General features: G+C 46.2%; 2 protein-coding genes across 4 annotated transcripts; both read right to left on the minus strand.

Annotated features, from left to right (window-relative positions):
* Window positions 1-26,504: 26,504 nt before the first annotated feature.
* On the minus strand, window positions 26,505-99,953 carry LOC144157627 (uncharacterized). 3 transcript variants are annotated; one of them, XM_077688451.1, is made up of 5 exons: window positions 99,858-99,953; window positions 58,650-58,896; window positions 40,430-40,796; window positions 28,493-28,649; window positions 26,505-26,927 (listed from the first exon to the last, which is right to left on the minus strand). In XM_077688451.1, exons 2-5 carry the CDS (start codon window positions 58,883-58,885, stop codon window positions 26,758-26,760), a joined length of 930 nt encoding a protein of 309 aa, XP_077544577.1. In that variant the 5' UTR covers window positions 58,886-58,896; window positions 99,858-99,953; the 3' UTR covers window positions 26,505-26,757. The 3 variants fall into 3 exon arrangements, with proteins under 3 accessions (XP_077544577.1, XP_077544576.1, XP_077544578.1); XM_077688450.1 differs by lacking the exon at window positions 99,858-99,953 and adding an exon at window positions 70,659-70,774; XM_077688452.1 differs by lacking the exon at window positions 99,858-99,953 and adding an exon at window positions 64,174-64,273.
* Window positions 99,954-124,630: 24,677 nt separating this feature from the next.
* Window positions 124,631-134,989, minus strand: LOC144159739 (uncharacterized). The gene is made up of 5 exons (XM_077691439.1): window positions 134,966-134,989; window positions 134,636-134,812; window positions 134,357-134,563; window positions 127,751-127,899; window positions 124,631-124,634 (listed from the first exon to the last, which is right to left on the minus strand). The coding sequence occupies exons 1-5, from the start codon at window positions 134,987-134,989 to the stop codon at window positions 124,631-124,633; spliced, it is 561 nt and encodes a 186-aa protein (XP_077547565.1).
* Between the last annotated feature and the right edge of the window lie 9,190 nt (window positions 134,990-144,179).

Here is a 144,179-nt window from a genome sequence, read left to right on the forward strand (position 1 = left end):
GATTTGCCAGTAACTTAAAGTGACAGTTATCGGGAGGGGCTCAGACGGAAAACGATGCATAAATATTTATAAAAATTTGGTCTGTACACGCTCTACACGTTGACAATTAGATATGCAGGTTCCATTCCAAATGACAGAGGCATATTCAAGTCGAGGAATACAAAGTGCCATGAAAAGTTTTAGGAACGAATGAGGCGACTGGAAGTTTCGTGAAAACCTGCATACAGCACCAAGCGAGCGGAGCGCACGTTGAGTCAGTTGAGTGACATGAGGCTAGAAAGTTAAGGCACTGTTGAAGAGCAGTCCGAGGTCTTTGATCTCGTCGACTCTAGAGAGAAAACCTTCATCAATACTGTAGCGAAAGAAAATAGATTTAGTTTTTCGGTTATAAGACATAAGCTTTGTTTTCGCCGGATTAAGAGTTAGTCTGTTATCTGAGCACCAGTAGCAAAGGCGATTATATCTTGCTCCAGGGCATCACAGTCATCGATGGACTTTATACGTCTGAATATTTTGATGTCATCAGCATAGAGAAGAAACGAAGACTTTTTAATTGCGACTGACACATCATTCACAAAAATGGAGAACAAGAGAGGGCCCACCACAGAGCCTTGGGGCACACCGCTTGTTGATCTATAAACAGAGGACGTCTGCCCAATAACGCTAACGAAGCTGAACCGATCGCTTAGATAGGTACCCAGCAATGCCACGAGTAGTGCATCAATGACCGACTGCAAAAGCTTATCAAGTAACAACGCGTGGCAGACAACATCAAATGCTTAGCTCAGGTCAAAGTAAACAACGTCCAACTGGCCTCGCTCGGAAATTGCAGCAGAGGCCTGCTCCATGAAGCAGGCGAGATTAGTTGTTGTCGACCTTCCTGGTGTAAAACCATGCTTCTTACTTGTAAGAAACTGCTGTACAGAACTTGACAATAATAATAATAATAATAACAAGAACAATAATAATAATAATAAAAATAATAATAATAATTATGTAATAATAATATAATGACTTTATTTCCACATAGAAAGTACAGGACACCAGCAGAAAAAGTTCGACTAGCTGTAGTAGAGAAAAAGAATAAAAAGCTTGGCTAGCTCCTGGGCCCTTGATGGTTTGACCGCAGCATCGGCAAAGGCAAAGGAATTATCTACATCACTACTTACAGACGAAGGCGACCCTTAGTTGCGCATCATAGCAATTCAAAATGAAATACAGTAATAAGCAAAGCTTAGCATCGCATCTACAAGACATCATTAAGCTGGGTGAGATATTACTCATGAACACACTGAAATGGCAACAGTTCAAATTAGCAGAACAAAAAACACTTGGTCATCAGAAGATACAAAAGCAAACAAAGAACAAGCCATTACAGTGCTACAAAATAAGGTGGCATAGTAACAAACAAAGAGTGTGAATATAGTTGGGCTGCTATGTTTATCATTAGGTGTCAAATAGTAGTTGCATTCTATTAAATCAAATAGTAGTTGCATTCTACTAAATTTTGAGATATTTAGGCCTTTATCAGATATTTCAGGACGCTGGAAAGGCTATGTTGCAACATTTGTAGTCCGTGGTTTGCAAGAATGAAAAAAAATTCGTACGTAGCGCAGAGGGTACTTAATGTTGTACGTTGCGCAGAGGATAGGTACCTATTTCATAGGCGGGCTGTTTCCGACAGTGTTGGAATGTTGTACCTGACTTCTTTTTTGTAACATGCCGCTAGCCGTATATGGTGAAGGGAGGATGCCTTCGGTACCTTTGCCGCATGGAAAAGTTCAAAAATAGAATAGTCCCTCGGGCGGCTGTAAACCACTCTGATACATTCTTTTGGAATAGATAAAGCTTCTAAATGCTTGTTTGTGTGGCTGCATCCCACACAAGATGACAGTATTGAAGCTGGAACGTAAATATAGATTGAAAAAGAAGTAATTTGATGTTTGTAGGCAGAATGTGGTTCCAACGAGTTAAAATACCTACAGTATGTGCCAGTTTCAGACACAGGAGCAAATAGTTAGGTCCATCAAAAGTGAATTAGTCCACAGAAGAGCGGAACCGTGGATGGTTGTCGCGCTACTTGCCACCATGTTAGAAACGCAAGCAGCCTCACGTACGCTCGCTATTTTGCTGAAATAGCGTCCGCTATTCTTCCGTCAGCTAAACGCAGAAGCGTCTTAAAGTACGGCGCATGCGCAGTGCTAGCGACGCAAAAAATAGCGTTCGCTAACTGTTTGCGTACGTCTGGGTACGTTATTCTAAAACCCTCTATTGTCAACACAAACGGACCCGTTGAGCCATTGCCACCGAGGATGATCCGGCACGGAAAGCCAAACGCAAGCGTGACGCATATCACCGGGCTACCAAACCATCGGAACGCTTCCACGGTGCGACCTCGAGTTTCTGGAGAGAATTCATCGAGAATCCTTTCGGTGCCGCATGTGCTGTTTTTGACCGTTTGTGGTTCGCCGGAGACCTGTCTATGATCGCGGGCGTGCGTGATGCGGAACAGCGTGAAGTGGCCTTGGGTGTGTTGCGGCAATGCATCTTCTCCGAAGACGTCGAGCAAGAGCCGGTGTGGGAAAATTGTCGCGATTCTCTCTTTAAAGGTACGGTGCCCCGGTTTGCCACCATCAACGGGTAGGTATACACGCCGATACCGGGACACCTACCTAAACTGGAGGAGCGACTTGTGGCGCCTACGCTCCCATTTATGTCGATTCGCCGATTGATGTTCTTCAATAAGGAGAACAGAGGACAGTACGCCATGAAGTGGCCAGTGATAAATGTGCCAATCGACGTCCAGGATACGCTACAGAGCATACCACGTAGCATAAGTGACGATATGGACATAGAAGTGCATCTTAAGCGTCGGCTCCTCTTCGATCCTACGTACCAACGTGACGTAGTGAAGAAGGCCAACGTGAAGGCTTGGCTTCACTTTCTGGTCAACACTGAGCTATACAAACATCACGGCGTGCGCGTCCACGAAGCCCTACTCCATTCAATACCAGAAGATCCCACCCAAGAAGAACAAGAGCACGAGCAAGATAACAGTGAGATCGTCACGAAATAAATTACGACAACGGGACCTTTGAAAAGGTGTCTCTTTATTAGTACAATATGCAACTTTTAATAGCCAAACTCAACATGGCCAATCCCTACTATAGCGAAATCCTGACAAAGCAAACCCCAACAGAGCGCCAGCTTCGCTGGGATTCCCTCTTCAGGGGGTGGAAGGGCTATGCTTTTTTTTATAAAAGCACAGCAGTCAATCTTTTTTCTACACTTATATTCTTGCTATACAAGCGATATTTTCCAGATGCGTTTACAAATATTAATTAAGTTCTGATTAGCTCTAAATCATCATACAAATACTTCGGATTGCATATGTCATCATCACTATCATGGGCAACTTACATACAAACTATCTCTTCCGAAGGCTCACGCACACTGGGATACATGCGCCGTAACTTGAAATCAGCCTCACCAGATATTAAAATATTGGCTTACCAAACTTTTGTGACACTGAAACTCGACTATGCCTGTTCAATTTGGCATCCTGGCAATCATGTCCTAATAACGATCTAGAAAGAATCCAATACGGCACCACCCATTTTATTCCCTCCTAGTACTCTAACGATATCAGCGTCACCGCAATAAAAGAATCATTGAACCGGTCGTCAATTCAATCTCGTCGAATAGTTTGTCGGCTCTGCCTCATCCACCCTTTTTTCTATCGCCCACAATCACGGCACGCCCTCTTTCAACCATGACACAGAATTTCATCCCGCATTACCCACAGCCACCCTACAGCACCAATCAACGGCCTCACCTCATCCATTTACAACTCTTTTTTTCACAATGGAGTACCACTATAAAACAACCTGCCCGATAACATTGTTACGTGCGGAAACCTCCAAAACTTCCAAAATAAACTGAACAGTAACATGTCGCAATATGAAGGAATGCAGCAAATATACGCCTTTGTAGACTACTTTTTTGGAGCCTGTTTTCTGCCTTTACGTTGTTTGCAACACTTTTTGTACCAGTCTGTTTTTCTTTTTTTTCTTTTTCTGCTGTTTGTGTTCATGGTTGAGCTAGAAATCATAGCTTGTACGCCCCCCACCCCATTATGTAATGCCTTCGGGCCTTTATGTTGTGAATAAATGAAATGAAGGTATACTGGGAAAGTTTCTTCTTCGGCAGCCAAGTATTCAGTTTGCGTGAGTAGTTATGTAGCCAGCGTGCTGTTCCCACGAAAGCTTGCTCGATATAAAAACACCCAAATATATCAATTCACTGATCGTAATACGGTATTATGAATAGAGTAATTAAAACGATAAGAGCTGTTTTGGGATACGTGAATAACTTTGCATTTACTAATGTTGAGGGTGATAAGCCAATCGTCGCACCATCTGGTGATGTTGTAAAGGTCATTTGCAAGTAAATTACGGTCATTAGTATTCGAGATTTTGCTGTATATAACACAGTCATCGGCGTAACGATTAACTGAAGAGTAAAACTTGGCGGGTACGTCGATCATATAAATTAGAAATACGGGTGTTCCGATCAGGTGTTTGTTGCGGAACACCTTATAGTACTTTAAACATAGGTGAATGAGATAGGTCGACTGTAAAAAACTGCGATCGAACGGGTAAAAATTGTGCAGCCAAGTAAGGACGTTAGCATCTGGGTTAACTTTACTTAATGGAAATAACGAAAGGTTATGCGACACTCTGTCGAATGCCTTCAATTAGTCTAGGAAATTACAGTGAGCGTTTGAACCCCGGTCCAGAATCTTATGAACAGTGCAAGTGCGAATGAAGCGATTTGGGTTTCCCAACAGTAATTTTTGCAGAACCCATGCTTAGATGCATGAAAAAATGAATTAGACTGTTGCTATAAAAGTGAGGTTCCTTCATTTTTTGGAAGTAATAATAATAGGACATCACCTCGGAGGGACCTAAAATATGACTTGTATTTCTTGTTCCGAAAAAGTGTCGCACGATTACGCCGAACACTGAGGTTTCTTTTTTTGACCAATCCTGGCCATGGCCAATCTCTCACTAAGCGGGTATGCTGACAAACGCGTTACGGGGACACTAGGCGGTCGTCACTACGCACGCGCTTATGAGCGCTCGGCCTTTTCTTGGCTTTCTAAACTTCCGGGCGGTCGCCGCGAGGCACGCGCTCACGTGAGCGCCCTCGCCAATTTCTTGATACTGTTAACTGCAGGCAAAAAAAATACGATTTGCTCAACAGCTTCGCTGATAAAATAAATTTGTTACAAAGAAAGAACCATCAAGTTCCTAAGAGCCACTAACTGGTGTGCTGAAATTAACCGACAGTAAAGCATGTTGTTGAGCTAGTTGGTTAATCGTACTTATCTGGAAAACTGTGCATACAGACGGGATAGAGAAAAGACGAGGCAGGACGAGCATTGACCTGTCTCTTCTTTTCCTTGTCCCATCCGTACGTCGCAGTTTTAAGTATAAGTATATTATCAAACAGCTGCATTGAAGGGGCCGTGCACAAACCAGAACCTATTGCCCAAACGTAGCCTGACGGAATCTGGACAATAAAGGTTGAAGCTGACAAATTGGGGGCTTGCATTACGAAGGAATAAACGCTTATGGCGAACGCTAACTGGAGAATCGGTATTACCTGTTAATTCAAAAGATGACTGCCCGGAGCAACGAAAAGGGGATTTGTGTAAATAAAAAATGGCAGCATCTCGACTGAGTGGATGATGGCGAGGGTGCGGAGTACGAGCACCCGAAATGACCCGCAAGTTACGCCCCGAGTGACATCCGATTTGCGCCCCGACTGTCACTCGATTGGAGGTGTAAGTTGCACCTTGATTATTCGCTAAGTGAAACTTCAAGTCACGGGTCAAATCGAATTTTGCTTGATGTTCGCTTAATAGTGGTGTGCGCATGGATGGACGCGCACGGACATTGCGAGGTTCTAAGGTGCTCCGCACCGTTACAGGAGAGAGAGTAAGCCGTTTGACTCTCGGGTGCTCGCTCACGGTCGTACGCGAATGGGTAAGATGACTGAGACTAATTCTGTCTGGTCTACCAGACGCAGGCTCGAATCCTGCCGGTGGGTGTGTGATTTTTTGCGATTGTAAATGCTATGCGGACGGACGCGGATGGACATTGTGCGGTCCTAAGGTACTCTACACTTAACAATTAGCTTGGATACATTCAGCCAAGTCTTGGGTATCAGAACTTGTATTCCACGTTCCCTCTTCGCCGATCAAGAGAAATTCTGTCTGAAACTGTGTGAAGAATATAACAATAAAGCTAAAACGCTGTTCACGCAGATGAAGAAACAAATGAAAGCTATCCTCATCCAAAACGGTACAAGCAGGATGGGTTATTACCTCTGGGCGGCCGCTACATGTCCTTGTTACAAAAAATGCGGTTCATTGTAAACAAATCAATATTTGTGCACCTCAACCGGCACGTCCTTCGGAATCTTTTCATGTGCCAGCAATTGAGGAGCGCTAACCACAGATTAATCCTTACAATTTGTAACAAAGGCAAAAACGAAAAGTAAAGCTGACAGAGCGTGTCTATTTGAATGCATGCACACCAAATTTAGAAGTGGAACTATTGAGTGTCATTACTTTGCCTCGGAAATTGGCGCATTCTCAATAATAGCGCGAACAGCAACAGGTGGCCAACCGCAAAACAATTCCCGCAGATGCTTAAAACGACTTTGAAGCCAGCTGTTATGAGAACTCATGAGTGAATCAGCAGGTTCGGGGAAAACGTGCTGCCAAACATTGGCGTGCGCCTTGTCCCAGCATATTTGTGCTCGTACGATCAACGAAAGAATATACCCAAAAACTCGCGCCGGATGTAAACAAAGTTCGCCCCTTGAACAGCATAAAATGAAAATAAAGTGAGCCACTAAAAGGAGTCAAGCGTCACCAGCAGAACAATTTACAGCGCAGACACACGAAAGACGCCGGAAAAAGTTACACCAAGGGCGCTTCCTTTCAACAACATTTTTTGGCGGAAAGAACATCGAGCTTACAATCAAAAAAGCTTGAAAAAAAAATGCACGTGCCTATTACTGAATCAGCCAGAGGAATTTGAGAAGATAATCATGAACACGTGGGAGAATCCCGTAAAACATCAGTTTTTTTTCTGATAAGGCCAAGATAGAATCACTCATTTCCAATACAGTTTGTTGAAAGTCAGTGCTGGTAGCGGCATTCTTCTTTCGTCCTTTGTGTGTACGCGATGTAAATTTTTAACGTGAACCGACAAACCTAACAAGTTCTTTGTCACCATAAACCTCAGCATTAAAATCCGAATCAACCCATACTGAGTCATCAACTAAGATATGAGGTCGATCGCTAGATACGTTAATAAAAATGGGCTGTAACCTTTTAGCAATACAATTGTTTAGGAAAGCACACATGGATCTTAACGCAAGAGTCCCGTGATTATGATAACCTCTACGCCGGTTCGCAATGCACCTCGCTAGTTCATGATTATGAAACCTGACAAATCACCGGCGGCTATAAGCTGCAGTTTCTTCTTGGCTGTACGTAGAGATGTTTTCTGCGAATTACGTCATGTCGCACTATTTTATCTAGATGATACTGTGTAATACGTTTTGGGGATATGATGGACAAATTTCTTATTACAGCGACCGAGAGATGACGGCGTTGATTATGCTTAGGCGCCACAAAATATTTTGAAACATGTAAAATAACGCATATTCTCGGGACCAGAAGCCAGAAAACAGAATGAATTTACGCTATTTACAGTTAGAAACATAGTTGTCAGGACGACGTCGTGTACGTTTGCAAAAGCTTTTGTCCTCTTCCATAAAGATGTACCCCCTGAGACCACAGCCCACATTTTGCTCGTCGTGTTCAATTTCATTAATAGTCCCGTTCTTGAATAGAACCTTGTACCCAAAAAAAACGCTATGAAAGCACTGCCTTTGTTAAAAAGAACACATCCGATCAAGAGCACAGACGAAACCGACCTGAATAAACTGTAATATGTTTCGCAAGCTAAGACCGGAAATAAAATTAAGAACGCGACTGCCGTGCGCCGCGGTGCTTCAAGTGCCGTTAGTTCGTTCACACGGCCGACGAGTGTGTGCGCACGTAAGCCAGGGTGTTTGGGGAAACGAGGAGGACCCTAAAGTGAACGTGAACTAGATGAAACCCGGGTAAGCGGAGGCAGCTTCCAAAGCCGAACCCCAAACTACAGAGCAAATCCCGGAACAACAAGTAGCCGCAGAGGCGGCAACGCCCCCCGAGCCATGCCAGGGGGAAGAGGAACAGGACACAGACAAGACCAAAACTACGGAGCAACAACAACGGAAAGAAGGGAACGGTGCAGTCGATGATAGTGTGGAAGCCATGGACGCCAAGGAAGCACCACCAGAGACGACGGAATGAGGGGGAGGACTTCACCAAGGAAAGCAACGAGCAGAAATTGAAACTATGGAACACGAATGCAGAAAGGCAGCAGTGGGAAAGGGTAGGTACGGTAAAGAATCTCGGTCCGTGTCTTCGACACGTCCGCAGCGCCCGAAGTAGGAGCTGACCACGTTTTTTTTTTCTTTGTTACAGTAGCTATTTCGTTTGTCTATTAGACACCATGCTGTCCAGTTGCTACTACGCCTTTGACTGTTAAACTCAGAACGCCGTTCAGAGTAGTTAAACTCAGACTGCTAAACTGTTATTCTTAGAACCTTGAATGCCCAGGGACTCGGGCCAAAAAGGCACCGGTTGAATGTTAGCAGTCTGGTTCGCTAAAAGCATATCGATGTCATTGGTATTCAAGAAACTAAAATTCAAAGCGAAGAGCACACTGACAGTATGAAGCCCCCTTTGTTGAGGAATTTGATGTCACTGTCAGCCACTCAGTCGGTCTATCAGCGGGCTGCTGCTTGTTGGTAAGAAAGTTCTTAGGTATCGTTGTTCGAAACATAGTGAGCAGTGAAACTGGACACATTGGTTTATGTTACTTTGTTTATGAAGATGTCAAGTTCAGAGTGTTGTGCGTGTACGCCCCCATAAAACCGAAGTCCCGCTTTGTTGTTTTGAAAACATGGAAAGTTAGTTTGAAACGAAAAAAGTTTTGCTTGTTCTCGGTGATTGTAATTGTGTTTGCTCTCCCAAAGATAGGTGAGAGGTAGATGGGGTAGCTGATCGCAGCGCGAAACTACTTGGAAAGATTGCAGCCGACAGTTTGTTGGAAGATGTGGCCATGTTTGCAGGAAATGTTTGCAGGCCATGTTTACACACACTTCCAGTGTGCAAGTCACGCAAGGTTGGATCGCATTTATGTTTCTGGGGATTTTACGCCGTTATGTAACAACTACGAAGTGCAAGAAATGTCATTTAGCGATCACTGTTTGGTCGCTTTTTCGTTGGGGTATAAAACAATACCAAAGTCCTTCTAGTGGTCAATCTGGAAGATGAATGCGAAATTGCTTGATGATAAGGTTTTTCTCGACAGGGTAAAAAATTTCTTCGATAATAAGTATGGACTGAAGTGTAACAGCAAAAGTGAAGCCTGCGAAAACTTTAAACAAAACATTAAAATGATGGTTCTAGAGTGATCAAGTCAGATAAAAAGGGAAGAAAGAGAAAAAAATAGGCCTCTGAAGTATCCTTAAGCAGTTGATACAGGAAGAAACAAAAGAGCCCGGCCTTTTTATAGATGACATAAGAAACACAAAACGCGCCGTGGAAGTTCTGATGTCAAGAAATACCGCGGGGCAACCGTGGGGGCTCGTACGGAAAAAATGTTGGCAGGTGAACAACCGACAAAAACCGCTCTAGCTCACAAAAAAAGGCACTCGCGTAAGCAAGACATAAAACAAATTGAGTGGGCAGATGTAGTTACTCAAAACAAAGGCGCGATAGCTCGTGCGTTCACACAGTACTATCGCTATTTCTTTTCTCTGCGAAAACCTAAAGAAGATGGGTTTAAAACAGAATTTTTGAACTCTTTGCCGCAGCTAGAAAGAGAAGAGACGGCACTCTTGGAAAGAGAGATAACCTTAAGCGAAATGAAAGACGCCATAAATGATTTGAACTCTGGCAAATCGCTGGGGCCTGGCGGGATTGGTGCTTTTTTAGGAGAATTTAAAGCAGAAGTGACGGGACTACTTCATGGGGGATTTTCTGAGTCTTATCAGGGCGGTAGTCTACCGCCGTCATGCGGAAATGCCCACACGGTGCTGATACCGAAGGGGGAGGACAACGATAAATTGAACAAAGTAACTGGCTACAGGCCTATTACACTTACTGATACTGTTTTTAGGATAATAATGAAACTTATTGCGAAACTTATACAATGCGTTATCAAATCGTTAATATGGCCTCATCAAACCTGTGGTATTAAGGGAAGAAATATATTTGCAAATATTCATATAGCCCGCAGCGTACTGGAGTATTGTGTTGCCGACTTTTGAACCGTAGCCATGGTACAAATAGACCAGGCGAACGCTTTCGACCGTGTATGTCATGAAATACTGTTTGAAATACTGCAGCATGTTTACTTATGGTCGGTAATTAGAGACGGTGTTAAAATGGTCTACAGTAATAGTAATAATAGCATAACTGTTGTAAGATTTAACATATAAAATACACTTTTCAGTCATCAGTGAGGCAAGCGGGTCCACTGAGCCCGCAACTCTTTTATTGTTTTTTTATTTACAAATACCTTCCAGGCCTTTGTTGCAGGCCATTGTGTAAGGGGGGTAACAAAGGGTGACTGTCGCGACAGAACTTTGGCCTTTATATAGAACCTTTGTGTGCAAATATAATTGCATGTAGTAGCATACGTGGTTTTCGCCTGCAGGCATGTGAAGTAAAGGTGTTGGCATACGCTGACGATGTGGCTTTTTTCTGTTCAGACAAGGAAAGTGTGAGTAAGACGCTGCGCATGATGCAAGGCTTTTGTGATGTAACGAGTAGTCAATTAAACGTCAACAAAACGGTCGGGCTGTGGCATAGTGAATGGGCAGAGGTACCTGCTGTTTACGGAAACGTCCAGTGGTTCACAACGCCGTCAAAGTATTTTTGGGTACCATTGGTTCGGAATCGCGAAAATACGGCGCACTAGGGCGAAAGGGCGCATGAAATGCGTGCGCAGACAGAAAAATGGGGCCGTAAAAATTTGTTTTTTGTTGCGGGTGTAACTGTATGCAACCTGTTTTTTTGGCCAAGGTTTGGTATATAATGCAGGTTTTATCGTGTTCCCGGATGAATGTGCAAAAGTTTCATCGCCTCTTTACAGTTTTCGTTTGGCAGTCGCTTTCGAGCGAACAAGCCGCAGCAATTTCTTCCGCAGACTGGGTGGTGGTCTGGCGTTAACGCACCTTTTTGTGAAACAACCTGTGTCAAGGTTTTCCTTTTTAAGGGACCAGACAGGCCCTTTCGTTCGGACCTGCTCCGCAACTGAAGCATATCTTGCAGCTATCAAAACGACGAAAGAAAATTTTCTGTCTAACGTCCTTCCATCGATGCTTGCTTCAAATGTAAAACAATTTGGCGGACCATTAACCCTCCTTCTTATGATACTATTGCCTTGCATGATTCATCTGACAAACCCATCCCCAACAATCTCTGTGCAGCACTTCTCAACGAAACATTTATCAGCAATTTTTCCTCTGATTCTTCGAAGGAAACTCCCCCAACACAAGCATTTATTATGAATCTACACCTCCAGTACGAATAGATGTATCTGGTGTCGCTAAGCTCATCGACGGGTTGAACAACTCGTCATCTCCCGGCTTTGATGGTATTAACACCAAATTTCTGAAAAACACTAGCGCATATTGTTCAGTTCTATTAACAAAAATATTCCAACAGTCTTTGGACACGGGTACGCTTCCTAAACAATGGAAAATAGGGAAGGTGATTCCACTCTTTAAATCAGGCAGCAAAACCTCTCCTTTAAATTATCGCCCTATTTCTCTCACCAGTAACTGTTGCAAAATATTAGAACACATCGTCTACAGTAACTTGGTTAACTTTCTTGAGTCTAACTCATTTTTTTCCGCAGCTCAACATGGATTCCGTAAGTCATACTCGTGTGAAACCCAACTAATATGTTTACTCACAAATTGCACCAAATCTTAGATCGATCATCTTGTGCCGATTGCATCTTCTTAGATTTTTCAAAAGCGTTTGACAGGGCTTCACATAGATTGCTGCTTTATAAACTAAAAGGCTTAAATTTGGACGATACCTTGTTAAAATGGATAGAATTTTTTCTTACTAATCGTTCTCAGTTTGTTGTTGCTAATCAATATTGTTCTGGTTTTAGTCACGTTGCATCTGGCGTTCCACAGGGATCGGTGCTTGGGCCGCTATTGTTCCTTGTTTATATCAACGAATGGGCTAGTCTTTTAAACTCTAATGTTCTTCTATTTGCAGATGATTGTGTTATTTTTCGTGAAACAATTAGTTACAATGACACCACCATATTACAGTCTGACCTTAATGCTGTTGCTAACTGGTCCAAAGCCTGGTCAATGGAACTTAACATTAAGAAATGTAAAGTAATGCGTATTTCCCGCACCAAGACTGTCCCACCACCCTTTTATCTTAACAGTGTCCAATTAGAATTCGTTACATCTCATAAATACCTTGGCATCCACATTACTACTAACTTAACGCGGAACCTTCACACCGAATATGTAGTTAGTAACGCAAACCGCATGCTCGGTTACTTACGTCGTAGTTTCTATAAGGAGCCATCACAACTTAAACTAATGCTCTACAAAACACTTATACGTTCCAAACTGGAATACGCATGCTCAGTATGGGACCCAAGTCAGGATAAACTTAAAAATTCCCTAGAACTTGTTCAAAATAACTCAGTTAGGTTTATTCTGTCCAACTATAATAGAACAGCCAGTATTACTGCCATGAAATCTAACCTTGCCCTCCCGTCTCTGTCATCACGCCGTCAAATTTCCCGACTAACTTTTGTTCACAAACTGTATCACCACCATGTTCTGCATGACCAGTTTATCGCTGCACCCCATTATCGATCTGATCGTATCGACCACAGCCACAAAGTTGGAATTGACATTTGCAACACCCAGCATTTCTTTCACTCTTTCTTGCGCAAGACTAGCAGGGAATGGAATCACCTTCCTTCTAGTGCTGTATCTATTACTGATAACCAACAGTTCCGAAATTTTATTGTTCGAATTGTATAAAAAGTATAAAGTCTATAGATCTGTATAATCTGTAAAAATTGTATGAATTTGTAACTTCTCTTCTCTTGTTATGACTGTGAGTTGCTGTTTTTTTTTTCTCGTTGATCTAGCTAATATTGTATAATTAGCTTATATTGTACTTCATTTTTTCCTTGTTTGTTTACCTGTTTTCTACCCCCACTCCCCTCTGTAATGCCTTTTGCCTTGAGGGTATCATAAATAAATAAATTGACGCTAGTGACGGCCCTGCCAAATTTTGTTGTTTCATCCCTTGACTATGTAAGGCACACTGATAGCGGTTTTCTGCGGGAAGTAGTCGCACATTTCCGTTTTCTCACGGCCCGGTTTTCGATGGAATACCTGTCCAATGTTTCTCGTAAGCGTCTTTGTATAGACCTAAGTTAATCCCTATTAGGGTAGCCAACCGGACAGTATTCTGGTTAACCTCCCTGCCTTTCCTGTACTATTCCTTCCTTCCTAAGTTAATCCGTGTTTTCCTATCAATCTTCCAATCCAGATACCGGGACAACCCCGGCCGCGACGTTTTAAAGATGTTTAAAAAATGGCAGTGCGAGGGGCTGCAAAGACGTTTTTCTTTATTCTCCACACGGACACCCTTCCCGTACTGACATTGGAAGAGCGAAGGGGGCTGCTTTGGCCGTGAAGTCCAGACTGCTTTTTGTGCAAAAAACTGGAAAGTGCGGAGCATGTTGTCCTGGTCTGCTGGGACGCAGTCTTTTCCTGGGACGTCTTTCAAAGAACTATAAAAAAAAATTTGCCTTACGAGCCGAAGAATTAGATACCTTTCAGTGAACACGGACAGTATTTCATACTACCTGCTCTTTCTTTAATTTTGCACGCAATATGGTGTAGCAGAATAGATGTTCGTCACAGTTCAGTTGACGCGCCGTCTGTAAATAGTCATTTTGTTTGAGACGTCTGTATTCTTCGAGAAGTGGTGAATAAAGATGATTTTGTTCACGAAGTTTTGTGTTTGTTAAATGAGCTTAGTGTAATGAAAGTGCACCAACATGCCAGCGCCAGCTGAAAGTATAGCGTAGGTGTATTGTCCTCAACCTCAAAGGTTGATTTTGTAATTTGTGTTGTCGACAAAATAGGCAATAAAGAAAACAACTATCATAGCCCAATGAGTAAGACGACTGACACTCACTCTGCCTGGTCTACCGGACACAGGCTCAAATCCTGCCGGTGAGTGCGTGATTTTGGCCGATTGTAAAGACAATGCGCATGGACGTGTATTGGCGTTATGCGGTTTAAGGTACTCCGCGCTTAAAATGTGCTCCTCTGTGTTTCTCGCGTAGGCAAGCACGTCACGGGACCACGCAAGGGAGACATCGAGAGTAGGTGTATAGAATCTGGGATCCGCGTGCTGAGAACACCGTCTTTATCTAATATTTGCTCAATCTTAAGAAATAATTTAGCTTTCCACCACACCAGCAATTCGGTGCAACAAATGAGCTCTTTTACTCTACGAGGCATTGCAAATATCTTGGAGCCTCTTTGACAGCCCTAGGGATGTTTTCTGTGTATGGGAAGTATCAATGTGCGGTGGTGTCGCAATTGTTAATTTTAGATGCAAAGTATCTCTTGCTCTCGGCTCCGTCGTCCGTCTTCTGTTGTCAACGCATCCGCCCGCCCAGGAAGACACCGGCAACACTGCCACTCCAGGAGCCCTTTAAGGGGAAGCGTGCTCGTCCCATGCTAGGCCGGGAAGACACCGCAAACACTGTCGCTCCAGCATCTCATGGTCGGGGCTATATCCCTCTCTAATAGCTGGCGCAAGCAGTGGGACGGGCTAAAATTGAATTTACTTAAGCAAACCACCGCTGTGTTTAACCTGGAGGAGAGCCAAACGGGATGGGAAGGGCGAGAAGGAGAAGTGAGGACTTTACGTGGCAAGGGCGGCAGGAGGCTGTAGGGTCCCCACCATATTTGCAGTAAACTGAGCGGATATGTGGCCATTTTGTTTTCTCTAGCTGGCAAGAATGGCACCTAGGAGCAATAGTACGCGCGAACGAAGCTAAAGTGGCTACGGAGACCCAATACAACCTTGGTTCGCTCAAACGAACGGGTTGTCCAGATCACAATGACGCTAATTGTAGCGCAAATTCTAAATAAATGTTCTGGAGAATAAGAAAATAAACGAAACAGTTACGACCCGCCACCTGCCTGCTAATCCAGCCGTTATGATGCCACAAGCACGTGCTCGGGCCATTTGCGTCTGATAACGAAAGCCACTCCCAGGAGACGTGACGGCGATTGCAGTTGTGTCTACATTTACTTTTTAGTCTTCTCGTTGTATGCGGACGCGTAGATAACCCACTGACAACTGTGTTTTTTTATAATTTCTCACAATATATCATTGCTAACATAGTAATTCCCCAAACTTAAAGAGATTTTACAAATTTATTTCTAGGAAAAAGCAAAGTCTGTCTGATCCGAAAAGGTGTAGGATAAGAAACCGAAACCTATTATTATCAAAAAAACGAGGTTTGTAAAAAAAACCGTGACTTTGTGTTCATGGTCTCTATTAGATTTACTCTTCCATTTCACTACTATATCGTCAATTTTAAAGAATGTCACAAATGCTTCTTACCGTCGTTGGAGCGGATTCAATGAGGCAGCAAAGATATTCTGGAATACAATCGGTGCGTTCTTCAATAAAATGTCCTATGCGTCGTAACGATCGATGCTGTATGTGGCATCGTAGCGAGTTCCAGATTGCCTTCGAAGCCACCAAAGCCGTCAGCAGCTGGCATCCATGCGCGGCTGGTTGATTTACATAGTGCGTGGGTGCAGCCGTGGCATCCGCTGGCGTCTTGTTTGAATAGAAACCCGGATATCACGTGGCCTTTTCTGATATAAAAACCTACAGCTGAAAAGTTGAACCTCTCGTTGAAGACCTTGTTTGGTAATTTCATGTCTGTTTTCAGCCGTTTACTTGTTAAAACTCAAGACAATGAAGAATCCTAATGACGCATTGAGTAGTAAATACTTATTCTTACACACCTTCATATAAGTAGTGCACTTTTGTGCATAAGAGGTTTTCATATCGGAATGAATCGGCCCAAAGTTCACATTTGGTAGCATAAATCAGCTCTTTAATTTACATAAGGTCTGCATCGTGTACATGAAGTGAATTTATGTGCCCTTGTGGATTCAGTACGTGACAAGACGTAAATCAGCCCGCAGAAAAACTTTGAAGTAAAAAAGCAAGAGGCTTTTCCTCCCCATATGTGGCATATCCTGCAAAAACCGGCTTTCTTGCACCGAATTCATATCACGGACAGCGGCATAACCTTGGTCTACTGTGAGTTCCAAATACCCATTTTTGCATCAAGGTCGGCAGAAATTGTAGCTGGATGCGCATCGCAAATGGCTATGTAGCCCAAATGCTATTGTCGATAAGCCACTGGTTTCGTAACAGAGAGGACCACGCTTCGACACGAACTGCGGCGAGGTTTTATCCCTTCCAGAAGCCTAAAAGAGCCTTCAGTCCAAAGATTGGCGAAATTCAGGTTGGTAGGCTAACAGTGTTTTTGTAGTAAATATCACTAAACTGCCCTTCGAAGCAATGGGAAAAAAACTAAAGTAAACTTAGGACCCGTTATGTACATTACACTAAAAATAATAGAGAAATCAACATACATGCTACTCCACAAATTGGTCAAATCGCATCAAAAAAGTTTCTTCGGCCAAAGAGTTCCTTTGTACCTCATTTCCTTAGCAAGAACAACAGTTCTGCCTTGCGCTATAGAATATCTCAGCTGGTGTTCCATTAGAACTATAAAAACTGGCACCGACCAAAAATGTTTGAAAGATCCAAAAAAGACGTTTCGGCTCTCGTACGGGTGCCTTGTTCACAATGAAAAATAGGGGGGGGGGCGAAAGGAATCCGGTTATGTTGGCTTCAAGAAGTGACGTAGGCAACGTGCGTACAAGTGTGGGAAGTAGCCGTCATTGCGATTAACTGTAGGCCCCGTATTATGTATTGTCAGGGATTCGAGATAACGCCGTGAGGTACAATTCTTATCTAAATTACTTCACTTTAAATTAAGTTCACACAGCGGACGCAGCTCTTAATTGGAAGTCAGTCCATGAAAAAAAAAAGTTACAGGTATGCAGCTCCCTCACCCCGCAAAAGAATTTCTGAGATGCTCGCACTCAGGCGCAATACTAGAACGTGAAAGCTGTTGTAGATTAGCATTTTTGGACATATAGTTAGGTTACAGTATCATTGTTTATTGTCGTAGTTCGGCGCTAGTAATCGTCGTCATATGCATGCAAGATGTCGCCTTCTTCGTTGCAAGTGGTGGTTGCAAAGTCATCTTCAGCATTGCACACTTACACCAGCTCTTTGTCATCGACTCGAGGCAGCAGGCACGGGGTCTCCAAGTCGTCTCGGGAAGTATTGCCACACTTGTAGCCATGTCCCCAATTATCCAAAATTGCTTCTAGAGAATGCCGTGGACGCGCACGGCGCCAAGCAGGCTGTATTTTGAAATTTATCATTAGCGCTGGAGTTTTTTTATCTGAACGGTAGCACTTGACGACAGCGCTGGAGGTTGTTTGCAAAAGCCACTGCGCGTGCCCAGGAAGATCGGCGGGCGCCGCGAGGAACGCCCAAACGAGCGCTGTGCATCTCCTTGGTATTTTTTCTTGCAACGACAAACTTACGGCTTTTGCAACAGCTCTGCTGTTAAACAATTCAAGACGGAATTGGTATCCCTCTATTGTTTTTATATTTCCATCATATTCGGCTTAGGGAAATGAGGGTGAGCGGTACGCATTAGGTGCCTGTTCACGGCTTCTACGCTGCGGTTATGATGTATTTAAAGTGCATTTTATGGTTGTGGTAGTAGTGGTAGCAGCCCCTTTATCCCACTTCGTGCTGCAAATGATAACGCCATGATGCTGACCACGATGAAACTGACGCGGACGTACTCAAGGAGAGGCCAGTTTTTTTAGCGCCAAGTTGACAAAGAATTCAATGATAAGATGCTGTGCAGCCATCAAACAGAACTCTACAATTTTTTCTTGGGCCTTTGCTAAAACACATGCCACTGGGATACTGGAGTTGTACAGCTGGTCAGTGGAATTCTAACCCCGCCGATTTAGGGAGAACAGAACAACGTAGGTATATCGCTTTGCAAAATAGCCGCATGCATGGAAGACGTCTCCAATCTCTATTTTACCTTCAGTTGTTTCTGGAAGACGAAATTGTAGTGGCCCTCGAACTCTAGTGCGCAACACAGTTACCCTTTATTCTCCAGTTTTTCTTATTTATTTATTTAATATAAGCGAGTTATGAAACAGCGCGGGAAACAGGACTACAGAAAGGGCACACAGAGTCCTGTGTTGTCCTGTTCCCCGCGCTTTTTTATAACTCAGTTATGTACCAACTAGCCCACCTTCAATCCTTGTTGTTTTATGTGGCTACATCGCCCACTGGTTTACAGTACAAAACGGTTTCAGTATAAAAAAAGAAAACACAGCAAATTATAACTACACAACAATTAGACATAACAGCATACAACAGAAATCTAAACACTTAAAGCACAGCATTTCAAGAAACGTAGAAAACCCATAATTTCAACAAGCAGTTATACATAACCTAAAATATACACCAGCAACCAAAGAAAGTAAATACAGGGTGAATATAACATAATACATTTGTGAGTTATTTCACCTCAACATGCTGTTTCAATGGCTGTTGAGAAATTGCAATCTTAGAATATCGGAATTTTTCCGCGTTCCAGTCGTTATTAGTGCTGGGAAAGAGAAAAGTATTCAAGTACATTCAATCGGCAAGTAAATTCCCTAATTTTTAACATATGATCTCGTCGTTCGGTCCTATAGGTAGCGTTTTAAAAAAGATTTTTTTTATTTATTTCATTCCTACCATAGCATACATTGGAGGGAATTTCAAGTCGTTGACTTGCCGGCGTGCACAAAGTGGTTTCCATCCAAATGCCTGTGCAATTTCCGAACTCTTTATTCGAAAATCACAATTGCCTGTAACATTACCGGCGAATCCTCCGTAAGGGGGTTAAGTTAGGCTAATAAGGGTCTTCCAAAGGCTGCGAGTTATGTTGGATGGCAGTGGTAGGGGTGGTAATCACAAGAAACATATATCCTTAAGAGCTCCGGCAAATTTAGCTTGGAGTCCCACGCCCTGCTGTGAGAGACAGTGGTGTTGAACTACGGCTCTAGCGGAGATGTACCACAGGAGGAGCGGGGTCTGCGTCACTGCGAGTAGGAAAAGTATCCGTCCTCGGCACGATAACCGTATCGGTTGCTAACGTGCGGATCGCCTGCGGCTCAGGGTTGGGGATAGAGCACTAGTGGATGTGGCGCACCGAGACCAGGTCAGGGTGTGTGATCACCCATTTCTCGCCCCTTGTGGATCTGATGCGTGAGCAGAGACGGACCAGCAGGTCCCACTTACATTGCTTTACCTGCAGCTCCCCCTTCGGGCATGTGCTCCTGTGCTACCAGGGAAAGAGGCTCTTGCCGGTCACACCAGTCTCAATGACGACAGGGGCTCTACGACTGCCGAAGGTGGATGGTGTACGTGAGGTCTCTTTGTTGTGGTTCTCCCAATTCTTGCAGCCAATTACAGCACGACTAGCTTGCCAGTAGAACTAGAAACCTAGGTCAGAAGCCTTTTTTGCACCCTATCCAACGTTCACTCGGCACATTCATGAAAGGGTCCCAAGCAACATAACCATACACAAAAACTGCTCGCATTTTGTAAAATACGAAGTTTCTTTTAGTATCTCAGGCGCGTCCCTGAAATGTCTTTGAAAAAAGTTCCCCGCATTTCCCCGAGGGAAGAATGTGAAAGTGCGAATGCACGAGTTGAATTTGCGCGGTTCGGTAATGTTCGCGAAAGAGAGCTCACACACACACACACACACACAACTACAAAGAAAGAAAGATGCATTTATTCACAGACACCTATTTGTGTTGTTGTTGTACTTATTTGCTAGAGCGGTTCTCAGCTTTGAAATTTCGTGTCAGTACTCCTTTAAGCGGGTGCATTAGCCCTTCTCACGCCCGATTCCTGGCCAATCCCCCACGTGGGTATGTGCCATGTCAGCGGCCAGGCAGCGCGCGCCCATCTCCCCCCGTTGCCAAGGAAGACGAGGAGATTCCTGGCCAATCCCCGACGTGGGTATGTGCCATGTCGCCCATCTCCCCCCGTTGCCAAGGAAGACGAGGAGCGCGCGCACCCGCAGCTGTTGCTATGTGGACGGGCGGCGGTCAACGGAATTCAGGGTCGCTTATAAAGTGCATTCGCACTTAAAAAAATTGAATTAGGCGCGAAGCCTTGGCTCTAATCATATCTACGGGACTGACCCAATATAATGTTGCCCTGATATATTTAAAGTGGTCTACCTCTTCTACTGCGTGAAATTGACGAAACACTGAGGAATGCTCTTCATTGTATCTATCACATGTTCTCTGCCTTTTATTCATAGACCCTTTTATCTGGTATATTCCCTGAAAATTGCACAATGCCCATTTTTAAATTCGGCAATTCCTGAACACCACGTAACTACAGACATTCATCAATACCAGGCACTGGAACTTTTCAAACATATCATTCACTCACAGGTGATTAGCTATTTAGAAGAACATATCATCTGTAAATGCAAACACAGCTTTAGGAAATGGTACTCCTTGGACAGTCAGCTTGCTAGTTGTATTAAAGACATTGAATCATCCATTGATGCCGGGCTTCAGATCGACCGGATATTTCTAGTATTTTCTAAATTTTTCGTCCGGGTATACTTCATCACAGATTGCTAATCAAACATACACAACTCAATATCATCCCTCTTGTAATTGCATGGGTTCAATATTTTCTATCATGAAGGGTTCAATTTACATTTGCTAATAACGTTTATTTATCTTTTGGTCATGTACACTCTGGTGTTATTCTGGTGTTATGTTATGTTATGTCTGGTGTTATGTTTGGTCATGTACACTCTGGTGGTGATGGGTCCTTTACTTTTTCATATTTTTATCAATGAGTTACCAAATTGCAGCTCTTCGGGGATCCAGCTGTTTGCCAATGACTGTTATGTATTGTAAAATAACCTGCTTTACTGACGGACCATCCCTCCAAACTCACCCTGTCCCAATATCTACTCGGTTTTCCACTTGGTTAATGTCACTAAATATTTCCAGAATTAAACGTAGCTCCTTTACAAATAATGCATCTCGCTTTCAAACTTCCTACTCCCTAAAAAACACACCTTTTGAGCTACCAAGCACTTAGAAGAACCTAGGACTTCCCCTGCACTGTGGCCTGAGATGGAATCATCATAATAACTTCATTCTTTTATCGGGCAGCGTTCATCGGGCTTTTTTAAGCACAGACTAAAACATGCTCCATCAAATCTCCGCAAACCTGCATACACTTTGGTCAACATACCTTGAATTGAATACGCATTTACATTTCGGGATCCTGACAAAGCATACATAGTTGACCAAATTGAATCCCTTCAAATTCGTGCCGTTTGTTTCATCTTTTCATGTTATTTATTTAAAACGAGCGTCATGGCTCTCAAACTTCGCGCTTCTTCTCCTATCCTTTCACACCGGCAAAAACTATGCCGTTTATTATTGTTTCGTAAACTCTCCCATTACTCTTCACTTCATGCTGATTTCTTTTCTTTTACCACCCACCAACTTTCCCCGACGTGACCATGCCTTAAAGGTGATACGTGTAAAATGCCACACTTTTTGATATTCACAATAATTCACATTTCGCACAATTGTTGATTGGAATGCCCTACAATCTCACATTTCAACTGTAACTCATCTGACTAAAGTACAAGAACTTTTACGCACCTATTTAGAATGTTAACTTAACACATAATCACTTAACCTTGCCCCGACTGTATTCACTTCATTTGCCCATTAAAATTCTGTAAGTCTTGTTTGCGTTGTTCATTTTCAATGTACCCCGCCCCCTATTTGATACCCTCATAGTGAGGGCCTTTGGAAGTATTTTCGAAAAAAATAAATGAATAATTACCAGAGAAAGTTTACTACAATTGGAAAAAGGAAATTTGTGGTCCTTACATTATCGGGTAACTGGTGAACTGCCTGTGCAAAAGGTTCCTGCTATGACGGGACGATTGACTGTATTTGTAATTATCACTTTTAGAATCCAACAAGTGTACAAGCGCACGAGCTGAATTAAGACTACCAAATTTTCGTTATGGTTCAATTAGGGCGTCTTGAATGAATCAGGTTAAATTTGGTTCAAGTACGGCGCATTGGATGAATAAGGTAATATTTGGTTTAATTAGGGCGCTTTTGTTTGATCAGTGAGTGATGAACATGAGTGCTATGGATGAGTTAGGTTGAATTTGTTTGAATATAATTGTCATGTGTCAGGGCACACCCTGAGAGGGGCAGACATCAAAACTACCAAAAAAAGGAAAGAAAACAATAAAGGAACGGCCATTTGAAGTGCGTGCCAGGAGCGCGCCAATCAGAGAACGCCAGCGCCGAAAACCCGAGGAATCATGGGCAAAGGTGGCAGCGCACTCGTCGGCAAATTATAGAACGCCCCGCCGGCGTGGCGACCATATAAGGACATAGAAGAGGCTAAGAGCCAATAAGAGTGCGCCACGGGAGAGCCCAGAGGGTGTAAAAGCGGGGCGCGCAAAGTGTAGAGGCAAGAAACCTGGAGGCAGACAACCAGGAGGCGGCAGGAGCACGTGCGCTGCAAGGAACGAGCCAGGGGGACGCAGCCAGGCCATCGACCGTACCAAAGGAGCCTGGGCGGGAGCGGGCCGACGTCGCATCCGCACCGTCATCCTGGGTGCACCACGAACCTGTGTCTTCCTGGCCCCAGCGGCATCAGTCGGGCACCAGCGGGCAATGTCCACGCTCCGTCGACGTTGATCTCGACGGCCCCGAAAGGCGACATTCGTGCCAAGCCCACCTGGGACCTCTAGCGGCAGCCAGAATGGCAGCGGCTACCCGGGAGTAGCCGCTGAGGATACTACTCGGGACACGCAAAGAACACGCCGTCCAAGGAGTGACCGCGCGCATCGAACGCCGGAACCGAAACGAGACGAGGACGGCTACCACCGAGTCGCGGCCACGCAACGGGTGGGACACGCCAGCGCCGACGACAGCGGGGTAGGCCAGTCCATTATAGGGACATAGTAGGACACAACTGAGGAATTGTGGTCCGAGAGGAATTAACTAGATCTTGATTAGGGAGTGTATTTAGAGTGTACTTAGTGTAGGACTTTATTGTAGAGACTTTTGGGTTTTGATTTGAATTGTATATTGAGCTGTTAAGTTATCGGTTAATATTGCCGTTGTGTTTTGGGATTGTTAGAGGTTTGAGCGTGTATCATGTTTGTGCAGTTTAATAATTGTGTACGTTGCGTTAAGTTTTTTTGAGTGTGCATTAAACTGGTGTTTGGTCAAACTCGTCAACGATTTTCCTGCATCCTTTTATTTGAGCTAGTTAAGACAACCTGACCATCGGTTCACGTGACACTAATTAGGGAGCATTGAATGAATTAGGGCTCGTGGGATGAATTAGGTCTATTTGGTTGAATAAAAGCGTTTGGTTGAATTAGGACACAGTGGACGGGACCTTGACAAGCATTGGTTTCGTTGGGCTGAATTTGGTTTATATAAGCGCAGTGTTTCAATTAGGGTGATTTGTATGAAGTAAGGCGCTTGGATAAATTGCGTTGACGTTGGTTGAGTTAGAGCGCAATAGATGAATTTGGGCGATTTGTTGAATTAGGTTGAATTTCGTTGAATTAGGGAGAATTCAAGGAATTAGGGCGCTGGTCGTTTGCCTCGAGAGGCGGAGAATGAAGGCTGCAAAAATCATTCACATGGTCTGTGCTGCGTCTTTCGGTACACGAGAGTAGGTGCTATGCGTTTGGTGGCAAGGAATCATCGGTAGAGAGTTTCCACATACAGTAATACCTCTTTTGGCGAAGTAGTAAAAACTGGAAAATATTTCGAGATAATAGGACTTTCGTGTTAAGCAAGGTTGCGCGCATTGCCAAAATATCCGGTTCTTTGCAAAAAAAGGCGCTACTACATACCAGCTCTTACAGCAGCTTCCAATCTTTCATAAGGGTTTAAAAGAAGAAAAAAACAACGGTTTAAAACATTCTTCAATGAACTGTTGAGTTTGGCTTAAAAACTTATAGGTGGCGCTGGCGGACACAGGAGTTCTGTGGGGAACGCGTCCACTCCACATAATTTTGTTCATTGCAAAAGGGACCCTCGATCTCCATTGGGTTTTTCCCGCATGTCACACCTCTATCTGCTAGTACACTACCTGTACCTCTACGCATGTATTTACCGTCAGATGACCTGACGCAGGGTTGCTTGATGAAGCTGATACGCCTCTGGGCTTAGACCTCCGGGGGAAAATCTGCTTTGTTGTAGACGCGGCTGAACGAGAAAAAAATCGAGGGACTTGGGCACGGTAGTATCGCGGAAATCTCGGGAAACGGTCCGCGGCGGCGAAATTTTTGTTCCCCTCTCAGTCAGCATTTCGGGATATCCGCAGTTTTGGCGCAAAAATACTTCGCAATAAAGGGTAGCAAATACATAGGACGTATAGGCTATGGTTCGGTGTACTTCCAAAGTGCATATACTAAATGGTTCGGTGCCGCTGAAAATTTCGACCAAGCCGATTTTTTCAGATATGCGAGTTCGAGTTAACGAGGTATAACCGTATCTAATCGAAACGCCCCAACAGAAAAATACACTTTTATATGGACGAAAATAAATATTTCAACCCTAGAATTTTTTTTGCAAATTGGTTGTGTATTCTGAAGGTTCTGATGTGCGTCTATATGACTATCCGGTTATACGAGTAGACGAGACAACTATGCTACTAGTGATCAAAAAATAATTGTCTGCTTAAGTTTGTTGTGTTTTGATTTTGGTTTAATTGTCCACTGTATTATAGAGATGTACATTATTGCTAGAGCAATGTACGACATTTACCTACCCGCATTTTAACAGTGGAGATTATGCATGTTAAGACTTTTCGTAAGTCTGCTGAAAGTCACGCATCACGCAGGGGTGGGAGTAAGTTCCCACACCCGCCGGTGGCCTCGCAGAAACCGGTGCTGGACCCACCGATAGAGGGCGTAGTTGTCTTGCATGGGTGGGTGCCGCTCCCTTCTGCTAGGAGAGGGAGAGGCCTCTCCCTTCCGCCTCCTGCCGGTAACATTTAGCCGCCGATTCATTTACGCAAGCGGCAGAATTTGCGCGGTGACGGCCGTGCCATTATCATGCGAGCGCCCGTTAACGTTCGAGCCGAGTAAGAAAACCACAGCTCCACTGTTTAGGCACATTTCACACTTGACTAAACGGGAATAAATTTTTTTCAGTTTGCCGTCACGATTTTTGGTGTGTCTACCAATCCTGGCTACTTTGCCCACTTTACGGTCCGTCCGTATTTGTCTCCCTTTTACGTCGAACCGTGCCAAGTATATCAGCGAAAGTGGAGAAGCGATAGGGCGGGAGAAGAAAAGTGATTTTCGGAGGGAGTTGTGAAAGTGCAGAGGGCTGTAGGGATGGTGTGTACACGTGTAGGACAAGCTAGTCTGAAGTGAATTTATTCCAACATGAAGCTGTTCCACAATCAGTACCGCATTTTTTTTGCGCATGCCGAGCGCCCCCTCTCTCCCGTTCCGCCTCCCCCCTAACCGCGGTTGATCACCCAAACATCGCCATATGTCGAGAGGCTACCATAGGTGAATCGAAAATAATGAATACCTATTTTATTGGTTGCTGGTTGATTTTAAACGTGTTTGAAGCCCAGGGACCGTGCGGGGGCGGCCTCCAGTGGTAAACGAGGGCTAAGGCCGCCCGCTACGTACGCGACACAGCAACTTTAACGTCCACCGCGTTTACGCACAAACATGCGCTGAAGTGTTTGGCGTTAATTTTTGTATACTACTGCTATTCTCAAATGTCCTCATAGAACCCGCAGGGTGTCTCATTGAAAACAACGGAATATAATAAAGTGTCACTAACTACTAGAGGAGCGTCATAAAACAAATAAAATTGTTTAAGAACCTTGAACACAGAATTATTGCGGCGGTATGATCGCAATACCCCAGGACTGTAACTTTATCAGTGTAATTATATCCTTTGCTAATCCATCTTTATAAGTGCTATGGCGTGCTTTGCTAGTGAGAAAATAAGACCGACATAAACAGAATAGAAAGTAAGATTTATTGGTAGCAGCAGGCAGCGGACGCGCAAGCTAGATTTCTACCGGCTTCGAACTGCGGTAAAATGGCAGGAAACGTTTAGGGAATCATTTCCATTTAAAAAGTGGACATTTCAGCCACTACAAACAGGTTACTGGCCGTAAATTCCTAAACAAAGACCTCACTTGGTGCCTCGAAACTAAGCATATTCGCAGCATTGTGCATCGTAACTAATGAAGGTATGGTTGATACCCGGCACTTTCTCAAGTCTCCCTGGTCAGTTGCCCGGTTTGTAGGCGTGGATAACCACCATTTGCTGTTCCCTGAAGCGGCGCCCAGAAGTTCTCTTTAGCGAGTCGTCAATGAAGTTGTATACGAACTGTCGGAGTTCAGCTTTTTCGTTCTTTCCAAGTAGTCGAAGGATGGCGTTTGAAGCGGTGAAGTAATCTGCGCAGAAAGCAGAAGTACATAACAACACTTATTACTCTGCGCATTTACTTATAGGGAAAGATCTCGTATTTCTCGCACGTGCGTAAAAGGCTCGAAAGTTCCGCCGATTGTGCAAGAAAAACGAGCCTTATAGAAATGGTGCCAAAATAACGCCTTAAAAATCGCGAGCAAACTTCGTTTCCACGAATAATCACATCTGGTCGGGGCGGCAGTTCTTCTGAAGGCGCGAAGTGAAAAGGCTCTTGTGTCGAGATCAGGACACATGTCACAGATCTGCAGATGGTCTGAATTCCATGCTTGATGGCCGAGCCCCATAGCTCAATTGGGGCTTCTGCGGGTGATACCACTCATATGTGAATATTTAGTGGTTATGATGGCGTTATATAGTGCTCAATAGACGCTGTAATGAGGTATAAAAATTCTAATCACATAAGAAGAATAAAGTCTACATTTTCGAACCTATATTCTTAGTATGCCCATCCAATTTTCCTGCATGCTTATGAGAATAGTGCGGTGGGAAGTGCCACTTCGCTAGCAGCTTTCGTCCCACAGACTTGCTGACGTGGGCTATAGCGGGACACTGCCAAGTTTACAGGCCAGTATTTATGGAGTTGCTTGTCACCGCATACTGCACAACTTGTGCGCCAACAAGCTCCACATAAAAACCAAAAGTTGGTGGCAATTGAAGTATTGAAATCAGAGATAGAACAAATACACATTACACGCCGGTGCGATGGCTGCACCGATATCCTTTTCTACAACCGATTGTTCGCGAACTACGGCTCTTCTGCAAAGCAGTAATATGGCCATCGGTGTTCTGTCATTCAACCACTTCCCCAGGGTCATTCGTGGTCCCGGGCGTGGAGTACTGCGAAGCGCGCTGTCGCTGCGCCCTCCATCACAGGTAAGGAGGTCGTCTGGTATATTGAAGTTATCACTTTGTTGCCGTAGAGTACGTGGGTACTGGATAGCATTTTCTTAAATGGCGAGCAGCTTGACGTAGGTAAACTTTCTTGTGCATGCAATTAGGTGTCATAACTTCCGTAATTTATGATGCAGCTAGTTTCAAGGTGACAAAGAAGTAAAGAAATAATAACTTCAGGCGAGCACGCCATCAACGTGCATGCGCACTGAATATAAACCTGTTTGAACCCGTTGCGTTGGCTTAGTGGCTACGGCGTTGTGCTGCTGAGGACCTGGGTTCCATTCCGAGCCTTAGCGCCGCTTTTCTGCTGGCGGCAAAATGCGAAAGCAACCATGTTTTCATCATTTCCACACACGTAAAAGATCCCCAGATGGTCAAAATTAATCCGAAGCCCTCCACTAGGACGCGCCTCATTGCCTTGTTAGATCAGCTGCGTTAAAAATCAAAATAAATCAATAAAGAAACGCTTATTGTGTTACGGCTGCTCAGTACATCTTAAAGCAAATTCGGTTTTTCGCCCTGTGATTGTTAGATTTTCCCCGTCTTACATGTTTCATCGTATGTGCTAATGAACGTATCATAAAGTCGCTCTTTTTTCGAATGCTGGAGGCGAACAGCGCCCGTCTCGCTCACGTACCAGCCGCTTCTTCGACGGTCTTTTTCATGACTGCTGACGTGTGGAACACTTCGCAGGACAGAGGGCACAGGCTCGCTTCACGAACGAGACTGGCGGCGTGTACACGCAAAGAATGCAGATCCATTGCTCGTGTTGGCGGTAGAAAGCCTTTCAGCAACTGTAAAGGCCGGAGTGAACGCACCTTAGATGGGAAGGTTCTCAGACAAGAAGGTCAAGGCTTGTTTAAGGGCACATTCTGATCCCTAAATGAAATTCAATATCTACCTTTACAGGGTCTACAATGTAACAAAGTGATGTGATGGGATAAATGAAAGAAGTAAAACTTAAACGCCATGTTTTTGTAAACCAAACCCTCGTTTTTGAAAAGTCTACAACGGCTTGTTCCCACAAGTAATTTGACCACTCATGTTCCCACAAAATTACAATCCTAGCTTACCACCGTGTGGTATTGCTGCTCCCAACTGGTTTCTGTTATGTTTTCTCATATGCTAGCTGTGAGACAACGCAGACCGACACACGCTGTTTCATTTACTGACCACCACAGCAGCCTCCTTCCCTGTTGGCATTAGTTTCCGAAGGGGGAACGAAATCTAAAAAAAGGTACAGAAAGAACCTGGCTAACTGGCAAAACGTCAATCACATTTACGAAGTCTAGTGTGTCGGTCCACCGACGCTAGCACGTTTTTAGTAATAGAACTCCGGATCATAAGAAGCCAGTAGAGAAGCATCTTGAAATCGTGGTGTTGTACTAGGCCAACACGCACCTGGCATGACTGAACCCCGTACGTCTCGGCCCTGAGCCCCCAAAAGCTGACATTTAGGGGACGACAGCGGACGTCAGGCAAGCGACACCGCACCGAGGGTGTTCAGAACTTGTTCATTCGGTCGGGCAGCCCATAACGTGAACTTGGCAACGATGAGTGTCGAGCACTCTCTTGCAAGGAAAGCTTAGGTGTGCCACCATAGGAGTTCTCGGACACAGAGTGGGATACAATAGGACTCTGCGAGGTTTGAAGGAAGAAGCTTCACGGTGTTGAGTAGCGGCCATACTGTGTGCTACTGTGTACCTCAAGTAAAAGAGAGCACGGGAAGGGATTGTTGACCCACCGAGAGACAGTGCGACGCGGAGAAACCCTTCAATGTTGTTAGAAAGAGGCGACTCGTTCCCACCAAGTTGAACGAATGATGCCGGCTCAAAATAGCACGAACTTACGTACGAACAGCCAGCTACGTTTGTGAGGTCGCCGATACTGTATATGAGAAATTGGAATAAGCAATGAATAACGCAACAACACGGATTATAATTGTGGTGGGGACTAACATTAACGTAGGTGAGGAGGAGAAGGCAGGGAGGTCAATGAGAAACATTGGAGTAAGGGGCCAGAATAGCCGAGCAGGCAGACTCCTCGGCTTTGAGAGAAATATCGTGAGGGTAATGAAAACATGTGAAGGAATGCTAACAAAAACAAAAATGAAATAGAAATAGACTGAACAAACAGGAATGAATAGAATAACAACGAAGAAATAGAAAAGTGACGTAAAATTTTTTATGGTGTAATTTAAAAAATTGACTGCACTGTACGTTACAATCCAGGTTTGTGAAGGACGTGAAAGTGCATGCCGGTATAGCAGTAATCACAAAATGGTAACGTGTGAACTAAATGTGGATTGCAAAAGCAAAAACTTGGAAGTAGCCCAAAACTACGAAACCAACATAGGGTCCGAGATAGGACGCCGGAGTTTTAAAAAAACATTTCCGAACGAATTCTCCCTTTTAACCGCAGACAATGATATCAGCGCTGAGGTGCATGTTATATTGAGTATTTATGTTACTTAGTCTCATTCGCTGAACTATTGAAGAAAAGATAGCTGTTATAAAATACACCAGCAGGAAAATGCGGCAAACTGCCGGTAATCTCTTGTACATAGCAAAACTAGCTGATTTATAACATCGTCAACAACAGCCTTTACAAGAAGAAATATATGCACATCAAAAAATCATAAAAGAAAAAAAAACGCCACGTGGCATATATTGCATGTTATAGGATGGGATTAAATGACGCGAAGCGCTATACACTGAACAAATTCCATAAAATAAAGAAATAAACGCACGTACAAAAGCAATCGACCAGTGTAACTGAAAAGAATGAATTTCAATGGCTCATCTGGAACCAAAAAAGCTTATAATAAAAGTTGAATGAGTAAAAGATCACCTTACGAAGATAATCGTCGGGCCAGCCGTAGCTGTAAGAGAAGAAGAATTTAGAAACTACCTGGTAAAGTACGCCTGAAAACAACAAAACCTATGCTGAAAGGTAGGATCACCAAATCTTCGAGGACCGTGGATGAAAATAAATAGGCGAGTTGTCGAAAATTGTTAACCCAGGCACAGAAAATAGGTTAGTACCAACAACCTCACAACAACAGGTTAAACGCGGAAGGCTGCGCTGAGACTAAAAGCGCTAAGAACAAGCCAGAAATTAAGCAGTGGAGGACTTAGAGGGTTACGTTGCTTATTCATTAGTGCTGATTTTATAGTTGGTGTGTCCTCTCTAATGCCGTGCTTCATCTTATGGCAGCCTACTTATGATCTTGCTCATTCCCCTTTACATACTTTTTTCTTAAACGATTTCTTCGAGTGCATTCACTACATATTTTTAATACCAGGCCAAGCTTTTTTTCTCTCAGTTAGCGCCCATTTCCTGGCCAATCCCCCAGAGTGGTTATGAGCCATTCTCTTGGCACCAACCAACCAACAAGGGAAAAAGCGAGTTAAACAGGAGGACAAGGATCGAGCAAGTGCGATGGCGAACGCGACCCATAACTGGTCGGTTGGTCCTGCGGCGCACTGCTACCCAGAGCAGCAGCGACTTCATTCCGCTGGCCTGAGGTTGAGTAAGGGGACCTCTGAATGAGCAACCAGCACGCGCCATCAAAGGTGGTGCCAGCTAGGAGGAGGAAACAACTTTATTGGGAAAACACCTGCTGCGGGGACGCGGCCTAGGACGTCGTGATAGCTGGGCCCCTGTCAAGGCTTACTTGCGCGTCCTCTGTTGGAGGAGCACTTTCACGCCGTTGACGGTTCAGGGCAGCCACCACCAGCTGGACGGCCTGGAGTTGTGAGTTGTAATTGACATCTCTCGCTGCTGCTGTAAGCTGCGGCGGGAGCGTGGTGCCTTTCGCTTCTTCTAGATGAGTTAGGCAGTCCCATAAGACATGGGCCTCCGTGGCTCTGTCTCTATTACACAGTTTGCACAGATCACTGGTGTACACTTGTGGACATATATGCTTAGCTATCACTGGGGTCAGTAGACAGTTCGTCTGCAATTGTCTATATACCACTGGCTCTTTCCTTGTTAATTTGGGATGAGGTGGGGGAAAGGTCCTGCGGCTATGTCGGTACCACTCCAGGATCTCCATGTATGTGGTGAGTGGTGCCGTTTCTTCAGGCACCTGCAACCCTGGTGGGAGGCTCGGACTCTCGGACGCTTCGCGGCTGGTAAGCGCGTGTGCAGTCCGGTCCGCCTCCTCGTTGCGGTTGCTGTGCCCTTCTAGTGAGTTCAATGGGCCCACGTGTGCCGGGAACCATCTTATAGTCACTGGTGCCGACCGGGGGGGTAGGGTACCGCACACCCTCACAACACTGGGGGTCACACTGTTTGTAGCATAACTGGTGATCGCTGAGCGAGAGTCACTTAACACCATGGAGCATTTCGGATTAGTGAACGCCAAGGCGATGGCCATTTCTTCAGCGTTTTTTGTCTTTGGCTTTGATGCTGCCCGCCGTGTATAGGTCGCCAGTGGTGGCGGCTATCACCACTGCGGTGTAGGTGTCTGGTCGACCTGGGTGTTGAGCGACGTCGACGTAGAAGGCTCCTGTGTCCGTGGCGTGAGTGGCGGTTAGGGCCTTGGCTCTCGCGAGTCGTCGTTCTCGGTTGTGGTCTGGATGCATATGTCTGGGGATGGGACATATACGTAGGTTGTGTAGGAGATTTCGTGGCAGTGGTAGTGATTGTTCGCTGTTACGTTGTGATTCTTGCTTGCGAAAGCCCAGGTGGTCCAGGATGTGTCGCCCAGTGCGGGTCTGCAGTAGCCTCGTACGTTGCGCTGTGCGCTGAGCCTCGGCATTTTCTTCGAGAGTGTTGTGTACGCCTAATTAGAGAAGCTTCTCCGTACTGGTGTGGATGTATAGGCCTGTCGCCATCTTATACGCCTTGCGGATGAGTGCGTTGAGCTTTTGGCGTTCCGCTCTCTTCCAATTGTGATAGGCGGCCACGTATGCGATGTGGCTAATGGCAAAAGATTGTACCAAGCGGAGGAGGCTGGCCTCTTTCATGCCCGCATAGCGCGTGGATATTTTCCGGATTAATCTGATTGCTGTGGTGACTTTGGTTTCGAGCTTATTTACGGTGAAGCCTTTGCATCCACGCACGTCGAGTTGTAAGCCCAAGACTCGCAAGGTCTTTACGTGAGGGATGACGGTCCCGTCTCTTGTTCTTAGAATTATGCCGTCGGCCGCCGTGATATTTGTGCGTCGCCCGTAAGGTGATAGAACCAAGAGTTCCGATTTGGTTGGGGAGCATATCAGTCCAGTGTCACGAAGTCGATCTTTGATGACGTCGATTGCTTGTTGTAGGGTAGCCTCTATGTGGCCGTCGCTGCCTCCCGTAAGCCACAGGGTGATATCGTCGGTATAGATGGTGTGTTTAACATCGGGAAGGCTCGCGAGGTGATTGGCCACATCGATCATGACCAAGGTGAATAACATGGGGGAGATCACTGATCCCTGCGGCGTGCCGACGCTTCCCAGCTGCTTTTTGGGGAGCTGGATGTCCCCGGCGAGGATAGTCGTAGTCCGGTTGGACAGGAAATCTTTAACATACGCGAAAGTGCGTTGTCCCATGTTTAGGCGGGAGATTTGTTGCAGAATGGCTGAGTGCCGGATCTTGTCAAACGCGCTCTTGAGGTCCAAGCCGAGCACTGCCCTGTTGTCGAGGGAGCGTGCTGGCTCGTGAATGACCTCGTGTTTAAGTAGCAACATCGCATCCTGGGTCCCTAGCTTCGATCGGAAGCCGAGAATCGAGTTCGGATATAGATTGCCATCTTCAAGATACGCCTGCCATCGGTTGAGCAGTATATGCTCGAGGACTTTGCCGATGCAGGACGTGAGTGAGATGTGGCGCAGATTATCTATGTGCGGGGGCTTCCCGGGTTTAGGTATAAGGATCGTTTCCGCCTCTTTCCAGTGTTTAGGTAGTCGGCCACTACGCCAGCACTCGTAGTAACGTGTAAGTGCGGTGATGGCTGCGTCGTTCATGTTGCGGAGGGCTTTGTTCGTCGTCTTGTCCGGTCCTGCCGCCGACCTACAGTTGATGGTTTGTATCACTGCCCTGACCTCCCATTCCTCAATGTCTCTATCTAGGAGAGCATTGCTTCCCCCCGTGTAGTCTGGGAGAGGTTCGTTGGGAGTGACAGACAGGTACTTGTCATTCAGTCGTCTGCATAGTTCGGACTCGCCAAGCTCTTGTTTGGCCCGATGAAGGGTACGGGCGAGCCAATGGCGCTGCGAGCCTTTGGTCTTGTTCTCGGCTAGCAAGTGGCGTAGGAGGTTCCAGGTGCGGCTCTTGTGCATTTGTCCATCAGCTTCTTGGCATACCGCATGCCATTGTTGGCGGCAGAGGACCGCACAGTGTCTCTCGATTTCTCGGTTGAGTATCGCAATCCTCTTGCGGAGCTTTCGGTTGTGCCGTTGGCCTCTCCATCTGTTTTGCAGAGATTTCTTTGCCTCAAGTAGGTGTGCCAGTCGGCTGTCAATTTGAGAGATTGAGTCGTCGTATTCGATGTCAGTGGTGGCTGCCTGGGCCGCTCCGTGAAGGGCCGGCGTCCACTTCTCTGTGTCGTCCACTTGTGTTGGGATGTTATCCAATTCTCTGCGAAATTTGACCCAGTCAGTTATGCGTTGCACCTTGGGGGAAGGTGTTTGCATTGCAGATCGTAGTGGTATTGTGACTTCTATGATGCAGTGGTCACTGCCTAGCGTTTCCCGGTATTCCTCCAACGGATTCCAGCTCTATTGGAGAATGTGAGGTCGGGGTTAGTGTCGCGTTGCGTGGATGTTCCGAGGCGGGTGTGTGCTGTTGGGTCGTTGAGTAAGTGGTAGTCGGCGTCTGTAGCATCTTCCAGCAGGCTGCGTCCCTTGGCGCTTGTCTTGGGGTAGCCCCAGTTCGTGTGAGAGGCATTGAAGTCGCCGCAGAGTAATGCTGTGTTGCCATGAGCCAGTTGACTTGTCTTGTGAATCAGGGTTCGGAACCTTTGCTGGAAGTGCTTGGGGTTGCTGTATGTGTTGACTACAAAGGTACTCTCCTTCTTTTTCTTGCCAGTGATGAGTTCCACCGCGCAGTATTCGATGGCGCTGTTCTTTAGGAGCGTGTGTTCGACATAGGTGATCCCTTTCTTCACCAGAGTGCAGACTCCTTGACCGGCCCCTTTGCCTACGACGCGGGCGCTAGGTGGGCTGGCGTGGGAGCGATACCCCAGAAAAGTCGGAGGGATCTCACTATGCGTTTCTTGGAGTAGGATAACATCTGGTGATCGTGGGAGCTGTTTGATGTATTGTTGTAGGGCTGCTCGTCTGCACTGAAAACCGTTTGCGTTCCATTGCCAGACAACTAGTTCTCGGTTAGGGGCTAATGCTGCTCTGGCCATGTGGGGCGTTGGTTGGGTTGCGGGTAGTGCGTTCCGGAGCCGAGTTTAGCGATGGCTGCTTGCATCTGTACGAGTGTTTCTTGTATCGCCTGAGTGCTGTGTTGCATGGCTGACACGTCTGTTCGAGCGTCGTGAGGCGTGTGATGATAGTTGCAGTGGTAGCTTCGAGTGCTGCTAGACGCTTGTTGGTTGATTCCGCATGTTGGTTGAATCGTTCTTCATGCCCGTTGAAACGTTCTTCGATGCGGCGAAAGGCTGCTTTCAGATTCCCCTCCTTGGGTGTGTCAGTGGCTCTTCTCTTGAGTTGGGGTTCGGGTTCATCTGTTTCCGAATCCTCGTCGACAATTTCTTCAGCAGGCGCATCTTGGGTGGGTGTCGGTGGTAGTTGCTGGAGGGCGATCAGTTGGTCCAGCTTCCTGTTCATTTCCGCAATGCGGGCGTCTTGTTCCGCGACCTGCTCGAAGGGCGATCATTTCTAGATTCTGTGAGGGTTTCGCCAGTGGAGGTGTTGGCTTGGGTGCTTGCGGTTTGGGAGCTGGCGGCTTGACTACGTCGGTCCACGCCACTCGCTCTTTTGAGCGCGCCGCTAGATCGCAGCCCGTTTCGTTCAGCCGGAAAAGAATATTTGGAGGTGAAGCCCTTTAGAACTTTTTACGACAGAGGAGAGGCTGTGGAGCTTAAATAAATGGGATGCCCACGTTTATAACGTTACGTCAACCGCGTTGAAAAGACTATTTTTTCTGAGACGATGCCTTCGGCTAGTACCTTCTGAAATTAAACTGTTGGCCTACAACACGTACGTGAGATGTGTTCTTGAATATGCCCGTACACAAAAAAAACATTGCGAAGCTAGAAGACATTCAAAGAATAGCCGTGCTATTCATTTTTAACAAGTTTAGGCACATAGACTACCAACAGAAATGCTTAAAAACAGGCATACCAACGCTGCAATATTGAGAGAAACTAGCACGCGTACGATTCATATACCAGCTACGCTATAAGCAAGCCAACATTGACGCCTCCATTACAGTCAAACGCAAATTACAGTCAAACAATAAAGACCCGCGCGTAAACGCCCCACCCCCGAAATACTGCAACAATACTCATCATGCACGGAACGTTTAAAACACTCATTCTTCCAGCCTCATGTAACAGCCTCATGTAACACTCATGTAACAGCCTAACAGCCCTGATTACTAGCAGCAATTCTTTCAATATATTTTCCATCTTGTTGAAGAACGTTTGCGTTCGGAACCCTAACATGGCAATATTGCAATCATCTTTGCAAAATTGACTGTTTTAAACTGTTATTCTTTTGGCTCTTTGACAGTTAATTATTTGGATGCAGTACAATTATTGTGCTAGAACTTGGGTGTTAGAACTTCGTTAGAACTTCTTAGAATTTGGTTGTTAGAAATTCTCCTGTGCCCGTATTTTCTGTGTCGCGTCTGTTAAATACCTAGGTGTACATTTTGATGGGGATCTTTCGTGGAACACACACATGGCTCACATATGTAAAAAGCTTAGAACTATTGCCTGTATGCTGTATAACTTAAAAGTGTTTCTGCCGTTCTCTGTTCGAAGAATACTAGCTCAAACTTTGAGTTACAGTGTTCTTCGTTATGGCATGTGCTGTTTTTTTAACTGCTCCGCTACCTGGAAAAAGAGGGTTAACAGTATTTAAAAAAAACATTGCCAAGAGTGTTCTTTATAAGTCGCACGTGCCGGATTCGGACAGTGTATTTAAGGCAAGTGGTCTACCGTCATTCAATACATTGTTTAAGCACATCGTCGTGCTAAAATATTTCTGGTGTACGGATTACCGAACTCCCAATGTTAAACCTATACCTCTGCGGCACATACCTCGATATATGACGCCAAGGGTCCGTACGCATTACGGAATGGCAACGCGGCCATATTATGTTCCTGCTATCTTCAACGAATTGCCTGACGAATTGTTCTCTTCAACAACACGGAAACGCTTGCGTGCTGCTACGCTGGCATTGGAAATATGCTGAAGTATGCATGTGTACGTGATGATTGTTAGCTATTTCTTTGTTCTCTAATTGTTTTCTTGTGATGAGGAAAATGCCATCGATGTAGCTGAAACCCATGTTGATTTATTGTATCTCTGTTTGTATGTTTGTCTTTGTCTCTTCGGTTTGTCGGTTGTTGTTTGCTTTCCTTTTTTCTTTCCTTGCTTTAATTTTCTGTCTTCTCTCTTTTTTTTTCTTTTCTCTTTTTCTTTTTTTATCTTTTCTCTTTTGTTTGATTGCCTTTTTTTTACCTTCCTATTCAGTTACCACTGTCAAAGAGTCTTTTTTGCAGAAGTGAAGGCCGTTGCGGCCGGGCGACGCCGCACAAGCCCACCTGTAGGCTTTGGCGACCCCATTTTCTTCTGTACATACTCCTTGATAATAAACGATGATTATGTGGATCTTAGAACTTCGCAAGCATCAATGCAACGCGTATCCTAAACGATGAATAAGTTACGGATGTTTTTCATTGTGTGTTTTTCCGATCTCCTTACTGCCAAAATCTCGACAAGCGATTGACAGTATTTTAAATTAATAAACAAACAAATACATTTAAATAAATAAATAAATAAATAAATAAATAAACTACTCCAACACAGAACGAACCCGTCCTCTAACACTCTTTCTTGACAGGCACACGCGTAAAGGTCTTTTCCAGCGTATCCCACTCTTTTTTTAGAAAAGAGGTTGTCAGGCAGAACAACAAGATAACCCTTTTCCTCCGAGGTTTGAACACACAAATTGTTGGGTGCCAGATAATCAGCCACAGGTTCTACGCTACCCTCATTGCGTCGACTCCCGACGGAACGTGCACGGACTCCGGTCTACCATAGGGTCGAGAGTTGCCTCTACTCTTTGTGAAATCTTCCTTAGCAGAGTGGACCGCCCATCAGAGAAGTATCTCCTTGGGCTCCATAAACGTGTGTTCCGTTACGTTGACGACTATGTAGTTCTATCGGAGAGGCACGATTACCACAGAGTGTGCATTGACATCCCGAAAGTGCTGATGGAGTGCGGGTTTGCATTGAATTTCCCCTTCGAGTTATCTAAGGACAACGTTCTCCTGCATCTTGACCTACGGTTACATGTTTCTGATCGCCATGTTTTCTGGTGGTTCTGGCCTGGGTTGACTAAGCCGCTTCTGAAGTACGGATCGGCGCATTCACAAATCGTTAAGAATTGCATCGGGCTATCGTGCATCAAGTCGGCCCTCTAAAAATCTTTTCCCCATTCTGTAAGCACAAGCTTCGGACCTCAGGTGGCTAGGTTGAAAGCTTCTGGGTTCCCCGATAACCTGTTGTCGACCATACGTCAGAAACTAGTGAAATGGGTAAAGTATGGGTGTTGTTCCGAGCCCAACCGAGACAGGGCAGAAGCTGGAATAGGAGAGATCGCGGCGGTGCCCTACATGCCTACGATGTTACACATCGAAAAAAGGAGCGAAATGTTTTAATCTTGACGAATTGTTTAGTGCCCCTGAAAAGTTTTCTTGTGTTTGCGCAGCTGTTGAAAGAAAGGCCATGGCATGCCCAGGGTCCGGCCTTTTTTCTATTAAACACAGTCCTGTGGATGTGGCCCGCCGCCTGGCGGTGCTCAATGTGATACCGTTGAAGTGCACACGTGTGGGTATCGGGCAAACAGGACGCTGCTTGAATATTCATCTGCGCGAACATGAAAGGGCCGTGCAAACTGATAAAGCATTCAAACTTGTCTGCGCGTTGCTCGTCGTGAGGATGCTGTCCCCTGTTCAGTGCAACATCAACTTTAGTTCGTCACCGTGACCAAAAGACTCGCGAAATCGTGGAGACAGCTCATATCGCGAAAATGGGTGACAGGTGTGTAAGCGTGCCCTTCATATACGTGTCTATTCTTGAAGTTAACTATCTTGGTGTTACTTAAGAGAAGGTTCACTTGTGTCTGGCCGAAGTTATGCACTACGTTTTCTTGTGTGTTATCCCTTTTCTTCATGTATATATTTTCGTGTTTTTTTTTTTCAATAAATGTTTAGTTGATAGTGACGCTCGGTCCCGTTGTTTTTGTTTCTCCTGGTTCTTGTTTCTTCACGATTCCTGCAGTAACCCTGTGGACATCATCTGCGCCAAGGACTCCAGGTCATTAGGTATATTGCGTTTACATTTGCGTCATGCTCCTTCTGAAATTCGTAAACTAACTTCGACAACATACGTTCGATCACGACTCGAGTTTACGTCACCGATCTGGTCCTTCTACCATCAATATTTGAGTCAGAAGATTGAAAAATAGATCTGCAAAGTTTATTTCACGTTATTACAAGTACCCCTCAAGTGTAACATATATTAACAGAAATCTTTCCCTTCACCCGCCAGATGGACGCAATAGTTCTCTTTTATGCCTTTTTACAATTATGTTTACAAGGCAGCGAAATTAAGGCAACAACTTAAAGTTCTGACTGACATTTCACGTAGGGTAAATAATCAACATTGTTTTTCCCGCCAGTACGGCAAAACATGCATTTAACTTATCTGCACTTCCCAGGCCATCAGGCTTTGCAACAGTACTTCTGATAAAATGTAAGCACGATGCATTCTGTGGACATATTCATGCTCACTTTTTTTTGCAATTTTGTACCAATCTGTTATGACTCTTTTTGTGAATTTTGTGTTTACGCATTTTTGCGTTTAAAGTGTCTGTATACTCTTGCATGCTTTTTATGTTGAATATACGGTATGGTATTTCTTGTTTGCGCAAGTTGTACCACAGGTTATCTTTGTATTTTGCATTTCTATAGATATGCATTGACGGCCAATTTCTCATCTATTTTTTTGGACTGCGTTCGTTTTTTGTGCCTTTTTGAAATATTGTTAATTTCGCAGTTTTCTTATGTCCCCGTCTTACAATGCCCTGGCAGGGCCTGTAAGGTACTTTAAATAATTACGCAAATAAATTGAAATTTTATATTTATTTATTGATTGATAGTTATAAACAAAAAGATATGTATATTTATTGAATAAATATAATTACAAATCAATCACTAAATAAATTTCTCCTTCTAGAATGTTAGAATATTTACACATACCACCTCGAAACATCTCAAAGCCCAGCCCGGCCCAGCCCAGCTCGAAGCCCAGCTCGAAACATATCGAAGCACAAATTAGACTGCTGTAATAAGAAATCGCAGGGATCACGAAGAGAAAAACGCCCGTAATCAGGCACTCACCTTGGAGTACTTTTGCCACCTCGGTGATTCTACCAGAGCTGCATAGATGTCGAACTGAACGATGGTGGCCGAGAACACGAGGAAGCATTCTCCACCCGGTGCCATGAGTGCCTCGATATTCCTGACGGCGTGGTGCTGGTCGGTGATCCAGTGGAGAGTGAGGAACGAATACACCCGCTGGAAGTGGCCATGCTCCCGAACAAATGCAGCAACCTCATCATCGGACATCAGGTCCAGGTTCTGGTACTCGATCTTTGGGTGGGCGTGGTTCTCGCGTGCAAAGGCAAGCATCGCCGGTGCATTATCCACAGCCACTAGACGCTGGCACCAGGTCGGCAGCGAGGGCAGCAAGTACTTCAGAGTGAAGCTGCGGGGTGGCGAAAAGTTATTGCTCCGCAAGAAAAACCAATTGCACTATTTGATGGGTAACAGCAATTGACAGCAACTTAAAGTATTTGTGTTTTAGATCTATTGCTCGCAGCACGTTCTGCAAAGCGTGACGCTCTGATTTCGATATAATGTATCCAATGTCGGAATTATATTTCCCCCAACTGAATCCCAAAAGTTACCCCCACGATACGAGGCAGCACAATTTAGTCAAAAGGCAAGATTCCACTTCTCAAGGAAATGTGTTGAGAAATACCGTTCTTTTTGAAAAGCAACTGCAGCGCACCTCGCCCGAGTAGATTTATGGGGTCATTTTTTCCCGAAAATTAAATGCAGAACACAAAGACCCTTTGTGCCTTTCGCTGCATTTAAACAACCGCGTATATCGCTAAGTAAGGCCAACAAACACCTACGTTCCTGCATGCTGGGCCGACAGTTCATGTTGGTAGCAAAAAAAAAACCCGCCCGCATCTTCCCACGGGGGGAACTCGAGTAAATGCGTCGCAGAGTGGTGGGGGTATCGCGTGAATCTTGCGTAATTGGGTATGGTTTGAGAAAGCTTAATTGTTATTTCGTCTTTAATATTCTTATTTATTGAATGAAGGAGAAGCGAAGGCAAAGAGTGTAAAGTTAAAGTCTGTCTTTATTGCTTGGGGCCGTCAATCAAAGGGTCAAGTCAAGCGAAAGCCAAGCAAAGACGCCCTTGACTGAATTCCGAATGCGCGCTCCGCCGGTTATATAGACATGCCCCGCGTTCGAGGGAGAGGAGAACGGGGGAGAGACGCGCATGCGCACACTTCCGTACCCAAGCGCGCAAACTTTCCACGCACCCACCACGCCGTTATCACGTGTACACGCCCTGCCGCCGTTACTGCTGAGCGCGACGCAGCGCACGGGTAGCTACGACGCATGCGCGCACAGACGCGCTCCCCCCGCACCTCCGCAGCTGTTGTTGAGAGCGACGGAGCGCATGGGGTACACGCGCTCCTCCCACACCGCCGCACCTGTTGTTGAGAGCGAGGAGGGTACGGGGGAGAGACACGTACCTGCGCCTCGACGCGACGCGCATGCGCAGTGAGCGTGTGTACGGCGCCGACAACATCGCCGAGTGACATCGCCAGCCTAAAATGCTCCGCATTTAAGAGCGTGAAAAAAATTTGGCCGCGTATCTGCTCCTTTCGTTGCAGATGTCGACAAAAGACGATAGTCTTTATCGACTTTTGCCAAGTAAATGCCTCCCTTCGCTTTCCCGCTCACCTCTCATGTTGTCCCTCTTGCGTCGCGCTCCTCCCAAGGTAAAGACGGCACTGGTTGGCCTAAATGATTTTAAATTTTCCGCGTTCCACTGCTCCAAACCGGGTGTCTCGATGCCAACGCTGCCGTACGGCGAAGACGCGCGTGAATCGAGGCACCCTACTTGAACGTTTATAGAACCGCGTTTCCCTACTCCACGTGCGTTACAAGCAGAACGTGGAACCTACCTAGTGGGACCTATCGTAACTGTTGCCAGTTGATGTCTTAAACAGGCGCCAGAAGCTATAGTGGCGCGGGTGACAGCAGGCGATGGCGGAGGAAATATTTTTTCTGCAGTTGATGAAGTATTTAATTTCGCAAAAGTCAAACATGTAAGATTTTTTGTAAAGGAACACTGCAAATATCACTTCTGTATTAATCTGTTTGATATTTGCGAAATGTCTTGTTCTTCTTCAACAATGTTGACAAGTATGAACATTACACCGCCGGGCTTAGACGGGTAGATTTAGCTGTGACTATATAAGACTAATGCGCAGGCATTGTTTTACTTTCGCCGGGTGGCTGAATCGAGTCACAGACAGACAGATGGACAGACAGACAGACAGACAGACAGACAGACATACAGACAGACAGACATGCAGACAGACCAAAATTTCTGGGTTTAAGTAGCCCAAGAAAGACTATCGTCTTTAAAAATCCACTTGGTCACTAAATAATAGTGCCCTTGAAATAACCCGTCCATGTAGCGCTTTTTGAGGCAATCTTTTTGTCGTTACCGCAGTGATGCATTTCACTTTGTGTGCAGCAGCATTAAGAGTTCGCACAATGCTTCAACTTCATAGAAGTTAATGCACAGCGAGACCGTGTTGTATCTTTACCCGGGTTGAACGAAAGCATACAACAGTACTTTCAAAACATTAATTTATATCGTAGCGATGGACATTAAATTAGCCCAATGTTAAGTGTAGTTCACCCTGGTGGGTGTACAACCACTTAGGGTGCATTCGTGGCCACAATAAAATCTACGCACATTCTATTCCTTTTGTTGGCTGACTGTGGTCGTTATAACACCTGAAGAGAAGTGTTCACTTTGAAATCGGAGGAACCACTGCCTTTTGCTTTTACGTATTTCCGCAGTAAAATCACCAACTATATCGAAGGTACGCGACGTTCCTGGTACGCCAAAACGAATTGTTCGTACCAGAGAATGGTTGGTACATCAAGAACCTGTCACTTGCACTTCGCGAGTGACCGGAAGATACGTGGATGGTAAAGGTCAAGACTCCGACAGTTGTCCTCACGGCGCATACATGCCCGTAGCCGAAGGAACGTTTTTGGCGTAATAGTCGTCAGGGTCTTCATTAGGGATGTCTCTAAACAAGACAAACTCATTCATCCAGTCGATTGCCAGTTACTTGCGGCAGGGGAGTACAACGCCATCAACTCAGCGGATGCTTTATTGTACCACTGAGTATATACAGCCCAGCATACTGAAAGGTGGCCTCGATAACTTGGGCTGCACGAACTGTTCATAGCTGAAATATTATCGACACACTCCTTTCATGGTCGTGAGTTGCTTTAATGTAAATGTCTCCAAACTATACAAGAGCTAGGGCAGTTGATACTGGGATAGTTTGGATTAGAAGAGGTGTACATCGTTAGCCTAATGCGTAGAATTTCAAAATACGTTTGATCAATCCTTCATCTGTGCTGGTTGGATATGAGGTCAGAACCAATGGTTGTTTGTCAAGCCGTAAAGACCCAACTAAAACGAAAGAGGCAGCAGCACCCACCTACAAATACATGGAAATAACACCAGATTCGCAAGAAGTGTGTAGAAAGTACACGATGGGTAGTATGGGAGAGGCAGTCACCAGGTTTCCCAATGGCATCAATGAACACGGACGAGCATATGTAATATTGGGGCCAGCACATCAGTCCGTACAGAAGAACGAACACTTCCGAACACTTCTACCGAACACTTCTACCATGGGCACTTCTGCGAGCACGCCTACTCGAAAACGCTGACCACTTATTGAGACATTCCACAGTACTACATGCTCGGTAGAAGCGAGTAATGCCAGCGGGTAAAGGAGTAGACAAGGAGTAAGAAGCAACACTCAGAAGAGAAGGGGCAAACACATACTCAAGTTCACAAAGACTATAAGTAAACCTCTCGGAAGACTGTAAGCCCTAATTCATATACTGCGGCGTAGAGGCGGATCTATATCATATAGTATGGCCTGCAAAACCACACGAAAATAGATAACATCAAAGAAACGACGAACAAGTGACGGGGGGAAATGCTTTACCGCGTAGACCCGGATGTTGAGGAGAGCCGATGCAGAGGTAAGAATAGCGGCAAGATCCCACGGACGCCTGAAATACGGGGAACCGACATCCAATTTTAAAGCAAATAAAGGATGTTTTCGTTTTTATGGTCTCAACGGGGCATGAGCCAGTTATGCAACGCATGTCAGCAGCATCCTTTTTGCATGACAACCCAATTACATCAAGAATTTCAGAGCACACAAGAAGTGGTTGCGTCCGTTCTTGTTTGAAGACTGGATTTTTAAGATACCGGTGTCCCGGGCATGGTGCCTGGAGCCTTCCATTATTATTGGTCACTATCCGGAAAAGTTCGGTTTAATAACTTCGTTTCAGCGATGGTATTCTTGGTAAATCCCGCACAAGTGAATTGCGCAGAATTAATTACGACCAATTAGCTGAGGTTTATTACGGACGAAGGCCCGTAACATATTGAATATCTCTAGAAGGATCTTTAAGAATGCGTCAAAATTTCCTCCCCACGCTGGCAATTAGCCTCGAGACGCGCAAACACCTGGCCGAATATCACCCCAGCCACACGAACCTCACGTTACCCCGAACAGCGTACCTAGTTAACATTGCGTGTTGCGTCAGCGGCTCCCACATGAGAACTGTTTGGACGCGTAGTTCAGCCAGGGGAGTGAAACTTCCTATACCTTGCATGGGACGCGATATTCGCTCGAAGCGCCGGGCAAACCCCTGGTGTTTGGGGGCGGTACTAAAAACATGGCGGCGCGTTTTAGACATGCACTGGGAAACGCCATCTTGATGAGGACTGAAAAGCCGAGCGGGATGGGGGAAAAGCGGGGGCAAATTAGCGCCAAATTCAATTGGGACGCACATGGAAGGTAAATTGAGCGAGTGGAAGATATTAGGATGGCCAGCGCACAACCTTTTTCCTGTTGCGCAACACGTCACATTATCGAAAATGCAATTGTTTTGTTCTGATTGATGAAGTTTTACGCGTCCACTTCTTTTTGCACCACTTATTCTAAGTAAAACGTGGTTTCGGTTTATTAGTATACACAATCTAAACAAGGATAAAGAGTACAGGAATTTTCATTTTTATTGCTAAATGTACCATTAATACAGTACAAACACAACTTGGATATTTTACACTTTTAGTCGCAAACAAAAGTGTATGGCACATGGCCGCATGCAAATTAGGTATCCAGCCAGTGCATATCTGTCCAGTGCCTTGTCTGTCCAAGGTCGGCGTAGTCTCTGGTGGTGAAATCGGCAGGACACAGCCGGTAGCTGCTGTAGATCTGTCGAGGTGGTAAATGAGCCTGGTTCTGCCTTCTCGCACACTGGCGCCAAACGCGACATCTGAAACATCAACAAGCACGTGTGTATATTTCGGTTAGAATGAATACTAGCTTTACTGCTGCTTTCAGGCGCACATAGTTTTGAGTGCAAACTAGCATCTGTATTCGAAATAAACGTTATCTGATATATTAGGAATCTTTCTTTCTTAAATTGATTTTGGCTACAAAGACGACTTGTGACCAATCGTAAAGGCACATTTTAAATTAAAATCAGCCCTTATTATTAAGAGACGCAGATACGTTTTACATTTGTGCGATGATGATGTTCGGTGGCAACGACCCACGTTTCCTCCTAACCCAAAATACGTTTCTGCAGACAAAAGCAGCCATGCCACAGCAGAATCGCTAAGCAATTATTCATGCATATTTACTTTGGCGCCCTTTGTATTCATTAGGCATTTCTCGGGCGCTACAATAAACCGGTTATAAAAACCTTATTTAAAAACTTCTTATAAATTCCTAGCAAAGGTTAAGCCTGCACTGTCAAATTATTTATCGGCTTATAGCTGTAACTGCGTTCTTGTGAATATATCGATCGTTCTTGTGCTCAAGCTGAAACTGCAAGCACGGAACTGAAGGTGAAGTTATAAATTATAAGTGGCGAAATTATAGTTATGATTGTATTATAAACATATAAAGTAATTGCTTACTTTGTATAGTTATTGCTACAAATTTATTCTGCTATGTGCCGTTGATTCACGTGACGACATAATGCAGAACACACAGAACGCACAATGGAAACACAATAAAATAATTCATGTAGTCACTACATAGTTAACATAGTGCTAACAACACGATATGAACCTGCGGACCCATGCTTTGCGCCATAAGTGTATCGGAGATGCCTTCCTCCAGCTGTGGACATAAACAGGCTGATAATAATAACGATAACAATATTACTGGTAATAATATAATAAACACAATAGTATTAGTAATAATAACAGCAACGGATGCTACGAAAACAAACTAAACGCAGGCAATCAAAAGATAATAAAAATAGTGCAGATAAACTCACATTGTTCCATTAGTTATTGTATATGTTGCCTCATATACATTTTGCTGCATACCGTGCATTCACTTGCGCTAAAATGCAAAGCACACTATCGAAACGCATTAAATCAATAACTCACGTATGAACCAACGTGTGTAGCTAATGTAGTGATTGGATTAATTACCAGATGCTCTGCCGCGCACTTCATGCTTCATTCAAGAGTCAAAGAAGACAATCAGAATGTAATAAATAGATAGTGCACGTGCATGCTCAAGCTACTGCTGCAACCGCATCCTGCTATCTCGTGCAAGCGTAGAAAAGCAAAACGAGCAGCATGCAGACCGTACCTTTCGTCCGCCGGGATCCAAAAGAAGTTTATGCCGGCCTGGCGTGAAGAATTTTGACACCACTCAGTACAGCACGATCTGGGATGACGGCGCGAATCCATTCATGCGTCTGTTTCGATGAAACAGACTTTACGGTGGTAAAAACGGCCCTTGGAACACCGTGGATCGTATCATACCTATGGGCGCGACAAGAAACGCCCCTTTTCAGCGGTGCGAAGCAGAAAGGCGCGGTTCCTGTTTTCCACTGCTGGTGGCGCTCGCATTTTCGCAATCTGGAACTGCAACTTTTAAGTTTACTTGCATATTAAAAACTCCGTAATTAATAAGTAACCTAGTATTAAATATAAGATGCAACAACAACGTTCATTTATGCTCGCATGTAGTACAGCCCCGAAACGTCAGGATCGCTGCAGTCACGGGACAGAAAAGCGGCGGAGTTTCATCCCCCTCGTTCAGCCGCTCGTGTCCCGTGCGCCGGGATACGTTTCACTTGGTCGGTGTGCAAATCGTTCCTTTGCGCGAACGGGAGCTGCACGGCGGGTGCTGCCCAAGCCGAGAAACGCGGGATGGCTAGGAAGTGGAAAAAGGGGCAGAGAACAGCAGCATGATAAGCCCTTGGATTGACATTTCCTTGGCACCGTCGCACTCCCTGATCTCTAAAACACTTGTCTCCACGTGTTTGCTGCTCTATACCTTCGTTCTCTGCTTTTCTTATTTTATAGCACGACGGCGATCAACGCGACAATTTGAGTATATGTCCTACATATTTCGCACGCACGGCTCAATGTTTGCTTTTAACTCTCTAGTTATATATAATAAATACGTATTATAGCCCCCACCCCTTCAATTCATCCACCTCCGATTCCTAACATCACTATTGATAAGGTAATGGAGTCTGATACTACCCTTTATGCCCACTAAATTTCCAAATGCCTTAAAATAACTTGTAGTTGATCGCCTTGTAAGCACGCAAACGATATTGCATTTTATTTAAAGAACAATAAAGGCCCCACTATGCGAGAACGCTGTGTGCGGCGTCGCCGTGACCAAACGACGAACCTAACAATGGCACTGCGAATCGTGTAATTATAAAACAAAATTCGACGAACATGGGTTGAAGATTAGAATTTGGGACCTTCAGGATGTGGATCCAACGCACCTTCCCTGCACCATCACCCACCCGTGGTCGTGGCCAAAAAACGTAGTGCCTTCTGAAGGACTCGTGACCTCAAACATAAAAAGGCGTGCTATGCATGTATAAAGGACTCTGCAACAGTTCGAATAAACGGTTTAACTCGTTCTTCGCGTCTCGGAACACTCCGTACGCTATAGTTACTGCAAGCACTGCATGACTTGTTCGTAGTAGCAGACGCGCCTTCTGTTTGTACGTTGTTTTTGTTTTTCTGTGGCCTGGGTTGGCGTGTTACGCAAACAGTAGGATGCTTGCGACGGGTTAAAGAATCGGACAGCCACCATGTTTGTCCGCAAGAATAGAGCTCGTGGCCTTGCAGAGCTTAACGCTCTATGGGACGGACGCATGTCGTTCGACTGGAGGAGAAGAGCGGTAATTGAAGAAGCGTCCGCCCAAACAGAAGGGCGAATGGGCGCGAAAACAATGGAAAGCCGCTGCCACCGCGCTTAACAATATTATTAGGTGTGGCGTTTATCCGTCTCAAAATAAGAAAGGAAGAGTAGTTTCCGTTCATAAGAGGCGCGATTGTGGTGTGTTAAATAGCTATCGCCCTAGAATCATGTTGCCCTTTTTAGGCAAGTTAATAGAAAAACGTTTTTTAACAAGGCTCTAGAAATATCTCTGCAAATTTCAACTTCTCACACCCACGTGTCAGTTTGGCTTTCGGCCTAATTTTTTCACTGAGGTTGATATCAACAAGGCAACTTATTTCATAATCCAATCAATTGATTCCGGCCTATTTGCAGCAGCTATATTTGCCGAGCCCCTAAAGGCGTTTGACTACATTACTCACGAAATTTGTTTTTCAAAATTAGAATCATGCCGTGTCTGTGGGCCAACATTAGTGCTACTGAGGCCATATCTGGCAGATACGCTTAGGCTGCGGAATGCAGTGGCGTAGTTTCCGAGTACAAGTAAATATAGGCGTCCCTCAGGGTTCGATATTGGGACAGCTATTGTTCTTGTTGTTTATTCTTTACGCAGATGACACCACAGACATTAATAACCTCAATAAAAATTAAACTCAAACCTTAATAAGAATAACGACAATTTAGTAAGGCTATCCGATTGGTGCCGAAACCTTAGGTTAAATGTAAACGCTAGTAAAACCAGTTTCCTGATTTTTCACTCCCATCATAAGCAAATTACCTCAACCCCCATATCCGCATTGACATCTACCCTTCAGATTACACCACAACCCTAGGAGTGGTGCTCGATAAACATTTAAAATCTCACTTGCACATCAAATAACCTATTGGCAAAATTGCGTTGGTATTCATATACTAATTAGAACTCGCGCATATTTTGCTCTGCCCGCTCTCCGATCTCTTTACAACTGTTCTGCACACAGTCATTTAACATATGGTCTTGGTTCGTGGGGACAAACCTTTGATATTCATCTATCACCGCTTGTTTCTTTGCAAACTCCAGCCTTCCGTATCTTTATTTCAACCATCCGAAAGAGACTGCTCAACATTTATATGTTGACCTTCAAATCCTACCACTTCTTTTTGAATATAACATAAAATTGTGCATTTTGCTCTTCCGGGTGAGAAAGAAATTAATCCACAACTGCATCGACCAGTCGTTACTTTTTAACTCCAACAGCACCCGCTTTTCAGAGCACAAAAACCTAATTCTACTGAAAATGGCTCGGCGGACTAACTGCCGTATTCGCAGCCATTTCTTAATGGAGTGAACTACTCGCCCACCATAAATCTGTTATTTTTATTTTATTTACTTACAAACACTGCACGCAGCACTGCTGCCCAAGCAGGAGAGGAGTTATTGTAGCTGTGTTAGAAGCAATTTTTCAAAACAGTTAACATTAGTACACTGGACAATACATTCAGCTAGCGCGTTCGATTGTTCAGTTGTGCGGGGGAAATACATTTGAAAGCGCTTACTTCGGCTAAAGTAGGGGCGTTCAACTTTAGAGTTTAGAGTGATTTAATCTGGTTGATCTTAGTGGTGCGGTATGTACATACATATCTCTGCATCAACCAGTTTTACTGTTATACAGCAGAAAAACAATTTACGCCTTGCAACCTGTCGACGCAGGTGAAGTGGTTCCAACTCCAGCTGCTGCAACATGTTTGTAACAGATGACGAGGATCGGTAGTCATGCGTTATAAATCTTGCCGCCAATCGCTGTATCCTCTTAACCCTGGAAATATCTTTGGAATAGAAAGGGTCCCATACAATGGAGGCGTACTCGAGGACTGGTCTGATGAGAGTGCGATAGGCTTCAAGTTTTGCCTTTTTTGATGATGTTCTCAATTTCCGTTTCAAAAACAGTAGTTTCCTGAACGCTTTAGCGCAGATATTGTCGATGTGGGCACCCCATTTAAGATTGTGGCTAATCGTTAAACCTAAGTACTTCGTAGATGAGACATTCTGAATAATTTGTTCACAAATTTTGTACACATACGGTAGGGTATTCCGCTCTCTTGTTATTGTCATGCTTACTGCTTTAGTAAAGTCGATCCGCATTTTTCTCCTATCGCACCAGTCCGCAAGTTTAAAAATGTTCTCTTTTAACACCATCTTGTCTGAGATATCATTAATAACCAAATAAACAACACAGTCATCACCGAACCATTTCACAGTAGTGGTATCAGCAATACCAGCAGCAATGTCATTTATAAAATCAAAAATAATAATGGTCCGAGCACAGATCCATGAGGAACTCCAGACATGACACTGATATGGTTAGATCGATCAGAATTACATTAAACAAACTGAGTACGATTGAGTAAATATGCTTCAATCCTGTAGACCAGCCTATCTGGAAGCCCAATTTCTTTTAATTTGTCAAGAAGCAACTTATGTGGCACACGATCAAATGCTTTTGATAGGTCCAAGAACACTGCATCAATTTGAAGGTGGTTATCTACAGCTGATTGGAAGTCATGAATTACAGACACCAGTTGAGTTATAGTAGAAACATTCTTACGAAAACCGTGCTGATAAAACAAAAAAATGTTTTGAATCGAGGTGCTGGATTATGTGGCTGGCTACTATGTTTTCTAATATTTTGCAACATGTACTTATTATTGAGATTGGTCTGTAATTATTAGGACCTAAGTTATCCACGGATCTAATACTGGTACAACCTTGGCTGTTAGCCAGGCGCTGGGTAGCATACACTGATGAAGAAAAGCGTTAAAGAGTACACCGAGGTACTCGGAGACTAGTTCAGAGTACCGTTGCAGAAATGCTGTGGTATATTATCAGCCCCACTTGATTTTCTAACATTAATTTCTAATAGCAAGAAAAATATGCCTTCCTGGCTTATAGTAACATCATCCATCAGAGATATACCCAGAAAAGAAGAGGCTATCGGTCTTGTTAGCTGTGTAAATCGGGCTCCGTAAAGGAAGTTTGAAAACATTTGTTTAATGCATTCGCAACACTCTGAAGAATATTGGTAACAGTACCATTAATTCTTAGTTGATCAACGGTATGTTTAGAATTAGAAAGAAAACGCCAAAACTTCTCAGGGGACTTTTTCAAGAAAAAAAGAAGTGTGTGTTCGTAAAATGTTGAGCGTGCGTTTTGTAACTTCAATGTCAGTTCACCCTTTAAACAGCTTAGTTCATGGCAATTTTGATTCTGAGTTGGTGGTTTTCGTCCCCGGCGAATGCGCCGTTTTAAAGGAATAATTTCTCGCGTAATCCATGGGTTCTGGCGTTGTGTTTTCATTCGGCGGATCGGTACATATTCATTTATGCAGTGCGTGACAATCTTTTTAAATTGATCCCAGAGTAATTGGAAGTCCCCACCGCGTGCAAAATCTAGCAAAAAATGCACATAATCAAGAATAGACTCGTAGTTAGCCCTAAGAAAATCACGATACGTTTTAACCTCAGAGGCCACTTCTTTATGTACGTTTAATGTAACCTGGACCAATTTGTGGTCGGCAACGCCGGTTGTAGTCTCTACGAAGCAATTGTCCTGGAAATTTTTGATGAACACCAAGTCGAGTATCGATTGTTTGTTGTCAGCAACACGTGTAGGTGCCATGACTAGCTGTTTTAAGTTGTGAAAGAAAGGAGTTTCCAGAAGAATTTGCGCGCTCGCACTATCCTGTGACGCAGATACAGATAGTGTATTCCAGTCTATTGTGGGAAGGTTGAAATCCCCTGTTAGAATAAATTTTGCACGCCCCTCAGCATGCGCTCGAGATAGGCAGAGAGCAATTTCATATACTCGACTGAGCGTTTTGGTGGCCTGTACACACCGAACAGAAAAGAAACACTGCGGTAGCTAAGCTGACAACAGACGCTTTCATGGTTGGTATATCTCCGAGTAAGAAGCAATTACTGTAGTTTTTCAGTATCAGAGCCACACCTCCTCCTGGTCCTTCTCTGTCCCGCTTAATTATATTTTGAGAGGGGGGAACAACTTCAGAATCATTGATGTGGGAATTCAGCCACGTTTCTGCAACAGCCAAAATGTGTGGATCGGGGCAATGTAACGGGGCACAGTGGTGGGCAATACCACTCAGCGTCATTACACAGGACCAGCGACGACGACGACGAAGAAGGGGCTGGCAGCAAGAATCGGTTTTATTATCATTAAGGGATTTTAATCATCTTAAATTCTCATGGAAACCTGAATGGTGCCCTTCACGCAACTTAGAGGTGGTTATTACAGCCTTTGCGTTGTCGAGTACCCAAGTTAAATAGGTATTTGCACAGGTCTCGTCTGGCGCCAACAGCTCTGTGCAACTATTGCAACGAAGACGAGTCTGTCGAACACTACCTGTTGACATGCCGACGTTTTTCCCGACTGAGACGACAGTCCTTGGAGGTGCCGCTTTGCAGTTTGGGGATATCCCTAACAGTGCCGGGTATTCTATCGTTCGGGGCATCCGAAACGGGGTTCTGCCGCCGGGATGTATGCTCTGCCCTCCTGCGCTACATTGAAAATTCAAAACGATTCTCTTTATGATTGCGATTGGTCACCCTCGCTTTGATTTTTCTGGGTTTTTTTTTCCTTTTTTCTCAAGAATTTTTCCAACCGGTCTAAATTATCTTTCCTAAACGTCTCGTGATTAGATCAGAATTCCATTCATTTTAACCATCCTCTATTGATTGGCCGATCCCCTGATTGGGTATGTGCCATACCTAAAGGCGCAACAACAACAACAACAACCCTGCGCTGGCCATCTGATCGTCATCTTGTAAATAGTGTAAATATATTCTTCTCCTCCTTCATGGTTTGTCTCATATGTTTTGGCGCCACGTTATTATATATACTGCTAATGGGTTGATTGGAAGGAAGACACGAGTCCGCTGGAGAGTGATCAAGAAACAAAACCGTCCAAGATGAACCAGCCAGAGGATTCGACTCGTGCCGCACGATCACGCACCGGTGATGACAGCCGTTGATCCGTGCTACATGCTCATTCGGGGATTGACCGGTCGGTGAAGAGGGATTGGACGGCGAGAGCACTTCAAGCAATCTCCATTACAATTGCCCCCGGTGAAGCAGGAGCCATCCTACTGACTTACGGTGACGAAACGACTGCTGGGTCGTAGTAGGGCTTCAAGCGACTGGTGTGGACGGTTTCGCTGCCACGGCAGCGAAGGTCTGTAGAGGGCGTCAGTGGTTCAACTGCGTAGTTCACGGGAGAAGTACACTTGAGGACGCCGTAGGGGCCATGATATTTCTTAAGCAGTTTGGAGGATAGACCCCGTGTAGTAGCGGGGACCCACAACAACACAAGGTCGCCAGCACGAAAGGAAGATGAGGCGTGACCATTGTCGTGAAGATGCTTCTGGCGACCCTGGTTATGTGTTGTCAGTGAGCGGGCGAGCTGCCTGGCACCCTTCGGCTTGTTGGGTTATGTCAGAAATGGGGTGGCACTCAGAAGAATCGGGGCTGTAGGGTAGTATTGTGTCCATTGTGCAAGACGGCTCGCGTCCATAGAGGAGGAAAAAAGGTGAAAAGCTAGTAGTAGTCTGTGCGGCGGTGTTGTAAGCAAACGTTACAAAAGGTAGCACTACAGCCCAATTTGAATGATCACGAGCGACGTACATGGTGAGCATGTCTCCGAGTGAGCGGTTGAATCTCAGGTCAGGCCGTTCGTCTATGGGTGGTATGAGGACGTAGTGCGATGAACGATTCGGCATTGAGCGAGGAGGGGTTCCGCAACCTCAGAGAGGAAGAGAGGAATACGCGCCCTCTGTCGCTGAGTAATTCGCGGGGGGCACCATGCCGCAAGACAAAGGAGCGCTAGACGACCACAGCAACATCACGCGCCGTATTGGCTGGCAGCGCTGCGGTTTCGGCGTAGCCGGTTAGGTAGTCGACCGCAACAATAATGCATCGGTGGCCGGAAGGCGTGCATGGCAAGGGACCGTACAGATCGATGCCGACACGATCGTAAGGATGAAGAGGACATGACAAAGGTTGCAGAGGGCCGGCTGGTTGTGGTGCAGGCGTCTTGCGGCGCTGACAGTCAGTGCAAGCACGAATGTGTTTTCTCACGAAGCAATACATTCCGCGCCAATTTGTATCGCTGGCGGAGGTGAGTGTACGTTTTCAGAAGTCCAGCGTGAGCGGTTTGGGGATCAGCATGGTAAGCAGCGCACACATCCGCACGTAAACTGCGCGGAATCACAAGAAGCCACTTCCGACCATCATTACGGCGATAGAGAAGGTGGTCATTCCGTATGGCGAAGTGGGCGGCTTGGCGTCGAAGAGCCCTCGGCCGCGCAGGAATAGGTGTAGTGGAGAGAAACTCGATGATCTTCGCAATCCATGGATCACTGCGCTACCGGGAAGCTATGTCGGTGAAGGTCAATGACACTAAGAGCGTATCGGTTCCCGCAAGACGTTCCGGCTTACCAGGCGGCGGAGAGCGAGACAGGGCATCCGAATCAGAGTGCTTGCGGCCGGATCTATAAACAACTCGAATATTATACTCTCTCATTTCCACCATACCATGAGTGAAGTTTTCAGGCACCGACCTGGCATTTGCATCGGCATGGCGTAAATCTACCCTTCTCATGCATAGACCGAACGCATGAACATGTGAAAAGGAATTACTCCGTCGCTTACAACGGACATTTACCTACTCCCATGCGGCGTTATTAGGAGTACTCTTTTCAGAGTTCTTTGCAGCACTTGCGACCAATATACTGGATCTAAACACGCTGAAAAAGTTATTCTATTGTTTGAATTTTTGGCAACAGAACAGTTCAGTGTCCAGAACCCAAAAAAACCCTTTTCCTTGCAATCTTAAAAATACCTGTAAAATACTAGTATACAGTTGAAAAAAAAAACCTTAAAAAATAATTTTATTACCATTTGCTCAACCCTCTTTGGAACGCCTTGTCGTGGTCTCTTAAAGTGTAGTTCTACAAAGGGTTACCGGCAACATTGCGTCCATTAGGTCTCTGTATAGTGTTTTCGTTGGTATTGCGGTGAGATATTCACACACACATCGGCGTTGTAAAATTTAGAATTCCATTGTGTTTTCTTTCAAATAGCCATTTATGCCTTGTCTGGAGCAGCCAAACAATTCAACTATAAATTGCGGGATGAAATTCATCAACCGGACTTGAAAAACTGTTTGCAAAACTTCGTTACTTCGGCAAGAACAAAAGCGATAAAACTTGGACAAGAAATAAATGGCAGAAACGCGGCTAATCATTCTGGTGCGGCTGCTTCTCTCCCAACTCGAGTTCTAAATAACGACAGAAAAGACGAATAAACTTTCGCAAGCACAATCTCGACATACATATAAAACTTAACACTTGCCAGATCTTGGCAATGAGAAATACATTAGCGATCGCGCGAAAATCAAGAGATGTCGCCTCTGAACCCGCCGTGGTGGCTCAGTGTCTCAGGCGTTGTGCTATTAACCCTAGAGAGAAAGTTCAATTTCTGGCCGTAGCGGCCGCTTTTCTGGTGAAGGTGACAAGCGAAAAGGTGCGTGTGTTTGAGATATTGGCACACGTTAAAGATCCCCTGGTGGTCAAAATAATTCGGAACCCTCGACTACGGCGAGTTTTATCGAATATATAGCATCGGCGCCTTAATTTCATATTCAATCAGATCTCTCTTATGCCAGTCTACGGCCTTTTACTTTATCTTTTCAGTTTCGTCGAGCCAGTATTATTTGCTCTCTCGATCATGCTGCAGAGCGGCACTCCCAAATATTTCGCGAGCACGACAGACCACTCGGTATTCGCAAATGTCTCCGGAATACAGTCCAGGGAACCACGGCAGAACTATTGCCATTTAAGCCTGCTGATTTTAGAGCCTCTCTGGTAACAGGCAGCGGCTACCCGCACAACTTCCAAAATATTTGCGCTTTAACCGAAAAATCACGACCGCATTTTCCACGTATGCAAGCAATTCTACTTCCGCCGAGAGCCGAGTCGTGCATGCGCACATTGCTTGTGTGTACCCACTCAGTGAAAGAAGTCACAAAGCATGTTTACACAAGTCACGAATGGGAAGGGATTACGCTGGCAAAGTAAAAAACAAGAAAACGGTCCGCAGAGGAAAGGATGGAAATTTCGTTAGAGGTCTAATCGCAGCACTGGAAGCTTGCAAGAGTACTTTTATCATGCTTCTTGTAGAAGTACTGAAGCCCATTTACGCTAATCTTGAATATAAACGGCTTCCAAGAGCGGAGCAGAAGAAAACGAGTGACAAGAACGTGACGCAAAAAGAGGACGGTGGAGGGGGCAGCCATAAGCAGACTGATTTGCGCCACGGGAATAATATGGCCGGGTGGCACCCGTTACCAAAAAAGGCGAAGATCGCGTTGGGTCTAGAGCTGTCATTCAAATTCGTTAGTTCGCTCTCCTACTTCCACTACTTCATTAAAAATTCAAGCATCGCGCGACCTACGTTAGCAAAACGCAACGTTCTTCTTGGGCGAAGACCAAGTGGAAGCGTTTAAACCACTAAAGAGCCTGTTGATTTCTGCGCCGATTGTGGCTCATTTCTATACATTCTCTCCCCCTTAAATGTGAACACTCCCTAGTGGCGGCACTAATGGGGTCGTACTAGGCCAACAACAAACAACTGTCACAAGTATGGGGCTATTGCGATAGGCTGTGTAGAAGTCCTAGCAAGGTTCGAATTCTTCCTCGTTGTTTTTACTGCGCAGCAGTATACGTGTACCCCCAGCCAAATATAATGTTCGTGTCCGCGTCAGCGGAAAACTCCTAGGCTACGTTTGGCTACACAAAGAAATATCCCATGCTATTACTGGCTACACCCCGGCTACAGTCACAAACTACTGGTACCGCCAGGGTTCGAACCTGGGTCAAAAGACATGCGAAGCGAGATCTCGTCGTCTTGCCGACTAAGCTTCGCCCACATTTTATAGCACACTAAGCTACGCGCACACGTTGAGATGGGAGACATACGGTGGTCTGGATTCCGCGTATGGGGAGGAGGACGGCGCTTTTGGGAGGGGACACACGAAACAAGAGTGAGAGCGAGGCTGTGAGAGAGGCGACGCCAATGCCGGGCGTGCCGCTCTTTTTCTCGCCCTTCCCAAGACGCTCCTCCACATTTAATTTCTGTGGACGCTTCTGTGTTCGGGGCGCCGCCCCTGTTAACATCAAGTAATGGCTGGCAGAGCCTCTGGTTTCACTCTAGCCACAACTGACGCTGCATGGGTAATCGTTGTGGGTATCGTTCACAGCCTTCGCAGTCCAACCATCTTCTCATCGTGGATTTTTTTTATCATCAGTGCCAAATCTACAGATATTGTATCTTGTTGTGTCTATAATTAGCGCTGCCCGATGGATAGCTTAATGAGGAGCCCAACGACCTTCCAGGCGACATCAAAGTCATAGTCAAATTGATTTACTGGGTCCACCTTGAGTTACCTGAATGAGTATGCATAAGGGGCATTGGGGATGGTGATGGTGAACATGTTATTCCAGATGCTTGTGCATTTGGCGTATAGAATTCACTTGGTTGCTTCTTATCTCGTGCCTCATTTTATTTTGAACGCAGTTGTTTTACGTTGGTTCCCTTCGCGGTGTTGCCTATTTTACAACTTGTTTTTTTTTTAACAAACTTCAGAGGGAGTCTTTTTTACCTCAGCGGCAATAATTCTTGTCCCAATAAAGCTGATACTAAATTCATATATCCCGGAAATGTCTAGGGAACACACCTGCCTCTATTAGTTTTAATGCAACATTGTGAACTACGATGAATAACATCCCAGAATAATCGATATTAAGTCACCCTTACCTTTACACTTGCCTGCAGGTGTGTGTCTTCACCAAATTTCTAAAAATTGCTTCTGTGATCTTTAACCGTGTTTTCACATCGGCGAGAATAGCAGAGATATCTGGCGTACATGGCAAACGTTAGCGCAGCAATGGTTTGGTTCGCTTGGGAAACACACCTGCCTGGTCCGCAGCCAATTTCAAGACACTGACGTCGCATCCGTTCTTCATCGTCTCCGTGAATAGGCAGCTCCGAGGGATCCAGAAACGAAGACTTGAAGCCTTCCAATATGGCGCCAATGGAAGGCGCCATGGCGTTCATTGAGGTATTATACACTTGGACGCCTTCCGCGGTTTCTGCCCAGTCGCCTTTCGACACGATGCCACTTCTGGGTTTGGCTTGGGAATCATTCATGCTGCCGATACCTAAACGTAGTAAAAGATACAGGTTACGGTGACTCTTACTTACAAGAAAAATTCTGTATCCTAAAAAATCTTTCAATATATCACTTTCATTAGGGGAACATATCACTTCAATCATGCCGCAATGATAGTATAGCATATCATTTGGATTCGATGTGATCGCTTTACACTGCTCTCCCTTGTACGTTGATTAACGTGCATTAAACATACATTAAAAACCTTCTCTTCAAAATGTAAGATATGTAATAGGAAAGTTTTCGTCCATACACTCCGCAGCGCTCCGATCCTTCGGCATCCTAACATTTATTGTCCAACATTTTTTGGCTCATCCCTGCATTGCTTTTCCTGTGTCCCTTCACTTCTTGCTGCGTCTCTTGAGAGACATTGAATTACCTTGGTAGTCCACGGCTTGTCAGTTCGCATTGCATGCCGAGCTCAACCCCCCATCTATTCCTCAATATCATCTAGGGTACCTCTACCTAAGTTTCGTGCCTACAACAATATTCTCATTTGTTTCCCCTAAAGCGCTACCCCGAACTTTTTTCTTGCCATGGCTCTGTGTGCCAAGCTGAACTTTCGGACGCTGTGATTGTTTAGTCACAAAGTTTCGAACCCCTTCATTGTCACCCAGATTAGCACTAATCGCTTGTATCTCTTTGTTCATAATGAGAAATGCGGCCCAGTGTTTTCTTAAGTCCGGATGTGCTATTATTGCATCTGAGCGTTTGTTTATTGTACGCGCACTTTCAATGTACCGCTTTTACCAGCGCTGTCAACCTAATTATATTTAGCCTCCTCTTTTAGTAGGTCATCATTTAGGCTGAAAAGGAGACATTTTGCATATCTGTACTATCTAAAGTTGACGTAATGTACCTCTTCCGGCACTTGACCACTACAGTTCCTTCGACATTCTCGACAGGCTTTCCTTTGGACTCACCGAAAAGGCGATTTCGTATCAAAATCGTCAATAGCTGAAACCTTAAGCATTTGGTAGAATTCAATACTTTTCCAATTTTCTCTTCCTAAATTCCCTACCTTCATCCACTGCAAACACTGTCGGTGGGAAAGTGCATGCTTATTTGCAATTCTTCTTAATCGGGAATTTCCCACGAAAATGAAGGACTTCCGTACCCACCATGTCTTTGATAGTTCCTCCAATATCCCTGCGTAAGACAACTCCTACTACTTCCTGTTGCTCTCCCATTTCATTGCAGCCGTGGTGTACTAAAGCAAAGGCGTTTTTGTTTTACATTTCTGCGTCATAGACAAAGCCATATTTACTATTTTGCGGATTTTTCCTTAGCCTAGGTGATTACATGATTGGTAGGTCTGTAGCTTTCCGGAATTTAGCCTGCTACCTCTGTTGTTTGAAGTCTACGGTTTAGAATATATATGGTGCACTGCTACAGTAATGTAATAAGCAAGCAGCTTGAATTAGACACAGTGGTGGTTCTGCAGACCTTTGCCCACTGACATTACTCTTTCTGTAAGAACTTTGATAGTTTTCCGTTAGTCAAGGGGCGTCAGTATTCGGCGGCGGGAGGGGGAGGGGTGCGGGGGATTTAAGCTTACTTGTTTTAAGCGGTTTTTAAGCTGACTTGTTCCGCAACTTTAGTAGTTTCTTAGGTGCGGCATTATTTCTGTCTCTTTTCTACATTTACTTTTTGTTCCCACTGCATGCATTTTTCATTGGCTCTTCGGTTGCTGCCGCTATGACGCAAAGCAAGGTAGGCCCTTCAGTATTGTTTCCTGGTCCAGTGCGGCGAGCGTACAAATATGTATCATACCATTTTGCCCCTCTTTATATCTCCCTTGTACATGTCGCTATGTTGCCACTTTTACCTCTCAGTGCACACATTATACGTAGACTCAATGGCGAATTGCCAATAAACTAGCCCTTTATTTTATCAACCCGCCAGCGTTATTAGGGTCATTTTCCGATTTTTCATGGCTGGTGTTCGTTCGCTATCAATCGTGCTGATCAAGGGTCACCAGAATTACGTCAGCAGTGCTAACAGGAGATTAGACTGAGGCACCCAGATACGTGTACCCGCCATAACAGGGAATGCCGAGCAGCGAAACTGAGACCGCGGGAAAGCGGAGAATGATACTACGGCCGAAGCAAAAGAAAAGATACCCGATTTGAGCAGGCATCGCGTGTGCGCAGTGAAGTTCGTTTTACACGCCGGTTGTAGCCGCATGCTGAGCGCACACGGCCGCCAGCAGTGGCCGCAATTAACGACAACACCAAAGCGGGGCCCGCCTCCTACCAAAACTAATGCCACCACCAACATTGTGCTACCTAGCTTTAAAAAGTGGCAAACGATTAACACCTCCGTTAGGAATAAAAGCCTACATTGTGACCAGAAAGAAACTAATACGTGACCCAATAAGAAACAAAACAGAGTATGTGGCGTCTACTTAAAGAAATTGTACAATAACTTAAAATATTTCGTGGTCGTGTCGCCGCAGCAAACCTTGTACGAAAAACGATAAATGGCGCCAAGCGAGAAAGTTAGAAAGCCTGACAACCAGAAGGAAAAAGGTTTAGCCGTGTTGGTTCACAGCCACACCGGAAAAAGCAAGCATGTGGGGCCTGAAAAAAGTCGCGTAAAAATACTCGGCATGGATCTACGCAGAAGCGGCAAGCCCATGTTCTAATCGCCAAAATAGAAAACATTTTGGACCATGTAACCTCCATTGTAAAACGCCTGTACATGAAAAGGCCAGAAATGACAGCAAAATTGATTGAACTTGTACAGGCATTGTTCATGAGAGGATATCTTACACCCTGCAGTACCAGAAACTACTTAGCCCCACTGAAGAAGACCAAATAAATACCATAATCCGGGCAGCAGCTGCTGCTGGTTTTGACAATCACCGCAAGGGTGTTTAAATTGTGTCTTGTAATACATTTGAGAAAATCAGAAAGCGCCACTTCCCTAGCCCAAAATGCGTCTGTTAAAACAAAATGTGGACCAGTCATCATATAAAACCTAGGCAAACTTCAAGAAAAAAAGGCTGGACGCCGTGATAGATACGTCACCCATCCAGCGATTTTCCATGAAAGAGCCCCCTACGGAGAAACATAGATGCAAACGTACGCGAGGACAGGCGACAAATTTCTTTTGGAACCTCAGTTCGAAGGAACAAGCATATTGGCACGCTCCCACACAACAGCGACCAGAAAAGTAACGGAAGCCTTTACTACGGCATCGCGGAGCCGTGGTGCATGCGTGAGCAAGCCTTCGGTGCTTTTTAGGAGCTAGGAAACTCAGGTTTTGCAGAAACAGGCGCCTCGTGTGAGTGTGAGCGAGATAAATGGGGAGGCCAGTGCGTGTAATGAGCTCTGAGAGAGACCGCGAGAAAAATACGTGGAGAAGACAGCCATCCAGAATTGAACACACATCAGGTTTTGTGGGGTGGTTTTGAGTGCCCTCTTTCTATGTTTGTTTTCAATATTTCATGATAGGGTAGCAAAATAAAGCCAGTTGATAGCTGCGCTTTGGAATGTGTACGTCTTGTCTGGCCATCCTTCGTTTTCGTCAATGTCAACTTCGCGCAGTGTTTTGTACGTAGTAATGTACCAACTAGCCGAGAAGCAAGTTCTCGTTAACAAGGGCATTTTTGGCGCTTTGGAGCTGCAAAACAATAAAAATGGGGCAACATGTTTTCGATTTAGGTGGTAGAAACCTTGGCTTTAATTTGTGAAACATTGAAAAAATCATAGATGGCCTCTTTTTTGCTCTCAAAATATACCAAATTGCGTTACGTAGCTGCAGTACAGTGCTTTCATTAATGGAACCGTCTTGACTACATAGACTAACTTTCGCACGAAAATTTAAGAAAGAATAATAACACAAAAAATTGTGAACTACCTGTCATGTTCTCATTCCAAGAAAAATAACCGTGATTTAGGCAATTTTCAAACTTTTTTCCCAAATTAGGGATCTTTATTAAAGGGATTCGCTCTGCAAGCAAATTATTTGTGGATATGCAATGTCTTCACATAGAAAGATCGAGGGTGATACCTACCGCAGTTTTTCATTTACAGTCATAAAAGTTTCAAATATTCTGCGAGCTGCTCCGAGCCACCTTTGGGAATTTTTTTGAGAAAGGAAACTTTATTTCACGAACAACTTCACACAGGTTTTCCCCTCTGTACAAGGAACTAGAAATAAAATGTTCCTGAAAATAAAGCTATCTACAGGACATGCCTGCAACATCTCTCCTGAAAACACCCTGCTGCACCTTTGACAAATAGTTCCAAGATGGCCAACAACGCTAACTTTCTGCTACCGTTGTGGAACAGGGGCCACGCCTAGGATGAGAATATCCATTCGTTGAGAGGCAAAGGGTAAGCTTGGAGCCGAAAACACGGCTAGGGCGCCCTCTAGCTTCTAGACTTGCGCAGTAGTGGATAAAGCTGCACTTGCGCAAACCCTCCTAAGAGGCGCTGTGGCTAAAGCGCTGTGCTGCTGATTACAAGAAAGATGGTTCGATCGTGGCCACGGTGGCTGTTTGTTTCATGGAGACAAATAAGGAAAACGCCTTGTGTCGAGATTTCGCGTTACCTCGAAGATCACAAAGTGATCAAAATTATGCTGTTGCCCTCCAGTAGGGAGATCTTCATGTCCCAGGCGTAGATTCAGAGCGTGAGACATTCTAATTTATTAAAAAAATTGGAATTGTCTACAAGGGAAGAGCCGCAATTCAGCTCCAAACTGGACTTGCGAAATCCTCTCTTAGGAATATGGATCGTATTGCGCACGTGCGCACGCTGGTGACAAGTGCATACGCACGCACAACTGCATTTACTCCCTCTTAACGCTTGTTTCTCCTGGCATCGATTCTTCCCAACGTAATCCTGTTTTAACGGACGGGCAGTTGACAATGGCAGATCTGCGCTAAGTCGGTTAACACAGATTCGCTCAGGCACCGACGGCTTTACCTACACAGCATTATCCCACCTTCGCGACAATCTCAAGACATTAGAATTTCCCGTCATCGTCATTTGCACTGTGTGTTGTGACTACAAAAACATGGCTGATGATTACGATACTCCCTAATGCAAAATTTAGTGGCAGCGCGAAGTGCAGCATTTTCGGTGACGGCGCATTGCTGCTGCGCCTGAATTGGTAATCGCGTCATTAGGAAAGGCAGCATGGCGCCCGCTATTCCGGCGTTATCTCGCAGAGCGTCGCCCCCGCTCAGCATGTCTCGCGCAGCCCCTTCCTCTCACACTTTCACCCTACTTCCTTCGTCTCCTTTTTTGCTCACTTTATCTCGTCTATCTTCGGTGTTCTTTTCGTTCCCTCGGTTACACCGAAGCCGGCGGCGTCGCGAAACCACAGGAACCGGTGCTTGAGTCCTGCGCTTTACAAGAGAAAATGTGCACGGCACCAGGCGCAAAATTGTTGACAATTTTCAAAGATGACTTCGGTACGCCTGCCTTCAACTACGGGGTGAGGGACATTTCATTGATTTATTTTGAGACGTGCACATATAAATAAAAGCAAAAAAGCTGCATGTAGAAGACTGGATCATGAAAAGGCCCCATGGGGTGTCTTTCTTCACACTCTAAAGTAGTAGCATTGCGGCTTTTTTCTTCACACTGACGATCAGAAAGACATAGTACCTCCTTCAGAAAGAAACCTTCCTTTTCCAGACTTAAAGTCTCTAGAATAAGTGGTTTACAGATTGTTTTTTAGCTTCTTCACACGACAGTAAAGTGTAATAATCATTTACATGATCGGTTCACGTGAGTGTGTGTGCGTTTCGTGGTGTGGGTGTTTGTATATTCGTGAGACTGCATTGACGACGGTTTTTATCTGCTTCACGTTCATCTGGGGTAGGAAGTCTCTCTGGCCTGCCGGATATGTTAGTGTTCCTTTTTCTCATTCCTCTCGTTAACAATTTGGTATCTAGGTCTAGCAGGATAAGTTCAGAATGATCGGCCGCGTTCACACAGAGGCACATATTTCCGGTATGATTTGTTTTGCCAAAAGTAACACGACAAATTCAAGAATCTCTAAATTGAAAAGCCCACATCAGTACTCTCATGATTTCATTCTTTCCCCCAACAGGTCTTGAGGAAGTATTACACACAATAAAGCGTTTTCTTATTCTCCCTGTTACTACATCAGTACAAAATACTACATTACCACACTCATATCGATGCTGATTTGGAGTACATGCGAATATATATGGCGTAGTGGCTGTAAAAGTCCACTAATAAGGCCAAACAAGATGTCTGGGCCTGCAGACCTGGCCGTCTCGGCTACAGAGCGTTCCAATTACTCATAACCAAAAATACTAAAAGAAGGGGGAGCCATTTGGTCCAAACGCTGGAGGGATCATCTAATCAAAAGGAAACCAGTCTTTCAAGCCTGCCAGGTACCGCTCTTTGCACAATCACCAAAGTCAGCCTCGGATTGCCGTTGTTGCTATAACGGATGGCGTTTAAGCATGCCCGGAATACTTCGCTCTCAGAAATTGGTGGCGAACGGTCAGGTCACGCTCAATGTCCACTATTACCTTCAACAAACAATTGGTAGTTTGTAAAGTTTCTTCTCCCTTTATTTGGTAAGACGCGGTTACTATCCACTTGCTTACTCATTGACCAGTTTGGTTGTTCAATTACCTGCTTGGGTATGTCATCTAGCGCAAGGCAGACGCAAACACAGAGAAGAATGTGGACGGGACAGACGCTAGACATCGAAAGTAACTGCAAAACAAACTCCAAAAAACTATCCTTCTGCACACATAACATTTCTGTGAACATTTCTTCTTTAGATATCCAAGCGATTTTTTTTACTCCCGATCATTTAGGGTAGGCTACAAAGCTCTCCACCGCATTGTTAATTTAAAATGCCTCGAATAACGTTTCAACTGTTGGCACCCGGAGACTGCGCATGGCGATTGTGTTTCCGAATTTAGGACTACAATTGCAGCGACAGCATGGATCTCGGAAAGTGAGAAACTGCGAAAAGTAAAATGGAAGTGCTTTTCTCAGCTAAGACTCACAATGCAGGTATTCCTTTTAAAGCAATTGTTTGAGAGGGGGGTCATGGTAGGGTGGTATGTCTATGTTTCAGCTGAAGCACTCTAATCTTTTCTGCATTGAAGATCCCTTCCTTTTTTGCAGTTGAGATGAGATTTTAGAGCCTCTACTTAAGAGTGAACAAACCCAGGACCCTGTAACACTTTCTTAGTTGATGTGCAGGACGTATACTTCCCCCTACCGCAAAACAAGTTTGTGACTGTTGTGAGGAATGATATAGGGGACTTTGGCTCTGTGGCCTTTATAAACTCTACCGGTGTGAAAGTTGACAATTTCATTTGGATGCTAAAGCTTTGTCTTTGCTCTTCTACCACAGTTGATTTTAACGAGAGGCATGTGCATCGGGTCCTGCATGGCCTCCACTTTAAGTGACTACTTTAATCCTCTGTTGAGAGGTTCACTGCTAAGCACTTTATCGCCGATTATATTGCGAAGAATTTTAAAAAGCAGATGACTTTCTTGTGGCATTAAAAAGTGTGCGTCCTGTGGATGCCTACCCTGAGGGTGATATCTTAGGAACTTTCAAATCCTCCTCATTGGGTCTACAGTTCACGTTTGAGTTGTCAGAAAATGGGTGCTTGCCATTTGTTGACGTCAACATGTCCTTTAAAACAGAGCATGTGATGGATGCACCATCCTCATTCCCAAAAATAGTACTCATCTATGATTCAGCCCACTGAAAAATTATAAAATTAGTTATAGCTAAGAACTGCGTGCGGAGTGTGCTCGAAACCTCCTGCTCACACCGAATTTCCTGTTGTGGACAGCGACAGCTGCAACGCCTGATTGCTGTCGGTTTCGCGTGCCCTCCGTTGCAGGGAACATCGTAAAAAGTATGTGGTCGACAAGCGTTGCTGCCAGCGGGACAGCTGAGTCCCGTAAATCGTTTCTTCTTTATGTGCAGCAGTTTTCGCACCGCCTTAACAAAGCGTCGGGGAGGGTATTGTCCCCGTCGCTTTAACGCAAAGCATACCTTTTTTCGTTCAGCGATTTCACCGCGGATGCGCAAATACAAATTTTGGCATCACACACTGCCCCTGCGACGCACCCCTTGAAGCGCATCGCGTAATTCGCCGGGCCCGCTTTCGGCGCTGCGCACAAGACCCCGTTTTCAGACGTTCGGCTCAACTCATTAGCTCAGCTGCGCGCGGTTGTGGGCACTCAGCTGATCGGAAGCCGATGAACCCCGCCACCTCCCACGCATGCGGCGCTGGTTCGTTTCGGTCTAGGGGACCCATTCTGCTTCCGGCGAAGAGGAACACCATGCTCACCTCGACTGAAAGCGAGGCGGGGATTCTTCTGTTAGTGTCGCAGGGGACCGACCGCGTTGAGCCGTTGTCGGCAATGCAGCTACATCAAAGTTCAATCAGGCGAACCCAAGACTCAAACAGACGAAGCCAAGCTTTTGCTTTGCATATCCAAGGTTAGTTGAGCGAAGCCGCAATTTTCTTTTTCGACCCATGTCGGTTGTCACGAATGTATAGCATCGTGAAATATAACAGGTAAGAAGCAGGTCCTAACAAAAAGCACGTGGATCGATTCATCTACCCCAAGGATGGCGGCGCATACAAGCCACCATAGCCTTGTGAGAAATGCTTCATCGGCCAAACAGGACGGTGGGTTAACGACCGACTGCGTGAGCACTGAGCAGCAGTACAGTCTGTTGCGGGAGCTGAACATTAGGCCGACTATTGCATCCGGTGCAGGTGTATTCGAATGTTTTAAAACACAGTCGTCCTCCAGGGGCTGTTCGCTAACAGATGGAGAATTATTCGAGATATATCAAATTAGCAGTGACGCAGAAAGATCCGCGAATATGTGGAGTCACTGGTCAGTGAAACAAAAAACCCTGCGATCAAAAGAGGAAATGTGCATAGCAATGGGGTATGCCCAGCGCCTTGGTTTTTTGGGGGTCCGGCGAGTTTACGTTTCAATATTTTGCAATTTTAGTTGACGTCTAGCGCCTGTCCCGCCCGCATTCTTCTAGGTGCTCGCGTCTTTTTTTGAGCTATGTAACATACCTCCGTTATAAAAATATTAAATTGCCCAACTTTCTGAACTAATTACATGCTGGTTCACTTTACTCGTTGTTTATTTCCCTACAGCATATATTGTGTTCAATGAGATCGTTGGTGTGAGGTATTTTGTGTTTGTTTACCCCGAAACGTCCGCGGCCGGCTATCGTGTTGTGCTGCTACCACATACAGCGCGTTGACTCCACAGACACGGCAGCGCTGCTTTAGTTCCCATTAAACTGTTCGTGCAATGCAAGCATGTCACCAGCTCTTTAACATCTTTCGCAACCATTTGAATACATGTCGATACCTTGGGAACAACGTCGTAGTTGGCGATTGCCTTACCCTTTGTAGCTGCCCTATTGCGTCGAAATTTTGGCTAACCCGTGGGCCAACGAAATTGTTTAACGTCCTCTTTTCATTAGCTATAAATCTGAAAACCCTTGCGTTTTCCTTCAGTTTTGGGCCATAAATCACTTCCAGAGTATTCGGAACTTACCCACAACAGGTAACAGTTACAACCAGTTAGCACGCTAGCACTGCGGCAGGCAGTGAACCTGAATTTTTTGGTGCTTTGGCTCGTTCTTGCAAAATTGCAGGATTGACGGCCAACTCCAAAGTTTCAGGGCAAGTTCAAGGCGCGTTCTCGCCTGATCTTTGAAGGCAGCAAGTTTATAGAGGGTTTTCATCAGCAGAAAAGGAAATACGAGCTCAGATCGGACAAGGAAGCACGCTGTACGACACCTTATTAAAAAAAGCTGCCTGTGCTCTGTACTATGCCCTGAACTTCCACTTTTCCCTGGCCCATAACCAACTGCCATATCGCGGTGTCAAGCCAGAATTTTCTTCTTCCGTATCTTCTGAGCTGGTGTGCAGTATTGTTATAATGAAAGCGTTTTGTAGCAATTACTCCTGTACTAGTCTATTCCAGAGGTCGAACGGCAGTGTTTTACTGCGGCAGAACTGAATATCACGGGCATCATTTGCACCAGGGTGCCGGTACTAAGGAGCTCACAGAGTTCCAGCTAAGCACGTTGTCGCCTTCCCCCGTGAAAGGCGGCCAATGGCCGATGAATCAGGGACGATTGTCCGGTACTCGCCGTGGTCAACAAAAATTCTAATAAACTGGTGATGAAGCGCTATAGGCAAAGGAGCAAATGTAAAAGAATTAAAGATTGTGGCGGGGTTCTCCAACAACAGTCGCGAGCTTGCCCTAGCTTAACTCAGCCCCTAACCCTGACGATGTACCATATAAACTGATTCAATGCAAGCTCTCCGGGCGATTTACAAGGGGGGGGGGGGATTGCTGAAGAACTACAGGATGATCTACGCGAAGTCCTAAGAAAGCTGCATCCCCACACTGTCAAACTAAGGGGAATCCCTTGTCTTGCTGGAAGCTACGAGGTCGTGCATGGCCTCTCCCGCGAACATCTGCACTGGGCGCCTGGGATTCCCTGGCATTACCCGCCCACGTCGGACAATACTCTTCGCTACAAAAAAGAAATAATTCTTCACTATAAGAACATAAGACAAATTCTCCGTACACTTCCTGTTCCAGACACATCTCAACCACCACGCAACAATGTGTTCTTCGAGGCATATACTTAAATAACCTCAGTACACCTGCTCCTTCCTTCTTCTACCGTAACCGACACTCCCTAGCATGCGGGAAATGTATAGAACCATACGCTAACTTAGAACATTGTATTTTCTCACGCCCCTTGGCAATTCAGCCCCGCATTTTCTACACCCTCCTCCTTCAACATGGTTGACTCGGATAAGTGACGGACCAGTTGAAGGATTATGTGGCATTGGTAAACTTGCACCGGGATATTCTCGACGGTTAATGTTGTGTTCGAGGAGGTGAAGGAAATAACTTTATTTAGTCCAAAGAAGAGGCCTATTCAGGCCTGTGGCGCCTTAGACGACAGCCAAGATATCTTGACTCCTGGCGGCGTCTTCGGCCCTTCGGACGGCCCACTGCTGGATGTCAGGGTGTTCGCTTCGTAGCACGGTCTCCCATTGATCTTTACTAGTTATAATAAATGTGCCTTTGGTATTGCTAAAATCTTGTTTCTGGACACTGGGGCAATCCCATAACAGTGAGTAAAGCTTACAATTTCGGGGCGAAAAATTTTTTTTCACATCCTCTTTCTCCGCACATTTCAATCGAATCAATGTAACAGCAGGTGTCCCCATATTACATACATTGTTCGAACAAAATATGACATGTAGTGACAGCGGCCGTCATTCTTTTTTAGGCTAGTCATTACATATAGTCGCACTAGAACATTAACGTAGGGATTTATGAAATGATGTTTTATACACAAGCTACAACATGTCGTATCATCCACTGTATAGTTCGCAAAATCCTGTATTCGGATCATTGTTACAGATCCATCAAAAAAGGTCTAGCGGTCCACATCAAAGTTGTTGCCAATTTCTTTTCAAGTTACCAACCAATAAAATACCTGTCACGCGATACAAGAAGATGCATGGTCCAGAATCGGCATGGCATGCAATTCATACCGACAAACGTACTGTAATTTTCGCTTTAGATATATTTTCCCAGAGGCTACCGTTGGATCTACCAGCGATACCCAGCGTGCCCCATACTCATCCGTTTTTCCTGCATATTTCAGTTATGAAGAATCGACTCTAGAAAATACCACAGAAATTCGTCTTACCTTCGTGCGTGAAGATTCAATAAAGCCGCTCCGGAATTATGAAATTCTGCCGGCGATGCTCTCGACAGGTGTGCTTTTTATATCGTTGCGGCTCTGTTGCTTCTATGCGCACTGCAAGAGCGCTGAACTCAGTGTTTTTGCAAATATCCTGTGTGATGAGAACAGGATACCAGGTTAGTGAACGCGAGGCTGTTAGAAACTGGGAAGCTGTTTTTCCGAGCCATTTTTCGGTTCGTGCAGCGTAGAATGTGCGTTGCAGCGGATTTCAAGACTATAGGGCAGTGCTTGCTGCCTTCTGTAACTCTATGTATGCAGCATCAGACTTGCGTACCCTGGCATTAGGTGAGTTTGTCCTTATGTAGTGCAGTTGTTGCCCCACCTTGAGGGAGAGCGTTCGGCGCGCACAAATGCAACTTTCAAAATGCTCTGCAAAGCATTGGGACCAAATCGCCATAATGTCTGGACAACTTTTGTGCATTGCCAAAGAACGCGAGAGCAGAATTTAAACCGCAGTCTTATGAATCAATCAGAACATTCAAAAATATGTGTTCAGAGAAGCAAGAACGGGTCGGCAGAATAATCACAACGAAGGCATCAACTTTCAGAATATAGTGTCACCTAAGCTTAGAGCCGCATTCATGACTCCTCGGTGGCGCGAGGAAAGCTCCTTGCTCTCTGTTTACAGCCAACCTGTATACACAGCCAGTCTACGGTGGTGATCAGTGTCCGTCCCTCAACACGCCCCGTCGATCCGAAAAAAATTCGTTTCCAGTTTCTCGCGAATGGCCTATGGCTCTCTATATAATGAAAGTATATTTTGAAACAAATGTCCGCAATCTCGACCTGTGATAGTGGATGACCATCGATGGTGTAGTAAACCGCTACAAAAGCTGATGGGGGTCGGTATGAAATGGTACTCGTCGTGTCGGGGATCTTGTCCCTTGCGCTCGTCTTCGCTGGCGCAAATTTTGGGTCCTGATGCATGCACTCTTCCCTGATGCATGCACCAGCGGCATCTTCCGCGAGAACATCTCTGTTTAGTGACACTACTCCTGTCTAGCCTTCTGACATAATCGACAAACACGAACGCATGGGGGTCCCATTGTTCACAGGCGTTTTACAAGTGCAACTATAATGCCTTATAATGCAATTTCTATTGCTTCTTTCGTGGTTTCCTTAAACGTATTGTTAGCTCTGTGCTGTATGCATGATTAGCCTGACGCTTGCGCTCGGCGTCCTAGACGAGAACTTCTTGATCTTTCCTCGATTCTTTGTTTAGGACACAAGATTTTGTGACCAACTACAGGCTAACAGTGTCGCTGTAAAGCGTTATACTGAAATTCAGCGCTAAGACGATAACATCGCTACGCCGATCTTCATTTGCTTGCCTAAATTAGTCCACAGGGTGTTGAAGGTGGTAGAAGTCCTTTTGTTGCAACACATGGCCGTCTAGCGGGAGAGTACAGTTACAGAACACGGCTGTAACGCCTGCTTTGTTTCTTTGCGATACGCTAAGCCGGTTATGCATTCAGCGTACAGAAGACGAACGGATACTAGCACCGCCTTGTGTCCAACATGGCGGCAATTACCGTGACGACCCTCCACGGTTCGCTCTTCTGTGGATAGTATTGTGACGGGGAAGAGACTATATTTGGAGGATTGGTACAGTGAGGTACAGGCACCGAGCAAGACGAACAAGGCTGAGTGCAAAAGAGAGCCATGATGATAATGACAGGGTTAAATGATGATGATCGCAGTTAGTCGCATAGATTGTCCACCTTATATCATGGGTCCTGCTCACCAACAGCATAACCATGCCTTGTAACATGACTCACCACTTGAAAAGCGTCGTCCCGACGCTAACTTGCAGTCGACGAAGGCGCACAGTACGGCTTGAGGCGGGACACAGGCACAATGTTAGTAGGCGCGCTTCTCCCGGAAGGTGAATGGAGGGCGGGGGTGATTTCATATGTAACGTCCGCAACGGGGCGGAGAACATGGTAAGGACCGGTATAATGCGGAAGCAATTTTTTTGAAAGTTCCACGCGACGGGATGGTGTCCGGAGAAGGACCAATGATCCCGGAGGAAAGTGTACTGGCCGGTGGCGCTGGTCATATCTGTGCGTCTAAGAGGCTTGTGACGAGTGAAGACGGTCGCGGGCATTCTGCCTTGCCAAAGTAGCTCGGGTGATCGCATCGTCAGCGTATTCGGTAGACAAGGGGAAGAAGGGGGCAGTAAGGTGTCCAGGAACAAAGCAGGCTCATGGCCGTAAAAAAGGCAGGAAGGGGGAAACCCCATGTTGTCGTGACGCGAAGAATTGTAGGCGATTGTAATGTAGGGAACAGCGATGTCCCAATCGCGATGGTCCACTGAGACGTAGGCAGACCGCATGTCCGTAAGGGTCCGGTTGAGTCCTTGGGTGAGTCCGTTTGTTTGCGGATGATATGCTGTGGAAAATTTGTGCTAGGTAGAGCAGGAGCGCAGAAGGTCGTCAACAACTTCGTCAAGGTCGTCAACAACGATCGGTGAGCAATTGATGGGGAGCTTCATGGTGCAGAATGACGTTGGCGAGAAGAAAATCGGCAACATCGGTCGCGCAACGCGTAGGCAGGGCACGGGTGATTGGAAAACGTGTTGCATAGTCCGTCGCGACGGCCACCCACTTGTTTCCGTACTTGGATAGAGGAAAAGGGACCAGTAAGTACAAGCCAACACGTACAAAATGGCTCAAGGGGAATTTAGATAGATTGAAGCTGACCGGTGGGGAGCGTGGTCGGTGTTTTTCCGCCGTTGGCAGAGGTCGCAGGCGGTGGCGTATCGTCGCACGGATTTGTAGACGCAGGGCTAAAAGAAGCGACGTCGCACACGGTCGTACGTGCGGGTTATGGCGAGTGGCCAGCCGTGGTCGACACCGTGAAGCTCGTGCAAGATGGCCGCACGCAAGTGTTGAGGTATAACAAGGAGCAATTCGGGACCATCGGCGCGGAAGTTGCGACGATAGAGGGTGCCATCATTAATTGCATAGGCACGTAGAGAAGAGTCAGGTATTGCGCGTTCGAGACCGTCGAAAATTAGGCGTAATGATGCGTCACGGCGCTGTTCTTCAGCAATGCTCAGGAGGTCGCAGATGGCAAAAGGGGAGACATCAGAACTTGCGCCGCTGAGGATTTCGTGACGGGCTGTCGGCGTCCTGGTGTAGGCGGCCAGATTTTTAGAGCACAGAGAAATTGTGCTCTTGAAGGCGGAGAGCCCACCGACCAAGCCTGCCCGTAGGATCTTTCAAAGACGAAAGCCAGCAGAGAACGTGGTGGTCTGTAATAACACTAAAGGGCCTACCGTAAAGGTATGGGCGGAATTTGGCGACAGCCCAGACAAGCGCAAGACACTCCTGTTCCGTGATGGAGTAATTGCGTTTGGCTGGAGACAGGATACGGCTGGCATAGGCTATGACGCGGTTCTGCCCGGACTGTTGTGTCAAAACCGCCCCTATACAATGGCCGCTTGCGTCGGTGCGCACTTCGGTTGGTGCCGATGGATCAAAGTGGCCGAAAACGGGTGGCACGTAAGCAGAGCGATAAGCGTAGCGAAGGCTTCACCCTCTTTGGGGCCTCATGCGTAGGTGACATTCTTTTTAAGAAGGTCTGTCAGAGGACGGGCAATGTCGGCGAAATGCGCAATGAAGCGACGAAAGTAGTAACAGAGGCCTACGAAGCTCCGGACCTCTTTTGACGACTGTGGTTTTGGGAAGTTCCGCACAGCGGGAACTTTATCGGGGTCGGGTTGAACGCCGTTGGCGTCGACAAGAAGCTTAATTTGGCGGTGACCAAGGTGACATTTTTTTTAGTTTATCTGAAGGCCTGCACGTCGGAACACTTCCAAGATTGCCGAAAGCCTCTTCAGGTGGGTGTCGAATGTAGGGGAAAGCAATCACATCATCGAGGTAGCATAGGCAGGTCGACCACTTGTATCCATGTAGTAGCGAGCCCATCATCCTCTCAAAGGTAGCAGGGGCGTTACATAGGCCAAACGGCATTACCTTAAACTGGTAGAGGCCGTCGGCAGTAACAAACGCCGTTTTTTCGCGGTCTGATTCGTCAACAGGAATTTTCCAATATCCAGACCTGAGGTCCATAGATGACAAATATTTGGCGCCATGCAGGCAGTCCAGTGCGTCATCAATGCGCGGCAATACATAAACGTCCTTCTTGGTGATCTGGTTAAGGCGTCGGTAATCTACGCAGAACCGCCAGCTGCCATCTTTCTTTTTGGCTAAAACGACAGGTGAAGCCCAGGAGCTCGACGAAGGTTCGATGATGTCCTTGCGGAGCGTGCTTTCGACATGCTGCTGAATGACAAGTCGTTCAGCATGCGACACACGGTATGGACGGCTGTGGACAGGGCTGGCATTACCGGTGTTGATACGATGTTGAACAGCAGTACACTGACCCAAAGAACGATTATCAAAGTCGAAAATGTCTCGGTAGGTGCTCAAAAGATGGCGTAGAGCGGCAGCTTGGACTGCGGGAAGGTCAGAGGGGATCATATTGGCGAAATCCTCGACAGAAGGTATTGAAGTGGTTTGGGTATCAGAAGTTTTGGGGTGGGTCTACGCGCAAAGCTAAAACTTGGTGGCCACCTATTGGCCGCAGTGTAACCAGAGATGTACGCTTCGGTAAAAGTTGAGGGGAGGATACAAAGTTGAGGATTGGTAGGTGAATTCTGCTGTCCAAAACTGTCACAACAGTATGTGGTACGGCCACTTCGCGCGACAGCAACACTTCCAGAACGGGCGAAAGCATGTAGTCCCCGCTGGGGACCGGAGGGCTTGACAACAAGGGAATGGAGGTTGCTGCTTGTGGCCGTAAGCGAACAGCATGCGGGGAGACGATACGGCATAAAGGTTCTTCGGCATTGAGCACATCTCAAGGCATCTTGAGGGGCTCTTCAGGGGTCGAATTGGGAGAAGGCAAGTGAAGGAGGAGGACACCAGCGGGGCAATCGATAAGAGCTTAATGATCCGACAGGAAAACATGGCCTAGTATAAGGTCACGAGGGCATCGCTCCTATACGGCAAACAGAGGGACAGTGTCGTGGCGAGTAATGAGAATTCGGGCAGCACACATTCCGGCGACGGCGGACGTCCCTCCATCGGCGACTTCTACGACAATGGGCACCGCTGGAGTGAGAACTTTGCGCAGGCGGCGGTGGAGTCTGAGCTCATAACTGAAATATGGGCGCCGGTGTCACCGAGAGCACTTAATGGAACACCATCGAAAGTAACGCCTAGGAACTTTCTTCTGGTGGGCAAAGTTACCAGAGGATTGGGTGGACAGGTCACAGATGCAGCGTCACCTCCGGGAGCTGCACTTACTAGTTTTCCGGAGAGCAGCGGTCATACGCGGTCGGCGACAGGAAGCGGCGGTGCGGTGACGGCGAGCGATTGTTTCAGCGTGGTCGGGCATCGTCGTATCGGGAGGGCGGCTGAGGACGGGGAGAGAAGCGACCAGGGCCTTCTTCCGGGTTGTTATAGGCAGAAAATCGGTGCCGGGAAGGCACAAATTGATGACTCTGGCAGTATTGCGCCACGTGGCCGACACGATGACAGTGGAAGCTTATGGGTCGGTCGTCAGGCCTTCTCCAAAAGGCAACGTTTCTGATTGGATAGTTGAAAGTACGAGTATAGGGGGCTCGCCCATTGCTGGTAGGCGGAAAGGAGCTAGATGGGAAGTTAGGGCGGCTAACGGCGGAGACGGATTGAACGCCCAGCTTAGCAAGTTCTTCGCGCACGACAGCTTGAACTAATGTGATGGGAGGCCTGCCAGCTGTCTTCGGCAACGTATTGGGAAATAACGGCTGGGGCCACGGCCTCGAGCTCTCGACGTACTATTCTCGCCAAACCGTTAGGTGGAGCCGTGGTCACACCAGATGAAATTGGAGGTGAACGGAATTGGAGGTGTGGCGGAATGTCTTCGCAAGATGATGTGGCTGCAGTGTTTGGGAGCCAGGTGAACAGCGATGTAATTCGGCGGCTCTTCGGCTGCTCGAACCAGTGGCACTCGGTGAAGATAGCCTCGACAGTAGCGCAGTCTTTGCAGATGAGCAGGTGGAAAGCGTCATCGGCTATCCCTTTGAGTACATGTCCCACCTTGTCGGACTCAGTCATCTGGGCTTAGCTTTTTTGCAAAGGGACAGGACGTCCTGGATGTAGGCCACGTATGATTCGGTAGAGGTCTGTGCGCGTGTGGCTAGCGCGTTCTTGCCTGCAAGTTGGCGACCGGCTGTGTTGCCGAACAGTTTGCTCAGCCTTTTCTTGCAGATGTCCCAGCTGGTTACCTCCGCCTCATAAGTTCAGAACCAGGCCGTGGCCGGTCCGTACAGACTGTAATCGACGTTGGCCAGCATGATGGTTGGGTCCCACCGATTATAGGCACTGACCCGCTCGAACGAGTCGATCCAGTCCTCAACGTCCAAGTCGTCGTCTCCGGTGAACTTACCAGGGTCACGGAGTTGTTGAGAGACCGCGATAAGTGGGGTGGTTGAGCCAGGGTCCCCATTGTTGGCGATGATCGTTGGTTGTTGAGCAAGGTGACGTCCGCTGCGCAGCTCCGTTGTCCGTAAAGCGTTACCCCGCACCTCCCAGCAAAATGTTACGAGGAAGAGACTATATCTGGAGGATTTGTAAAGCGAGGTACAGGCACCGAGGAAGACTAACAAAGCTCAGTGCAGGAGAGAGCCGTGATGATAATGACCGGGTCAAATGATGATGATCGCAGTTAGTAGCGTAGATTGCCCAACTTATATCATGGGTCCTGCTCGCCAAGAACATAACCTTGCCTTGTAACAGTATTTTACGTGTGATGGACCAAAATTTTCCCCCATGTGTTTTTAAATACGTCGCGCGGCTTGCACGTTGCCCTCGCGCAGCTCTGTATCGTCTCGAAAACAGGCGCGAAAAGACGTAGACTAAGAAGAGAAATACACAGGACGACGCGCTAGAAATACACAGGAGCGCGTCGTCCTGTGTATTTCTGTTCTTAGTCTACGTCTTTTCCCGCCTGTTTTAGAGATGAATCAGCACCAACCCGCGCAACTTGCCATTCTGTATTGTCGTAACATCGCTGACTTTCCGAACCAAGCTTTGCAGCCAGGCCGGTGACCCAAGCTGTGTATGTGTTGCGGAATCGTTCGCTTCGCGATGAAATGCGACGCAGTGCTTCCGCGGGCGGACTGTGCGTATCATGCTCGGGATTATCTGTCACTAGCTAGGTACCACTGAACCTCGCATTGAGTGTGTGCAATGTTCGTGGCTATAAGGCTTCTCTGCTTGCGGGCCTTAGTTTAGTTACTTGCTGTTTTTCCCGGAAACCGCGATAGGTTAGTGCTGAATTTACGACGGGGAGGAGGCAACCAATCGCCTGTTCATTGTGCTTCAGACTTTCAACGAATGTCGTAATGTTTTGTTTATTAGAAACGCATCTCTGGAGTGTTTTAAAGTTGAATAAAATGTGTGCGTCAAACCCAGACTTTTGGTTGATGCCACATTGTGGGCGATTGCAATAAAGAAGTGCCACGAGGTTCAACGCCTCCTCAGTGAAGCGTACTCAGGTTAGAGTATAGTAATATCAGGTTATGGACGTTTTGTATTCAACAATGATGAGAAAGTGTTTGTTTGTACTAGTTTGGTTAGTCCTAAAATGTCCAGCTATGCCGCCACTCCGCTGGAAGATCAGCGGATGCAGAAATCGTTTTGTAATCCATTCTAGAGATATGTGATCCATTCTAATACACCGTAAGAAGTGTGTCACTACGTAAAACTGGTGAGACGCTCTACTAAAACTCCCTTGGTGGTGTTTACGTAGCGTGACGCTAAAATTTAGTGTTTAGCGTACGAAAAGGCAATAAACGCTTTACTGAAACTTCTTAATAGGGAGTTCTCACGCGCCATCTGTCGAATGTTTTTATAGAATGACTCGCCGACTGATCTGCAAGCGGAGTGCCGGGGTGCCTGGACATATTACGACTATCGGAACAAAGTAAAAAAATTAACGCCAATCCACTCTGTGAATGTGTTTGGAAAGGAAAGCACTAAACGGCACCCACAATGGTTACCAATGCGACGTCAGATAATTCCCTCACTTCGCTCCACAAATATTGAAACCAGAGAGAAGAGAAATTCACTTTGCAGACCCTCTACCCTCTACTCCTTCAAACAGATTTTCTTGGTAAGGTTAAATTAATGCATGAAGCATGAACGGTGATTCGTTGAGTTGTATTGGTATAGCACATGAGCGGAACCTTCTTTCACGAAATTAAAGCTAAAACCCGGTGTTAGACGATCTCACGTTTCCGTCTCTGCCGTCGTGAACGGAGGCGACGAGATCAGCGGCAGATACGGAGCAGGAGCCGGAGGAGGAGTAGGAGATGCAGAAGGAGGAAATATTTCTATACAGATTCCAGAAAGGCCCCGAGTGTAGTCCAGGGTACTGGTTCCTCCTTCACCGTAGCCCATATTCAGTCCGCACCACTTGTGCTCTCTTTACCAGCTGAAGTTGGGTAGGCAGAGAGGGGCTGGACAGCAGCATCTCCCATGGCTCTTGTTCGGTAGTTGACGGAAAGATAGGAGGGTGCTCAGGGCTGAAGTCACACACCCCGATTATGTGGCAGAGTGTTCCTACTTCTGAGCAAAGTTTACATTCAGCATCGTAGCGATTCGGGTGCATTAAGTGAAGACGCGTCGGGTGTGGGAAGGAGCCGGATTGTATGAGATGTAGGGTAGGTTGTTGTTCACTGGAAAGTTCAGGGTAAGGCGAAGGTAGGGTCTGTCTCAGAAGGCGAAAATGTTCGGTGATGTCCGTGAACGAGACAAGCGGGTGACTGTCCTCTGGCAGCTCCATAGCACGGGGGGTAAAAGTGCGGACTTGGTGGGCATATTCGTTTCCCTCTATGGAAGCGTGAGTGCGTGTACAAATGAGCTGAATGGAAACATTTGGGGGTGGTTTTTTAGCACAAGCAGTCCAGGTCGGGACGCCAAACGCGACAGGTGATTCCGGTAGGCTTGTTGGGAATCGGTGACTACCTCCCGAACTCCTGGTTGAGTGTGAACTAAGTCGATGGCTGCCTCTTCTGCTGCCGTGATGTCTTGGATCTTGAGTTAGGCACACGCAAGGAGGCTGGTCCTGGAGGTAGCCTCTATGATGGCGTCTGTGTAGATAGCTGCATGATCCCCACCGAGGGAGCTGTTGAGCGCTTGAGCACGTGCCTGCCGGCGACCCTCATTGTTGTGAAGGGCTCATATTTCTAAGCAATGGAAGCATCTTTAGTTCTTGTCGCCGAGAGTCAAGCAGTACATAAAGCGGAGTGACATTCTCTGCTTTCCAGCCAATCTGGTGAAGGATGCGGCGTCCCGCCGAAGTTCTGCTCATTCGGAGCTTCGGGATAGAAAGATGGCCCACTATCATCTCCTCCGTGTTGTGAAGCCCTGTACCAAGCAGCCTCTCTGTGGACGCACTCATGCGAAGACCAAAGGCCTGCTCAACCGCCTTTATAATAATTATATAAGGCATGTCTACGTCCTCCTTGCCGAGAACAAGACAGGGAGTTGACGTAAGTGATTCTCGAGAGGACTAATCGAACTAATCGAACGGTATGGAATTCCTTGAGGCCTCGCTTCTTGGTGGCACCTCGCCTGATCATGCGTATGATTTATTGATGGTGTGTTTGAGGTGCGGCAAGGATACACCACTCATGGTGTTGGCCTTAAGATGGAGGCCCAGGATCTTGATGCTGGGGCTTGGAGTGATGGCCTGGCCATCAAGGAGTATTTGATTGTGTTCCTTGAGGTATCGATTGGCGTGAAGGGGCACGACAAGGAGCTAAAATTTTAACGTGAACATTGGAAGTGGAAGCCACAGGCCCATTGCCGTACTAGAAGTGAGATGACATGGGTTGGTGTGAGCTTCCTTTACTCGCTTTCGCGTGGCATGTAGCAAGAAAGCAGGGGTTATACCCCTAGATGTGCTTGGTGAGTGAACCAGTTGTCTTCCCCACCTCCGCGTGGGCTCGTAGCTTAATTGGTAGGACAACGGGCTCTTGCTTCGTTGCTCTGTTAGTTCCAGGTTCGATTCCTGGCGGTGCAGTAAATTCTTTTATTTCTTCGCGGGAGTTTTCTGGTGACACCAACGGTCGCGAAAGAACCCTTGGGGGATAGAGGTAGAAAGTTTTGCTTTAAGACAATCGGTGTATAAGCATGTGTATGATATTACGGGCATTTGGCGCCTTCACGAACGCAGCCCCTGGTTTTTGGTTTTTACTGAACGAGAAGTTACGCCCGCAACGGTGCGCTTTCAGACTGGTCTTCACTAGAGGCGTGTAGGTGCCGTCAGAAGTAATTGGAGCACGGGAGCTGCGGCCGAACCGCACAGGAGCGCCGTGTAGCTGCTCCGGCGGTAACCGAAAGGAGCAGAACACGCATGCGCGCCTGCCGACGGTGATAGCCCCTCCGTACTTCTCAACCGACTTTTTTAAACGCAGCTTCAAATATTATTCGAAACTTACTGGTCTCAGCGATGGCGCTGATAGCAGACCCACCTAAAAATTTAGGAAAGAAAAATTTTCACTTCAGGTCCCCGCGATTGCGACGCTTCTCAAGCAGCTCGCGTGTGCTAAAAGTGTGTGAGAGACGCTGCCAGATAACGCCTCTGCTATCAGCGCCATTCCTGAGACCAGTATGCTGCGAATAATGCTCGAAGCCGCGTTTAAAAAAGTGGGTTGAGAAGTATGGAGGGGCTTTCACCGACCGCAGGCGTGCATGCGTGTTATGCTCCTTTCGTTTACCGCCGGTGCAGTTACACGGCGCTCCTGTACGGTTCGGCCACAGCTCCCGTGCTCCAATTACTTCTCACGCCACCTGTACCTGTGCTGAAGCATGCTCAGTTAAATAACGCAAATAAAAACGAATAAAAAGACAGTTATCTCTTTTAGAAGGACGTCAAAGGTAGAAAGGTCCCTGGTGTCGGCACAGAATTCGAACAAACACTTTTTATCAAAACGCAAAATCAGAAAAGCAGAGGAAGTAGCGGATCGCATGGCACGGAGACGCGTCTCGAACGCCGTGATTTCATCCGCTTATAACTTCATGCTAAAAAATTACTCGGTGCTAAAACAGGGACGAAGAAGAAACAGGCAACACACAACACAGTGGCGAACTTCCAGCTAGATTTTATTGAAAAAAAATCGCGCCAATCCACCCCGTGAATGTGGTTGGAAAGCAAAGCTGTAAACGGCACCCATAACGATTACTCATGCGACGTCACTTAAAATCACTCACATCGCTCTACAAATGGTAAAACCAGAGAGAAGTGCACTTAACCACACCATTTATTACTTCAAAGAGATATTCTCGGTAAGGTTACCTCAATGCATGATGCATGAACGGTGTTTGGTTGAGTTGTATTGGTGTAGCACAAGAGTGGAAACTTTTTTTTATAAAATCAAAGTAAGCTCCAACCCGGTGTTACACGACCTGACTGCTCCGTCTCTGCGCCGCGGACGGAGGCGACGAGACTTGCGGCTGAGAAGGAGGAGGAAGAAATACTGCTGTTCAGATTTCTGAACGGCCCAACTGCTGTTCAGATTTCTGAACAGCCCAGAGTGCAGCCCTGGGTAGTGATTCCTTCTTCTGTGGGGCCCATGTGCAGTCCGCGCGGCCTGTGTTCTGCCCACCCGTTGAAGCTGGGTAGGTAGAGAGGGCCTGGAGAGTAGCATCTCCCATTGCCCTAATGGGTAGTTGACGGAAAGAGAGGAGGGTGCTCAGGGCTAAAGTCGCACACCCCGATTACGGGGCGGGGTGTTCCTACTTCTGAGCAAAATTTACATTCAGCGTCGTAGCGTTTCGGGTGCATTAAGTGAATACGCGTAGGTTGTGGGAAGGAGCCCGGATTATATGAGCCGTAGGGTAGTTTGTTGTTCTCTGGAAAGGTCAGGGTAAGGAGAAGGTACGGTCTGTCTCAGAAGGCGATAATGCTGGATTATCTCCCTGGACGTGACAAGCGGGTGACTGTCCTCGTGCAGCTCCATAGCACGGGAGGTAAAAGCGCAGGCTTGTTGGGTGGGCGTATTTGTTGCCGTCCATTGAAGCGTGAGGGGGTGTCCAGATGAGCTGAATGGAACCGTTTGGGGAGTAGTTTTTTAGCACGCACAGTGCAGGTCAGGACACCCAACCCGACTGATAATTCCAGTAGGATTGCTGGGAATCGTGACTACCCTCCGAACCCCTGGTTGAGTGAGAGCCAAGGTGATGGCTGCCTCTTCTGCTGCCGTCATTTGTTGGGTCCTAAGCGAGGTACACGCAAGGAGGCTGGTTCTGGAGGTAGCCACGATGATGGCGTGTTGCTGCCCTCGATGTTTGGAGAAGTCTCTGTAGATAACTGCATGAGCCCCACCGAGGGTGGTGTTTAGCGCTTGAGCCCGTGCTTTTCGGTGACCCTCGTCATGTGGGGGGTTTGACTTTCTAAGCAAAGGGAGCATCTTTAGTTTTAGTCACCAAGAGTCTGGGAGTACGTCAAGCGGAGCGACATTCTGGGCTGCCCAGCCAATCTGGTGAAGCATGCGGTTACCCACCGCAGTTCTGAGTCGGACCTTCTGGTTAGAAAGATGGCCTTCTATCAGCTCTTCAACCGTGTTGTGGAGCCCGTGCTAAGCAGCCTCAGTGTGGACGCACTCATGAGAAGACCAATGGCCTGCTCGACCGCCTTTCAAATCATTATATAAAGCATCTCTATGTCTTCCTCGCCGAGAAGACAGGGGGTTGACGTAAGTGACTCTCGAGAGGGCAAAAGCTTCAATTAATCGAAAGCTACCAGATTCCTTTACGCCTCGCTTCATGGTGGCAACTCGCCTGATCATGTGTATGATTTGATTATTGCTGCTTTTAGGCGCTACAAGGAGACGTCACTCTTGGTGTTATCCTCGAGATGTAGATCCAGGATCTTGATGCTGGGGCTTGGAGTGATGGCCTGGTCATCAAGGAGTATTTGAATGTATTCCTTGATTTGACGTGAGGGCGCACGACAAGAAGCTGGGATTTTTTACGTGAATACTGACTGGAGGCTTTAGCAAATTGGCGTATTAAAAGTGAGATTCCATGGATTGGTGCGAGATTCCTTTAATTTTTGTAACTCTTAGCACATGAGCAAGGTGCGCACAGGGCCGCTAGACGGGCGTGAGGGGTCGTGTGACGCTTTCACGTGGCATTCAGCGAGAAGGCAGGGGGTAAACCAGTAGATGTGCTTGGTGAGTACACCATTTGTCTTCCCGTTTTCGCGTGGGCTCGTAGCGAAATCGGTAAGACAACGGGCTCTCGCTTTGTTAGTCTATTAGTTCCAGGTTCGATTCCCGGCGGTGCCAGTAAATTCTTTTATTTGTTCGCTGGAGTTTTCTGGTGACACCAACGGTCGCGAAAGAACCCTTGGGGGGTAGAGGTAGAAAGCTTTGCTTTAAAAAGACGATGCTTATAAACAAAAAACTCAAATACCTAAACTATTGTGACGTGAAAGTGCATGACGTTTCTAAAATAAGGTACTTTATCTGAAAGCGATATGAATGGAGTGCTAACACAGTTATCCCCTGCCTGTCTGATAAAATGAGCTTCAAGAATTTCGTGCTAAAGTTTTCCTCTTGGTATCATCAAACACTTTGTGCTATGTTCTCAGAAACACTATTAGGCAAAAAGGACTAAAACAGGGACTAAAATACAGCCGTTAGTCTTCAGGGGCAACCGTTCATCTTCAAGGGGAGTTTCTGCGGCAGAGTATGTGCCATGTGCACAAATGCGGACTAACTGTTCGTCCCCGCCGATCGATAAGGAGTAACGGGAAGACGAAACGGATGCAGTTAGTCTCTTTGCTGCGTCGTTAATCCCCTGTAATGGCGTCGTCATTTGCCCTTTCGCGCAAATGTTTGTAAATAGTTTTAGATTTACAAAACACAAGTCATTGCAGTCAGTGGGTCCTTTAGATGGTGCCACGGGACAACATTTTGATGTTAATTACACGAAAATCGCCTAGGTTTAATACAGTGCCTGGTAATGGCAAGGAGCAGCGAAGCGCGATGGACAAACGCTTCTCGGTGAGGTTATGTTGATACGCTGTGTTGCATACGATGCGTGCGAAGTAATAACGTCCAATGAAAGCTTTCAAGCGCGTCAACAGTAACACAAAAATTAGTGACAATAGCAGACGTGGATTGCTAAGCGTAATGAATATGTATATGTTTAACAGACGAGAAAAAATGCAGTAGTTGTTGATGACAACTGCAAAATAAAAATTCTCGCTACAGGTAAGCGTCTCGAAGTTATCTTTTGCACTCGGTACATAACTGCCTTGTGCACCAAAGCTGTGACAATGCGGCAACTGCTGTAAAACCCGCTTGCATTTCCCAGTCGCAATCGTCTAGCGACGCGAATTTGAAGAACTCAGGCTAAGGAACACGGAATTTGGTTTCACCAATACAGAAAAATATGGTCTGTTTCCCTATTCTGACCCTCACACAGACGACACCTGTCACATACGTACAGTCTCAACGGAAAAAGATTGACACACGTGATTCATGACTAGAGCGGAATGATCGCGGCAGGCGGCGCTATTGTCATTTAGCGCTCCTACAGCGACAGTGCCAGGCACATTCCATTTTCTTAAGAAGGGTGTCGGCGCTAAGCACTCCCACAAACAGCTTGCATTTGAAATGATAGCTAGCACGCCGCTTATCCGCAGAATCATGCGGCAACTTTGCTGCGAACGTTCCTTCGTTTCTTCTTTTTTTTTAAAGCAAAGCTTTCTACCTCTACCCCCCAAGGGTTCTTTCGCGACCGTTGGTGTCACCAGAAAACTCCAGCGAACAAATAAAAGAATTTACTGGCACCGCCGGGAATCGAACCTGGAACTAATAGACTAACAAAGCGAGAGCCCGTTGTCTTACCGATTTAGCTACGAGCCCACGCGAAAACGGGAAGACAAATGGTGTACTCACCAAGCACATCTACTGGTTTACCCCCTGCCTTCTCGCTGAATGCCACGTGAAAGCGTCACACGACCCCTCACGCCCGTCTAGCGGCCCTGTGCGCACCTTGCTCATGTGCTAAGAGTTACAAAAATTAAAGGAATCTCGCACCAATCCATGGAATCTCACTTTTAATACGCCAATTTGCTAAAGCCTCCAGTCAGTATTCACGTAAAAAATCCCAGCTTCTTGTCGTGCGCCCTCACGTCAAATCAAGGAATACATTCAAATACTCCTTGATGACCAGGCCATCACTCCAAGCCCCAGCATCAAGATCCTGGATCTACATCTCGAGGATAACACCAAGAGTGACGTCTCCTTGTAGCGCCTAAAAGCAGCAATAATCAAATCATACACATGATCAGGCGAGTTGCCACCATGAAGCGAGGCGTAAAGGAATCTGGTAGCTTTCGATTAATTGAAGCTTTTGCCCTCTCGAGAGTCACTTACGTCAACCCCCTGTCTTCTCGGCGAGGAAGACATAGAGATGCTTTATATAATGATTTGAAAGGCGGTCGAGCAGGCCATTGGTCTTCTCATGAGTGCGTCCACACTGAGGCTGCTTAGCACGGGCTCCACAACACGGTTGAAGAGCTGATAGAAGGCCATCTTTCTAACCAGAAGGTCCGACTCAGAACTGCGGTGGGTAACCGCATGCTTCACCAGATTGGCTGGGCAGCCCAGAATGTCGCTCCGCTTGACGTACTCCCAGACTCTTGGTGACTAAAACTAAAGATGCTCCCTTTGCTTAGAAAGTCAAACCCCCCACATGACGAGGGTCACCGAAAAGCACGGGCTCAAGCGCTAAACACCACCCTCGGTGGGGCTCATGCAGTTATCTACAGAGACTTCTCCAAACATCGAGGGCAGCAACACGCCATCATCGTGGCTACCTCCAGAACCAGCCTCCTTGCGTGTACCTCGCTTAGGACCCAACAAATGACGGCAGCAGAAGAGGCAGCCATCACCTTGGCTCTCACTCAACCAGGGGTTCGGAGGGTAGTCACGATTCCCAGCAATCCTACTGGAATTATCAGTCGGGTTGGGTGTCCTGACCTGCACTGTGCGTGCTAAAAAACTACTCCCCAAACGGTTCCATTCAGCTCATCTGGACACCCCCTCACGCTTCAATGGACGGCAACAAATACGCCCACCCAACAAGCCTGCGCTTTTACCTCCCGTGCTATGGAGCTGCACGAGGACAGTCACCCGCTTGTCACGTCCAGGGAGATAATCCAGCATTATCGCCTTCTGAGACAGACCGTACCTTCTCCTTACCCTGACCTTTCCAGAGAACAACAAACTACCCTACGGCTCATATAATCCGGGCTCCTTCCCACAACCTACGCGTATTCACTTAATGCACCCGAAACGCTACGACGCTGAATGTAAATTTTGCTCAGAAGTAGGAACACCCCGCCCCGTAATCGGGGTGTGCGACTTTAGCCCTGAGCACCCTCCTCTCTTTCCGTCAACTACCCATTAGGGCAATGGGAGATGCTACTCTCCAGGCCCTCTCTACCTACCCAGCTTCAACGGGTGGGCAGAACACAGGCCGCGCGGACTGCACATGGGCCCCACAGAAGAAGGAATCACTACCCAGGGCTGCACTCTGGGCTGTTCAGAAATCTGAACAGCAGTTGGGCCGTTCAGAAATCTGAACAGCAGTATTTCTTCCTCCTCCTTCTCAGCCGCAAGTCTCGTCGCCTCCGTCCGCGGCGCAGAGACGGAGCAGTCAGGTCGTGTAACACCGGGTTGGAGCTTACTTTGATTTTATAAAAAAAAGTTTCCACTCTTGTGCTACACCAATACAACTCAACCAAACACCGTTCATGCATCATGCATTGAGGTAACCTTACCGAGAATATCTCTTTGAAGTAATAAATGGTGTGGTTAAGTGCACTTCTCTCTGGTTTTACCATTTGTAGAGCGATGTGAGTGATTTTAAGTGACGTCGCATGAGTAATCGTTATGGGTGCCGTTTACAGCTTTGCTTTCCAACCACATTCACGGGGTGGATTGGCGCGATTTTTTTTTGTAGCTGGCGTTGGGAGCAGCGGTGTTTTCTTTATCGCAGTTTTCACCCAAGCTCCCAGTTTGCTGGGCGACAGTGTCAAAAGCTGTCGGCACGAGTAAAAATACAAGCCACAAGAACGAGCGCTTTGAACAGGCGAGTTTATTTGCCCGCAAAAAATGAACGCAGCACAGCGTTACATCATTATTCCCTCAGACATAATTGCGAAATTCATTACCGAACTTCCAGAAAAAAAAAGTTTTAGAACGATAGACAACTTTCAATTTAAGTTAAAATAATTGATTGACTTTTGATTATTTAAAATCAGCTCGTCTACGCAAGGGTATTAATGAAGCGCGAACGCTCCGCCAGCTTCCACAACGTTGCGCGTGCGCACAGGCAGCGAGGCGTAGAGGGTGCTTGCATAATCCGGGAGGCCTCGAAGTCGCGTCCACTCATTGTTCACCGCCTCCCAAAGCAGATCTGTTGACGCTCCATGTAGGTGCAGCCTTGCCAGTCGCTGGTTCATCAGGCCCCACACGTTTTCAATGATATTCAGGTCCGCTCCTTTTGGAGGCCATGGGAGCTCCTGAATGCAGATTTGCTCGATCTTCTGCTTCACTAGCCTTTTAAAAAAATTAGACATATTTTCAGTCCATCAAGTTTAAAAAGCTTTTCAAGTATCCGAAGGATAAGAACAAAACACAATTTATAAGCTTGCATTAAATGGAATTCAGCGCTATTATGTTGATGCCTTAAGTCAAGGGGTATGACGGAAGCCCGTCTGGTCGGATGCATTTTGAAGAAGAAGAAAGACCAGGACGCCGACCACGAGTTCTGTCGAGTTTAAAAAAAATTAACGTTTCGGCTTCCACATGGAAGCCTTGGTCACAATAAAATCTTGAAGGGAAATAATCTTAAGGGAAATCTTGGAGGCCTCACGATTAGTTTTTTTCAAATATTGTAAAGGTGGTTTGGGAAAACAGAATCTCTTTGGAACGTGCAGTTTCATAAACAAAAAGCAACTAATAACAGCTACTTTGAATAATTAGCCCGAAATGTACTTTATAATAGATCCTATGTACAAAATACAGCTATCAATAATTCGTAAACACAAAAATGCACCGGGAATCTCCACTTTGAGTATTACAAACAAATAAGATTTTTAGTAGTGCATTTAAATACATTCACACCATATCATCACATTTATTAACCAAGTTTCAGCAAATATTTGTCTAATCCTTCTGTGCGGGGTGCATATAGGTTACCAGTAATTATACCTGCTGGTGTAAATGGGGCTCCGGTCATGTTGAAAAATAAAGCAGCCGTCTGGAAATCGGCCACCCAGAATGAAGGGAATGAGAACTTGTTCGAGGATGTCCGCATACGCTGCAGCAGTGAGTGCTCCATTTATCCGGATGAGCGGTCCAAGCCCTTGATATGTTATGACACCCCACACACTAACGGACCGGCGACCGCTAGCGGCGACGTGTTGCGTGTACTCTGGTTCGTACCTGTAACAAAAAAAATAGACATTTTGTATTTTGTTTGTTACCCAGCAGCCTAAATCTTTCCAGAAATTCTCATAGTAGCGTTCAAATGAAACGTTAACTAGTTAATTAGAGCTCTCAGATGCTAATAGGAATACAAAAACTAGAAAAAGTAAAATTACCGCTGTCACAGCTGCCGTAAACATTGCATAATTTCTTCTTAACACATTGACTAAAACAAATACAAGTATAAAGTCAAAATGTCTCTTCTATGCACGTAACCACAGGAAACTGAATGACTTACCGGGCACAATACGGGCGCCACACGCGCCGCTGTTGGTCCCACTTGCTGCTGAAGGTGGATTCATCCGTGAACACAACGTTCATCCATTCCTCAGTTGTCCACCAAAGATGCCTAGTGGAAAATTCCAACCTATGCGCCTTGTTTTGTCGCGTTAAAAGTGACCTCTGGCAGGATATTCTACTGCGTAGCCCGAACGAGCGAAGACGCTCTCTGATGGTAGTAAGAGATAGCTGTAGGCCAAGTTTCTGTTTAATCTCCCGGGCTGTAGTAAAAGGGTTGTCATAGGCTGCGGACGCAATAAGCCTGTCCTCTTCTTCAGTCGTCTGCCTTGGGCGTCCACATCGAGCCGCGTCTTCAATTCTACCCTCTTCCAAAAAGGCCCGAACAATGCGTGTAACGCTTCTAAGTGAGCACCCGACCTCCGCAGCAATGGTTCTCCTCGTCCGACCTGCTTGAAGAAAGGTCAAGATTTCGACCCTTGTCGCCTCGTCGATTCGCGGCATCCTAGGTCGTGTGTCGTTCTGACAAAAATTATTCGAACCACACCTGGTTTTAAACTCTTGCTCTCCTGTGACGTAAGCACCGCCACCCACTGCTTTTGACAGTGCGTCGTCTAGAAAATATTTGCCGGGCAACTGCCAAAAGATAAGGTAGCTCGCAGCTCTGAAGAAAAAAGAAATCATGTGCATAGGCATGTCTGCCGATAAGGAATACGTAAGCGCTGATGGAAGATGTGGGCTTTCGAATCGGCCGACAACAGGATGGGCTGCTTTCTGCCAGCCACCCCTTCTTGGAAAATGGAATGTGCTTGCCACTCTCGCTGTCGGCGCGCTGGGCAACGATTGCGCCGCGTGTCGAGATTTTTCGGCTCCAGTCATGAATCACTGTGCCAATCTTTTTCGGTTGAGACTACATAGAGCCCTTAACATATGTATTGAACACTAAGAATACATGTAGTTTGCGCTAATTTGTGCGGAAACAAATGAGTCGTCCGATCGCCCAGCTACCACCTCAGCTAGGCAACGACGAGTTGATTGTTATTTACGAGAAAAAACTATGGCTGTGAGGCTGTACTTAAAATCAAACTGAGCAATAGTCGCTAAAGGTAGCAAAGTGCTAAGCGCAAAGCGCGAATCGCGGTCACGTTCGCTTGCGCGGATAGAAATTCGGACCCGAGTTGCAATTGATCTGCCGCGTTATGCACAGAACTACACGCTGTACACTTGAATATTACCTACCCGTACTTCCACCCGGTGGCGTGGTGCAGCGGTAGCGCGTCGGGTTTTTCGGGTGTATTTCCGGCCGTCGGTGGTTCGATCCCTGCAGGTCCAACGTTTTTTTCCTTTTTTTTCTGCGATTCAGCATTTCGTCCTTGGGGTGTATCGGAACGGACCTTCCGGGTGGGGGACTAACCGTTCGTCCCCTCGCAGTTAGTTCCCAAAGGGAGTGATGATTGTGGCAGAAGCCGTTAGTCCCCTAAAGGACGAACCGTTAGTCCTTTTTGCCTAAGAGTGAAGGTGGCCACCAGCGGTATTGGAAGCTGTCCAGTCATGCTACCTCGCCCTCTCATTGAAACACCTTCCAGTTTGCCCTATGTGCACTTTTTTGCAGCTCAGGAGAATTTCGTAAACTACACCAATGCTGAAATTTGTGTAGCGAACAGCGTGGATTTTTGCACATCATTGATTGATTGAATTGATTGAATGAATGTTTATGAGCATTTGTCACATTAAGTTTACAAACACTGATTGGACCCATAGCCAGAGGCTAGTGCAGGGTCCAATAAGAAAAGTAATGGACAGAAGCGGGAAATATCAATCATACATAATAGAGATGTAGCTATACAGACACTGTAAATATATACTTCCACGTAATTATGAGCATACTCATTTACAGAGTAGAGAAGTCTTTCTCTCCTTAAACAATCGGGTTACAAGAAACAAACCTACACTTGTGCATACAATCAAAAAGTTATGAGAGATCACTTTGTGGACACACCCAGAAACATCAGTTAAAATACAAAAAACACTATAACTATCACGGGTTTTAGGAAAACAAAAAAAGGCTAGGTTTACAACATTCACCGATGTATAATTATACAAATATAAGCGTTTGCCACCAAAGAAAAAAAAAAGAAGCAGTTACAGCCTGTTTAAGAATTGATTTTTTTAGTTTTACCGCGGCATTGTGTGATCTCTTTAATTCAGTGGGCAAACTATTCCAGATCTTTATCCCTGTGAATTGCAATAATCTCTCCCCATAAACGCTATTTCTTGGTGCCAAGTTAAAGTTACCGAACGTGATACTCGCCCTACTAGAGTAGGGCGAGAATAGGAATAAAATAACGAGACATCAAATGGGTTATTGTATTTTACAATACTATTAACACAAACAGTCGTCTTGTATTCACGCAAAAGATCGAAGGGTAGTATTTTTAGCGATCGAAATAACGGCCGGCTTGGCTCGTTGTGGTTACTGTGACTTATTATTCTGATGGCAGGCTTTTGTAACCTCCGAAGGGGATCCAGATAAGCATCATAAGTCCAGGCCCACGATTCCATGCAGTAAGTTAAATGGCTTTTGATGAATGCAAAGTAAAACGCCCGCAGAATGCTTTTATCGAAGTAGCCTCTAGCTTGTAAAAGCGCGTGACAGCCGGAAGCCAGCTTTGCACCGACGGTATATATTTGACGTGTCCAGTGAAAGTGATTATCTATTATATTCCCGAGGTATTTAAACGTGTCCATACGTTCCAGTATGCAGTTGTCAATTTTAATCTAAATATCTTCGTAACTAATTCATTTCCTGCGGGAATGAAAGATAATGTACTTCGTTTTATCGGCATTAACCGTTAACCGTTAAAAAATCACGGGGAATTTTTTTTTCAATTCTGAGTTTACTTGTGTTTGTAATTCAAAAACATTGTCGGCCGTACATATTAATGCCGTATCATCGGCATACATAATAATTTCGGAAGAGCTTAATACATGAGGCAAGTCGTTGATATAAAGGGAAAAGAACAGCGGCCCGAGAACCTATCCCTGCGGCACCCCTGTGTTCAGATATTGCAGTGTGGAAGTAATATCGGTCATCACGACAGCGTGCTGTCTGTTTTTGATGTAATTAGAAAATAACTGATAGGATTGATTACGTATACGGTAGTGCTTTCATTTATGCAAAAAAATTGAAAAATCTACCGTATCGAATGCTTTTAGTAAGTCAAGGAAAAGAACTCCCACTAGCTTGTTGTTGTTTAGGGCCGTGTTAATCGATTGAGCCAAAGTCAACACTGCAGATGACGTAGAATAATTAAACCGAAATCCATGTTGCTGAGGGCAAAGAACCATGCACTTGTGTAAAAACTTATTGATGCGGTTTGATAGGATTTTTTCAAAAATGTTATTTACAACGCAAAGCACAGATATCGGTCTGTAACTAGACGGATCGAAAATGTCACCGTTTTTGTAAACTGGGATTACTTTTGCAATTTTTAGTATGGATGGGTAAGTTTCGTTTTGTATACAATGATTAAATGGATTGCATAAGACTGGGCCTAAAATATCTACGTTTTCTTAAAACAACCGTGCTGTAATTTGGTCTAGTCCAGCAGATTTGTTTGTTGAAAGATTTTGAATAGTGTGAACAACTTCAGAAAGTTCAATATCATACATCACAAACGTATTGACAACCGGTTTTGACGCAATGTAGCTGTCTACAGAGCGGGGAATTGTGTCTGCCAGAGCTTTGCCTTTACCAGAAAAGAAGGTGTTGAACGCTTCGACAGTGCTGTTGTCGACACTGTCAGGAGTAACGCGCTGTGATTGAAGGCCCCCAGTAACCTCATTTATGATACCCCATATTTTGCGTGTATCGCCGGATGCCTCCTGGATGCAGCTTGAGTAGTATTGTTTTTTACGGGCTGTGATTATCATAACGCATTTATTGCGTAGTAGCTTGTACTGACCTAAATAGTAACTGTTTGTCTTTTGACGTTTCAATTTATTGCACCAGAAATTCTTTGTTTTTAATAGTTGCAAAATCTCTTCATTCATCCAAGGGCAGATTGGTAATTGATATGAACGTGCAGGAAGTACACGACAGCACTTATTACCTGCGTTTTTAAGAACTCCTATAAGGTTCGAAAACTCAGTATTAACATCGTTGTCGTATATATCGTCGAAACTGACTTGCAAGAGGCTCTGTCTTAGCATCGTGTAATCTGTCTTGATAATATGTCATCAATGTCCCTTCTTATTTTGGATTAAGTTATTAAGTAGAATTAAGATTGGAAGGTGATCCGCAATGGGTTCATTGAAAACGCCAGCGTCAACGTCGGTATCTATATGTGTTGGTACGTGATCTATAATTGATGAAGACACGCTTGTAACACGCGTCGGGGTGGTTATGACATTTCTGAAGTTGAATGACTGTAACAGGAATGAGTAATCCTTATGAGCATCATGACTAGTATCAATGTTAAAGTCCCCAACTACCACAACGGGATCGGGGTACGTTGTTGATATCGTCATGAAAATCATTTCCAGTTTAGCAAGAAAAGCGGGTAGACTAGAATTGGGAGGCTGATAGATGACACCAACAATAAGAGGGAAATCTAACTTTCCGAACAAGGCTTCCATAAAAGAACAACTGCACGAAAGTGATGGCAAGGATGTGAAAGAGAAACTTTTATGAAAGAAAAGGGCGACGCCGCCACCGCGATTTTGCGACTCTCTTGGCTGTGAGGTAAACCTATAATCAGCGATTACGACCTCCTCACCTTTTTGCAGCCACGTTTCCGTGATTACAATGACATGAAACAGTTGCGCATGCTCATACAACTGTGCTACAAGTAAATCTAAGTTCTTTCTGATACTTCGAACATTGCAATGAAATATTGACGAGCTCGTTTGGCCAGCAACTTGTTGAACCTGAACATTATTCATTGTAAAGGTAAGCCTTGGTGCCTTAATAAAGTGTTAGGACTGGGTGGATGACTACACGACTTTGACGAGGTCATCTTCGCAAGTTATGTGAAGAACCTTCGCTTTTTCCGATTTTCTCATTAGGATCTTGCCGTCAGAAACACAAGCGAATTTCCAGTTTTTGCCACGCTTTGCACTTATCGCTTTGCCAAGCAAAGCTTTGTTTTCATGGCACAGATGTTCGTTGATGTAAACTGGTTCGTCTATTGCAAATCCGAGCATCGCCGTGTTTAGTCTTCCTTTTGGCAGCCTGCAGAACACTATCTCGAGTCGACCTTGAGTTAAACTTAACAATGGTGTTAGGAAGCCCGTTTGAAGCTACTCGATGCACTAAGTCAATATCCTGACAAGGAACGTCAACACCTAAACGGGTAGTGATTTGCTTCAGCGTCTCCTTTAGGTCCTCGTTTTCTGTAAACGGGACACCTTTCAGCTCAAGGTTATTCTTTCTGCTGTACTGCTTCAGCTCCACAGGTTGCCTTCTGACGTCCTTCATTTCCCTGTTCAGCCTCTCATTTTCGCGGTGACACTCAAGGCTCCGATTCTTGACTTGAGAGAGCTCCTCCCGGATAGACTTTACATCACCCTTGAATTCCTCGAAACAGTCATTCATGAATTTCATTGAGGTCGTCACAGAAGTAAGTTCCGTTTTGATATCGGTAGTTGAGGAACCAAGAGCTGTTACCGTAGCTGTCAACTTATTCATGGTCTCAATGAACTTCGACATCATTTCTAGCAGGACCTTCGCGATTTCTTTGATGCTAGTTGGTGCTTTATCGCCGAGGCCCTTTGCGAACTCGGGCAAAGGATCGGTTTCCTTGCTATCTTTTGCCATCCTAATACGTCAAGTATTCCTGGACAACACAGTTTCAACCAACAAAACACTCAGAGCAATCCAAGCAGCCGCATTATATCAGCTTGTATCGTGCACATAAACGAATCAACAGTACCTGCAGTGATACAGAAAGCGGTTGAGCGACGTTGTCGTTCGGCTGCCCGGACCGCTCTGATGTGGCGTAGCTGTTGGCCGGGTATATATGGGCGACGGGGGCGTCAGCGAGTCCTCTCCGCATGCGCAGAACCAAGGCCGATGTTGCGAAGAAGCCGTTGAAGCCACGTGCATTTGCAGCGACTACGACGGGCCAGCGTGCTTACGTGATGGCGTCCCTGGTTGCGGAAGGAAATGACACGCCCGGCGCGTACCGTTTGGCCGCTATCCTGCAGTGATACAAAAAGCGGTTGAGCGACGTTGTCGTTCGGCTGCCCGGACTGCTCTGATGTGGCGTAGCTGTTGGCCGGGTATGTATGAGCGACGGGGGCGTCAGCGAGTCCTCTCCTAGTTCTGCGAGTTCTGGTTCATTTAGGTGCGGAGGACCTTAGGACCGCACAATGTCCCTCCACAGCCATGTGCATAGCATTTACAATCGCAGAAACTCACACAAGCACCGGCAGGATTCGAGCCTGTCTCTGGTAGACCAGATAGAGTTAGTGTCAGTCGTTTTACCCATTAGGCTACGACCGTGAGTCAGTACCCGACAGTCAAAGGGCTTACTCTCTCGCCTGTAACTGCGAGTACCTTAGGACCTCCCAATGTCCGTCCGCCTCCATCAGTGCGCACACCACCATCAAGCAAAAATTAAGCAAAATTCTATTTGAGCGGGGGGTTGCAGTCTCCTTTAGGGAATAATCAAAGGGCAACTCACGGCTCAAATCATATGACGGTCGGGGCACACATCGGATGTCACTTAGGGTGCAACTTGGATGTCATTTCGAGTCCCCGTACTCCGCAGCCTCGCCATCATCCACGGAGTGGAGATGCTGCCATTTTTTTCTTTTTGAATATTACTCATCAAAGGGCATACTTTTGAAAGCTGTTCCAGGGCACTGAAAACAATATTTACACCGTACGTTTGCGCCATTTTCTTTACATTAGGGGACACTTTGTGTAGACACGGTATGACATGCACGTTTTTCTTTATCAGTAATTCTTTAGCATAAAGTACCTACTCGCCCACACCAAGCTTTTGTTGCTGATAACTTCGCTACAAACAAAATGAAGCAACATGTTTTTCAGCTGTTTGGCCGACCCTTTTGAGAAGTCTCTTTTCGCCAATTTTGAAGAGAATCGAGACCGGGTTGTTGTGTTTTTGGCTTTCAAAGACACGCATTTTTAAAGCAAAGCTTTCTACCTCTACCCCCCAAGGGTTCTTTCGCGACCGTTGGTGTTACCAGAAAACTCCAGCGAACAAATAAAAGAATTTACTGGCACCGCCGGGAATCGAACCTGGAACTAATAGACTAACAAAGCGAGAGCCCGTTGTCTTACCGATTTAGCTACGAGCCCACGCGAAAACGGGAAGACAAATGGTGTACTCACCAAGCACATCTACTGGTTTACCCCCTGCCTTCTCGCTGAATGCCACGTGAAAGCGTCACACGACCCCTCACGCCCGTCTAGCGGCCCTGTGCGCACCTTGCTCATGTGCTAAGAGTTACAAAAATTAAAGGAATCTCGCACCAATCCATGGAATCTCACTTTTAATACGCCAATTTGCTAAAGCCTCCAGTCAGTATTCACGTAAAAAATCCCAGCTTCTTGTCGTGCGCCCTCACGTCAAATCAAGGAATACATTCAAATACTCCTTGATGACCAGGCCATCACTCCAAGCCCCAGCATCAAGATCCTGGATCTACATCTCGAGGATAACACCAAGAGTGACGTCTCCTTGTAGCGCCTAAAAGCAGCAATAATCAAATCATACACATGATCAGGCGAGTTGCCACCATGAAGCGAGGCGTAAAGGAATCTGGTAGCTTTCGATTAATTGAAGCTTTTGCCCTCTCGAGAGTCACTTACGTCAACCCCCTGTCTTCTCGGCGAGGAAGACATAGAGATGCTTTATATAATGATTTGAAAGGCGGTCGAGCAGGCCATTGGTCTTCTCATGAGTGCGTCCACACTGAGGCTGCTTAGCACGGGCTCCACAACACGGTTGAAGAGCTGATAGAAGGCCATCTTTCTAACCAGAAGGTCCGACTCAGAACTGCGGTGGGTAACCGCATGCTTCACCAGATTGGCTGGGCAGCCCAGAATGTCGCTCCGCTTGACGTACTCCCAGACTCTTGGTGACTAAAACTAAAGATGCTCCCTTTGCTTAGAAAGTCAAACCCCCCACATGACGAGGGTCACCGAAAAGCACGGGCTCAAGCGCTAAACACCACCCTCGGTGGGGCTCATGCAGTTATCTACAGAGACTTCTCCAAACATCGAGGGCAGCAACACGCCATCATCGTGGCTACCTCCAGAACCAGCCTCCTTGCGTGTACCTCGCTTAGGACCCAACAAATGACGGCAGCAGAAGAGGCAGCCATCACCTTGGCTCTCACTCAACCAGGGGTTCGGAGGGTAGTCACGATTCCCAGCAATCCTACTGGAATTATCAGTCGGGTTGGGTGTCCTGACCTGCACTGTGCGTGCTAAAAAACTACTCCCCAAACGGTTCCATTCAGCTCATCTGGACACCCCCTCACGCTTCAATGGACGGCAACAAATACGCCCACCCAACAAGCCTGCGCTTTTACCTCCCGTGCTATGGAGCTGCACGAGGACAGTCACCCGCTTGTCACGTCCAGGGAGATAATCCAGCATTATCGCCTTCTGAGACAGACCGTACCTTCTCCTTACCCTGACCTTTCCAGAGAACAACAAACTACCCTACGGCTCATATAATCCGGGCTCCTTCCCACAACCTACGCGTATTCACTTAATGCACCCGAAACGCTACGACGCTGAATGTAAATTTTGCTCAGAAGTAGGAACACCCCGCCCCGTAATCGGGGTGTGCGACTTTAGCCCTGAGCACCCTCCTCTCTTTCCGTCAACTACCCATTAGGGCAATGGGAGATGCTACTCTCCAGGCCCTCTCTACCTACCCAGCTTCAACGGGTGGGCAGAACACAGGCCGCGCGGACTGCACATGGGCCCCACAGAAGAAGGAATCACTACCCAGGGCTGCACTCTGGGCTGTTCAGAAATCTGAACAGCAGTTGGGCCGTTCAGAAATCTGAACAGCAGTATTTCTTCCTCCTCCTTCTCAGCCGCAAGTCTCGTCGCCTCCGTCCGCGGCGCAGAGACGGAGCAGTCAGGTCGTGTAACACCGGGTTGGAGCTTACTTTGATTTTATAAAAAAAGTTTCCACTCTTGTGCTACACCAATACAACTCAACCAAACACCGTTCATGCATCATGCATTGAGGTAACCTTACCGAGAATATCTCTTTGAAGTAATAAATGGTGTGGTTAAGTGCACTTCTCTCTGGTTTTACCATTTGTAGAGCGATGTGAGTGATTTTAAGTGACGTCGCATGAGTAATCGTTATGGGTGCCGTTTACAGCTTTGCTTTCCAACCACATTCACGGGGTGGATTGGCGCGATTTTTTTATAAAAAGCGCAGCAATATTTTTTTGAGTACACTTGAATTTTTGCTAGACAAGTGATATTTTCCAGATATGCTTACAAATATTAATTTCACCATCACCATCACTATCATGGGCAACTGACAGACAAAGTATCTGTTCCGAAGCCTCGCGCACACTAGAATGCTTGCGCGGTAACCTGAAATTAGCCTCGCCAGATATTAAACTGTTAGCTTACCAAACGTCTGTGAAACCGAAACTCGAGTATGCTTGTCCAATATCGCACCCCTGGCAAACATATCTTACTAACGAACTAGAGCGAATCGAAAACCACCTCCTCCCCCCGTTTTATTTGCTCCCAGAACTCTAACGTTAAGAGCGTCACCGCATGAAAAGATTCATTGCACGTACCGTCACTTCAATCACGTCGATTAGTTCGTCGACTGTGCCTCGTCCACGCTTTTTTCTATCGCCCTAAATCACAGCACGTCCTCTTACAACCTTCACACAGAATTTCATCCCGCATTTAAGCTCAGCCACCCGTTAGCACCAATCAAAGGCCGCACCACAGCCATGAACAACTCATTTTTTCCCCAATGGAATAACACTGTGCAACAACCTGCTTGATAACATAGTCACGTGCGGCAACCGCCAAACCTTCCGAAATAATCTGAAAAGTCGCACGTCACAATCTGAGTGAATGCAGCAAACCTATGACCTCGTAGATTGCTTTGTTGGAGCCCTATTTTTTCAACTCATTTTTACTGCAACACTTCTTGTACCGTTCTGTTTTTCTTTTTCCTTTTTTCTGCTCTTTGTGCTCATGATTGAGCTGTAAATCATGCCTTGTACGTCCTCCCTTATGTAATGTCGTTGGGCCTTTAAGCTGGAAATAAACGAAAGGAAATGAAATAGGGGCGACATTACCCATCACTTACGAGTTGTTCGCAGTTACAGATACGGAGATAGGGTGCATCGAAGTTAGCGACAATATGGCGTCTGGCACGATTTCACAATGTGTTTCTAACTTTTTTTGTTGACGGCAGAACGCAAATGTTTTTTAAAGCAAAGCTTTCTACCTCTACCCCCCAAGGGTTCTTTCGCGACCGTTGGTGTCACCAGAAAACTCCAGCGAACAAATAAAAGAATTTACTGGCACCGCCGGGAATCGAACCTGGAACTAATAGACTAACAAAGCGAGAGCCCGTTGTCTTACCGATTTAGCTACGAGCCCACGCGAAAACGGGAAGACAAATGGTGTACTCACCAAGCACATCTACTGGTTTACCCCCTGCCTTCTCGCTGAATGCCACGTGAAAGCGTCACACGACCCCTCACGCCCGTCTAGCGGCCCTGTGCGCACCTTGCTCATGTGCTAAGAGTTACAAATATTTTAACTTCCTGACACATTCTTCCTATTCGATGGTAGCATAAACGTTTTTTCTCGTCCTCCTCCCTGACAGAGTTGCTTTTTTTTACTTACACCTCTCCACGGGGATTTTGTTTATTTCTACTATTTTCCCGCTCTTAGCATCCGCCATGCGTCGTATAGACTTTAAATAATGTCCCTAGTTACCCATGGGCTGCGTCTTCCCATGCATTTGACCTTTTTAGTCCTGAAAGCCACAATACAAGCGTGTAAATCCTACGTTGTTACCTTTGTGATTGTCCTTGCAGCGCTACTGTGGAGAGCTTAAAACAAATTAGAAGAGCCGGAAAATTGCCTTTCTAAACAACATCAAGACCAGGCAAAAAAGACATCCCCCTCGCGAGGGGCACGATCAAATGCACAGCATTTCCGAGGGGGTGCGCCGGCAAGTCGTATCTCTTGATCGCGGGACCCGTGTCGCCATCTTTTGGAAGCGCGGGACAACTTGTGGCGCTTTCGAAACAAACGAGAAATGAGTGAAGGATATAAGGCGCGTTCGGTGCATTGAAATCTGTGTCGGTTTCGTGGCTCGGTCGGTTGTGCGCCGGGCACCTTGCGTTCCGCCCGCGGCGTCATGGGTTCGAAACCGGGCGCCGGAAACTGTTATTTCTTCCTGGCTGCGGACTACGACAAGGCGCGCCTGCGGACTACGACAGGGCGCGCATGCGGACTACGACAAGGCGCGCATGCGGACTACGACAGCGCACGCCAACGCCGCGTGACATTGTGAGTTACTAAAATGCTATGCATTTAAAATTAAAGGAATCTCGCACCAATCCATGGAATCTCACTTTTAATACGCCAATTTGCTAAAGCCTCCAGTCAGTATTCACGTAAAAAATCCCAGCTTCTTGTCGTGCGCCCTCACGTCAAATCAAGGAATACATTCAAATACTCCTTGATGACCAGGCCATCACTCCAAGCCCCAGCATCAAGATCCTGGATCTACATCTCGAGGATAACACCAAGAGTGACGTCTCCTTGTAGCGCCTAAAAGCAGCAATAATCAAATCATACACATGATCAGGCGAGTTGCCACCATGAAGCGAGGCGTAAAGGAATCTGGTAGCTTTCGATTAATTGAAGCTTTTGCCCTTTCGAGAGTCACTTACGTCAACCCCCTGTCTTCTCGGCGAGGAAGACATAGAGATGCTTTATATAATGATTTGAAAGGCGGTCGAGCAGGCCATTGGTCTTCTCATGAGTGCGTCCACACTGAGGCTGCTTAGCACGGGCTCCACAACACGGTTGAAGAGCTGATAGAAGGCCATCTTTCTAACCAGAAGGTCCGACTCAGAACTGCGGTGGGTAACCGCATGCTTCACCAGATTGGCTGGGCAGCCCAGAATGTCGCTCCGCTTGACGTACTCCCAGACTCTTGGTGACTAAAACTAAAGATGCTCCCTTTGCTTAGAAAGTCAAACCCCCCACATGACGAGGGTCACCGAAAAGCACGGGCTCAAGCGCTAAACACCACCCTCGGTGGGGCTCATGCAGTTATCTACAGAGACTTCTCCAAACATCGAGGGCAGCAACACGCCATCATCGTGGCTACCTCCAGAACCAGCCTCCTTGCGTGTACCTCGCTTAGGACCCAACAAATGACGGCAGCAGAAGAGGCAGCCATCACCTTGGCTCTCACTCAACCAGGGGTTCAGAGGGTAGTCACGATTCCCAGCAATCCTACTGGAATTATCAGTCGGGTTGGGTGTCCTGACCTGCACTGTGCGTGCTAAAAAACTACTCCCCAAACGGTTCCATTCAGCTCATCTGGACACCCCCTCACGCTTCAATGGACGGCAACAAATACGCCCACCCAACAAGCCTGCGCTTTTACCTCCCGTGCTATGGAGCTGCACGAGGACAGTCACCCGCTTGTCACGTCCAGGGAGATAATCCAGCATTATCGCCTTCTGAGACAGACCGTACCTTCTCCTTACCCTGACCTTTCCAGAGAACAACAAACTACCCTACGGCTCATATAATCCGGGCTCCTTCCCACAACCTACGCGTATTCACTTAATGCACCCGAAACGCTACGACGCTGAATGTAAATTTTGCTCAGAAGTAGGAACACCCCGCCCCGTAATCGGGGTGTGCGACTTTAGCCCTGAGCACCCTCCTCTCTTTCCGTCAACTACCCATTAGGGCAATGGGAGATGCTACTCTCCAGGCCCTCTCTACCTACCCAGCTTCAACGGGTGGGCAGAACACAGGCCGCGCGGACTGCACATGGGCCCCACAGAAGAAGGAATCACTACCCAGGGCTGCACTCTGGGCTGTTCAGAAATCTGAACAGCAGTTGGGCCGTTCAGAAATCTGAACAGCAGTATTTCTTCCTCCTCCTTCTCAGCCGCAAGTCTCGTCGCCTCCGTCCGCGGCGCAGAGACGGAGCAGTCAGGTCGTGTAACACCGGGTTGGAGCTGACTTTGATTTTATAAAAAAAAGTTTCCACTCTTGTGCTACACCAATACAACTCAACCAAACACCGTTCATGCATCATGCATTGAGGTAACCTTACCGAGAATATCTCTTTGAAGTAATAAATGGTGTGGTTAAGTGCACTTCTCTCTGGTTTTACCATTTGTAGAGCGATGTGAGTGATTTTAAGTGACGTCGCATGAGTAATCGTTATGGGTGCCGTTTACAGCTTTGCTTTCCAACCACATTCACGGGGTGGATTGGCGCGATTTTTTTATAAAAAGCGCAGCAATATTTTTTTGAGTACACTTGAATTTTTGCTAGACAAGTGATATTTTCCAGATATGCTTACAAATATTAATTTCACCATCACCATCACTATCATGGGCAACTGACAGACAAAGTATCTGTTCCGAAGCCTCGCGCACACTAGAATGCTTGCGCGGTAACCTGAAATTAGCCTCGCCAGATATTAAACTGTTAGCTTACCAAACGTCTGTGAAACCGAAACTCGAGTATGCTTGTCCAATATCGCACCCCTGGCAAACATATCTTACTAACGAACTAGAGCGAATCGAAAACCACCTCCTCCCCCCGTTTTATTTGCTCCCAGAACTCTAACGTTAAGAGCGTCACCGCATGAAAAGATTCATTGCACGTACCGTCACTTCAATCACGTCGATTAGTTCGTCGACTGCGCCTCGTCCACGCTTTTTTCTATCGCCCTAAATCACAGCACGTCCTCTTACAACCTTCACACAGAATTTCATCCCGCATTTAAGCTCAGCCACCCGTTAGCACCAATCAAAGGCCGCACCACAGCCATGAACAACTCATTTTTTCCCCAATGGAATAACACTGTGCAACAACCTGCTTGATAACATAGTCACGTGCGGCAACCGCCAAACCTTCCGAAATAATCTGAAAAGTCGCACGTCACAATCTGAGTGAATGCAGCAAACCTATGACCTCGTAGATTGCTTTGTTGGAGCCCTATTTTTTCAACTCATTTTTACTGCAACACTTCTTGTACCGTTCTGTTTTTCTTTTTCCTTTTTTCTGCTCTTTGTGCTCATGATTGAGCTGTAAATCATGCCTTGTACGTCCTCCCTTATGTAATGCCGTTGGGCCTTTAAGCTGGAAATAAACGAAAGGAAATGAAATAGGGGCGACATTACCCATCACTTACGAGTTGTTCGCAGTTACAGATACGGAGATAGGGTGCATCGAAGTTAGCGACAATATGGCGTCTGGCACGATTTCACAATGTGTTTCTAACTTTTTTTGTTGACGGCAGAACGCAAATGTTTTTTAAAGCAAAGCTTTCTACCTCTACCCCCCAAGGGTTCTTTCGCGACCGTTGGTGTCACCAGAAAACTCCAGCGAACAAATAAAAGAATTTACTGGCACCGCCGGGAATCGAACCTGGAACTAATAGACTAACAAAGCGAGAGCCCGTTGTCTTACCGATTTAGCTACGAGCCCACGCGAAAACGGGAAGACAAATGGTGTACTCACCAAGCACATCTACTGGTTTACCCCCTGCCTTCTCGCTGAATGCCACGTGAAAGCGTCACACGACCCCTCACGCCCGTCTAGCGGCCCTGTGCGCACCTTGCTCATGTGCTAAGAGTTACAAATATTTTAACTTCCTGACACATTCTTCCTATTCGATGGTAGCATAAACGTTTTTTCTCGTCCTCCTCCCTGACAGAGTTGCTTTTTTTTACTTACACCTCTCCACGGGGATTTTGTTTATTTCTACTATTTTCCCGCTCTTAGCATCCGCCATGCGTCGTATAGACTTTAAATAATGTCCCTAGTTACCCATGGGCTGCGTCTTCCCATGCATTTGACCTTTTTAGTCCTGAAAGCCACAATACAAGCGTGTAAATCCTACGTTGTTACCTTTGTGATTGTCCTTGCAGCGCTACTGTGGAGAGCTTAAAACAAATAAGAAGAGCCGGAAAATTGCCTTTCTAAACAACATCAAGACCAGGCAAAAAAGACATCCCCCTCGCGAGGGGCACGATCAAATGCACAGCATTTCCGAGGGGGTGCGCCGGCAAGTCGTATCTCTTGATCGCGGGACCCGTGTCGCCATCTTTTGGAAGCGCGGGACAACTTGTGGCGCTTTCGAAACAAACGAGAAATGAGTGAAGGATATAAGGCGCGTTCGGTGCATTGAAATCTGTGTCGGTTTCGTGGCTCGGTCGGTTGTGCGCCGGGCACCTTGCGTTCCGCCCGCGGCGTCATGGGTTCGAAACCGGGCGCCGGAAACTGTTATTTCTTCCTGGCTGCGGACTACGACAAGGCGCGCCTGCGGACTACGACAGGGCGCGCATGCGGACTACGACAAGGCGCGCATGCGGACTACGACAGCGCACGCCAACGCCGCGTGACATTGTGAGTTACTAAAATGCTATGCATTTAAAATTAAAGGAATCTCGCACCAATCCATGGAATCTCACTTTTAATACGCCAATTTGCTAAAGCCTCCAGTCAGTATTCACGTAAAAAATCCCAGCTTCTTGTCGTGCGCCCTCACGTCAAATCAAGGAATACATTCAAATACTCCTTGATGACCAGGCTATCACTCCAAGCCCCAGCATCAAGATCCTGGATCTACATCTCGAGGATAACACCAAGAGTGACGTCTCCTTGTAGCGCCTAAAAGCAGCAATAATCAAATCATCCACATGATCAGGCGAGTTGCCACCATGAAGCGAGGCGTAAAGGAATCTGGTAGCTTTCGATTAATTGAAGCTTTTGCCCTCTCGAGAGTCACTTACGTCAACCCCCTGTCTTCTCGGCGAGGAAGACATAGAGATGCTTTATATAATGATTTGAAAGGCGGTCGAGCAGGCCATTGGTCTTCTCATGAGTGCGTCCACACTGAGGCTGCTTAGCACGGGCTCCACAACACGGTTGAAGAGCTGATAGAAGGCCATCTTTCTAACCAGAAGGTCCGACTCAGAACTGCGGTGGGTAACCGCATGCTTCACCAGATTGGCTGGGCAGCCCAGAATGTCGCTCCGCTTGACGTACTCCCAGACTCTTGGTGACTAAAACTAAAGATGCTCCCTTTGCTTAGAAAGTCAAACCCCCCACAAGACGAGGGTCACCGAAAAGCACGGGCTCAAGCGCTAAACACCACCCTCGGTGGGGCTCATGCAGTTATCTACAGAGACTTCTCCAAACATCGAGGGCAGCAACACGCCATCATCGTGGCTACCTCCAGAACCAGCCTCCTTGCGTGTACCTCGCTTAGGACCCAACAAATGACGGCAGCAGAAGAGGCAGCCATCACCTTGGCTCTCACTCAACCAGGGGTTCGGAGGGTAGTCACGATTCCCAGCAATCCTACTGGAATTATCAGTCGGGTTGGGTGTCCTGACCTGCACTGTGCGTGCTAAAAAACTACTCCCCAAACGGTTCCATTCAGCTCATCTGGACACCCCCTCACGCTTCAATGGACGGCAACAAATACGCCCACCCAACAAGCCTGCGCTTTTACCTCCCGTGCTATGGAGCTGCACGAGGACAGTCACCCGCTTGTCACGTCCAGGGAGATAATCCAGCATTATCGCCTTCTGAGACAGACCGTACCTTCTCCTTACCCTGACCTTTCCAGAGAACAACAAACTACCCTACGGCTCATATAATCCGGGCTCCTTCCCACAACCTACGCGTATTCACTTAATGCACCCGAAACGCTACGACGCTGAATGTAAATTTTGCTCAGAAGTAGGAACACCCCGCCCCGTAATCGGGGTGTGCGACTTTAGCCCTGAGCACCCTCCTCTCTTTCCGTCAACTACCCATTAGGGCAATGGGAGATGCTACTCTCCAGGCCCTCTCTACCTACCCAGCTTCAACGGGTGGGCAGAACACAGGCCGCGCGGACTGCACATGGGCCCCACAGAAGAAGGAATCACTACCCAGGGCTGCACTCTGGGCTGTTCAGAAATCTGAACAGCAGTTGGGCCGTTCAGAAATCTGAACAGCAGTATTTCTTCCTCCTCCTTCTCAGCCGCAAGTCTCGTCGCCTCCGTCCGCGGCGCAGAGACGGAGCAGTCAGGTCGTGTAACACCGGGTTGGAGCTTACTTTGATTTTATAAAAAAAAGTTTCCACTCTTGTGCTACACCAATACAACTCAACCAAACACCGTTCATGCATCATGCATTGAGGTAACCTTACCGAGAATATCTCTTTGAAGTAATAAATGGTGTGGTTAAGTGCACTTCTCTCTGGTTTTACCATTTGTAGAGCGATGTGAGTGATTTTAAGTGACGTCGCATGAGTAATCGTTATGGGTGCCGTTTACAGCTTTGCTTTCCAACCACATTCACGGGGTGGATTGGCGCGATTTTTTTATAAAAAGCGCAGCAATATTTTTTTGAGTACACTTGAATTTTTGCTAGACAAGTGATATTTTCCAGATATGCTTACAAATATTAATTTCACCATCACCATCACTATCATGGGCAACTGACAGACAAAGTATCTGTTCCGAAGCCTCGCGCACACTAGAATGCTTGCGCGGTAACCTGAAATTAGCCTCGCCAGATATTAAACTGTTAGCTTACCAAACGTCTGTGAAACCGAAACTCGAGTATGCTTGTCCAATATCGCACCCCTGGCAAACATATCTTACTAACGAACTAGAGCGAATCGAAAACCACCTCCGCCCCCCGTTTTATTTGCTCCCAGAACTCTAACGTTAAGAGCGTCACCGCATGAAAAGATTCATTGCACGTACCGTCACTTCAATCACGTCGATTAGTTCGTCGACTGCGCCTCGTCCACGCTTTTTTCTATCGCCCTAAATCACAGCACGTCCTCTTACAACCTTCACACAGAATTTCATCCCGCATTTAAGCTCAGCCACCCGTTAGCACCAATCAAAGGCCGCACCACAGCCATGAACAACTCATTTTTTCCCCAATGGAATAACACTGTGCAACAACCTGCTTGATAACATAGTCACGTGCGGCAACCGCCAAACCTTCCGAAATAATCTGAAAAGTCGCACGTCACAATCTGAGTGAATGCAGCAAACCTATGACCTCGTAGATTGCTTTGTTGGAGCCCTATTTTTTCAACTCATTTTTACTGCAACACTTCTTGTACCGTTCTGTTTTTCTTTTAAAGCAAAGCTTTCTACCTCTACCCCCCAAGGGTTCTTTCGCGACCGTTGGTGTCACCAGAAAACTCCAGCGAACAAATAAAAGAATTTACTGGCACCGCCGGGAATCGAACCTGGAACTAATAGACTAACAAAGCGAGAGCCCGTTGTCTTACCGATTTAGCTACGAGCCCACGCGAAAACGGGAAGACAAATGGTGTACTCACCAAGCACATCTACTGGTTTACCCCCTGCCTTCTCGCTGAATGCCACGTGAAAGCGTCACACGACCCCTCACGCCCGTCTAGCGGCCCTGTGCGCACCTTGCTCATGTGCTAAGAGTTACAAAAATTAAAGGAATCTCGCACCAATCCATGGAATCTCACTTTTAATACGCCAATTTGCTAAAGCCTCCAGTCAGTATTCACGTAAAAAATCCCAGCTTCTTGTCGTGCGCCCTCACGTCAAATCAAGGAATACATTCAAATACTCCTTGATGACCAGGCCATCACTCCAAGCCCCAGCATCAAGATCCTGGATCTACATCTCGAGGATAACACCAAGAGTGACGTCTCCTTGTAGCGCCTAAAAGCAGCAATAATCAAATCATACACATGATCAGGCGAGTTGCCACCATGAAGCGAGGCGTAAAGGAATCTGGTAGCTTTCGATTAATTGAAGCTTTTGCCCTTTCGAGAGTCACTTACGTCAACCCCCTGTCTTCTCGGCGAGGAAGACATAGAGATGCTTTATATAATGATTTGAAAGGCGGTCGAGCAGGCCATTGGTCTTCTCATGAGTGCGTCCACACTGAGGCTGCTTAGCACGGGCTCCACAACACGGTTGAAGAGCTGATAGAAGGCCATCTTTCTAACCAGAAGGTCCGACTCAGAACTGCGGTGGGTAACCGCATGCTTCACCAGATTGGCTGGGCAGCCCAGAATGTCGCTCCGCTTGACGTACTCCCAGACTCTTGGTGACTAAAACTAAAGATGCTCCCTTTGCTTAGAAAGTCAAACCCCCCACATGACGAGGGTCACCGAAAAGCACGGGCTCAAGCGCTAAACACCACCCTCGGTGGGGCTCATGCAGTTATCTACAGAGACTTCTCCAAACATCGAGGGCAGCAACACGCCATCATCGTGGCTACCTCCAGAACCAGCCTCCTTGCGTGTACCTCGCTTAGGACCCAACAAATGACGGCAGCAGAAGAGGCAGCCATCACCTTGGCTCTCACTCAACCAGGGGTTCGGAGGGTAGTCACGATTCCCAGCAATCCTACTGGAATTATCAGTCGGGTTGGGTGTCCTGACCTGCACTGTGCGTGCTAAAAAACTACTCCCCAAACGGTTCCATTCAGCTCATCTGGACACCCCCTCACGCTTCAATGGACGGCAACAAATACGCCCACCCAACAAGCCTGCGCTTTTACCTCCCGTGCTATGGAGCTGCACGAGGACAGTCACCCGCTTGTCACGTCCAGGGAGATAATCCAGCATTATCGCCTTCTGAGACAGACCGTACCTTCTCCTTACCCTGACCTTTCCAGAGAACAACAAACTACCCTACGGCTCATATAATCCGGGCTCCTTCCCACAACCTACGCGTATTCACTTAATGCACCCGAAACGCTACGACGCTGAATGTAAATTTTGCTCAGAAGTAGGAACACCCCGCCCCGTAATCGGGGTGTGCGACTTTAGCCCTGAGCACCCTCCTCTCTTTCCGTCAACTACCCATTAGGGCAATGGGAGATGCTACTCTCCAGGCCCTCTCTACCTACCCAGCTTCAACGGGTGGGCAGAACACAGGCCGCGCGGACTGCACATGGGCCCCACAGAAGAAGGAATCACTACCCAGGGCTGCACTCTGGGCTGTTCAGAAATCTGAACAGCAGTTGGGCCGTTCAGAAATCTGAACAGCAGTATTTCTTCCTCCTCCTTCTCAGCCGCAAGTCTCGTCGCCTCCGTCCGCGGCGCAGAGACGGAGCAGTCAGGTCGTGTAACACCGGGTTGGAGCTTACTTTGATTTTATAAAAAAAAGTTTCCACTCTTGTGCTACACCAATACAACTCAACCAAACACCGTTCATGCATCATGCATTGAGGTAACCTTACCGAGAATATCTCTTTGAAGTAATAAATGGTGTGGTTAAGTGCACTTCTCTCTGGTTTTACCATTTGTAGAGCGATGTGAGTGATTTTAAGTGACGTCGCATGAGTAAGCGTTATGGGTGCCGTTTACAGCTTTGCTTTCCAACCACATTCACGGGGTGGATTGGCGCGATTTTTTTTCCTTTTTTCTGCTCTTTGTGCTCATGATTGAGCTGTAAATCATGCCTTGTACGTCCTCCCTTATGTAATGCCGTTGGGCCTTTAAGCTGGAAATAAACGAAAGGAAATGAAATAGGGGCGACATTACCCATCACTTACGAGTTGTTCGCAGTTACAGATACGGAGATAGGGTGCATCGAAGTTAGCGACAATATGGCGTCTGGCACGATTTCACAATGTGTTTCTAACTTTTTTTGTTGACGGCAGAACGCAAATGTTTTTTTAAAGCAAAGCTTTCTACCTCTACCCCCCAAGGGTTCTTTCGCGACCGTTGGTGTCACCAGAAAACTCCAGCGAACAAATAAAAGAATTTACTGGCACCGCCGGGAATCGAACCTGGAACTAATAGACTAACAAAGCGAGAGCCCGTTGTCTTACCGATTTAGCTACGAGCCCACGCGAAAACGGGAAGACAAATGGTGTACTCACCAAGCACATCTACTGGTTTACCCCCTGCCTTCTCGCTGAATGCCACGTGAAAGCGTCACACGACCCCTCACGCCCGTCTAGCGGCCCTGTGCGCACCTTGCTCATGTGCTAAGAGTTACAAAAATTAAAGGAATCTCGCACCAATCCATGGAATCTCACTTTTAATACGCCAATTTGCTAAAGCCTCCAGTCAGTATTCACGTAAAAAATCCCAGCTTCTTGTCGTGCGCCCTCACGTCAAATCAAGGAATACATTCAAATACTCCTTGATGACCAGGCCATCACTCCAAGCCCCAGCATCAAGATCCTGGATCTACATCTCGAGGATAACACCAAGAGTGACGTCTCCTTGTAGCGCCTAAAAGCAGCAATAATCAAATCATACACATGATCAGGCGAGTTGCCACCATGAAGCGAGGCGTAAAGGAATCTGGTAGCTTTCGATTAATTGAAGCTTTTGCCCTCTCGAGAGTCACTTACGTCAACCCCCTGTCTTCTCGGCGAGGAAGACATAGAGATGCTTTATATAATGATTTGAAAGGCGGTCGAGCAGGCCATTGGTCTTCTCATGAGTGCGTCCACACTGAGGCTGCTTAGCACGGGCTCCACAACACGGTTGAAGAGCTGATAGAAGGCCATCTTTCTAACCAGAAGGTCCGACTCAGAACTGCGGTGGGTAACCGCATGCTTCACCAGATTGGCTGGGCAGCCCAGAATGTCGCTCCGCTTGACGTACTCCCAGACTCTTGGTGACTAAAACTAAAGATGCTCCCTTTGCTTAGAAAGTCAAACCCCCCACATGACGAGGGTCACCGAAAAGCACGGGCTCAAGCGCTAAACACCACCCTCGGTGGGGCTCATGCAGTTATCTACAGAGACTTCTCCAAACATCGAGGGCAGCAACACGCCATCATCGTGGCTACCTCCAGAACCAGCCTCCTTGCGTGTACCTCGCTTAGGACCCAACAAATGACGGCAGCAGAAGAGGCAGCCATCACCTTGGCTCTCACTCAACCAGGGGTTCGGAGGGTAGTCACGATTCCCAGCAATCCTACTGGAATTATCAGTCGGGTTGGGTGTCCTGACCTGCACTGTGCGTGCTAAAAAACTACTCCCCAAACGGTTCCATTCAGCTCATCTGGACACCCCCTCACGCTTCAATGGACGGCAACAAATACGCCCACCCAACAAGCCTGCGCTTTTACCTCCCGTGCTATGGAGCTGCACGAGGACAGTCACCCGCTTGTCACGTCCAGGGAGATAATCCAGCATTATCGCCTTCTGAGACAGACCGTACCTTCTCCTTACCCTGACCTTTCCAGAGAACAACAAACTACCCTACGGCTCATATAATCCGGGCTCCTTCCCACAACCTACGCGTATTCACTTAATGCACCCGAAACGCTACGACGCTGAATGTAAATTTTGCTCAGAAGTAGGAACACCCCGCCCCGTAATCGGGGTGTGCGACTTTAGCCCTGAGCACCCTCCTCTCTTTCCGTCAACTACCCATTAGGGCAATGGGAGATGCTACTCTCCAGGCCCTCTCTACCTACCCAGCTTCAACGGGTGGGCAGAACACAGGCCGCGCGGACTGCACATGGGCCCCACAGAAGAAGGAATCACTACCCAGGGCTGCACTCTGGGCTGTTCAGAAATCTGAACAGCAGTTGGGCCGTTCAGAAATCTGAACAGCAGTATTTCTTCCTCCTCCTTCTCAGCCGCAAGTCTCGTCGCCTCCGTCCGCGGCGCAGAGACGGAGCAGTCAGGTCGTGTAACACCGGGTTGGAGCTTACTTTGATTTTATAAAAAAAAGTTTCCACTCTTGTGCTACACCAATACAACTCAACCAAACACCGTTCATGCATCATGCATTTAGGTAACCTTACCGAGAATATCTCTTTGAAGTAATAAATGGTGTGGTTAAGTGCACTTCTCTCTGGTTTTACCATTTGTAGAGCGATGTGAGTGATTTTAAGTGACGTCGCATGAGTAATCGTTATGGGTGCCGTTTACAGCTTTGCTTTCCAACCACATTCACGGGGTGGATTGGCGCGATTTTTTTTACCTGCTTGTAACTTTGTTGTAGTTGTTATTTTAAAGCAAAGTTTAGTAAGAACTATAAAATCGTGCCGTGTGGAAACCCGGAAAAGTTGGAAACAACTGCAGCAGCCGGCACCGCGCGTCACCCACGCCACCATTGCAGTTTTTTTCTTCCCGATCTACGCACGCTAGAGGAAAACAGACTGCGGAATCAAGCTATTCTCTAGCTAGCGCAAAACACATAAAAACACGAGGAAACGTAGGCGCGTGTGTTCGTCCTCTCGAGGAATCATCCAGCTGCTGACCCTTTGCTAACACGCTGCACAGCCTTCCGCGCGTTGCATAGCGCACACAAATCATGAAGCATAGAAAAACATACATCAAGCGAGTTTTGCTTCGCAGCATGGATAAAAAAAAGTGAACAGGAAGAAACACTTGGTGCACACTCTCGGCGCGCAGTCGACGCTCAGTCAGTTCCCATTGGCTGACGAAGCGCTTCACTGCACAAATATAAGAATACACGAAAACGGGCGTACTTCAGAAATTACGGCCTCAGTGTGAGTGCGTATTCAGCTTCTGTGAAGACATTGTCACGGTTGCATAGAATGCGATACCCGAAAAAGTATACTGCAGTGCGTCCGAAGGCTGACGCAAATCCTGGCCGACAAAAAGCGGTTTCGCGAAAGAATATTTATTTATTTATTTATTTCCTTAATTCCGGCGACCTTTAAAACAAGGTCCTTGGCACGGAGTGAGCGATACAATACTCAACTACTGACATCACATTGATGAGCATGCAAATAAAAGTAGTTCTCTGGGGTATTGATAGCGAACAATGTGGGACTTCATACAAAAATTAAGCCGACGAGCCGCAAAATTAAACAGGACTACACATCCCACGAGATAAAGAACAATAAATGCGAGGTTGGCTTCAACTACAACATAACGCGAAGAATACCACCATAACTGTTTCTAAAACAGCAACATTAGGACTGGCGTAGAGGGAGCAGTAGGCGTAGCGACACTGTGCACGCACGACGTGAAAGTGCAGGAATGGGTCGAACAATGAGGTTGTATAATCAAGAGTTACTTTTTAATGGCGACACAAAAAATTCAAGGCACCCATATGTCAAAATATATGCCCACAGCCTATTCAACTCGCGATTATTCCTAAAAAAATTATTTTTAAATGTATTCCTTCTGCAAGAGAAGTCTTTAATGTTTTCGGAGTGTTTTCATCGTGTAGAACGTGCGACCACTTGTTCCATGTATGTCTTCATGCCATCCCGTTTGCCATGAAAAAGCAAGTACAGATAATTTTGCCTGTCATAATACCGTCTGCACTGTCAGGTATCTAAATGCCCGGTTTCCAGCAGAGCACTGGGTGAGCTGCCCCAACTATAGCTTTTGTGGACACGTCGGGTGGCCTTTCGTTGTATTTCTAAGCGATATTGTCCTGTGTGTGAGAATCCTAATGATTGATTGATTGTAATGTTAACGCGCCAACGCAACGCAGGCGATGAGGCGCGCCGTAGTGGAGGGCTCCGGATTAGTTTTGACCACCTGGGGATCTTTAACATGCGCCGAAATCTCGTTCACACGGGCGTTTTTGCTTTTCGCCTCCAACAGAAAAGCGGCCGCCGCGTCCGCGAATCGAACCCGCTACGTCGTGCTCAGCAGCGCAATGCCTTACCACTCAGCCACCGCCGCGGTTGAGAATCCCAATCCATTGAGGCACATTGTATTATTGGTCAGACATTGGTTTTGTGCTCTAGTAGTATGATTTCTTCTGTAGATGTTTTCAATGTTCTTCACAGGTATCCGAACGTAGGCATGGCTTTATGTACGTACGGGGTATGATAGTTCAATCTAACATCTGATAAAATTATTACACCTAAAATTTTGTGGTTATTTCAGGATGATACAGCGTCATGATGGATACAATATGAAAATTTATAAGGTTACAGCTTTTGCGTTATGCTCATGTGTACTTCTTACTGACAGTAACCTTCATCCGCCAGGTTTCGCAACGTGGCTGAAGCTTGTCGATAGAGCGCTGAATTTAGAATAGTTTGTCGGCGGAATTTTTTACTTTCTCATAAAGCATGGAGCCATCGGTAAACGGTTTCCATTTTATCTGTCTCGCATTCATATTATGATTACACTAATTTAAAGGAAAAAATTAGCCGTGGCTTAGCTCGGCTATGCCAGGATATATAGGAAAGTTAGGCCCAGTCATTTTTCTACGGAGTTTCAATTGGCAGGAACCTTCTAGCGCATCCGTAGTGCAAGATATCAAACCGCGAAGTTTAATTACCGTTCGCATGATTACGCATGCAGGACACTCTGCACCGGCGCAAAGCTCCTCCCTTCTGTGACGTGCCTGCTGTGTACGGTGTTTAGTTCGACAAAGGTGTGGCGGCACAGGAAAAAGTGATAACTGGCACCCATTCATTCTTGGCTGGCGTTATCGCAATCTGCAGTACTCGGAACCGCTTTCGAAACACAGAACAAAAGCGAGGAGCCATGCGCCGGCCTTGACTTCTAGCATGCGTAATCATGAGAACGGCAATTAAACTTCGCCGTTTGATATCTCGGACTCCGGACGCGCTAGAAGAATTCTGCTATTTCAAACTGCGTAGAAACACGATTGTGTATAACTTTCCAATACAAACATGTCTGGTTAGTTCAGCCACTAAAAAGACAATTAATCAATTTTAGTTAATTAAGCCACCGAGGTTAATAATTACCTCCTAATTATGTGTCCCTCTGGGCGCATAACCTCACTGTAGATGTGGTCTTAGCGCAACTCTCAGCGCCTATTTTTAAAAAAACATTTCGACTTAACTTTGATCACCCTGTATATGTATTCATTTATATATGTGTATATATATATATATATATATATATATATATATTCATTCATTTATTCATATTTGATTGCGTGTCCAATACACCATTGAGGCTCTTGCATTGCTACACAAGTCAGATAGTAAAATGTGATAGTGATAAAGCGAAAATTAAAAACATCACCAATTCAAGATAGCTACAAGCAAATGCCGATATCGCGAGCCCAGATTTTTCAGTGAAATAACCGTGCATGGAATGCAGAACCGCAAGTCATGGCATTAGAAACAGATTTATTAAGGTAGGAGTAAGAAGATTATCAGGCATGAAGAAATCAATATCTCTTGACATACGATTGCACAGAATTTGCAGCCGTTCAGCAGGTGATTTGCTATGTGGCATACTGGGGGCAAATAATGTACAATCGCGCGTGAATCGCTGAGGGACATGTAGATTGACGCTGTGCAGTAAATCGGGAGAGTCAAAATGACCATTTAGTTTCTTACAGAAAAACATGGCATCATGATATTATCGGCGACTTTCTATGTAGGTGATGCGTATTATATTTAAAAGAGAATGGTATTCATATAAAGCTTACGTTCGAAATATCTGTCATAGATAACTCTAACCAGGCGCTTCTGGACTGATTCTATTAGGTGGGAATACGTTTTTGGGATCCCTAGAGAAGGCAAGCGTTGCAGGGGGCGGCAGAAAGTTAGATGGGCAGATGAGATCAAGAAGTTTGCGGGGATAAATTGGTCACAGTTGGCACAGGACCGAGGTAATTGGAGAATAATGGGAGAGGCTTTTGCCCTGCAGTGGGCGTAGATACGCTGGTGATGACGTTTTTGGGAGCTGGTTCCAAACAACGGAACCAAATTCCAAACGCGATCTCACCAAAGAACGAAACAAGTGGATGATGGTAACCGGGCATTCGAACATTTGAAATTTCGTGTGAGGCGCGAAATTACACCCATAGTTTCAAACCGGTGTGAGGAAGGGACGCAACATGCGGTTTGAAATTAAAATGACTATCAATAAGTATTCCTAAATCATTGATAACGTTTATGCGATATATATATATATATATATATATATATATATATATATATATACAGAAAGATAGGTCAGCAGTCTACAACGCCAAAGGAGGCATAGGGGTGTGGTTAGGCTCTTTTCTTTATCACTACGGTTAATTAAGTAAACATTTTTTTTTACAGAAGAAAGAAAGAAAGAAAGAAAGAAAAACACGCGCCCAGAGTGGGGACCGAACCCACGCCTTTCGATTACATGTCGAATGCCTTACCAATTCGGCTATCTGGGCGACTGTGTTCTCCTTCACTTTCTCGGCTATTTATATTTACTAGAAGTGTATCTGACGCTTGAAAGTGGTAGCCAGCGCCACTCTGACTACACGGGGAGAAGGGGACCTTCTTTTTAACCCCCGGGGCGTGACTCGAACGTCTACAGCCTGTCATGAGCGGGTTACTGGCTGGAAGCCCTCTTATGCTACCTAGGCATCAAGGCTGCCAGAACCGAGACCCTCGCTAGGCTTTCGCAGAATAATATAGTAAGGAAATGAGGGGCTCGTTGAGGAAATACAGAAAGATAGGTCAGCAGTCTACAACGCCAACCCGCCGCGGTGGCTCAGTGGCTAAGGCGTTGCGCTGCTGAGCACGAGGTCGCGGGTTCGATTCCCGGCCGCGGCGGCCGCTTTTCTGATGGAGGCGAAAAGCAAAAACGCCCGTGTGTACGAGATTTCGGCGCACGTTAAAGATCCCCAGGTGGTCAAAATTAATCCGGAGCCCTCCACTACGGCGCGCCTCATCGCCTGCGTTGCGTCGGCGCGTTAAACCCCCACAATCAATCAATCAGTCTACAACGCCAAAGGAGGCATAGGGGTGTGGTTAGGCTCTTTTCTTTATAACTACGGTTAATTAAGTAAACATTTTTTTTACAGAAGAAAGAAAGAAAGAAAGAAAAACACGCGCCCAGAGTGGGGACCGAACCCACGCCTTTCGATTACATGTCGAATGCCTTACCAATTCGGCTATCTATATATATAATTATATATATATATATATATAATTATATATAATATATATAATTATATATATATATATATAATTATAAATATATATATATATATATATATATATATATATATATATATATATATATATATATATATATATATATATATATATATATATGTCTTATAGCAGTGGTCGAGGGAACGGTACATATAGGGGGAAGCTTGAAAGAAACTTACAGAAAGCGAGCCATCGGCCAAGACAGGCTGTACGCACTCAGAGACGACCAGGGTAACATAACGCACAACTTGGACGAGATAATATTGGTCGCAGAAGGATTCTACACCATTCTGTATGCGAGCGGCGTTATACCAGGGAGTACAAGCCGCGAGTACAAGCCGAGAGAACAAGCAAAGTCCTTCAATGCTTCAATGCTTTTCTGGTCACGAAACTCCACCCGAAGGTTGATATAGGGACAAAATCTCTCGCTAGCGGCGCCACCCGTCGTAGGGGGGCCACACGCCGCCGCCAGTGCTGGGCTTGTATGCGCACAGCTGCCGACGTTTCTATGCGATTATGTGCGCGGCTGTTCTTCCTGTTACCTTTTCTTAAATGTCCCTGAACGCATCAATGCCACCAGATAAATAAGTCGAAACGGGATCCAGTGTCGACGATGAATGAGAGCTGTTTACTTTGGAATGCACGCGTAGTTTACTTGGGAGGGCGGGCCTACCTTATACACAGCAGCGCATTTAAAGTGTTCTCACACCGCGCGATAACGCATGTGTTAATAATTGTGTAATAGCCCAATTACATGCATACTTACGATGCCTCGAAGCGGTACTTGCGAGCTATAGCTCGCAAGCGTTGAAAGACGATGCTCATGCTCCCGATGCGAGCAGCGACTGCTAGATGTTCTCGACAACGTGTTTATATTTGCGCCTGGCCAAAGGGCGATTATGTTTATGCGGTAGGTGAGCTTTCTATTCTGGTAGTGCCGCAAATAGGTGGAGGAAGGTGAACGGAATGAAACACGACTGGGTAGTACAGGAGCAATCACATTGGTTTATATCCGGCTCGCCTCTCGCGCGCTGCTACCTAAGTATTCAAATGAATTGAATGGCCGAGCCAGAAGTTTTATTCCAGACCTTTCAATTGAGTTTACACCCAAATGCGCAGTTGTTTTGGACACACGTTTGTTAGCGCCGATCGCTTTTTTGACGCGGGGACTTTCGATGCTGAGCGCTTTCGCGACCGCTCTAAACACGAGTTTCACGTGCCTAACATTTGATTCATCACTTTTTTCCACGCAGTTTACACGGGACACCCGCCGCTTGACGTTTCCTGGTGTTCACTGTTTAGAGCATTATTAATTACCGGCCGACAAACCATGATTTCTTCGGGAAGGGAAGTACAGCAGCCTAATCTGAAGTTCCTTTTGATGCCAATGCTATCTGCTCGGCCGCCTTTGCCTCTACGAGAGTCTGCCACTACATAGGCCCCAGATCATACATTTGTTCTTATTTTTTGGATGCTGGGGGGGAAGGGCGGTTATGATCTGAAGCATGCAAGAAATCTTAAATTTGGCGCTAATGATGATGATGATGGTTTGATTTTATTGGCGCAAGGCCGACATGGGCAAAGAGCGCCAAACACAAAGTGATTTGATGAGGAGAGAACAAGAAATAAAATCAGTTAAAAGCTATGAGCATGTGTGGTGTAAAGGGCCAGGGTGAAGAACAAGAGTGGTTAAAAATAAATAAGGTGGCTGGTGTATAGGACCAGGGGTAAAAGCTATGGGTGGTATGAGATGAGTTGTAAAAAGTGAACTTCTGATAGGAACTGAAAGGTGCGTTGAACAGAAAACATGGCATCGTCTCCTAAGAAGTATGACGGGTGTGGTGGAATATGTCGTGTGTGTAGTTGAGGGAAGTGTTTGCGTCGTGTAGTGTCGAGTGCCTTACATTGTATGAGAATGTGCATCACGGATAGGGCCTCTCCGCACCTGCTGCAAAAAGGTCTTGGAGATCCAGTGAGCAGGTGCGAGTGCGTTGCATGAGTGTGCCCTATCCGTAATCTAGCCAAGTCGACTTCTGTGTATCTATTGCGTGTATCGGAGGTGTACGGTCCCAAGTGTGGTTTTATTACGTGTAACTTGTTGTCTGTCTGTTCGCTCCAATGTGTTTGCCATGTTTTGCGAAGTTGTTGTTTGATGTGTGGTTTCACGTCGGTGTAGGGTAATGTGGTGATGTCTACTGCATTCGAGAGTGTAGCAGCAGCGGCCATTCGATCCGCGGCTTCGTTCCCGGCTATACCACAGTGGCCAGGGACCCAGCAAAGGACGAGTTCAAATTTGTGGACATACACCGACATAATACCTTTGATGATAAGATTTACGACGTGATTTTTTGAAGACTTTGTAGAAGACAATGCCCGCACAACACTGAGGGAGTCTGTATAGATAATGGATCGTGGGATGTGACTTTGAAGAACATGATTAACAACAAGAAGTACACCATAAGCCTCTGCCGTAAAGATACTGGTATTACTGTTAAGAATTCTAGTGACACTAAGGCCGGGCCCATGCGCAGCGCAGGACACAGAGGTGGAAGTCTTAGAGGCATCCGTATAAAATTCAGAATAATGATACTTCTCCTGCAAATACAAGAAGTGCTGCTGAATTGCACATGTGGGAGCTCGGTTTTTATCTACATGTGTGAAAGATGTGTCGCATGACACAGGGCGGAGATGCCATGGTGCTATGAAATCTGTTACGGAACTTTGGATGGTGTCTAAAAAGGAGACAGCAAGCTCTGACGCTTCCTCTCTAACTCTGTAAGAGAAGGGCGCAGAGAACGATGGTCGGTTTAGGAGTAGTGCAGTCATGGAGGTATCATGAAAAACTGATTTAAAAGGATGGTGAGGCATGGATGAAATTTTAAAAGCATAAAGGAGGTCTGTGTATGCTCGCTGACGTTGTAGGTTCCATTTGTTGCACTCTACATACAGACTTTCGACTGGACTAGTCCGAAAGGCACCGCAGGACAAGCGGAGGCCTAGATGAAGCACAGGGTCCAGCATTCTGAGGGATGTTTTAGTGGCTGACCCATAAACAACGCTACCATAGTCCAGTCGTGAACCTATCAAGCTGGTAAAAACACGTAAAAGAAGTTGTTTGTCAGCACCAAAAGAGATGTGTGACAGAACCTTCAGGATATTCATTGTTTTTAAGCATTTATGTTTTAGTTGTTTTATGTGTGGGATGAATGTGAGCTTTTCGTCAAAGATTATACCTAAAAACTTGTGTTCCTTTTTGACAGGAATAGAGACACCGTGGAGTCGAATGTCTGGATCCGGCCGAATGCCACGCCTCTTGGAAAACAGAACACAAGTGCACTTTCCTGGATTAAATTTAAAACCGTTGCTATCTGCCCAGCCGGCTAGCTTGTTCACACCAAGCTGGACTTGGCGCTCGCAGACAGACAGGTTACAAGACTTAAAGGATAATTGAACGTCGTCTACATAAATGGAGGAGGCAATCGATGGTGGTAGCGCCTTACGAAGAGAATTCATTTTTACAATAAAAAGAGTGCAACTTAAAACTCCACCTTGCGGCACGCCGTTTTCCTGCACATGAACCCTAGAAAGTGCAGTTCCAACTCGCTAATTTGGCGCTAATGATACGCCGCTTAGTACTCAGGTGTGTACTTATGAAAGGGAGATTCACGTCAGGTGCATGTAATGAGGAGAAAGTTGGAAAACATGATTTGTTCACACAAAATACACCAAGAACAACTCTTTGGAGAAGAAAAGCACTAGAAACTATTGCAGCTGTTTCCAGTAATGTTACACAATCTGTTACTGTACTGTACAATGTGTATTTCATTTCATTAACAGCTGCACTCTGCCCTAGCTCACTGCCTTGTAAGCAGGGATGGGACCCAGTCAAGCCAATATAGCATCAGGTTTATGTCCCCTCTCCTGCACTTTTTGCTATGTAAGAAATGCAAAATAAACAGAATTTGAATATACACTATTGACACTATATACACATCAATATGAAAAGTACAAAAATATTAGTCTAATGTATACAAGATATACAACACTATATACAAATGAGCAGGCGTACTCACACATACACAGCCATTAAGAATGTGGCTTCCGCCCACCACTTGCAGGGCATGAACCGCGCACAGTTGCCCGTGAGGCTTTGTTTTTCTCTCGCGTGAAGAAATGTAATCTACATCAGCTGTTGTCCCTAAAAAGTGCAACACACAACCTACACTTGCTGTCGCTGTGCGGCTGTCGAGCAAAATTCCCTCAACAATCCTCGCGTACACGTCACCGCGAGCAATTTTTTGCACCGTGTACGTCTCTACATGCTCTTCAACAATTTTCATGAGAGCAAGAAGACAGCTGCTAGGTACTTTTAAATAGCCCCTCCATTTTGTTTGGATCAAGGCTGATGGCTGACGTGTTGTACTCAACATCGTTTCAACGGAGCCTAAGGAGTGGGCGTGGGAGCAGCTTTACGATGCGGCTGCTAACCGATGCGCGCTTGTACACCCAGGTTGCCCTATGGATCCAGTTCTGCGCATTTTCATCGGCCACCGGTCACTGCAATCTATCAGCGTTTTTGCACGATGGTACCCCTACTGCGTTTCTCGGCGACGGACAGATATCGTGGAGCGTCGCTGAATTTTACAAGACGACGGCATCGACTCGGACATCAGCGGACTGCCCCGATAAAGGCGACTGGCGGTGCCGGGACCTCTTCAGTGGGCGTGGGAGCAGCTTTACGATGCGGCTGCTAACCGATGCGCGCTTGTACACCCAGGTTGCCCTATGGATCCAGTTCTGCGCATTTTCATCGGCCACCGGTCACTGCAATCTATCAGCGTTTTTGCACGATGGTACCCCTACTGCATTTCTCGGCGACGGACAGATATCGTGGAGCGTCGCTGAATTTTACAAGACGACGGCATCGACTCGGACATCAGCGGACTGCCCCGATAAAGGCGACTGGCGGTGCCGGGACCTCTTCAGTGGGCGTGGGAGCAGCTTTACGATGCGGCTGCTAACCGATGGGCGCTTGTACACCCAGGTTGCCCTATGGATCCAGTTCTGCGCATTTTCATCGGCCACCGGTCACTGCAATCTATCAGCGTTTTTGCACGATGGTACCCCTACTGCATTTCTCGGCGACGGACAGATATCGTGGAGCGTCGCTGAATTTTACAAGACGACGGCATCGACTCGGACATCAGCGGACTGCCCCGATAAAGGCGACTGGCGGTGCCGGGACCTCTTCAGTGGGCGTGGGAGCAGCTTTACGATGCGGCTGCTAACCGATGCGCGCTTGTACACCCAGGTTGCCCTATGGATCCAGTTCTGCGCATTTTCATCGGCCACCGGTCACTGCAATCTATCAGCGTTTTTGCACGATGGTACCCCTACTGCGTTTCTCGGCGACGGACAGATATCGTGGAGCGTCGCTGAATTTTACAAGACGACGGCATCGACTCGGACATCAGCGGACTGCCCCGATAAAGGCGACTGGCGGTGCCGGGACCTCTTCAGTGGGCGTGGGAGCAGCTTTACGATGCGGCTGCTAACCGATGCGCGCTTGTACACCCAGGTTGCCCTATGGATCCAGTTCTGCGCATTTTCATCGGCCACCGGTCACTGCAATCTATCAGCGTTTTTGCACGATGGTACCCCTACTGCGTTTCTCGGCGACGGACAGATATCGTGGAGCGTCGCTGAATTTTACAAGACGACGGCATCGACTCGGACATCAGCGGACTGCCCCGATAAAGGCGACTGGCGGTGCCGGGACCTCTTCAGTGGGCGTGGGAGCAGCTTTACGATGCGGCTGCTAACCGATGCGCGCTGGTACACCCAGGTTGGTTCTGTTTCCTCGCTGTACGCTAAACGGTCCAACAATGTGTGTTTATTGCTGTTCCCACGCCCGGGAGTGCTGTTGCCAATGTTGTGCAAGTGCTTTGCCGCTTGTAAACAACTGCTCTTGATTTCTGGGGATGTCGAGCAAAACCCAGGTCCCACTACACGTACGCAGGCGTCCTTGAATGATGCCACTTCGGAACCTGTGGCTGACACTCCCCTGGACCAGTTCAATGCTATGTTCAGTATGCTAAAAGACGTCAATGCACGTACTCTTAAAATGGAGAAAGATCAGACAGATTTAATCCTTTCGGTAAAAGAAGTTCGCAAAATCCAGGAATCAATGGAAAGGAGTATTACTGATATGGAAAAACGACTGACAGCTGTCGAAGCGAAAACATCGGCCACAAGTGCTATGCAAATCGAACTATCAAACCTAAAGGAGGTGTCGAACTTTCTCGCAAGCAAAAGCGACAGTTTACTCGCGGGTAAGGCCGAACTAGAAGACAGAATGCGGCGGGACAATCTGTTATTTTACGGCTTGCCTGATGAACCTTCAGAAAAATTGGAAGAGACTGAGAATAAGCTAATTAACGTCATCACTGGCAGTTTGAAGCTGTCTTTAGGCCACGACGAGATTGAACGGGCGCACTGGATTGGTAATTTTGCACCAAACAAAAGTAGGCCGGTAGTAGCCAAATTTTCTTCCTTTAAAATGAAGCAAAAAGTTCTGCTTTCTGCTTCGAAGCTTGCCGACAGTGGTGTCAGCATTAGCGAAGATTATTCGCTGCCAACACGGCAAGCAAGAAAAAAGCTGCTAGAATTTGGTAAAGCACAAAATTCGCCATACAAGCTGAGATATAAAAAACTTTACGTGAATAAAAAATGCTACAGTTACAATCACGCCAATGACACAGTGTTTGACCTACCAGGTACCTTTGCGCAATTTAACGCTTCAGATGCAGAAACCGCCGCCGCCTGCCCGTCAACACCAGTAGTAGATTAACGGTCAGCGAGGGGTGGGGGTCTTGCACCGGCGCAGAAAGTTTCGCTTTCTTTTATTTCCACAAACATTCGAAGCTTATTGCCGAAACGCAATGATCTTTGCAGTATCATCGATTCTAGCGAAGCAGACGTGATTGCCTTAACTGAAACGTGGTTATCAGCAAAAGTGGCGAATAGTGAACTTTTCAAATGCAGGAAAACCTTTAACGTTTATCGTCGTGATAGGGGAGAAAGGTGCGGAGGGGGTGTATTAATTGCTGTAGCAGATAGTCTTTTCTCTTCTCCAATTTCTGTTACCTGTGACCTAGAAGTTCTTTGGGTTGAGATCGGCATTTCCTTCAAAAAACTTATTGTAGGGGTCTGTTATCGACCACCTTCGTCTTGTCCCTCTTTCGTCGATGGGCTTCATGATGCCGTCAACAAGATCATTCTACGTTTTCCTAATGTTCCCATAATTTTAATGGGCGATTTTAATTACCCAAGCATTGTGTGGTCCATGGTACCTCCTCAACCTAGTCCCTTTTCGAATGATTGTGCCAATTTCTTGAGCCTGTGTTGTGATTTTAATTTTTCCCAACTCGTTACCCAGCCTACAAGAGTTACGTTGACAACGTCGAGTGGTTTAGACCTTGTACTTACTTCTGTGCCTGAAATTATTTCTCCTCTTACTTACCTACCTGGTTGTAGCGACCATTCAATTCTGCACTTCACAGCAAATTTTGCAGTTTTTCGTCGCACAAACAACCGAAAGCAAATCCGGGACTACAAAAGGGCAGATTTTGATGCAATAAATTGTGAGCTTGCTTCATTTCTCGACAGCTTTTTTTTTTTTTTTACTGGGCTTCGATGACAGATCAGTTAATGAGAGATGACCCGCCGCGGTGGCTCAGTGGCTAAGGCATTGCGCTGCTGAGCACGAGGTCGCGGGTTCGATTCCCGGCCGCGGCGGCCGCTTTTCTGATGGAGGCGAAAAGCAAAAACGCCCGTGTGTACGAGATTTCGGCGCACGTTAAAGATCCCCAGGCGGTCAAAATTAATCCGGAGCCCTCCACTACGGCGCGCCTCATCGCCTGCGTTGCGTCGGCGCGTTAAACCCTACAATCAATCAAATCAGTTAATGAGAATTGGAACTTGTTTAAAGGAAAGGTGGCCTCTTTATTAAGTGACTTCGTTCCAATTAAAACAATCACATCTAGCAGGCAGGCACCATGGTATAACCGTTCGTTGAAAAGATCGTGCAACAAAAAGAAACGTTTATTCCGATCCGCAAAATTATCCAATTCTGAATCACAATGGGATGCATATAGGTTAACCGCCGCCCAGTACAAAGTTGCACTGAAAGAGGCTCGGAATTCATTTTTCAATACCACGCTACCATGTAGGTTGGTCAATAATCCCAAGCAATTCTGGAATATCATTAACCAAAATAAGGATAACTCAACGATTACTCTTAAAACCCCAGATGGAGCTACGGTTCCTGGTGATGAGTGTGCTGCAGTATTTAATGATGTGTTCACTACTGCGTTCTCCACATCTACTGTCACTGTTTATCCGGCATTTCAACCACTTCACGTACTTTCTATGGAACCAATTATGTTTGACATCTCTGGCATTGTACGTTTAATTGAAAAACAAAAAGTTACGTCATCATGTGGAGTAGACAACATCAATTCCAAATTTCTTATCAACACAAAATTGTATTGTTCTATGTTTTTGACAAAATTGTTCACGCAATGACTTGAAACCGGCTGTATTCCGGATGATTGGAAGATTGGGAGGGTGGTTCCCTTGCACAAGTCTGGGGATAGACATTCCCCGCACAATTTTCGCCCAGTGTCATTAACTTCCATTTCATGCAAACTCATGGAACACGTCATCTATTCTTGCGTTGCCAAATTCTTAGAAGACAATTCTTTTTTCAGTCAGTCACAGCACGGGTTCAGAAAATCATTCTCCTGTGAAACGCAGCTTTTATGTTTCACTCATGACCTTCACTCCGTTTTAGATCGCGGGTCGGTTACGGACTGCATATTACTTGATTTTGCGAAGGCTTTTGATACTGTGTCACATGAAGTTCTATTTCTTACACTGAGTAATCTTAACTGGGATACTAACGTGCTTGCTTGGTTACGCTGCTTCCTAACTAACCGTTCACAATTTGTTACTGTAAATAACTTTGATTCTCCTTTGCCTGCCGTTCACTCAGGTGTTCCTCAAGGCTCTGTGTTGGGGCCCTTACTTTTTTTTATCTGCATTAATGACTTGCCAACTTACATCCGTTCTACAGTCCGCCTTTTTGCTGACGATTGTGTAATTTATCGGGAAATAACTAATACATCTGATATTAACACTTTACAGTCCGATATTAACCAAGTTATGGAAAGGTGTAAGTTGTGGAAAATGAATCTTAACATTAATAAATGCAAATGCATGCGCGTTTTTCGAACTAACTCTGCTGCACCTAACTACTTTCTTAACGCCGTCCCTCTCGAAACAGTCCAGTGTTATAAATACCTTGGTGTACACTTAACATCTAACCTATCGTGGAAACTTCACATTGATTATGTAGTAAGTAATGCTAACCGTATGTTAGGCTACCTCCGGCGAAATTTTTATATGGCTCCTAGTTCCCTAAAATTACTTCTTTACAAATGTCTCGTTCGTTCAAAATTAGGGTATGCGGCTTCTGTGTGAGACCCCGGTCAAGAATCACTCATCGCAGAAATAGAGAAAGTTCAAAATCGCGCGTCGCGCTTCATTCTTTCTAATTATCACCGCAAATCAAGCGTTACGGCCATGAAATTAAGTCTTTCTTTACCACTGCTGGACCATCGGAGGAAATTATTTCGGTTGTGTCTTTTTCATAAAATATATCACAAAAATCCCATTCTAAAACAACAGCTACTATCTTCTCCATCTTACACTTCGGCACGCATTGATCATCTGTACAAAGTTAACGTTCCATCCTGCCATAAAGAATTTTCATAATCCGTTTATCCCCAGCACTTGTGTTAGTTGGAACCGCCTTCCTTCATCTGTTGCTGCGATAACGGATGAGGCTGCGTTCCGATCTGCTGTAAGCAACCTGTTGTGGTGATTTCTTACCTTTACGTTGCTTTTTTCAGGTTGTGTTTGTGATGCTGCTTTTGTTTCTTTTATGTTACACAAGATGTAACCCGCTACCCTCTGTAACGCCCTTTGGGCCCTGAGGGTATCCAAATAAATAAATAAATAAATAAATAAATCCAAAGTAGAAAACTTCTTGGCCCCATATCCGCCGAGGTACTCCGAAATTGAGTCTTTGGTCGACAGGGGGCCAATGTCCTCCACGCAGTCTGTTGTTGGCTCCAGCAGGACATGGTGCAGCAGAACAGCTAGTGTGTCCACCCCAAAAATGTGTACAACTTCCTTAATTTTCAAGGTGATAGGAAGGAAACTTCAGGACACATACAGGCCGAGGTCGGCGAACTCACTCATGAGTCCCCTCACTCAGACTCATTTGGACTCAAACTCACGCGTGAGTTTCAGTTTCAGTGAGCACGAGGCTAGTGTGGCATGGTGAGTTTGAGCTTGAATGAGTTTGAGCCGAGTGATCCCGACTGAGTTTGAGTCCGATTGAGTTTGAGTACGCCTGAGACCCAGTGAATTCTAAGCCCATTTTGAGTTGGGAGTACATTTTGAGTTTGAGTCCATTTTGAGTTCTGAGTACACTTTGAGTTTGAGTCCATTTTGAGTTCTGAGTACATTTTGAGTTTGAGTCCAGTTTGAATTTGAGTCCATTTTGAGTTCTGAGTTCAATTTGAGTTTGAGTCCATTTTGAGTTCTGAGTCCATTTTGAGTTCTGAGTAGATATGAGTTTTGAGTTCATTTTGAGTTTGAGTACGCATGAGTAGCCTAGCAGGCAGCTATGGTTGGCTGTTAAGTTTCATGCGTCACTGTGGGCTCGGAATTCACGTTACGTGTGGGTACGGCACCAATTGCGATCTGCATGATCGGTTGGAAGGGAGGGGTGTCTGATTTTTTTTAGTTTCTTGTTGAATTTTCATGGCCATAAGAACTTGCTGTATACCTAATTTTCGCGGCTGGGCGCGTGAGTGATAATTGACTGGTGAGGTCATAAAAAGGGTTGTCTTAACTTTCCCTCCTGACGGATCCACTAAGAGTGTGGGAAAGGGTGGGGGGAAAGCACACGGCGGAGCTGGCGTGCTGGTTGCTCGCCTGCTACTGTTAACGGCTTGATATACTAGGGGTCACAAAGGAAGAGGTGAGAGCTGGGGGGAAATGGGGGCGGGGGCTGTCCTGTCTGCTGTTTCAAATGAATTAGCTGAATTGACTGGGCAGCGCCCCTTAAGACAGAATAATGACCACATTAGACTGGGTAAAAAGTGAAACTATTGAGGCTAAGGCGTGTAAGGTATGAAATGAAGGGTACGGATTAACGGAATCACGCGGGGTAAATAAAAAAAATGCTTCCTGATTGTAGTCATCAGGCAGTCATAATGAGTCATAAATTGGGTTAAAATTCAAAATGATGCTGCGAGGGCATGTGGGGAGATCAAATTCAAGGTCTTGATGTGCGGAATCATTCGGGACGAAAATGCGTTATGGATATATCATGACGTAGTCACGGTAAGTCATAGATTCGTTTAAAATACAAGTTCATGGCGCTAGGGCGTGTGGCGTATCAAATTAAAGGTCTCGATGACGGTAATCACGTGCTTCCTGATTATTATCATGACATAGTCAAAATGGGTCATAAATTAGGTTTAAAATTCACAATGATGCCACTGGCTGTCCGGGGCATCAAATTGAAGGTTCCGATAAGGGAAATCACGTGGGAGAAAATTGTGGTAGGGCTATATCATGAGATAGTTATGGTTAGTCATTGATTGATTTAACATTCAAATTGATTCCGCTACGATGTGATGGGTATCAAATTAATGGTGTTGATGAGCGGAATCACGTGGGAGCAATACAAAAATGCTTCCTGGTTATAACCATGAGATTGTAATGGCAAATCCTATATTGGGGTAAAATTCGAACTGACCCCGCTAGGTCGTGTGGTCGTGTAGGGTATCAATCTTACGGTCTTGAAGAGGGTTATCACGTGGTACAAATAAAAAAGGCTTCGTAGTTCGAGTCATGAGAGAGTCATTATGAGTCATAGATTGCGTTAAATTCAAGGTGAGGCCGCTGAAGCATGTGGGGCGTCAAATTGAAGGTTCCAGTAAGGGGAATCACGTCGGACACCTGCGTCCTGGTTATAGTCATGAGAGTCATGGTTAGTTTGACTGGTATGAATTCTATGTGACCATGCTAGGGTGTGTGTAGTATCAAATTAAAGGTCTCGTCGAGGGAGATGACGTGGGACCAATATAAAAATGCTTTCTGGTTATAATTATGAGGATATAGCAAAAGGTGTATAGCAAAAGGTACACACTCACACTCACATTCACACGCTCACTCCCTCACTCACTCACTCACACTCACTCACTCACACTCTCACTCTCACTCACGCTCACACTCTCACTCATGCTCACACTCTCACACTCACTCTCACACTCTCACACACTCACACTCACACTCTCACTCCACTCACACTCACACTCACACTCTCACTCTCATCATCATCATCACCACCCTATCTACGCCCACTGCAGGGCAAAGGCCTCTCCCATTATTCTCCAATTGCCTCGGTCCTGTGCCAACTGTGACCAATTGATCCCCGCAAACTTCTTGATCTCATCTGCCAATCTAACTTTCTGCCGCCCCCTCCAACGCTTGCCTTCTCTAGGGATCCAATCTGTTACCCATAATGACCAGCGGTTATCTTGCCTTCGCATTAAATGCCCTGCCCACGTCCATTTCTTCTTCTTAATTTCTACTAATGTCTTTAACACCAGTTTGCTCCCTGACCCACTCCGCTCTCTTATTGTCCCTTAATGTTACACCTATCATTTTCCGCTCCATTGCCCGCTGAGTCGTTCTCAATTTAAGTTGAACCCTCTTAGTGAGCCTCCAAGTTTCTGCCCCGTAGGTGAGTACCGGTAAGATGCAGCTGTCATACACTTTCTTCTTCAGCGACAATGGTAGGCTGCTATTCATTATCTGAGAATGTCTGCCATATGCACCCCACCCCATTCTGATCCTTCTAATTATCTCTGCCTCATGGTTGGGATCTGGGGTCACAACTTCGCCTAAGTAGATATATTCGCTTACCACTTCCACTGCCTCGCCACCTATCTCAAACCGCTGTGCTGTCCCGAGATTATCGATCATTACATTAGTTTTGTGCATATTGATTTTCAGGCCCACGGTTCTACTCTGTTCGCCCAGTGCGGAAAGCATGCTTTGCAATTCGTCTCCCGAGTTACTTAGCAAGGCAACGTCATCAGCAAATCTGAGGTTACTGAGGTATTCTCCATTAACCCTTACTCCCACCTGTTCCCAATCCAACGTTCTGAATACTTCTTGTAAACATGCTGTGAAGAGCATTGGAGAGATTGTGTCTCCTTGACTGACACCCTTCCTTATAGGTATTTTACTGCTCTTCCTTTGGAGGATGATCGTAGCTGTAGACCCATTGTAGATATCCTCTAGTATTCTTACATAATGCTCATCTACCCCCTGGTTCCGTAATGCCTGAATGACTGCTAGGGTTTCGACCGAGTCAAATGCTTTCTCATAATCTATGAAGGCTATATGTAGGGGTTCAGTATACTCAGCGCACTTCTCTATTACCTGATTGATCGTGTGAATATGGTCCATTGTTTAATAACCTTTACGGAACCCTGCTAGTTCTTTAGGTTGACTGAAATCTAAGGTTGCAGAAATTCGGTTAGCGATTACCTTGGTAAATACCTTGTAGACGACTCTCACTCTCACTCACACTCACTTTCGCACTCACGCTCTCACTCACACTCACACTTTCTCTCCCTCTCACTCACACTCACACTCTCACTCACACTCTCACTCACACTCTCATTCTCACTCTCACTCTCACTCACACTCACACTCTCACTCTCACTCACACTCTCACTCACACTCACACTCTCACACTCACTCTCACATTCTCACACACTCACACTAACACTAACACTCACACTCACACTCTCCCTCTCACTCCACTCACACTCACACTCTCACTCTCACTCTCACTTACACTCACACTCACACTTAACTCCCTCTCAGATTCATACTCACACTCTCACTCACACTAACACTCACACTCTCGCTCTCACTCACGCTCACAGTCACACTCTCACTCTCACTCAAACTGTCACTCTCACTCTCACTCTCACTCACATTCACGCTCACACTCTCACTCACACTCACACTCACACTCTCACTCTCACTCTCACTCTTACTCACACTCACACTCACACTATTACTCACACTCACACTCACACTCACACTCACAGTCACACTCTCACTCTCACTCTCACTCTCACTCTCAGTCACACTCTCACTCACACTCACACTCTCACTCTCCCTCTCACTCAGACTCACACTCACACTCACACTCACACTCTCACTCTCACTCTCACTCACACTCACACTCTCAATCACACTCACACTCACACTCTCACTCTCACTCACACTCACAGTCACACCCTGACTCTCATTCTCACTCACACTCTCACTCTCTCTCAATCACACTCACATTCACACTCTCATTCACACTCTCACTCTCACTGTAACTCACACTCACACTCTCACTCTCACTCTCACTCACACTCACACTCACACTCACAATCTCACTCTCACACTCACACTCTCGCAGTCTCAATCTTTCACTCTCACACTCTCTCACTCTCTCACACTCTCACTCTCACACTCACACTCACACTCTCACACTCTCACTCTCACACTCACACTCTCACTCTCACAGTCTCACTCTCACACTCTCACTCTGACTCTCAGTCTCACACTCTCTTTCTCACACTCTCTCTCCCTCACACACTCTCTTTCTCACACTCTGTCTCACTATCTCACTCTCACTCTTACTCACTATCTCACTCTCACTCTCTCTCACACACTCTCTCTCACTCTCTCACACTCTCTCTCTCTCACTCTCTCTCACTCAAACTCTCTCTCACACACACTCTCTGACTCTCTCACTCGCACACTCTCTCACGCGTGCATGCTGGAAGTTAACAGCTGGGTACGGTGGCGGTCATTGCTTACGACAGCGTGGTGTTTTTCCGAGCTACCAGAGCTCATCCCACCTAGCAAATGCTAATAAACTAATACAAGTGCCTCAGCAAACAACGAGGCACTATTTTGTTTGTCCCACGTGATTTCCCTCCTCGAGACCCTCAATTTTATACCCCACATTCTTTAGCGCCACACCTCTCTGCCTTTTCACCCAATCTGGGACGATCCATGACTCCCGTGTTACACGGTTCGCCATTTTCGATATTTTTCGTACATCTTTTTTAGATTTTTAACATTTAGTTTTATCAATTCTCTACATTTCCGCCTTTATAATGATTACAGGTTGCACTTCCGTGATATCTGCATTTTTGTGTATATGCAGGGCGTTACAAGATCATGGCGGGGATAGGGGGAGGGGTGTACTCGGCAAAGAATGCTACGCAATAAAACCGCAAAGGTATATCCATGAACGCCTCGCGCTTCAGAGATTCGCAAGGACAGTTCGCTTTGACACAAGGCGTTTTTTCAGGATGCTGAGCAAGAATGCACGGAATCGTAACCCTAAATAGGTTCGACATAAATGAACGGAGCAGTGAGCGCACGTTCCCTCACCCAATGTTGCTTGTTTCGACCTGGGGACCCAGCACACCATCGAGCCTGGACGGCCTCTGTCATGAACACGAACACGGAGCCTACATCAAGAGTTTGGTATCGAATATATACCTACAATTGCTTCCAACCAGCGGTACTCTTCATGGGAAGCAGGCATAGCTGTATTAAATCTGCAACGAAAATTGTTTCCGACCTCACAGGAGCTACGGTGTCATGTCGTGGCGAATGCAAGAGTTTGAGCTCACGAATTTGCACCCGTAATATTTTTACCACGCGTGAATTTGAAAACACTGACTGCTAATGAAATCAGAGTCCATCTGAGCCCGAGTAAATTCCTAACATGAGAGAGTTGTGAGGCCATTTGAGGTCTGAATTCATTTTGAGTTCTCAGCCCATTTTGAGTTGTGAGTTCATTTTGAGTTTTGAGTACATTTTGAGTTTTGAGTTCACTTTGAGTTTGAGTACATATTGAGTTTTGAGTCCATTTTGAGTTTGAGTTCATTTTTAGTTTTCAGTCCATTTTGAGTTTGAGTACACTTTGAGTTTGAGTACATTTTGAGTTTTGAGTCCCTATTGAGTTTGAGTACATCTTGAGTTTGAGTACATTTGGAGTTTTGATTCCATTTTGAGTTTGAGAACATTTTGAGTTTTGAGTCCTAGTGAGTTCTGAGTTTTGCGCTCAATGTGAGTTTGAGTTTGAGTGAGCGCAGATGTGCTGCTCAGCATTGAGTCTGAGTTTGATTGAGTGGTGATTCAAAAAAAAAATTTTGAGTGAGTTTTAGTGAGCCGCGCCAACTTTGCCGAGGTATGCATACAGGACACAAACTGCAAAATACCTGAGTCGTAGAGGGCTTTTCCTTGTCAAAAAGACCTTGCAGAGTGAGAAGCAGTTGTGGCCCGCTTCCGTCAACTGAAGCTCGCTTAGGTGGCCGCACGAGGTTGTTTACCGACAGCATCCGGTATATGAACAAAAACTGCTGAACAGTTGCTCGGCCCCCGTCTCCTGCAACATGCCTGGCTATCCCAAAAAAGCGCTGGACAGGGAAAAAGAAAGATATCTGTACCAACACACAGTGCCAAAAAGTACCTGAATTACCTCTAAAGGGTCTTGGCCGAGGTTTACAACTAGGACGTAACGGAAGCCAGACTTCAAGAGGCGATCTATCAGGGCCACCATGCTGTGCAGCGTTATCCTCAGTGCACCACAAGTTGGTTTGCTAAGGAAGCACACCTGCCTCTGCTTTGGCAGGCTCTCTATGTATGTGCAGCAATCCTCCAGCCACTTTATGTTCGCCTTCAATGTCTGCAATGCAAGAAATATTAACCTTGAGTACACTAGAAGAAAACCATATTTGGATGTGATTTACTCGCTCACCGCGATGTGCTCTGCTTCGTTGTATTGTACGTCCTGTGGTGTTCTTGAGTTGAGGCAGTCAAATAGATCGTTCATCTGCTTCGTGAAGTCGTATGTACCCGCGGAGTTATGTAGCTTCTGGCAGCCTTCTTGCTTGCTATAAATCTCCATTGCAGACGCCGTGCTTCCGCTGAAAAGCTGAAAATGATGCCACACTGTTTTTGAACGAAAGAGCTCTTTGCATTGAAATTTGTCTTTTTTGGCATTATTTGTTAGCAAATCACAAGCAAAGTTTTGTGTCATTAGTTCGCCTGTAAGTAGCCTTACTAATTATTAAGAGTGGCTACTCGCCTGAACAGCAAGCCGGACACTCATCTTCTGGAAGGTGTTGGGGAAGATGTGAGCCCTTGTGAGCTTCGGGACAGCACGAAGGCCAGCCTGTTGCTCCTCGTACTCCAGCAGGGCAGAGTAGTGGCAGTGATGGACCTCATGTCCTTGTGGCAGCTGCGATAAAAAAGGAAAACCACTGCTCGACACGGGACTAACCTGATGTAGACACGAATTACTGCTTACCAGAAACTTTCCAACCTTCTGAAGGTTGTTCCTTATGCATTTGAAGATATGCGGTGGGTCAATTAGTGCCTGCACTGTACGTGAAGGGTCACATGGATGCTGGAATGAAGTTTGCAGCTGTTTCTGGTCACTGTTTATCCCTGAAAAGAAGGCAGCGATGCATTTAGTTGTGTTCAACTCTTAATTTGACAAATGTAACTCGTGTCCCCAGATACTAACCCAAGCTGCTCAAAGCTGAACGATTTGGCGTTGAATTGTCGCACGTAACAGCATCGACAATAGCACCAGCGTTCGAAAGGTGCACAATGCACTGGAGCAACAACTTCGCCAATGTTGAACGAGGGGCTGCACCGGAAGAACAAAAGGTCCCAACAGTCTGCGACCACCCTCCAAGAAATGGTCGGAAGAGAAAGACCAGGACGTGATCGCCATCTTTCTCAGAGTCCGAGGGTCTTGTGTGCTCAGCGAAGTTAACTTTTCCGAGCAGAAGCATGTCTGACTCCCTAATGTGCACACTCTTTCTTACGCTCATTTCATCGAACATCAGGACACCTGTAAAAAAATACATCTCTTTAGACAGGAAGCACAGATATGAGATATGAAGTCATAGAATGCAGCAATAAGTTTGTGTATTGTTCCAAACCTCGACACTCTCTCTCAGGAAGTACTTGCGGCTTGTCTTTGAGAACGGTGAATAGACTGCTGTCAAAACCAAAGTCAGCCTTGAGGCTCCTCAGGTACGTGTAGAGGGTGCGAGCGTTGGCCAAGGGAAGGTACTCATTCTCGTGAAGGAATGTATAGACCGCTGTCGACTTAATCATCAACACCAGGCAGTCATAAATCCATGCTTTTTTGTACCTAAAGAGAGTGAAGGCTCCTTGTGCATTTAGGTAAACCGAGGCTGGTGAGTGAACAGTGCAAGTGCATAACCACAGCAAGCAGAAAAAAGAAGATGCACGACATGCATCACACCATCTTTCCTGATACCGCAATACACAACTAACGCGTTTAAAAATGCCTTGTCATTTTCAATATTAACATTCACCCTACTCCAGTACGAGAGAAACAGACAGCTTGCAATGTGCGATCATGCAAAGAGGGTAATGTAGGATTACATTTACATGCAATGATAGCGTGCACTGCTCTTAAAAAATATGCACAAGACAGTGGCACGAAAAATATGTGCAATTATATTCATAGCTTCTTGGCAGTTATGTGCGGGTGAAGATTACCTGGCAGCTTTCGGAGATTTCGCGGTTGCCTTCATGATGCACTGATCGAAAATAAGCTTCTCGCGGGTGGATAGCTTGTCCAGGTTTTGCACGAGTCTTGCATTTTTGTTGGCCAGGACTCTCATCTTCGCAAGCTGCTTCTGACACAATTAGAGCCGTTGCCTCGTACTAGAAAGCTGCGCCCTGAGCGCCTGCACCTCAAGAAACGAACACACTGCCTGTTCCGTTTGGCAGGCCTGATCTGCGTGTCCGCTATCGCTGGCTGCTGCCTCTGTAAAACAATTCAATAACACTGTTCAGAAGCACCTCAATGCCACCAGCCGCTATAACACAGGGTCATGCGACTGAGGGAACAATGTAACGCCGCGACCAAACCGGCGCAAGTGCTTACCGTCACTGGCTTCTCCGGCCGAGTCGGAGTTCGCATTTTGGCATTCCACTACTGCGCATTCAGGTGACAAATCGCGCCGCCTCTTCGCTGGTTTCCTCTGAATCGCTGGCCAGGAACGCGGTTTCGGCTTTGTCAGGTACGCCGGGAGCCCGTCAAAAATCCTTGGAACAGCATCCGTCCGAGCCTCGGTCTCTCTCGCTGAAGCGGCACGACCACCCCGTTCACGATGTGCTCGTCGGTTCATGCAACGTCGCTAGCATCAAAATGCTTTTCGCAAACCCGAACGTTCTTACTTTCGAAGTTGAAACCGCCAGCTTCCAACCGCGGTATAGCCCTCTTCCATTTCTCTCGAAGTTCGGCGCTACTTGGGAAACAGAAGAGTGACGCCTTTTCCTTGTTGCTTCGGTATCCGGAGCTGCAGCCCGTCACACAACACGTCTTAGGCACTGTTCATTCGAATTTTCATGCCGTCCACATTGAACGCGGTGCACTTGCACTTGAAGTTCGCGTGACGCTGATGCAGAAACTTTGGTGGAAGGAATACCGCGAGCTGTCACCACACGACGCCTTCGGGCGGCCGCCGCTGCGAGTGCGTTCCGCCGGGCGCAGCGGGGCGATGGCCCCCCTAAGACAGCTTGCGCCGCATAGCGGCCGTTCTTGGCCCTGTATCAAGCTCTCCCATAGAGTGACGGAGTAGTTTCGTGACCAGACTTCAATGCTCTGATACAAGCTAACATGCGACGTGCCACTAGTAACTAAAGCAAAGGTAAGACCGGGTCTCAACGACATGAAAAGAGGAAAAAATGCAAGTGACAATATAAAAACCGTAGATTTTTGTAGGAGGGATGGCATATTGTTCTGGCAAAGCTCGCTGTACTATTTTCGGAATGCATGAACAATCAAAAAGTGCCCAAAGCCGTGAAAACGATAAAATTATTCTGTTTCATAAGAAGGGAGATCCCAAGATCCTCAAGAATTGCCGACCTATCAGCTACTCTCCGTTGTTCACAAGCTGTTTACCAAAGGTATAGTTAGCCGCATAGGTGACAGCCAGGATTCCCATAAATCCAGAGAGCATGCTGGGTTTAGCAAAGGGTATTCAAACATGGATCACATTCATGTCGTCAATCAAGTGATAGAAAAATATGATGAGTGCACAAAACCCCTTATCTTGGCGTTTATAGATTACGAGAAAGCATTTGATTCTGTACTCACCGCCGCAGTTTTATTATCACTAAAAGACAATGGAATAGAGGCAACCTACCTTAGAATTCTGGAAGACTATATAAGGCATTCACGGGCCGGACAACCCTCCTCAAGCAAAGCGATAAATTTCCGATCTGTAAGGGCGTCAGATACGGAGATACCATCTCTCCAAAACTATTCACAGCACAAGTGGTATTTAGAAACCTTGACAAGGAATACATAGAATTAAGGATAAAGAGAGAATTCTTAATTAAGCCATTTGAGATTTGCGAACTCCATAGTCTTGCTGATTGAGACTACAGAACGCATGCAAAGAATTATTGAGGAACTACAACCAAAAAGCACGGCGGTGGGGCTCAAACTAAAGATTAATAAATAGTAAGTAAGGAAGAATAAAAATGCACAGAAAGTCTCGCTAAGCTTAGGAAACGAAACCCTGGAGGAAGCAACCGAATATAACTACCTTGGAAGATGGTTAGTGCTGACCACAACCAGGAAAAAGAAATCCGACGAAGAACAGGTATGGGCTGGGGTGCACTCGGCAAGCACTTCAAAATAATGAAAGGTGTGCTACCTCCGTCACTCAAAAGAAAATTCTACAACGAGTGCACGCTACCAGTAGTGATATGCGGAGCTAAAACCTGGCGCCTTACTAAACCACTAGAGTGGAAACTAAGGTCGGCTCAACGTGCCAGGGAAGGAATAATGCTAGGAATAACACTCAGGGACAGGAAACGAGCTACCGGGATCAGAGAACAAACTAGAGTTGATGATATCATAGTCCAAATACAGAAACAGAAAAGGACTCGGGCTGGCCATGTAGTGAGACAAAGCGACAACCGGTGGAAAATTAGCGTAGCAGAGTGATGCGTCTAGACTATTCTAGAAGAGATGGGTCTAGAAGAAGGGGAATGCCGATAATACAATGCAGCGATGAGAAACAGAACTTGGGGGTAAACAGCAGACTATATTACCGCAGGACAGGAGCGGTTGGAGGTCAATGGGTGAGGCTTTCGCCTTGCAGTGGACCTCAGTAGGCTGCTGCTGCTGATGATGATGACGTACCACGAAAACAAACGCAAAAAATGCTCTTCAAGTGGCTTTTTTTCTCCTTGACAGTTCGGCAGATATTGCAATTCCTTATCCGAGAGCGCTACAGAAGGATTGCTAACACACTTGTCTTGAAGCCGATTTCACTGGTAGCCTTGCCACGACTCTTACCGGTTAGGGTGCACTTATCATACAGGAGTTTGCAACCGCACTGCTTACAATGATAGGCCAGGTGTCCTGTCGCCACAAGCTTCGGCGGGACTTTGTTGTGGTGTTCTCGAAGCCTGTCGTTTATGCGTCTTTCTGACTTGCCAGGATAATGTTTTTTTGCCGTTAAGCATACTTCGTGCAAATGCTGATAAAATGCGCCGTGAGAAAGAGGGTGCACAGAGGGCGGAATGAGTCTTCAGAACGATTTGGGCAAGATTTTGCAAGCAATTGTTGAAAGCCTACCTAATTATGGCTGTTTTTAAATGCAGAGCATTTCAGTAACTCACGATGTCACCCGCGTTGACGTCCGTAGTCCGCACCGCAGCCCTCCCTACTATATAAAAAAAATTCTATCCGGCGCCCGGTTTCGATCCCTCGACCCTGCGGGCGGAACGCAATGTACATGGTGCTCTACCCACTGCGCCACAAAGCCGACACAGAACGGGGACGCTACGAACGCGCCTTATATCGTTGACTCATTCAAATTACTGCTGACGAGCGCTCTCTCGTCAGCAGTTGCCACAAGTGCAACAAAATTAACCTAACGCAAACTAGTTAACGTCATGCGCCCTCGGAAATGCTCTGCATTTGATCGTGCCCCTCGCGAGGGGGATGTTTCACTGCGTCTTCTCTCGGTCGCGGGACCCGTGGCGCCATCTGGCGGAGGCGCGGCACAACTCGTAGCACTTTCTTTAAAAAAGCGCCTCGAAAGCGCGGCAAATATGAAACAGGGATGACGCGCTTTTTTACGAGCTTCGAGTGCTCGGATGAAAACACGAGCCGTTGTTTGATGTTCCGTTGCTCGTAACCCCAGAACTTATGAAAATCTGCGAAGTGAAGCCTTAGATCGAGAAATCTTATCGGCTGGCGCCCTGGCATCTCATAGGTTGCTTCAAGCATTCATTCATAACGTGTGTCACGTGTGAACAAGAGACGTGACTATTTCAACTCAAAATAAAAAGTAATGGTAAATGTATTTAAAAATCCCTACAATGCTAGTTTTTTGCAAGCGCGTGCTCAAACGTCTCTTAAAATGGAAGAAAAATATCGGTCAGAACTGCGGCACAGGCAGCGCCAATGAGAACGCTGTTTGCGAACGCTTCTGGATGATCATATCATGCTCCACTGCCACAAAAGTTGAGGTCAAATAAAGGGTAATCAAGCTCAGTCTGTAATACAAGGCTATTCCTGCTGTATTACAAAATTTGAAAGCCCCATATTCATCTACGGCGAATACAGTCAATGGCAATAACTGCTTATGGGGCAGTGAGACTTCAGAAATAAATCTTACATAAATCTTTTATATGCACAGAAAAGGCATTAAACACTTTTGTGGGGGTTAGACTTTAAAAACTGCATCACTTGGTCATAGCTGTTTACCATAAAAGGGTTGGCCAATCGTAAGAACGTTTAGCTCTTCTCCAAGATGGTATCAAGCGACATGTGCCAGACACTATTTTAGGACATAATAGCACGGAACGGATAGTGTAACATGTTTTTACAGAAAACAACACGCTTAAACTGAGCTTATTGTTTATGTACAAAAACCGCGAGAGGCCATCTAAATTGGGCTTCTCGCATATCTTCCCGGTTTCCTTTCTCACTTCTGCGGGATTCACATTTCACCCATAGATTTTCTGCCCACATCATTCCGAAGTTTTATTCCGCCATCGGCGCACTGGCCTTCTCCCGCCAGGTTGCCCCCTCGCACCTTTTATCAGCAGTTGCAGCACGTATGCTAAGAGCAGACCACAATAAACACCCTCAAGATACTCTGCCTACCAGACAAGAAAAGAAGAAAGAAAGCAATTGGGCGGTCATATCCCATATTCACGCTGTTGCGGAGACGCTAAAAAGACTGGCAAGCGGGCAGGCGTACGAGTGGTGTTCTGGAAAGCTCAAAAACTAAATCATTTATATTATGACGTAAACTCAAGTACTTACAAATGGCGAGACTGCAGCAGAAAGCACGAAATAAATTTTTAGCCTGCAAGGCAGAAGTTGTGTTCTCGTAACCTTGGACTACAAAAAACATTACGCTGGTCAATCAAGAAGATGCATAAACGACAGACTTCGAGAACACCACAACAATGTCGAGAGGTTCTTGGCGAACGACACCTCCGCTATCATTGTAAACAGCGAGGTGTCAAACCACTGTATGATAAGTGCAGCCTGATATATGGTAACGGTTGTAACAAGGCTACCAGTAAAATTATCGACGTCTTTGAGGTTCATCTCGTTCAAGACAAATGTAATTGTAAGCCTTCCGTTTCGCTATCGGATAGGAAATTAGGATATATGACTGGCCATCAATGAGAAAACATTAGGAACTTCAAGAAAGTTCTTTGGTGTTTTTGTATGGTAGGTATGTTCAGCTTTTCTATATAAGTTGAGATGTTCCAATGAAACGTTGAGTTGATAGTCAGAGCTGCGTCTGCGCCCCTTCTTTAGGTCCTGTTGTTTTGCCCTGCGCATGAGTGATGCCTAAATACCAAATGCCCCTCCACTCAACATTTGGGTTGATATTCTTCTTCAATGCGCATTTATTAGACTTGTTTTATGCTAACTTAGATGCTGAACAGTATGTTTATTGTTTAGTGTTTGCGACCTGGACATTCTTTGTGATATCAGCCCATTGTTTCAGAGGATAGGCATTTTATATACGTTATTAACGCGCTCACATCATTGCGCTCATTCTTCGATTTGGCGGTGCCTCTTAGCCCTCCGCTATTAGCCGTGCTCATTGAGCATCCTCGAAAGTAAGTCATCGGTGCCAACAACTGAAGCAGCCAGATACGGAGGAACGCCGGTATCAGAAATGTCGAGCAGCGTCACTTAGAATCTGGAAAGGAGGATACTGCGGCAGTAGTAAACATGCGCGATTTGAGAAGGCGCTGCACCTGCGCACTGAAGCTGTTTCTAGACGCTGTGTGTAGTCACATGCTGAGCTGAAACCGTCGCCAGCCGTTCCCGCAAATTGCGCCACCACCAAAGCGTCTCTGCGAGGCGCTTTGAAATTGATGCGAGGCGCCAACATTCTGCTCCCTAGCTTAAACAGGTGGCGAAAGATGAACACCAGGCTCACAAAACCACATTGGAACGCCTAAATTGTAACCAGAAACGAACAGTGCCATAATAAAGAAGCGAGTATCTCGCGTCGAATTACACGAATGTGAAAATAGCTTAAAAAGTTTTGCGGTCGTGTCACCTTTACAAGCTCTGTTCCTGCAAACGATGCATAGCGCTAACAATCGGCCAGCATGTGATCCCCGAAAAAGTCACGCAAGAATCTTGGCCCTACACACGAGCAGCAGAGCGAATCTCGCAATCAATAGATATTTGACCCACAATGAAAAACGTAGAGCCAGGAATGACAGAAAGAAATCCAGGAACTGGTCATGATCCGGATATCGTACACTTAGAAAGCGTTCAGAATTGCGCCTCGCGTTTTATACTTTCAAATTATCGCCGTACATCCAGTGTTCCATCTATGAAAGCAAGCCAACCTTTGCCTCTTCTTGATCATCGCAGAAAAGTGTTCCGTTTATGCTTGTTCTACAAGACACATCATTGTAATCCCATCCTCAGAAGCAGGCTATTGTCCAGTCCATCTTACACGTCGTCCCGGATTGACCATCAGCACAAAGTTAACGTTCCATCGTGTCGCACAAACCTGTTTCAGGATTCCTTTGTCCCCAGCACTTGTCAAGTTTGAATCGCCTTCCTCGGTCCGTAGTTGAAGTCGGCAAGGAGATTGCTTTTCGTTCAGCCATAACCAACCTGTTTTCACAACAAGCCGTTATTTGTCATGTTTATTGTTGTTGTTTTGCTGCTTTTGTCTGTATTATTGTGTGTTTCCCACCCCCCTATTTAACGCCCTTGGGTCTTGAGGATAACACAAAAATAAATAAATAAATAAATAAAATAAATAAATAAATAAAAATACCCATAACTGCACAAGGCCACCCTCAGGTCAGCATAGAGGGCAACCTCCGGATTTTCACAACCACCGCAAAGGTGTTTAAATTGTACCGTACAATACCGTTGAATAATTCCGACTCTCCTAGCACAAAAGGGCCATCCGGGGAAAACAAAATTGGGATCCTATACAATGTAGCCACACACCCAGAAAAAAAAGACGGCGCGCCATGATGGATATGTCCACGATCTAGCGACTTTCCATGCAAACCTCTCCCCCCCCCCCCATACTGACTAACAGATCCAAATCTGCGCGAGGACAGACGATAAGCCAGGATCAAATCTCTTTGAGGAGAGTTCCAAACCATTAAGGAAAACATGTTGGCTGACGCCGGGACGTTCGAATGTATGAAGGCAACAATTGTCGTAAAGGAGTATCGTAGCAGTCGCTGTAACTCCATTACCTTCCTACACGTGCGAAATCAATCCGCTTTGCGATCCCCCCCCCTCCAGTGGAACTATGGAATAGATGCTTAGATATCACTGCACATCGACCATTAGAATCTTGGCTACATGAAGTGCACCTAAATGCTTGAGAAAGATTCGCGAATACACAACCACAAAAGTTCACACTACACTAACAAACGGACACGGGTCGGGAAGGGACCGACGCAGCCGATCGTGGTCCACTCCAACTCGCATACTGCGCTCCCTGTCGATGACGACTACCTCCCCTCCCCGAAAAATATGGAAAACGTTTCCTCATCCTACGCCTAGGAACACCATCCTTCCCCGTGCAAGGCGGGGATCTCATTGCTTAAGAATCGCAAATTCCGCTCAGGATGCAAATTAACTCATACATACACAAATCTACATCAAGCGAAGATGTTTGGTAGAAAAAGCCCGACATCATGTTAAAGACAGCAAAACACCCACTCTCTTCAGCGAAACATGGTCATATCCAAGGATGTGCTCAGGGGTGAAC

The sequence above is a fragment of the Haemaphysalis longicornis genome, unplaced genomic scaffold, assembly GCF_048455015.1.
Source record: "Haemaphysalis longicornis isolate Haplotype H1 unplaced genomic scaffold, Haemaphysalis longicornis Haplotype H1 scaffold_10, whole genome shotgun sequence".
Lineage (NCBI taxonomy): Eukaryota > Metazoa > Arthropoda > Arachnida > Ixodida > Ixodidae > Haemaphysalis > Haemaphysalis longicornis.

What these genes read in the sequence shown, in the direction of transcription:
- LOC144157627 (XM_077688451.1), bottom strand. Translation starts at nt 58,885, where the DNA reads ATGAATGATTCCCAAGCCAAACCCAGAAGTGGCATCGTGTCGAAAGGC. An exon ending in ATTGGCTGCGGACCAGGCAG is followed by an intron (nt 40,797 to 58,649) that starts GTGTGTTTCCCA and finishes GCCACCCCGCAG; the next exon opens with CTTCACTCTGAAGTACTTGC. An exon ending in GGTGGCAAAAGTACTCCAAG is followed by an intron (nt 28,650 to 40,429) that starts GTGAGTGCCTGA and finishes CGGCCTTTACAG; the next exon opens with TTGCTGAAAGGCTTTCTACC.
- LOC144159739 (XM_077691439.1), bottom strand. Translation starts at nt 134,989, where the DNA reads ATGAGTGTCCGGCTTGCTGTTCAG. An exon ending in GTGTCCGGCTTGCTGTTCAG is followed by an intron (nt 134,813 to 134,965) that starts GCGAGTAGCCAC and finishes CATCATTTTCAG; the next exon opens with CTTTTCAGCGGAAGCACGGC. An exon ending in ACGAAGCAGAGCACATCGCG is followed by an intron (nt 134,564 to 134,635) that starts GTGAGCGAGTAA and finishes CTTGCATTGCAG; the next exon opens with ACATTGAAGGCGAACATAAA.